The following is a 119,929-nucleotide window of genomic DNA, read 5'->3' on the forward strand; positions in this document are numbered from 1 at the left end:
TATAGGTCATGTCCCCAACCTCCACATACAGTCAGGTCAACCATACACACACTAGAACAATTAAACATTTACTTCCAACAACAAAAAGATCCATCTCATGAACGCTCTCAAATTTTCAGCTGCGATTTATGATTTGAACATGTCCTTTCTTATTGCGCGTGGGGGTGGGGGAACAAGATTTAATGCCAGATGAAAGGATTTAATTTTTGGCACCTTGAACCTTCCACTTTGCAAATATCTTTCCACTGAACCACTGAACTCTCTTATATTTTTCTTTATAAGACTATAGGAGTCTGCGTAAATCAGGAAAAATTATATGAAGTCTCTGGCCAACTTTAAAAAGAGCCCTTGAAAATAATTTTTAAAAATTCCAATTCATTATTCAATGATGCAGATTCAGGCAGGTTGTGAAAACAAGCCCCTAAATAAAAAAAAATCTTATTATTTCCAGAAGCTTCATTGTACTTGGTTTAAAATCATGAAAATGCAATGATGAAATTGTCCTTTACTAATATCATAGTGTCATGAGAAATCTTAAACAGGTTTCATGCTGGTGTCATTCCACACATGTTCCTCTCAAGTCAAAAACATCACATTAAAAACAATTATTTTTCTTTCATTCTTCAATATTACCCAAACAACAATCACAATGCATGAGGTATATAAATTAACAAACTAAATTTTGAAAGGTTATCCACACAGTTTTTCATCATGAAACTTTTTCAAATATTGATGGAAGTTAGATTCCAAGGCCTGACTTCTGAAAACAGGTTCGATTTAAACTGTGATGCAAGTTTGTGGTTTGACCATGGATCGCCAATTGTGACACAGATCTCAATGAGTACAAGTTCAATTTATCAGCTAATTTGGCACTCCATACATTCACAACCATGTGAGAAAAACAATAAAACAGTTTTCTATATCATTAAGATACAAATATTAGAAATGTGCAATATAAACAAACTCTTGACTTTATTGGCTTCTCATAATTTCAACACTGACTAGTTTAAGTTAAATCAGAGAGACCCTGATATAAAGGTTATATTTGATTCCATGTGAATGGGGAAAACTTGACATGCTGAAACAGGCTATGAAAGGATATATAGAGGATGGTAGGATGGAAAGGGGAGAAGTGAATGTACAGCTAAGTCAATTCAGCTGTCCCTAACACATCCAAGGATCAAACTAAGTCTTTGTGGATTACCGGATAGCAAAGAGGCAAATTAAACCACTTTCAAAGCAAGGTACATTCTCACTCATGAAATCTCACTAATCATGTTCAAACCAGTGGTATAGGTGTCAGGAGGGGCAAAATATTCCTGACAAGTATAACATAAAGGTCTTCATAATTCTGTGAGAGGGGGGGGGGGGACCCCCCTCCTCCACCCCCCATGCTAAAGGATCCTACAAACCTACACAAGTTTTATTAGGCCTACCTGCTATCCCGAATATATATCTCAGATTAGACAGAGCATAGAGAGCAGAAAAGAAGACGAATAGAAACTGGGCCACACCAAAATCTAGCTATTAAAAGATCACATTATTTCTTGACAAATTACATCTGTCAACGGATTCTTTTGACTGCAGCAAATTAATTTTTACTTTAAAACCCATTACCATTCATTAATTATTGCATGCTAAAGAAATAGTAGGTTTTTTTATAGATAATAATGCTAGAACTGTATAGGCTCTATCCCTGACTGAGAATCCTTGTAGGTCTGAACCCATCAACATTTAAAACAAACCCACGCACCTACAACCACACACATGGCGCACAGACGAAAGGTGTCTCAATGATGGACAGGGTGATTGATATTGCTATTAGCATCCCAATACATAACACAATTTGCTAGAGTACTGATATATTGAATTATTGACCCATTTAATCAGCCATTTGCCAAGTACAATTTTAATCAAATTAAGCATCATGTAAAATTGAGTGCCCATTTCAGTTCATTGGGTAACAATTGCTATAAAGGTGTCATCCACTTAATATCTGTAGTAGATTAGGCGCAGTATAGATCCTATTCACGGATCACTTCATGTTAATACAGGGCACACTATGTTTTTAATAGCTTCTTGCTTTCAAGCACATCTAAAGTTTTGATAATCGGCCAAACAAGTGAATCATCTAAAATTCCAATCATAAAAAGGTGATATGGCAGTTGAATTTTTTACATTCATTTTATTTTTTCATGAATTTGTTTTACTTTTTTTCAATATTCTATAGAAGATGATGGGATGCCAATGTATGGCGTAACAGAAAGAAAAAAACTCAGAAAGGGGGGCAAGAGAGAATTCACTTTTAGATAAGATATTACCAGAAATAAAGCAATCAGAGTAACTGAAGTAGAAATGCAAAAAATGGAAATTGAGGAAAATCCCCCAATTATTTCCAAATCGGTCAATGTCTATATTTAGGAAGGATTCCTTATCTGACTTTCATTGGTGAATTACACTCCAAAAATAGTTTGTTTGTTATTTTTCAGGCTGCAGTAATATAGAATAACAATCCCATGATTTTGTTTTCAGAATTAAGACTTGTAAAGTTGTGAATGATATTAAATTTCACTTGTTTATGACTATAGCAATAGCATAGTTAAAACAAAATGTGTGGTTGATTGTCAACCAAAGAGAGCAGTGAGTATTTAGTCTAATAGGACTACAGACTTTCACAACCTCGTCATTTAAATAAGATTAAGGTGAATCAAGCATTATCCTAATGAAACAAGACTTTATTATTCCTTGGTGATTTTTCTTTGATTGAGGTATTCAGGAGCAGATATGTTTTTTTTGACATGTGAATCTTCTCTCTTTGAAATTCAAGCACCATTCAGCGAATGAAATTTCTTTTTTACTTTCTTCATTTTTATTTTACTTGCTAATGTATAAATATGAGTTGCACCAAATGAAAGACAAGACACTAATAAAGCATTACTATGATAAGTCAATTGTTAAAATATATTATAAAAAAAATCATTATTATTATTATATATTTTTTTTTGGGGGGGGGGTGGGGCACATTGTATACATAAAAATGTTGGAATAGCATTGACAGATCTGCTTGAAGAAGGCATGAAGTATAATAAGTGAAATTTTAAGGGTCCAAGAAGATGAATATGAAAAATATGTAGGTACATGTCTGGATAAGTAAGTAGAGCAAGAGAGAGAGAGGGAGGGAGAGACAGAGAGACAGAAAAAGAGAGATAGATCTAGACAAAAGAAGAGGAATAGAGAGAGACAGACAGACCACTGACCTAATCCATGGACAACTGAGGAAAGGAGGAAGAGAGAGGAGAGATAGAGAGTATGAACCAAGACATAGATATAACAACTTTAAATCAGGTTAACATAGCCTGTTGGATGAGATTGGCTGATATTTGAAGAGGGTGTGATCTGGAGGCATCAGTGAATTACTATGATTGGGTGATACTGCACTCTTATTCTAACAAGATGTGTCCTGTGAAGAGAAGGAAATCAAACATAGTTTTTGTACTCAAGAGGCATGTGCAGAAGAAATGGGGAAAAACTACGTCCCCCCCCCTTATTTCATGTGCATAGCAAAAGTTAGATTTCTCAGTCTCTTCTTTGAAAACAAACTTGCAAATGATAAGTGGTTATGGTAGTGATTTTTACCTGACTGTGAATGCTTGTAAGCAAGCAACCAGAGGACCCACAGCTTTAGGTCCTCTCTCGGAGGGAACTTGTAATGAGGGTTTAACTGCTAAAGACCACTAGCGCACCAAGTGGGAATCAAACCCAGGTGACCACTGGAATAGGACACCCTCGCTCTACCGACTGAGTTATCGTGCCTCATCATCAAACATTAGTATCTTAAAATGGTAAAGTTAAGACATAAGGAATACTTATGAAACATATTACTTGAAAGTTATCCAAATGGAGATAAAATTATGTAAAATGATAGCATGATATTCACTCAAAAACCCTGTACCAACAAAACATTTGAAAGAAATGCATCAATTGGTATAAAGGACACATGTTGTAAATATTTTTCATTGTAAGATAAAATTCAACTAGGCAGCATGGAAGGATACTGATCATATTTTCAGCTTCTTAACCCTGGCTACCCTGGGTAAACACTAATAACAATAACAATAACAATGATTATAATAATAATATAAAAAATAATATAAACAATAATAATGATAATTATGATAATATTAATATCATCACTTCCTTTTAATTTAACAATAGATATATCCATTACAAAAAAAATAAGGTACAAACATTACTTAGAATAACAACTTTGGCATCACTCTCTGGAATTCCTAGCTACACGCCGATGGGGTGTGCCCTCCCACTTTCATCTCCGACAATTTAAAACATAAAATTTGAAAATACTTCCCATGGATATTGCAATATTTCTGAATAATTGATTGGTTCAATCAGGGAATTCCCTGGTTTAATGTCTGACTTTTTCATGCGAATACTTTTGGATAAACATGATTTCTACAATCACTTTGTACACAAGTACATTTATCAGATTTTAGGCCTTCAAACTTCATTTTTATTTTTTTTTTGGGGGGTAGAGTTTGACCTGAAAATATCTATTAGATATATTTTTTTCAGAAAGTATTTTTGGACCTAAAAATAGAAATATAATTCATTGCAAGTTTTTTGCAATGCCTAAGTTCATTCACATCCGACTCTTTGTGGAACCACATATCGGCGGCGAGAAGGAGAAGTGTCGGACCTAGAGGATAGCAATTAGAGATTGTAAGGTATACTCCGGAGATAAGAGAAAAAATAGACCTCTGTAAAGAGTTTGACACGGATTCATGACGAAAACACTGATAGAAGGGGAGAGATGAAATAGAAGAAGAGGAGGATAAGAGTATGACAGGAAATTAAAGCTAGGAATAGGACAAAAGCATCATGTATTTCTCTACAAATATCCACTAGTTTAGGGGGGAAAAGTAAGAAAATAGTTCAACGGAACAAATGAACAGAAAAAAAAGGGAGGAAGGTCAGTACAAAAAATGGGATAGAAGAGAGAACAGAAACATGATGAACGAACCCTGTGGTGTCTTCCTTCCATACCATACATTATCCAATATTTGTTATTAAAAGGTGTGCGGAATATGTGATGAGAATGGCTCTTGTTTTACGGAGCCACAAATTAAAAGTCTGTTCTTGTGTTACAATTACAGAGAAACCACCAAAACCATCTCATCATAGACATATGTACATGTACATCATTCAGTATGCATTCTGAGGTTTAATCTCCGTGATAACTGTCTGTCATCACAAAATAGATGCAGCAAAACTTACAGTATTCAATGATTGTAACATATTGTGGATCAGTCAATGTTCAATCATGAGGTGGTATTAACATGGCCTATTTTTTCTCTCATTGTAGTTTTTAGTACCATTCATTAAAATTCAGATATTTTTTAAAAGATTTGAGGATCATGATAGATAGTCAAATTGCAAAAAATGAACATTTAAAGACAGTGCATTTTAATTACTAATCAAGGCTACCACTCAGCAGCCGGATGGCTTAATATTTCCTATTTCTACATATATGTAAGAAACTTATCTCTTAACGCATTGAATTTATTTTGAGTGGATAATAATGACGATTGTTCTTTTCACATTTTTTTTTTCAAATTTGCTGTCCTTGTTGCGGTACTGAAAATGGTTACTTTTCTATTGATGTTAAAAGCACACTTGCTATTTATTAGTGTCTCCTGTAAAAAGGTGAAGGAGAAAAGTCATTATTACGATCGTTCAATTTAATTGTACGATTGTGCACAAGCAACACTCGCATATAAATGGTTAAACACTTGAGAGAACACTTAGTGCAAATTAAACAGAATCGGAGAGGTCGAGACAGACGACTTTATCATCTTCAAATCAAGGGATTATAAGGATTGATCTTAATAAATCGTGTACTTCTATTCTGTATAGATAGTGACACCAATAGAAGAAAAATTGTAAATATCCACCCTTTTTGCCCTCTACTTGCCCCCCCTCCTGGTGTTTTCCACTGTGTGTCTATTAAGTTTGCTCTAGTAGAGGTATTGTGGCTCAGTGGATAAGCACCCACACTTTGAACCACAAGGTCCACGGTTCAAATCCCATCGCAGCACTCGCATTCTTTGGCAAGGAGTTTATACATTTGCCACTCTCCAATAAGGTACCCGAGCAAATTCTGTGAATGCTCAAGTGCCCGATAAGAGTAGTTGTGCTTAAGCATGGCTGATACTATGCAGTGCTTACAAACATCGTATTTGAATAAGAGCTATATAAATGATGTGTATACAGTCTTATTACTATTATTATCATCATCATTATCATTATTAAATTATTATTAGAAGCAGTCGTAATAACTTAAAAAAAAACCACATTTGGGCATACTTGGAGCATTATTTGATGCTCTCATCAATGCTGATTACTTGATTAGTAGGTTTCAGAGCAGAAAAAAACACAACAATTTCAATTTCCATACAGTGCTAAAAGGAGGGTGAATCAGGTCACCGATTGTATCTCAAATGACTATTAAAAAAACAAAGCTATAAATGTCATTCTCCTTTGATCTATAATTGTACCAGTATGACGCTAGCTCGAAAAAAAAGACAAGAAATTGATTTTGACACATTATTACAGGAATATGGATTATAGTATTTTTAGATTTGTATCGAATGAAATGAATACCTGTAGTCTTCTGATATTGATACCATTTTAACCTAGTTTGTGAGTGCAGTTATTTATCATGTTCTATTTGCTTTCCCTATTTCACTCAGCCATCTGTTCTCATGATCTGTTTTATTATACACACAGCACTATCTCTATCTCTCTCTCCCTGTGTCTCTCTCTATTTCTCACATCCCAATTTTTTCAACTTTTCCCTTCTTATCTCCTTTTCTCTCTCTTTATTTCTCTCTCTGGCATCTTTTCTTTCTATGAACAGTACGTCCCACAAAAAACGAAAACCGATAATTATTGATGATTTAAGTCACAAAATAGACAAATGACCTATCATTGCAAGGCTAAGAGTCTCCTCTTTTATCTGGTATAACTAAAATGATTCCTTATTCATACATGAATAAAGTCATGAAAAGTGTACTGTGGATTATGGCTCGACTATTTTATCACATGATATTATAATAATATTAATATAATACATGTAATATAAATATAGCAAAGATATCAATAACTATAAAGGAAAGATCAATTTGTTCTACTTGCTCTTCTGGGATGCACTGTAATATCTCACACACACCCACACATACACTCTTCTGACCACTTCAATCAAGCTAACAACATGACAAATTTTGTCCTTTCTTGGGTTTGATAATCAAGGAGAAACATGAACTCTATGTGTACTGAATTTGTATTACTATTAGCCATTGTTTTGATAAAACTAGATAGGACTCTATAAACTTCATATAGAAAGTTATGAATATCTATCATTAGGAAAGATCAATTTGTTCTATTTGCTCTTCTTCTCTTTACTACCCCCCCTCCCTCAATTATATGACTGCCATTAAAATTAGGACTAGAGTTCCATTTGGAGATATAATGAGCATACTTGATGTATTTGTTGAAAAGTGTAAATGCACCTTTATTTAGTATAGATAAAATATCCGTTCAAATATACACATTTCTCGACATAATAAATACATATATAAACTTCATATACAGTGCCTCAGGTGTATTTCAATCCCAAACATCATGGCTATATTATATTTACCCATTTTTTTTTCTTCCAGCGTAGACTTGGTGTTAAAAAAAAAAAAATATGTGTGTGTGTTTTGGTTATGGATGTCAGCTGGCCCATGTTTAAGTATTTGTAGTCTCATTTCATTTTCCAATAAATATGATGCGACATGCAGTCAATCATCACCTTGCTATGGTATATGTATGCCATGGCCAATTTAAATCCATCGCCATGTGTGCAACAAGATGTTAAAGATCAAACTATCATCAAGTACACTCACATGTACGGTAGAAAATATCATGTCAGCATATCCATGCAATTTCCTTTCTCAAAATCCATGTATTATCTTACTTTTCAAAACCTTATAAAAAAGGAGGAGCCATTCAATCAAACGATTTCCAAATTCAAAGAGGTAATGCTTTCCACATGCATCCATGCATTACAATATGATGCATGGTAATATAACATCCCCTTAATGCATTATTGTATATTAAATGAATGTAAATTCAGTAAATTTCAGTGACTGTCATGAATGTATGATCTTTATTATTTCATATTCTGTATGTAGAAATCCTTCATTCCTTTTAGCCTTACCGGTAAAACAAAGTTAACTAGCGAGCAACTTTCACAATAGAAAAAACATTAAAAATTCAAGTGTAAGTAGTCAATGAAATTTGAATTTTAGAGCAGGTAGATATGTTAATATTCTGCTCATTTGAAGAATGTTTAATAGCAAACAGAATTTTAACTTGAAATCTAAAACAGGGATCTGCTTGCAAAGTTAAGTCATACATACGGTACAAGTAGTTTCCACATTATTGTGCAATTTATCATTTTCTACAATGTCAATGAATATTGTTTGCTTTGCTTTTTTTCAAACCAGAATTGAATGCTGTTGGGGATTGATTTCTTTTTTTTTACATTTAGTGACCAACCTAATGAATGCATGGGTAGATACCTATAACTTGCTAGCTAATTGAAGATATTTCAAAGAACCTTAAGAGGTTAAATCTATGATCAAGCCACATCATTATGATGTACATCAATATTAAATTCTTCACAGATTGAAAATCCATAACACTCAAATCCTTACATCTGAAATGTGTGAAATAGTTTTCCTCATCATTAAAAATGCTTCAACAGAAAGCCAATTGACGTCACATTTCCAAAAGACTTCTGTCGCCCAAATCAAATTTGGCTCCCAACAATAGTTGACTAGATTTTGAACTGGCAAGTTCATAGATTTGTAGTGTGCTTTTGATTCGTCACTGTATTTGGTATGTTTTGACCTAGTGGATAATTGTCCAGCCTTTCAAGCGCATGGTCCAAGGTTCAAATCCCACAGCGATACCTGCATCCTCAGGCAAGGCATTTACCTGCATTTGCCACTCTCCATCCACATACATGTACAGTAAATGAGTAATTAGGAAGATATTGTTTTAAATGCTTGAGTGCCCGATCATGGTATCTATGTTAAAGCTAGGGTAAAAGTATGCAGTGCTTAGAAACATTGTCCATGTATTTAAAACTTCATTTGATTAAAAAAAACGACTGAGCGATTTAAAATGATTTATTGGCCGGCGGCAAAATGCATGCCATAAAGTTGTGTCAGTTGTTTCTAATTTAGGTTGGCACATTTGAAGAGGCGATGCCTCGTTGTGAGCATGCCATGCACGCAATGTATATAATTTGCATTGGGAGCAAGGAATGCGCATGTTTTGGCACGCGCTTAGATGAAGGTGCAAAAAAAAAATAACTAGAATTTTAATTCGTCATGAGGACGAATTAGGTGATCTGTCTCTGATTTCATGATCAGGAATACAATCACCATGTCTATTGAGATCAATATGATCATCATGATGAAAACTGAACTTTTATTACGAAAAGAACATGTTGAATACTCTTGAAAAGAGGGAAATTGAGAAGTTATGTGAAATAGGTGTAGGCGATACACATGGTACATATTATACATGTATGCCTATTAAAAGGGATTTTAATATCTTTTATTGGACCATTTGTGAAATGTTGAAAAGGAAAAAAAAATAAAATAAATTCCATGTTCACCCTTAGGTTTGAACCGTGGACCCTTGAGACGCAAGTCTGATGCCTTACCAATTGAGCTACACTATTTCCCATAGATTTTACACATAAGCAAAATACAAGAATTTCAAATCCAATTTTGCAAGTGAAATACAGGCATGATTCCAGCATCTGATCGGAAAATGGAGGCCACACTTGCTATAGCTTAGAATCTCAGCTTCAACATACTCAAAGCTCAGAGAAAGCCACAAGAAATAATGGAGATATTGCTTGCGAAATAGAGGAATGTAGAATCCAGTTTTGAGAAAAAGTCATTTCCCACCATAGAGATTGCATGCAAAATGATCGACAATGACATGCCTCTATATATTGCCATTTTTCAAGATGATTTGTTCCTTTAAAGAATATCTCGCTAACACATCAGAAAGAGTATGTCCTCAGCTACAACATATAAAAAACTGAGTGAAAATCAACCAATATTTACGGAGTTAGAGTCAAATTTGCATAACTATGATGACGTCATAAGTAGCAAAATGGAAATTTTGAGTTCGGACGCCATTTTGATGACGTCATGATAAAATTTAGGGTCAAATATGACATGAAATCATATCTCCCATCCATACTCTATTCAAATATGAAAAAGAAATTGGGGGTCATCGGACTTCCTGAAGAGCTATAATGAATTTTGTATAGGTATGTTTTTCCACATATATTGTCTATGGTTAGCGCGCGTGCTGTAAACTATGATGGAGGCTAATTCTGTTATTACTTGTCGTAGGTTGAAGGTTGGTCAAGGTATCAAATTACTCAGAATTATGTTCTTGTTGCAATGATATGAAAAAAATGGCGATTCTACGCGCGAGAACCCACGCGTAACCGTGCGCGCGCAAATTTTTGAAATGCTTAAAATGACCTGATTCATACTCTACTTTGGTCAAAAAGTGATTTTGCACATTTAAAATTTTGACGCATGGGTACGCGCACGTCGTGACCTTTACATGACTTTTGATGACATGGACAGTTGACCCTTGACCTGAAGTTAATGTGATGTAAATATGGTTGATTTTTGATAATTGATAATGAAGATATGATTGATAATGTGATTTTACAAAACGGCGTCTAGATGACGTCATGATGACTTTTTGACCTTGAACTTGTTTCGTACACATGTCCCCATAAGTGATGATATTTTGAAGAAAATTGAAGATGTAGATTTTAGTGGAACAAGAAAAGGGTGGAAAAATAAAAATAAAGAAATAATAAATAAAAAAGAAAAATTGTACGAAATTAATAGTTGATCTGTCAATTGACAGATTTACTGGTATTCCTCTTCCTCCCCAACAACCACCCTTATGAAAACTTTATGTGCATGCTCTTTCAGGTTCCAATTCAAATCTGTTGAATGTACTCTTGATTTAACACAAATGTATTCGTGTCTCCTTCTCATTGTTTTTTATTTACTCTCCTACTCTTTCTTATCATATTGATATTTTTATGAGACTCTCACTGCATATTTATTGGAGCCTCCAATCAGCAAGCTTTGCTTTTATTTTTTGGCTCCCTCATATCTACATCTCTCTTTTTTTGTCATTATTTTTATAACCAACTACAAGAGCACTTTCTAGTATTTTTTTATTGTTATTTAATTATGTATACATTTCATATTTTACAAGGATATATATTCATGCTTATCTGAAAATCTGATCATCTATTATTGTTTGTATTGAGTTGTTGATATTTGAAAATGTGAAATGTTTATATGAATAAACCTTGATATATGTTGTTTAAACACACGCAAGGGAAAAGGTTGAGAATAAAGAGACTATATAAAGTTGGATTATGATTTATTGGAGTTCACAGCTCTTTCTGTAATGAAATTTAATTGCCAGATAATAATGTCTTAAAGTTGGGAATTATTTCCTGTTCATGAATTCAAAATGTTCTGTTGATTTACATAGCTATTGAAGCACAATTCAAATTCAGGTGCCGTTTGCCTGGTCGCACAAACATCCAAACAATATAACAATTGTCGTGCATTAGAAATGTGGGTCATAAAGGGAACTTTGTCCTCCTTACCCTATTGTGGTATGTGGTCAGGTGGGTTTTATTTTATTGTTTAGTTATTCAGAACTGAATTAGTTTATTTAAAAAAAAATGTAAAAAAAATAGTGATTTATTTATTGATTTATTTATTCATTCATTTCTTATTTTACATAATCGATGAGTTAAAAAAGCTGCTTTACAAAAATGTCATTTGACTTAAGAATTCAAATGATACTTGTATGAAATCACATTTTTTTAAACTTTAGGTCATTTCCCACTTTACTCAAGCTTAATGAAAAGTCTATATTGTAAATGGAGCTAGGGCAGTTGCCAACTGGCTCATGAGGAGGATTTGGAATTATGGACAGGTTTTGAAAGAAAATAAAGCGAATTCTGGTTCTAATAAAATCAACTATGTTTTGGATCCCCTATTTTCTAATTTAATCATTTTCTTGAGGGGAGGGGGTGGGGGTTGCTTTTGACAGACAGACTTCAAAGGGGGAATCACCCTGATGATAAATTGGTTTCAATAAGAGTAGAAATTAAAGAAGAAGGTTTGGAAAAGTTGGTTTCAAAGCTGTTCAATAATATCAATGTATACATAAAGATATCTGGAGGAGCTGCGAACATATGATGTTACAAAAAAAAACATAACTCTATTTAATATTCTTTGATATATTTTCATCAACCTTCACTAACATTTATCTCAAAATTTTCTGCTTTTATCAAAACTAACTTTTTTTTGGGGTGAACTTCCCTTTTAAAAAAGTTCAATCTAATCTAGAACTCTGAACCAATTCAAAATAGTATTTGTGGAGACTTAATTGAAAGTACATTCATTTGGTATTGTGTTAGACCACACACACACCCAAATACCTAGTTGTGACAGTTTGAGCACAATTAAATCTACAACCATCATGATATTCAATTATTCATATCTGGGATCTTAATTTTCCTAGTGTTGAAAGCTTGTGGTGTACAAGTATGAACTCCAAAAATCATTGAAAACTAGTTGTAAAACAATATTTAGTCTCTCTGTCTCTACTACTATACGTTCTCAGCTTCTCTCTTCTTGTCTCTTTCTCTCTCTGTCCCTCTCTCCCGTCTCCCCCTTTCTCAGTTTCTTTTTGTATCCTAACCATGAACTTGTCTGTCTGGATGTCACTTCATTCTTCATTTAATTGAAAGAAATGTGAAGTATTATTCATTATTCCTTAATTGATTGTGTAATAATTTTTTGCTTGTGTATGTTGTGAAATCATTTGACTCAATAAAAGGCATTTGGATGACTAAACAAGTAAAAAAAAAAGATCTTGTCTTTATTACATGAAAATGAGACTTGCTCAAATGAGGTAAAAATTAATCATTCAAAAACTTAAACTCAAGTTTATATATCTGTGTTCTATTAGCCTTGTTCACATTTTATGAAATAATAAATAACATCAAAATATTGTTGAAAAAATATAGACTCCCCATATCCTCATCTCCCAACCTCCCTCTCTCTCTCTTGATCTCTCTCAAATTTCTTCTTGTATCATATGAAACTGACTTTCATCTGTTTTTATTTTTGTCTCGTCTGCATAGCAGAGTAAGACTATAGGTGCCACTTTTCCAATGGCGGCAACAGCGACGGTGCATTGTCAACAATGAAATCTTAACCAGGTCACATGACCAAGGTCAAAGGTCATTTAAGGTCAATGAACTTAAACCATGTTGGGGGAATCAACATCAAAATCTTAACCTAAGGTTAAGTTTTTAAAATGTCATCATAGCTTAGAAAATATATGGACCTAGTTCATGTTATGTCTCCCTGAATGCTCTCTCTCCACCTGTCTCTCTCATTCCTCCACTCCCCCCGCCCCCCTTTGTCCGCTTCGACCCCTCTCTGTCTCTGTTTCTTAATCTTTCTCACTCTCCGTCTCTTTAGTTTCACAAGGTTTCCCTTAATAATAAATCCATACTTGAGCAACACCCAATGTCACAAACAATGCAATAATCAAATCCTCATATCAAGGATTACTCTCCAATGTGAAACACTTCATGAACCCTTACAGCCTTCTTCAAATGTCAATCTTGAATTCTCAATGCTATTTAAACACTGTTTTCCTTCAACTTTCAAGGTGCAATATCTAAAGCAGAATTCATAGAACAAGATTTATTTTTGAGGAAGTGCAACAATGCATGACTTGACACCAGTCAATTCTTTAAATATTTGCGAAAAGCCACTAGCAAATGAAAATCATTTAATAATGTAGAGCACTTGTCAGGTTCAATAATAAACAAATAAATGATTTAAACAAACAATTGTAAAATTCTGATTTGACAAGTCTTCTTTATCCATTTTTATCATTATTATTGCAATGGTTCTATTGGAAATAGGTTTATCACAAGACCTAAATCACGTTTTATCAAAAAAGCAGATTCAATCCTTTTTTTAAATATAAACATTTCCTAGCATTTATGTATGAAAAAAAAAAACATTAAAGTAATCTACTATATTATTCAAGTCTAGACCTGCCAACCTCTGCGAATTAAATATTCTGTAAACCAATGCGTGTAAAAAATGTGGAGAAGAATCATAGGGCAGTATAAATTTTTTTGAAAAACCATACTAAATACAGCAAAATCAGACTGATTGACAAAGACACATTTACAAAATCTATGTGCATTACAAGAAAAGAATATGTGTAACATTTATGAACATTTCAGGGAAAGTGCAAAAAAGAATTTGGCAGTCTTTCATACTTTTGGGGAAAAAAAGGAGAAATATGAAGACTGCTTGGCCACTCATTGCATCATCATGAATATTATACATTTAAATATTACTTTGGAATCCAGGAGTCAGAACACATTTTCTCTCTTAAGACAAAACTTACTCTTTAAAGAAGTTCTCTGGCCGCTGTGTGAATTCTCCAAACAGTGGGAACAGACCCCTTGTCATATCAAAATGAAGTTGGGTTGATCCACCTTCATTGAACTGGTTAGTAAAAATGACCTACGAATATAATGGGAACAGGCACTTTTTCAAATAAATATGAATCTGATCTGATCTTTCCTAATCGAGTTGGTTAGTCAAAATATAATGTGAAGAGACCACTAGTCAAATCAAACTGAATCTGAGTTGATCAATTTTTTATTGAACTGGTTAGTCAAGATGACCTAAAATATATATTGGGAACAAATCCCTTGTTGACTCTTTGAGTTGACCTAAGTTCATTGGGAACAGACAGCTAAATAAAAAACAAATTGAATCTGAATTCAACCAATTTCACAAATTCAACTTCAACATTGTTGTCATACTATACAGTGGATTAAGTAAAATTTGAAGGAAATAATGATTATGGTAGATGTGCATAGAAACTAGCTATATACATGTACATACAGTAGGTGTTTGTCCTCATTAAAAATAACTAAGAATATCTTATAGGAATTAAAATTAGAATCATTAAAGAAAAGCAAATATGATTATATGGAAATTAATCTCTAGATCTGAGAATATTTTGACTATATGCATTTAACATAGTCTGAATAAGAGAAAAAAAAAAACTCACCTCTTGAAATAAAAACTTGTTGAGCTTGCCTGAGATATCCTGCCATAGCCTATCGAAGAGAGTGGGTGAAAGCTGCTCTCTCAACAGATGCAGTCTTTCTTTCAGACTCTGCAGCATATCGCAAGCTGTCATAGACAGAGCTGGAACGATGAAATCCTTCGGTGAGGGCATAGAAAACCACCTATTAAAATATAAATAGATGTATGAATTATCCAAAAATGTTAATGTTAAGTATAATTTTACAAGAAAAAAACAAGCTATTTTAAGAACCTTTTTCTGCATGTCAGACTGATTTGAAAGGTTCGGTGCAAGGATTAATGAATGAATTTTTAAATCTTTTTATCCCAGCTAGGTATTCTTGAAATTTATGTGCAAAAAAACTTTACCTATTTTAGATCTTTTTTTGAATTCATACATGTATTTGCAATGATACATGGAAATGTTCATATAGGGCATTGTCTGCAAATAAGCTGAAAGAAAGTATGACTTTAAAAGTCAAGTCCACCCCAGAAAAATGTTGATTTGAATAATAAGAGGAAAATCAAACTAGCATAATGCTGAAAATTTCATCAAAATTGGATGTAAAATAAGAAAGTTAGGACATCTTAAAGTTTCGCTTATTTTTCACAAAAAATTGATATGCACAATTCAGGGACATGAAAATGAGAGTCGATGATGTCATTCACTCACTATTTCTTTTGTATTTTACTGTTTGAAATTATACAATATTTCATTTTTTTACAGATTTGACAAATAGGACCAACTTGACTGAACCATATGCTAATTCCACATGTTCAGGGACGAATTAATCGATGTTTCACTTGACAATGAGGAGAAAATTAGAATATTTCATGTAATAAAATACAAAAGAAATAGTGAGTGGATGAAGTCATCAGTCTCCTCATATACCGACCAGGATGTGCATATAACTGTTTTGAGAAATTAAGCAAAATTTAAAATGTCATAACTCTCTTGTTTTACATCCGATTTTGATGAAATTTTCAGTGTCATGCTTGTTAGATTTTCCCCTTTTTATTCAAATCAACTTTTTGTTGGGGTGGACTTGTCCTTTAAAAAGTACAAACCAATATCCTCTACTTCTCTTACTCTCTCTCTCTCTCTCTCTCTCTCTGAAGCTATAGACCTGCAAAAAATCTGATCTATGTAAATAGAAAGAGTTATTTCACGTCAACCGAGAGATTTCTCATTATCGCGGTGGGTATGCACTTGAAAGGGAATGAATATCATCACTCCCAAAGGAATAAGACACAAATAAACATGGTTCATCAACCCACAGGTGATACTTGAAATATGTCATTGATCACTGATTTACATGTACATTCTCGTGTCTCTTTCTCTTGACTACAAACAACATGATCTGGGGTACTGCTGCACAATGTCAATTATAAATCACAATCAACTTTATGAACACTGTGATGGGAAAGAAAATTATGGATTCTCAAAATAAAATATAAAAAAATCTAGAAATATAAGACCATACCCCACATGACTCCTTTAATCTTGATCCCCAACAATTAACCAACTCTCCCAGACCCCCCCAAAAAAAAATACAAAGAAAAAAAATCATCACAGTAATGGCAGTCACATTTCCCTTTTGGTGGCCATACGGCGGCGAGTCGAAAACAGCTGTTTTTTACCAGCTACATATACATGTAGGTGCTTTTAATAAAAATTAAAATTAAAATGGCTGTTTTTTACTGACAGTAGGGGAAATGTGACTGCAGCATATGCTGCACTTGACCCAAAAGAGGTATATTTACACAAAGCATAGAGGAAATTATGCCTTTAAGTCACCGCATTATAACAGCTGCACTGCTAAAGCTAGTCAGTTTGCAGAAATTACAGAGCATTATTGAAGAGCTCTTTGAGACTTCTGATAACATGAAGTGAAGCAAATAACACTGCAATTAAAAATACAATTATTTGATGAGCAATAAGTATCACTAAAACAGCATGTTTTCTGCTTGCAAGTATAAAAATTGATATTTTTCAGGATTGATTTTAAATTATTCATGGAGGGTGCTTTTGATAATTCCGATGGTAATATTCAAGAGTTGGGAGGCTACACGATATATAGTCCATTATCTAGCGTTATTTTGTTTTGAAAAATGGGATCTGGAGAACAAATTACGACTGTGTTTATTTGCTTCTCATTATTTCCAGAGCACTCAGCAAGAATCCAATTTTAGTTTCTTTAAAATATAAAATGGCAAACTCTAGGTAATTTGCAGTTTTCTGAGACCCCCCCCCCCCCCCACCATCAACATGAGCCTTCAAATTTATCATTAAAAGCAATAAGGATGGTTACTGGTATATGCCTCAAATGCAATAAAGATAATTACATGTATGTGCATCTATCACTTTATAAGTGAATTTTCTAGAACATGGACAAAAGCATACATTATAAGTTACTGTAACATGATTACAGTTTGAGGCATCCCTCAGGCATACATACATTGACCACTAATGCTTTCAAGGAAGTGGCCTTCATGAATTATTCTTTGCATGAAATGTGGGAGTACAAAAATATACAATTACCAGAATATGAATTGCTCTTTTCAAAAAGCTTTATGATCCATATTTTCAAAAACCTTTCAGTTCGAAATGGCTGAGACATTAAATTCTATATATACTCAATGAATTAAACAAGGTCACTATCAATAACATCATGTTACAGAACACTGCATACATTAAAGATAAATATCAGTTGTGGTAACGATCTCAAAATGAGGTCGAACAGAATCCAATAAAATGTCCACCCAAGTGTTTGTATGTATGAATAAAAAATATGTGCCAAATGAGTCCGGTAAAAACTGTGTAATTGCTGAGAAATGAACAAAATAAGCACAAAAATGTCAGGTATTTTACGAACAATATCCACTGTCCCACATATGCCTTTTTTGTATTAATTATCATCAAGAATTATCGGTTTTCAGCTAAGATTTCATAATATCACAAAGATAACTTTATTTCAAATGTACATGTACCAGATCTAGATCTATATTACAATATGGTGGCAATTAACCATGAGTTTCTCATGAAATGATTGTTGATTGTTCTCTTACCTTTAAACTTAAGTACCAGAAAGGTACAGGATAACAATTAAAATTAAAAAGCCCCCCCCCCCCAGCTAGATAGGTAGTGAATTTCCTATATCCCCTATCAAAATTTGAAAATAGTACACTTTGCATGCAGATACTTAATCAAACATAAATAATATTCACAGACCAGATTTTAACTTAAGCTGAAATGTGATTAAAACGTTTGTCAATCTGATTCTGTAACAAGAACATACAGTACATGGGCGTACAAGTTACAGAGGACCAGTTCATTCATAAAGCTTTTAAATGAACACCCATCAATGGCCTGTTGCATATAATAAATCTTGCCATTAAAAACTCTGGCAAAAAATTGTCAGAGTTTTTCTTTTGTTGCAAAAGGCCCAAAGCCTGTGACATGGCTATATTATTCCACTTTCAAATACAGAATAAAATTGAATTAACTTTAGTGTAGCTTAGAAAATTTACCTTTCATTGTAATAAATAGTCTTCACCAGCTTCTCTCTCTCTCTTTCTCTTTCGCTCTCTTTATATGAGGGGGGGTATTTTACTATTATGCTTTACTATATTATGATTGTATTGTTATTTTTCACGCTAATTCTACATTAATTTGATTTTTGTTGCGGGCTAATTTATACAAGCAATTATATAGTCTTTCTTTCACCCACCACGTGTAATTTTTTCTTGTCATTTGGTGGGTAGGATTAAGAAATGTGAAAGATTTTATGGCCTAAACTTGGACTTCATATCGTATATGTATTTTTTTTATTGTGGAAATAAAAATGAATTGAGTCGACTGTTAAAATGATGCTATGAGGTATGCATCATTAATGACAGACTCCACTTTCATAGCAGACACAGAAAAACATCATAGGTGTCGTAAGCAATGTACATGTAACCACAATATGGAATTTCCTTGGGCAATGGTATAATGTATCCCAAACAATAACAACCTGATGTTATACTATCCACATACTCCTGGAAGCAAGAAGAATATATTCAATATTGCATCAATGGATTACAATTTGTACTTGAGTTTTTGTGATTTGGTTGGCCACCATCGCAAGTTTTTTTTGGTTTTTTGTTTAAGCTTGAGGAATAATATTAAATCAATGTCAATTGACTAGTATTTCCATCCTGTTTCAAAAGCGTCCTGTGGCCAAATATTCAATTTGAGAAAGAAAAATTGAAAGGAGTGAACATAAGCTTCCGACTACACTACTTATTGGATACCAGTGCATTCTCATTGTGAATATAAAACTATTCCAGTTTTTTTATGAGTGTGCTTTATGTATGACTATAGAAGAAAAGAGGCATACATGTATATACTATTTTCTTACTACATGTATGCATTATAGATTAAAGGTAAATGCTAGTTTTGGTAACGATATCAAAATGAGTTCCTACAGAATCCAATGAAATGACCACCAAAGTGTCTGTTTGTATAAATAAAACGCATGTGCCAAAGGATTCTGGAAGAAATTGTGTAATTGCTGAGAAATCAGCAAATAAGCACAGGATTCCGGTAGAGCGTCGGGCCCGACGCTCAAAGCAATAATTATACACTGTCCCACGTATGCTTATCTGTGTTGGGGAAGTTCAGTCTGAACATTATTCAGCGTAGATTTCAAAATTTCACAAAGTTCAGTTTATGTAACTGTACCAGATCTAGATCCTTGATGATATACTGACAATTAAGCCTGGTTTTACAGACTTTCTCATGAAATCAGTGTTTACTGCAACTACTGGAATTTCTCTTTAAAGGAAACATTAGAGTGCCCAAGTTTTTACCAAGCACTAATTTGGTTTAACTTTCAAATATTATGGAGATTTTGCACCAGTACACAGGATGCTTTTAAGAACAGAGGAAATGTATTGTCAAATGCCCTTCAAGACAAAGAGCAACCAAGAAGTCTTTCTTGAAAATTGATGAATCAACACAGCCGTTTTGTCCTGGACCCTGCAAATTTTTTTTAAAGTTTTCGTCAGCTCCAAAACTTATGTTCCAGTTCACCAATTTCTGACTAAAACCTTCTAGCTGTTCACTGTCATTTGAAAGGGCATTTTCAAAGCATTTTCTAAACTTAAAGTGTTCTGCGTCCCAATGCAAAAACTCTCTAATATAACATGGAGTCCCTCGTTTTCTGTTTTGTAATTCTACATACTATGGTCTTCTAAACATCACATTCCATGTTTTTTCATGTAAAAAGCATAATTATGATAAAACAACTGAAAATGGTGATAATCTTTAAAGTTCAAGTTACCATGCACATAAAGCTTGGCAACTGGGGGGCGTTTCATGAAAGGACTTGTCGGACGTTTTATCCGACAAGTCCCATTTTATCCGACAGTTACCATAGTAACAGTACCTCTCAGCCAATCAACATCAGAGAAAGATGTCAGATCTGACAACTTGTCGGATGAAAATGTTGATGAAACACTCCCCAGATTTGATGGTAAGATTTTCCACTTTCTGCATGAACAATTTAAAAAGATTTTACTTTGATATCATGATTTCCATAGTATTTTTTGCAATTCAAATTTTTGGACCTGAAAAAAAGAATGACAAAGAGTTATATTTTATATACATGTACATGTAGGAATGAGTTCCTTTTTAAAGATTGCATCACACTCCCACTTACGGGGATGACATTCTTTATGACAAATATTAACAAAATCTACATGTACATCTATTACGTCAATACAAGCCATGAGAATGAGAAACCAAACCATTTGTATTGTGTGTAAATTGACACTAGAGAAAAAAAGGCTATCAAAAACAAAGATATTTTTCTGATCATTATTTCAAATCAATGACTAAAACATTGAAACCTTTTTCTCTGTTGCACTCTGTCGTGTCATTAATTTGAGGACGTATTCTTTGTGGTTAAAACAATGTCACGGCTGAATTACCACAGAAAGTGTACATGTATCTATTTTCACTACCGCTCTCAAGGCGGAGATATCTTGATGACCACATTTACATGTAACTAATGGACGATAACCCCTAGGGACATAATATACCCTATACTGCAAGCTAGCGGTGTTTCCACTTTGCCAAAGTTTGTTCAAGACTTGTTGCCCATTAATAGCCACCTTTGCCATTTATCTCTCATAATTCAGAAGTGTATTCACGTCATCAGCGGCATGGGGGCATCATGGTCTAGTGGTTACGACTACTCTCGTCTTTCAATCAAAAGGACGTGGGTTCTAATCCCAGCCATGGCATATTTTCCTGTAATTAGCAAGAAATTTACCCACATTGTGCTGTCCTTAACCCAGGTGAGGTGAATGCACTGAGTGCTGGAAGGCAGCTCAAGTTATTAAAAGCCGGGGTAATAATAATGATAACAATGCACCTCGGAATAGATATATACATGTAAATGTCTATTATCATCAGCAAAAATGGGAGGATTTTGGCTTGAGCACGACTTTACATGCATAATCTGGGTTCTGCATTGAGTGACATGCAATGGTTTGATATCATGGATGAATTATCCAACCCAAAATTGGGAGGGGGTGTGGTTGTGACGAAGCGTTACATGTAAATCTGGGAGGTGATTCATCAGCATGTCAAGATGTCAGATCTGACAACCTTCCTTGATTTTAATTGGCTAAAAAGCAATATTTCTATGGTAGAGTGTAACTACAGTATGGGATATAACAGGACTTGCCGGATAAAACATACGACCAGTCCTAATGAAATGCTCCTCTTAACAAAGAGTCATGCTTTAATGCGCACAAGAATTCAATGAGTGATTTCAAGTACGGTGTTGAAATCTGGTGTTGTGAGAACACCAACACCAGCCACAACACCGTACTTGAAATGAGGCTGGTGTTGGGATTGACCTCGGAAAATATGACATATTTCCGGCAGTTCTTGTTGAGCACCAGTGTTGAATGTCGTCTGCTGAACCGAGCATCACAGCTGGTGTTGACGATCTACATGTAATTTCCCCATTCGCCAACACCAACCCCCAGGGATTGGGAAAATTGTGATTTCGAGTTCGGTGTTGGTGTTGGGAGATTTGAACTTCACGAACAGGCGGCAAACGGGATGAAGCATCCCCCTAAAATAAGCTCTTACAGTTAAAATTAGTACAAATCATTAAAGCTTTATACATTTTAATGAAACAATAATATTTACTCTTTTGGATTCTTGAAGTAGTTTTAGCCTTTGCATTCTGTACGATGAGATTTCACTGCAATTTCTCACCGATTTTACTTTCATCTTCGAGACTTCTCGCATAAAATTGAGATGATCAGCAGCACAGCGCAGAGTGACGTCATGAGCTATTGATAATGTGATCGGAATAGTTTTGAACCCAGCTCAGTGTTGGAGCTCACTTCAGCAGCCTTTTAACGCTCTCAACACCAATACCAAACTTGATATCACCCATAGTGTACATGTACATGTAATCTCAATGATAAATATTAAAAGTTTATCCCATGTGCATGATCTCACAAATGCTGTTTTTGTACATATTGCACATACTTGTCACAGAGAGTTTTCTATTCACACTTGTATCTTTGTGAAACACCCCCGTCTTCATTTGTGAATGAGCTTGGTGATCATTCACCAGAATGATGCTAAAATATGAATTTTAGCCTTGCTAATTTCTTTACATACCTGGAGTTGGTTATGATGGGGATAATATGCCTGTTGGGTGTTTCATAAAGCTGTTTGTAAGTAAAGAGCGACTTTAAGAATATCATTTACCACAAGATCACCAGTCATTCTTAAAGTTGCTCTTAACTTTATACGAACAGCTTTATGAAACAGCCCCCTAATCAGAAAAAGCAGGATAATTTGAATTCTTAGGCTGATGGAGATGGCCCCACATGTAGAAGTACTTCCATATACATGTACAGTACATGTAGCAAATATTTGCTTAAGTTTAAGAGTTTAGCCTGATCATCCTTCCAGAAGGAAAAAAAAAATTGTTGAGTGTTGGGTGTCTTGATACGAGTATCGCTCTTGAGACAATGTATATCTTGACCCTTAGAACCAGGCCAGACTTTTGGGGTGTTAGTTGGCTGGGGAGGGGGGGGGGGGGGGAAGAAGGAAGGGGGAGGCTGAGTCCACCCCCTTTGAGATCTCAGTCGCCAATAGTGCCCCCAAAATTTAGCAAAATGGTAATGTGGGATGTAACCTACACAGCTATATAATTGATTTTTCTGAAATAATAAGATTTTTTATTTATTGTACATTATAATCATACCTTTTTCTCACTAGAACAAAGCTCCAAGAATGCTAATTTTTGGTGAACATATTTTTTGCAGCATTCCTAACAACTGCGTATGAAAAAGAACTTTGGTTTGGAAATCAATTCCCTATGTATTTAATGTTTCATGAAATTTCATAAAAATGTACATTTTTTTAACCGTTTATTTTTCTCTATTCTTCATCAAATTTAATATTGCAGATTTTTTAAAAGCATAATTATGCAAAAAATCAATTAATTTAAGATGATTTAAGTAAAATTAATCATATTTTTATGAGTATGATGAGAAAATTCCATTTGCATTCATTTGACTTTGTAAACAAATCCAGTTTTGAAGCAATTGTTGGTTTGACACGCACTTAGAATGAATAAAGTCACATAATTGGGGGGCCCGGTCATAAATTTGATTGAAAAGGATGCACAAGACTTGCAAGTAAGAAGTCAGTGTGCGACGTGGTAAACAAACTTTGTGTGTCAGAATGGTCACGGAAAATGTTGGGCAGGGTTTTTTTAAGGTGTATAATGACCTCTATGACCTTGAACCTTTGACTTCCGTACCCAGAGAACTTATAATAGCTTCAATGTCACTCCCATATGCATTCATGATTCAAACGTGAAGTCAATCCGTCACACGGTCCTATCATGAGAAAACAAAACCAAACAGGATGGACAGACGGATGACCCAGAATCATGATGCCTCCAGCATCACCTACAGTGGTCAGAGGCATAAAAAGGAGTAGAATGATAGAGGAAGTGATTTTCCTTTTATCCCAAGATTGTAATATCATAAACTTGGATAAATCACACACTAAAAATCTATTTTTTCTCCATCAGTCAGTAATCATGTGGGTTTTTTTCCTGCATTGATCAGAGATGGCTAGATTCCTCTCCCTCTCAATTGCCCTTAGCCCTTCCATACTATTTGCCTAAGTGGGTGCATTCTTCATCCTCAACCAAGTATTCCTCCCCCACTTACTTCTTCAATATCTTCTTTGGCCACTCATCTTTGAATCACCCACCTCAAAACTAAAAAAAATCCTTCTTCAGCTGCTCAGATGTCATGCCCATGCCAACATACCCCCATTTGCCTTTGCCAAATGATCCACAGCTAACAGCTTCTTCCAAGCTAAACATCTTCATACTCTTCCTATTTGGTGATACGACATATGCACCCACAACATATGCTCTTGTGACATTTGCTCCAGTCTCAATATCTCAGAGGGCATAGGGTTAGTGTTAGGATTGTAATGGAGTTTTTAGTTCAAAATAATATATAGACTAAGATAAGGGTTTATTTAGTTTTGGAGGTTAGGTTTTATGTTTGTTTTAAAGTGCAGATTTTCCTTCAGAGCAATTGTCGCTGGAGCAAATGTCATGGAACCGCCTATTCATCTATTTCACTCTCTCTATCCTCTCATTCCCATCTCATTTTCACTCAAACACCATGTCTTGTCTACATGTACATGCTATACACTAAAATTACTACGGGAGACAAGGTTGATATAAACAAGTAGTACAAAACTCAATATTCTCCATTCACAAGAAGTGGTGAGCTTTTCTAATAATTCAAACATTTGTGTTGCATTCCTAAAGGCCACCCCACACCTTACGACCCGACTGGTCTATGACTGGCTTGCGACTGAGTGAGAAGAGATGAATCACAAGGTACATGTAGTCATAAGAGTCGACATTGCACACCTTGCGATACCACTACCATGCTGTCTACGACTCACGCATGCGCTTTTTGCCATATCAACAGAGAAAATGGCGCTTACTACAGCGTATGCGCGTTGTATATCATATACACGTTGTGCAACTCTGCTGTCTGATTAGCTGGAAGTTGGATGGAGCTTGCGATTCAGTCATAAGGATTCGACATGTCAAATCCTTACGATTTTCCTTGCGACTTGTGTCTGAACAGTCTGCGACTCTCAAGCTGACAAGAGCTGTGACTTCACATCTCCCCTCACTCAGTCGCAAGCCAGTCGTAGACCAGTCGGGTCATAAGGTGTGCCGTGGCCTTTATTAGTATCCCTACCTATGCCAAATAAACTACAATTTAGATGAAGGATTCTTCTTTTCTTTCCTTTCATTCTATACCATTTTATTTTTAATTAGGGGGGGGTGCTCCTTTAACCCTAATTCTCCCGGGGGGGCCATTATGGCCCCCCCTCGACAATTTTCGCGATATATCTGCTGCGCAAAATTTTTTGACCTCGCCGCTCACTGACTCTTTACTTTCAAGTCTCGCACTAATTTTGAGACCAAATTTGTGACGCCCGGGTACGCGGTTACGACATTACGCAACATTATGTAAGTGCATGTCAGACCCAAAATTGCTCATAAACGTGATTTCATGTACAAATCCAATGCAAATTGTGTATTTGGCCTAAATTCATAAATGTACCATTATTTCTACTTTTAATGATTAAACTTAATTAATTTTGCCTTGTTTATGATCAGAATTAAGTCTGGAACGATTTCCATCGAAAAAACAATAAAAAACAAAAAGTAAAAAAACAAAGAAATACATAAAAAATTAAAAAAACAATAAAATACATAAGAAATCGGTCTTGGTACCAGAATTTTTTTCATTCACAATTGTTAGGAATGCTATAAGGAATATTTTCACCAAAAAATAGCATTCTAGGAGCTTTATTTAGTGAATCAGAGCAAAAAGTATGATTTCATGAATAAATTAGCATAATTAATTCATATAAAATAAAAATATATGAATTCAGTGAAATTTACCAATGCAACTGCGTAGATTAAGTCATTCTCTACCATCATGCAAATTTCATTGTGATCGCACAATCCACGGCTGAGATCTTAAGGGGGGGGCCATAATGCCCCCCCCCCCCCCCCCCCCCGGGAATGACAAGAATCAAAATACCCCGGGAGATTGAGGGTTAAAATAAAATGAAAACCTTCTATTTCCACACAGAAACAATAAACATTATTTTCTTACTTTTCTTTCTGATAAGCTCTGGCCTTGTCTTTGATTTCATTGACGACTCTCTTCTCTATTGTAGAGCACATATCTTGGCATAGAAGTTCAAATAAAGAGAGGATCTCATCAAAGACCGTTCCTGAGAGGGCTTCAGTTGGGCTGCCATCAAGTAACTGTATGGGTGACGAAGAAGAGTTATCAATAATAATGATGATGATGATGATAACAATAACAATAATAAAAATAATAATAATAATAATAATAATGAAAAAAAAAATAATAATAATTAATAATGATAATAATAACAAATATAATAATAACAATGATAATAAATTGGAATTTTACCATGCCAAACCTACTCTATACATTATTTAATTTTCATTGATCTGTTTTATACCCTAACATTGGAGATTTGTTTATATATTTTGTATTATGAATTGACTTTAATTAATACATCAATTAAAAAAAATTATTCAATTGTGAAATCAGGTGATAAAACATTACATCCAATAGTTTGTTTCTCTGGGCTCGCCAAACATTGTCGTGTTGTTGTCTACATTCAACAATGAGCATGAAGCAGTGCATTTTTTTTTGTGGGGTTCGCTAACTTTTGAGCACAACTGTATATGATTATTCATTAAATAAATGTTTTTGTTGTTGAAATTGTAATGGCATTTTGCCAGGTACAGGTATGATATATATGTAGGTGGCAACTAGGTGATGATAGGTACCTAGTATTACCTACATGTAGTTTTATATTAAAATGTATTTGTAACTACTACCAAAAGAGTGGTCATCTGAAAAGTACATATAATTGAATGCCAATACTTCTATGTTTACACTTCAATGAGAAGTTTAGGTAGACTTTTGTGAGAATATTTGAAGCCAAACAGCAAAAAAGAGAAGTGAGAACTACATGTATAGAACTTGTAAATAATACATGTAGTTCCCAAGGTATATTCAGAACTGATTACTTTTTAATCAGATCAATATAAAAAACATCAATATTATCTTGTATAATGAGGTAAAAATTGACAATAACAAGGTATTGAAAGCCATAGCGACTGAGCGCATGTTGAAAATAATCAGAGCAGGTACTAAAAACATGTCTCACATTACATGTACATTCCCTTAGAGGAAAGTCTCTGCTTAATTTGATTACCCTACATATGCCTACAGGTTCCTATGAAAGCAATAGCAGTACTAATGGAGCAACAGTTCAATCTCCTCCCCTATGTTAGAGTCAGTTTCAACTCTAAAAGGACACCAGTTACACAAAGATACATGTCGCGATTGATCATACTGTATTGTGCAATAGCAAAAACCTACATGTAACTTACAATCAAACACTAAGCTAAGTGTTAGAGTACAGTACCCAAGGGGAGAGTTTCATGAAACGAGGTAATGACTTTCACTGAAATCTACCCAAATCCTGGCCTCTGATTTGCTAGGAGCAAATTTGTTTGTAAAAGTAACCAACAAGAAACTTCATGAAATATTAACCAATAAAAGAAAGGATAAACTAAACCTAGCAGCTACAACTGTTTCTTTATAATTTTGTTGTTATATTTTCTTAATTTGTAAAATTGTTCTGAGCAAGTCGCCTGCCTGTACACTTTAAGGTCCAAAATCCATTTACCACACACATCATTTGTAATTCACATCATCCTAGATTTTACACAGTATAAATATTATTCCTACATACCTACTATTTGATGTCATAATCTACATGTAAATCTACTAATAATTGAAGAAGCAATCTAAAAGTACCAATTATATACCAAAGAGGTAAATAATATTATAAAATAAAAAGCACCTCATATAACATCTCATAATAAATCAGTACATGTATATCAACATGAGTCTTTTTCAAAGACCCTTGAATGATGATCAAATTTGGGACGTGTAACACAAGGATTAGCAATTAATCATAGGACTGATTTTTATGATTGAATGCATTGATAAATATGTCCTTTGAAGTGAAAAAAAATTGAATGTGTGAGCAGTCACTACGCTTTACGGGTCCCAGATGTGTCACTTACCGTCGGTAAGCTAGGTGACTTTCCTTCTGCTAACTGAGCATTAAGACTTTCCATACGAGATTGCTCCTTCCCAAAGTACTGTAGCTGAAGAAAGAACTGAAAAAAAAAGATAAAGAGGTGGTTTTAATGTTTGATTTCCTCATATCAAGACATAAATCAATGAAAAAAATTCAAGCATTTGTGTTTTTATCCGTGCCTTCTATGCAACAATCCTTTCAATGTTCTCTCAAACAATTCTTCATGTTGTTATCATCATTTTATTACTCTATATTTGATTTTGGGGGTTATTTTACTCAGTGTTCACTGCATGAATGGATATCATTACCTTGTATGAATTGTATTTTACATATTAACTTTAATTTCTATGGTTATTATGCTTCTCAAAGTATGAACATTAGAATTCATTATCTTATATTACTGTATGTACTATATATACATTCATATGTTTATCTTTCATTTATTGATACAATAATCTTGCATTGTATACAGTAGCCTACATGTATATTGATTTCAGTTGTTTACGTACTGTTCATGGTCTGTACAATGCATAAATTATCTCATATTATATTCCACATACTAAGAATCTTGTTATAGGATTGTTCAAAAGTCAGTCAGGAGACAGAGGGTAGTTTGACCATCCATCATCACTTGCGATGCACCTTAAATCACTCTACACAGTGGATTTGGCAATAATGAGTGAGTTTTATTTTTGTTGTAATTATTTAATCATAATCATTATTTGTATGATTGTATCCGTTACCTGTATCATGACATGAATTAACTGCTTTTGTGTTGAGTAGAAAATGGAATAATACAAAACTGAAAAAAAACCTACCACTTGCTCTGACCATTCTCCGAGCACCGTGATGATATAATGAACACCATTCAAAATGGAGGCGTAGTGATCTCCTAGCGGATTGGATGCTTCCTGGCGCATGACCTGCAATAACCTGACCCGGAAGTCATCCAAGAGGTCAATTTGAAGGTCAAGGAACCTTAGATGGTGGGATGGAGATGGTAGCACCTTGTACCGTTCTGAAAATGGAAAAAAAAAAAAAAAAATCTTTAAAATCTAAAAATAGTGAAAGAATCTGTGATGATTGATATGGTGGAATATGTGATCAGCTTCTCAGTTTCCCTGCAGAATATAGCCCAAGTCCTTTCAAAATCAGGATTATTAGATCTGAAGAACTGTAAACACTAAGTCTGATCAATTATTATCCCTTGCTTAATTAATGCATTTTGACATAATCATGATAATTTGAAAGCATTGTTGAGGTAGTATTGTGAGTTCAAATCCCTGCTGGACCATTGTCTCCTCTTTAATAAAGATAATGGCCAGAGAGTAATTCCTGCTATCTATATGGACAGCCACTATGACTCAACTAATTTAGACATAAAATGTCTCCTTACTGGTTAAACCAGCTTTGTGTTATGTAGCAGACGCTGCTGAATTCTTATGGGAAAACCCATATCAGAAAAAAAATACAACCTTTCAATTGAACTAGCAGTGCTCGAATTAACCCATGGGCATCCAAGGTCATGCCCTCAGAAATGGCCTTGATGCTCTTCCAAATATTTGTAGACTTAAGGCCAAAATAATATGCCCTTTTTGCCTCTGGCCTTGGTGCCCTGTAGTAATCCAGTGCATGTGTCCCATTCCTAAGGACATTTTGCTTAATCCATGAATATTATGATTCATCCAGTAAACTTTAATTTTCAATCAGTAGGCCTAATTATCTTTTACTGGAATAATAGAAAATGTTACATTTGACTATTGATGACCTTTTTAAATTGGCTTGGATGCCCCCCTATAGTGAGCTCCACCTTTCTTTCCTTAAAAGTGCCCTTTAAAAAAATCACCTTGACCCTTTGAATTCTTAATTCTAGCCCTGAACTAAAACAAAATTTCCGGCCAGTCCCACAAATAGTGGGTTAGACATAAATACTACATGGAATTGCCCCATAGGATTGTCAGGTGATGGTAAATAAAGGCCAGATAAAAAAAGGTTTGACTGTTCCACAGAGTTTGAATGATGATCCTCACCTGTTATCACAAGTAATAATGTCATGAATGATTCTACACACTCTGGAACCTTTGATTCATCTGCTTCCATCATATCCTTATACTGTGACTGCCATGCCGATGACGAAGAGAACAGAGTGTCAAGCTTCTGACCAGCAACTACAAGATCAAAATAAAGTATAAAGCCAGCTTATGTTGGTATTTGTGCATAATGTACATATACATTTTTTTAAGGTTATTTATCCCTGAATAATTACTTTATGAATTGATAAAAATAATGTTAATTTGCATTGCCTTGATTCTAATCAAGTAGGCGATCTACTGTACATCATACAAGCCTCAGTAGATCCCTCCATGTTGTCATCTTTATATTCATCGCTTTTGTATTATCTGTCTTGCAATGTTTGTATATACAGTAGTTGTAAATATTGATATTATGTCTTTTCAAATTTGGAATAGGAATAAAAGTTTATAACTATCAAAACAATAACATTTTTTATTCACTTTATAAGGATAAATTTTCAATTTTTTTTTTTTACAGATGAGTTTAACTATGATGCTATGTGTCTATTGTGATATAAATGTATATGCATGTATATTAGAGAAGATGCATTATTAATAGAAAGCTAAGACAGTTAGTTTTCTTAATGTTATTATGTGTTGGGACGTGAAAGGCATTCCTCAGGTATATCTGAAGAAAGAAGTGGATAAAATGTTAGATGATTGTATTTGACAACATTGGTTTTCATTACAGTTATTTTTTTTCTATCCGAACGCAACCTCCACAAGAACCATCTTTTCAACAGCTGATGCAACCTCCATCTGTCCAAACATACCCCATGGTGAAGGCATCAAAGCCTGTCAGGAAGTACTAAACTCTCGACAAACCAAAACCCACCTATCAACCAACTCATCAGACTGCTAGAACTAATCCTAAAACTCAACAACTTCCAATTCAATGACAAACATTACTTCCAGGTATAGAGGGATAGTCATGGGCACCCCTGCAGCCCCTTCATACGCCAACATATTGGATTATGTACATGTAGGTTGGCAAAGATATACGGGACTTTTCAACATCCAAGTCTCTTGCTTCCTTGCTACATGTCGCAACTGACTTTGCCATTAATTAATAAATCACTGTACCTACTTACTTCCATGCAATGTTTTAATGGCAAGCACTACGTATAAGAAAAATTTGTTCCAAACCAGTCTGAGAGGACTACTACATGGTCCAGTTAGAAAACACTTAGAAAACTGCAAATACAACCTGCAAATGGCAAACCAGTATTGACAAGGCCAGGGATAAACTCAAAGAACTACTCCTTATAAATCAGATCTATAAAGAACAAACCAACAAAGTCTACCTCCCTACAGAGGAGGAAGAAGACATGGTTGGATTTTCAGAGCAAATTAAATCACGTACAAAAGGAAGGAAACAAACGTTAAAAGTATGTACATAAAGAACATCTTCTAGGTTCATAATTTCTGCCAATAACTCTTGATCAGCAATGGAATCAGGGTATTTAAAGGCATCTTGGGCACTTTTAAGCTCTCTAGATGGGAGAATTGTGTGATTATATTGTATAGATCGTTCATAGTGTAAACACAGCATGAACAGATAATATAACATTGGTTACATCGCACATTCAGCGTAGTTATATTGCCCTAAAACATAACTCCAGCTTCCGACATCCTAATTTCCCAACCCCGATTATCGTAGTAAGAGTGTATCAAGAACATGTTGGTCATAAATACAACATTCTTACCGAGTACTAACTTCGTATTGTGTCCAGATCGGTTCATCACCCGATCCTTCCCGATCTGAGAAAATTGCCAAATCGTGGCGAGAGCGGCATAGTGGAAAGGGGGCTTAAATCCCAGAAATGCATCTTCCACAAATATTTCAGGAACACCATCAAATTAATGAGTTCCGTAACCAAATATAATCACTTGATAACTGACATCACATGCCATTTAACTGGATAATCAATCTCATCACATGTACCAAATTCAACAAGCGATATGATGGAAAAAATGCCCCTGAAACACCCTTTACACTCAGTTCATCAATAAAATATCTGAAATACGAACATCAATGTTTCATATTTAACAAAAGACATGCCTACACACCACCAACTCTGACCTTCCCTGCCACTCTCACTTACACTGTCTCTCTATAGCGATCCATTTATCAAAGCAGGCCTGCTCAGTGAGTATATGCAAGCATCCAGGTTGGCTGTGTGGATAGTGATAAGAGTTCCGTAGTTCTTTGTCAAATAGCAGTAATTCATCAATGGTGTGGCACAGTAACTGATCATCAAATAGAAGCTCTGGAATGTCATGTTTGAGTTTGGCAGCCACTATGTGAAGGAGACCTCGAGTAAACTCAGTCTGAAATAAAAATAAAAAGTTTGGACTATTTTACACTGAGCACACTAAAAATGTTAAAATGACATTACGGGGGGGGGGGGGGGGGGGGGGGGGGAGTTGTGGTCTAGCGGTTAAGACTCTCATCTTTCAATAGGAAGGACATGGATTTGATTCCAAGCCATGGCGTGTTTTCCTTCAGCAAGAAATTTACCCACATTGTGCTGTACTTAATCAAGGTGAGGTAAATGGGTACCTCAAAAAGCTGTGCGCACCAGAATTGGTAGACTAGCTTAGCCAGGGTAATATAGGAGCGCCTTGAGTACCTAGCAAAGGTGGATACGTGCGCTATACAAATCCTATATTATTTTTTTTTATTTCTCAGACCTATGTCTTATATGGGTAACAAAATATCATGTCTCACTTGTTTATACCCTGAGATTGAAAATAACTTACCCTTGCCTCTATGTTGAGTGTTAAGTCTTCATCTAATATCGGTTGAATATTATTCTGAAGAAACTCTGAGTGGTCTCTGATCCAATTCAATATCTGGGTGAAATACCACTCGGGCTGAAATCAATAGAAAAAGATAATATGTCAGGACTGATTCAGATCTATAATATAGCACTTCATGTGAATATCTAAAGGTCAAGTTCACCTCAATGAAAAGTGGATTTTAATACATAGAGACAAATCTTACAATCCAACACTAAAATATTCATCAAAATTGGACGCCAAATAAGAAAAGTTATGAATTTTTAAAGTTTCGCTTATTATTCACAAAACAATTATATGCACATCACAGTGATACGCAGATGAGAGAGTCGATGATGTCCTCACTCACTATTTCAGTTGTATTTTGTTTTTTGAATTATAGAATATTTCAATTTTTGCAGATTTAAAATAAAGTACTTCATTGAATCATAATAGGTTGCAACCATCTTGATCCCTTTTTATTCAAGGATAAATAAAACCTTATTTCACATAATCAAATACTAAAAGAAATAGTGATGGGTGATGTTATCAGTTCCTTCATGTGCATACAACATGTGCATAAAACTGTTTAATAAAATTAAGAAAAATTTTGAAATGTCATAACTTTCTCATTTTACATCCGATTTCAATGACATTGTTTATAGCGTTTTGTCTGAATTTTCTCTTTCCTTCAAACTCCACTTTTTTGTTGGGGTGTACTTGCCCTTTAAGAAGATTATTGCTCAGTATGTGTACTGGAGTGTCATATTAAATGGATCTTCATTGCACTTTAATCTAAATCTGTTAAAGTGTTCTCGACTGTCATGAGGAATGGAGGAAGCAGCTGGGGCTAAACAAAGGGAAATATATGTATTTAGTGCACCTCTTCAGTGCACTGAAGAAATGCTATACAGTTGTGCTCAAAAGTTAGTAGTGAGCCCCACCATAAAATGCACCCCTTCCTGAGTAGTGTTGAATGTACATGTAGACTGTTCTGGCATAATTTCGACCCTTTCAGCATAATTCATTATGCTGGCATAATTAATCTTTTTTAAGCTAAGAATCTGGCATAATAATAGCATATTTAGCATAGTTTTGATCAATTTTTTTTTTCCCCACATGTATTTCATTTTTCACATTTCTACTAACTAATGAACCGACAGAAGTGGGGGAAATCGTTCACTTGCATGCATCCACTCCTAAAATTTGCTTGTCAAAAAATTTTGGTTAGCCACTCCAAAAATTTAGGTTGATAACGTTTTTTTTTTTTTTGCTTGTTTTTACATTTTGGTTAGCCACTCCTAAAATTTATGTTGATAACCTTTTTTTTTTTTGCTTGTAAAAAAAAAGGGTTTGGCATAATTTTTCGCGAGTTATGGCATAATTTTTCGCGAGTTAGCATAATTTCACTAATCCTCTCGCATCATTGGATTTTTTTCGCTGGCCACGCTGCAACAACACTACAATGTTCGGCGAGCCAAGAGAAACGAACTTCATTGATTGTAACATTTTATCTTCTGACTTTGCAATTGTGGGGACGTTATGGTCTAATGTGACTCTTGTCTTTCAATCTGAGGGATGTGGGTTTGATTCCCAGCTACGACATATTTTCCTTCCGCAAAAAATTTACCCACATTGCTGCACTCAACCCAGGTGAGGTGAATTGGTACCTGCTTGAAAGAAATTCCTTGAATGCTTCAGCGCCTATAAAGCAGCACAGCTAAAGCCGGGGTTATAATACCAGCACTTTGTATCCTCAATCAAAAAGCACTTGATAAATCCAGCAACTAATATCTAAAACATGGCAGAACACTTTAGATATGTTCATTTTCTGGTTGGGTTCACTAACTTTTGAGTACCAATGTCCATCATAATTACCTTATCAATGCTGTTGGTGAGTTTCTTGCCGTAGAAATGATATTTGAATCGTTTCTTGAGTGGTTGTAGGAGTAACTGTAGAGGTAAGAGTAGAGGAGTCGATCCTGGAATGATGAGGTAATCTTGGGATGTCGTATCTTCAGCTGCCAAACCTTCTCTGGGGTCATTCAAGTCAAGGACACTATTGCTCCATCATTGATATGTGCTGGATTCAAAAGTTAGTAAATTGCCACTTGGTCTACACCCGCTTTGTCTACTTCCTATTTGGCCTAATCCACATTGATTTATTTCGGTTTATTCCAAACAAAATTCCTTGTTAAAACAGTCTGGAGACTGATACAAACAAAGGTTACAAAGTAATCATAAATTCATAGTGAGATAAGTGAATCTAACTAAATACATGGAGTGAAATAATGATAATATTTTGATATATGGGCATATTTCACTACAGAGTTAACATATATTCATAGGGAACACATTACAAAATAGATTATAACTAAGTTAATAGAAAAAAGTGTTCTATATGGTGATGATAAACATAATACAAGCATTAAAATTCAAAAAACAAATCTATACATTCTGGAGAAAGTTGAGACAAGGATAGAAAAGAAAAAAAATATCACAGAGAGGAAAGTTATATTGAGAAATAGAACAAGTGATCATGTAAGTCTTAAATAAGTATTCTGCAAAATAATAGTCAATTCAACTCAATTCAATTCAATTGTGTTTCTATAGTCCACAGTGCGGAAATTTGTTTGCTCACAATGTACAATAATTACTGTCCTAGTTTATTTTGGTCTAATTGCCATTTAGCCCATTTAACACTTTGTCTAATTTCCAGGGTTTTTTATGCTATACTCATTTCATCAAATATCCACTTGATTTGACACCACTTTAGTCTAGATACGATTAGATGATTTGTTTATGAGTCAAATTATCATTTGATGAAGTGAAAAACGCCATGAGTTAAGTTACGCATAATTTTACGAACGACTGGAATATATTCTTAGTTGCTATTAAAGATAAATACCAGTTGTGGTATAGATCTCAAAATGAGTTCGAACAGATTCCAATGAAATTACCACCAAAGAGTTTGTAAGTACATGTGCCAAATAGCTCTGGAAGAAAATACGTAATTGCTGAGAAATGAGCAAAATAAGCACAGAATTCTGTCAAATGTTGGGTATTTTTCGAAGCAATATTAATACACTGTCCCACATATGCTTTTCTGTGTTAGTGATCATCAGGATTCAGGATTATTGATTTTGAGCTACTGTAAGATTTCATGATTTTACAAAGATAAGCTTACATCAATGTACCAGTTCTAGATGTATGATAATATTTTGACAATTAACCTTGATTTAAAAGCCTTTCTCATGGAATAATTGTTTGCTGCAACTACTATCTTTTACCTTTAAAGGTCAAGTCCACCTTAGAAAAATGTTGATTTGAATTGATAGAGAAAAATCAGACAAGCATAATGTTGAAAATTTCATCAAAATCGGATGTAAAATAAGAAAGTTATGACATTTTAAAGTTTCGCTTATTTTTCACAAAATAGTTACATGCACACTTTAGTCACATGCAAATGAGAGAATCGATGATGTCACTCATTCACTATTTCTTTTGTTTTTTATTGTTTGAATGATACAATATTTCAATTTTTACAGATTTGACAATAAGGACCAACTTGACTGAACCATAAAATGTTAAACAATGGTAATTTCACATGTCCTGGGAGAAATAAAACTTTGTTCCACAGGACAATGCGGAGAAAATTAGAATATTTCATATTTCATATAATGAAATACAAAAGAAATAGTGAGTGAGTGATGTCATCAGTTCCCTCATTTGCATACCAACCGGTATGTGCATATAACTGTTTTGTGAAATTAAGCGAAACTTAAAAATATCACAACTTTCTTATTTTACATCCGATCTTGATGAAATTTTCAGCATTATGCTAGTTGGATTTTTCTCTTTTTAATCAAATCAACTCTTTGTTGGGGTGGACTTGTCCTTTAAAATCAGCTACATAGGGATATATCATGTACCAGAAGACCGGGTCACCAGTGGTGCATAAAATCATTCATGATTTATGAACAGCTTTATGAAACACCCACCTGTTGAGGTGCATTGTCTTCATTCATGTGAGGCTCTTTTGCAGTTCTTCTCTATCCTGAATACTAGCAATAGCACATTACATACTTGTATAATATTACATGTATTTAAAAAGAAACAAATATACTGAAAAAGTATACAATTTCCAGTGATGTATGTTGTGCCATGCCCTAATAATAGCTTTTCTGAAGGTAATCTTCACTTTCTAATTTTGCAATGCAATGCATACGTAATTATTGTTTAAAATTACTAATTCGCAATCTCACTATTATACTTGGTTCATGACACTTCCATATTTATTTTACATTTTTTTAAATATTTATTTATTACAACTAAAGTTGCCAATTTAAGTGGTTAAAGCAGATTAGTCTCGACTTTAGGTATATCCAAACAAAAGTGGCCATCTAAAAGTCCAAATAGGTTATTTCATACTATTTAGTTGAAGAAAATGCTGAATTATCAGTGAAAAATTTATTAAAAGCACACATTGTTCATGACTTCAAATTGTTATTGTTCAGTCAATTTTAAAAATAAAATGGCAATCAACTAATTTAAGCAGGATTCAGTAATTTTGATATCGAATATAAGCTCCAAATTCTCACAATTACCCCCATTTTGTATTCTCAAAAATAATATTTTAAAAACTAATAATGAAGAAGTTCACATACATGTATACTCTAGATACCAAATATAAACAAAAAGAAGAATACCGATAGTTATAAGATTTTGAAAATGGATACGGTAGTTGTAGCTTGATGAGTTGTGATAGCAATATCTTGAGTTTTGCACTGAGTTCAGACTGGTTAGCTGCTGGTACAGGAGCCGTAGATGTCACAAAGGGCCATCCAAGTAGCTTCAAGACCTCCTCAAACTCACTGTTTTTGAAAATAACAATTATAATCATTTTATTATGATAAATCAAAGGAGATTTACATGTAAGTCAGTTCTTATGTTCTTACGTAATGCAATCTGTACTATAAATATTTGTTTTAGGGCCATATCCAACAAGCACCTACATGTACCTTTTTTTTGGTCCTTTCCATATTTCATATTGATTTTATGATTATCTAATTATACTCAATTATATTGTATATGTTTTAGTCTGTACATTATGATTATGGCAAAATAAAATGAATCTTGAATCATGAATCTAGACAGACAGATTACTTGGAAGTTATGCTCTGTATACCCGTGTCAGAGCCGCATCTTTCAAGCAGTAACACTGAAAGGGTTACATTCTTGATAGAATGCAGAATGCAGGAAAGATGGTATGAAATGTGCTTTACCACTTTTATAGTGTCTCTGTCACAGCAGCATTCCTGCATTCCAAATTTTTGGTTTATGAAGAATGTTAGGATGCGTGATCAATTATTTGCATTTTTCCTGAATGAAAGATGCTAGCTTTTACTTCACAAAGGTGCCAAGCATGTGAAGTGGTAAAATCCATAATAACCTCATCCTGACAATTTTTTCTAAAACTGGCAAGCACTATTTGCAAGTGTGTACACAATAGGCCAAGTGAAAGTCAGTAAAAGGAATAGAGATCCTGTACACATATCTATCAAGTTTTAAAGAAATGCCTTTACATAAGATAACTCCCCTTCCCCATCCAAGAAAGATTTCATTCGCTACCATCTTCTTGATATTGCAAGTTTCATCAAACCTTTATCATAGGGTAGAATCAGACCCCCCCCCCCTCCCACCACCTCCTCCACAGAGCAGTGATTTGAAATAACATAAAAAAATTGTCTGACCTTGCTAGTTTTTCCTTTAAGATCTTGTACCAGAAGAGAACTGTCCTGTCGACAAAATCTACCAGATTATAACAGGCTGACCCTTGAAGAGCATGGCTGACCTTGGCTAGTTTAGCAAAGTGTTCTACCGCGCTGGGCATGGCATTGGCCGAAAGAGATTGCTGGACTGCAGAGCTGTGAAACAAGGCAAATGGGGCTGAGTTGACCAGGAGAGATCCTTGGATTTCAGTGCTGTTACACCACCATAGGATAGAGTGCATAGTGGATGATGGATGGAAGGAAGGATGAAGATGAGTGGAAGATACACAGGTGGATGGATGATGGATGGATGGATGAGTGAATGGATGGATGGTGCATGGTGTAGGATAGGAAAGAAAGAAGGGGTGATATGATTGACCATTTGATGAATGAATGAATGAATGAATGAATGAATGAATGAATGAATGAATGAATGAATGAATGAAGGAAGGAATGAATGAATGAATGAATGAATTAGAAGGGCGGTGAACAAAACACATGGAAGGATGAAGAAATTATATGACAGATCAAGTGAAGTATACATGTATAGTCGGTGTGCCATATATTCCATGCATAAAAAAGGATTTAAATTTGATTTCCAATGCATGCATATGAAATGATAATGGAGAGGAAAGAATGGAGTAAAAAATTACCTTTAGAGAGTGAAAAATTTGGAATGAAGGGATGAAGTTGGCAAGTATAGCAAAAGTTAAACATTAGTCAAATATGGCAGATTTAGAAGGGAATGATGAGAAAATTAAATGTAGAGAAAGTATCAAAACAACAACTAAAAATTAGTTTTTTAATACATTTGAATGCAAGAAAAATAATCAATTTCATTCTCCAAATAATTTTGGGTATCAAGCAGGATGAATTATCAAATGAAGGATATGAGTAAATCATATATTCAATGCCAATGACATTAATTATGAATTATAGGAATTGGTGTAGTGGCTTTAATGGAAGGAAAGCAGGCAGAAAAGATGGACAGGGAGAAAGAGAAAGAAAGAGAGAGAGAGAGAGAGGAAAGGGGTAGAGAAAGAAAAAGGGGAAGAGAAAGGGATAGAAAAAGAGAGAGAGTATGAAAATGAGCAAATGACAATACATTTTATGAAGAATATGAGTTAATTCATGGATTATGATCAAATTATGAAAAACATTTCAAATAAAGAATAAACAGCAAGATAATGTACATTATGATAAAAGCCCACTTCACAAAAAGAGAAAAAAAGCAATATCCGAATATCATGAACAGTGTACATGTAGGATAGGTTGCCAACATTGGCATGAACACACAAGAATATATGAATTAGTGTGAAAAATATTTCAAAATATTTTCATTCAAATCAAAACATTTGAAAACAGATAATTATGTTTGAGCAAACAGGAAGTGCAGATGTACATGTACTTTCAGATAGGTTCCAATTGATGAGAAAATGTTTGCAAAGATGTCATGAAAATGAGATTTTGCAAAAATAAGTAAGAACAGAAAGAAAAGGGAAAGAAAGATGAAATTCATTTAATAAGAGAGAAGTCTTTATCACAGAAGTCACAATTTAGGCAGCTTCACATGCGCAATGCACTTTCCATGATGACTAGTATGACTATTATCTTGTGTCATGCTTTATACAAACTCAATAGATTTTTGGAAGACACAATTTTCGATAGCAGCACCCTACTTTTCCTCGTCCACAAAACAGTACTTGCAAAATGTTTCCACAGAAGTTGTGTCATGGAAGTTGCATTGTAGATCTAAAGCTTTCCAATACAGACAAACTACTGACTCATGAAGATATTAATGCCTCAAAAATTAAGTGAACTGTAAGAAGTTTCACATTAATTATCTGGCTTGATTTCGATCTGATAACATTGGACTAGGAGGCGCGATAGCTCAGTCGGTAGAGCGGGGATTACGGATTCCGGTGAGCCGGGTTCGATTCCATGTGATGCACTAGTGCCCTTTGGTATTAAAGGCATTAATCCTCATTACCAGGTCCCTTGCAGAGGACCTTAAACTGCCAGTCCTCTGGTTGCTTGCTTACATGCATTCATCCTTTTTTAGTAATCAGATAAAAAAATCACAATTACCTAAACACTTAAGTCAGATGTTTGATTTGGACTTACATGTAAGTCAGATGTTTGAACTGCAATAAAAATAATGATAATTACTAATAAGAAAAATAAAAATAGTGGATCTGGTGCAATATTTACCACATATACTAGGTTGGCAGATAGAAGTACATACCGGTACTGTATTTCAGTTCTATTATAACGTGTCAAGTTTTGTGAAGTCCTTAAAAAAAGCTTATATGCACAAAGAATGCAAGCAACATCATTTGATGTTCTACATACGTAAATAATATGTATTTTGACAGTATACCAAACCCTAACAATATTTTCATCGTGGTGTCCAACGGTGTAAAAATATATCCCAGAAAAGACAATTCTACAATGTCACTCACTGTTTCCTAAGTAGTATATGCAGAATTGTCTTCAATCGTTATACATACATTACATGTAGATCTACACGTGAGCTGTCAATATGTCGCCTAAAATGAATTTTGATATTTTTATTGAAATTGAAAAGGCATAAAGCTTGAAATAGGTATAACTTGTAAAAATTGATCAATAATTCAACCCCAAACCTTGATTGAATGTACAAGATATAAGTGAGAGCTTCAAGGAATATTAACTCATGCATGAGATGTGCAAACTGGGGGAATCTCAGTGGAAATTCCGAGTACCGGTAGTCCAAAAAAAAATGGTTTCAGATGAAACTTTTGTATAGATCTTGTTTTTTTTACCTAACTTTAAAGCTTCAAATGTTGATGGTAGGAAGGTAAAGAATTACTCTTTCTTGTAAAGCTGATTTTCTACTTCTTGCTTTTTGAAGACCAAATAACTATTTTGGCTATTCACACAGAATCTTCCCTGGCAAATAATTGTTGGTTTGGGGGTGGCTGGTCGCATATCTTGCCCGCTCCTGTTGAACCTCAAAGCTCAAATTTCAAAACGGTAGCTCACCTTAACTCTTCCACCATAGCCATCCATTTCAAGTATTCCATGCACCTCTCCAACTCCTGTATTTGACTGGTCAGACCTACTAGGTGTGTCACCATTGGCTCAGCCTGGGTCACATGACTTGTTACCAGACGTCGAGTTTGTTTGTAATCTGCCGCAAGGTCATCCAAGCGTTCTGTAGCTGCAGTGGCCTCAATGAGGGCACTCTGTATTCTTGATGGGGCTTCGGTGCTAGCTGTGGACAACTGAGAAGTGTTGAAAAATAAGTAGAATAATAATAATAGCAATAATTATACTTGTTTTATATAGCGCTTAACATTTACTGTAATATCAAAAGTCTCTAACCGCTCTAAAGTAATGCAGAATAATTAGCAAAGTACATGTAGCTGTTACGCACACTGCGTTCCAAGGCATAAATTCCTGTCAGGTACCCATTTATCTCACCAGGGTTTAGTGCAGCACAATGTCTATCAATTACTTGCTGAAGGAAACTACACTGTGGCTGGGATCCAAACCCATGAAGAAAAAATTGTTAAAAAGGGTAAGGTAGCTTGCACAACCTATTTAGGTCTCGATCTAGAAAAGGCCGCCTAAGATAGAGCCATAATTCTGCAGCTCTCGCACGCTACGACTTCTGAATGTGCAATGCACAATATTGTAAGATCATCAAAGAGCACTAAATGGCGTTGTCGCGGATGTGCACAAATTTGTGTATGCATAGTGTTTATGACTATGGCAGGGCGGAAGAATTCTATATCCCCCCCGTGATTGTACCCCTGTGTAGTGAATATGGTGGCAATGATCCAGCTGGATTTCAGCTGGATTCAGACATCAGATTTAGCTCCAATATCCAACAAAACCTGCTGTCAATAATTTGAACATTTTGAAAGCTCATTTTCAAGTACCGGTAATAAGTTTCAACACATTCTCGGGTCATTTTAGAGATCTATTTTGCTCCTTTTCAGCAAGTAAGATCAATAACTTTAAAGCAATTTTCATTATGTTTCAGGTGCTGACGATTATTTTTGATGCATTATTTATGAAAAATTAAGAGCTTTCTAAATTATTGCTGTCCTACTTTACAAAGGGCAGAAGCTGTAGAATTGCAGCAGTAAAACATGGCCACACCTTTCAGGATTTTATGATATACAACTCATACAAAGATTCTTGTTTATTTGATTGGTTGAAAGTCATACAATACTTGATCCGTTTTATGCTGCATTTTCCAAATGTTGCAAGACAACCATGCATTTGTAGCGACAAGCAAATTTTGTGGTAATGTAAACTAGGCACCTTAACTATTTACACGCAAAGCATTACGCGAAGTCCGTGAAGTGTCCAATCTTTAAATCGTATAGACTTTGGTGACCGTATTATTGACAAACGAACAAAGCTTGTACTGCTGATTTCGTTCAAGGTACGCAGATTTTTTCTATTGTTAAATTAGTCGTTTTAAATTATTTACAAAAAAGTGTAATCATCGCAAATAATAATCTTATATTTTCTTGCTCTTGACGTTGCTGCCTTTCCCTTGTTGCGTCTTTGATATGAATATAAATCGGCACCCTCTTTAAGCCAAAAATTGATATTGTAGCCGTGGTACAGGCGACGTCAAGAGCAAGAAAATATGAGGAACAGGGTGCTAAAAAAGTCAAACTCAAAGGGACTTTTATCATTTGGTACTTGTAAGTGAAATGGAACAATTTGATTAGATTTAAGATTTTGTAATTAAGTGCAATCGCATGAAAGTGTTTTATCTGGACTCCAGGAATCTCCAAAGAAGTCGAAGGATCAGCTCATAGAGAGAGTTGCATGCGTCGTGCCTTGATTTTCCCGTGCACAGCGGCATGTAATAAACCCTGGCTTGATTGACTAACCCAGGGAGCTCCGGCCCGCGAAGATTAAGATTTTTTTGAGACCCCAATCTACCCCAGTCACGTGTCTCCCTCGTTTGCACGGTCGACTACTGGGCTCCGCAGGCCGTACCTCAAGTGATGTTCGTGCAGGCTCCACTCCACTTCACTACCACTAGACTACGCTCCACCTACCCGAACATCAAGGCAGTGAACTCGTTCGGATACTCCGAGTGGCAAAGGTGGGAAAAAATGCACATTTATTAATTATTGTAAAAAAATATATAAAAAAAGACATCAACATAAATAAAAGCTTAATTTCTTACTCTTCACCCTTATTTCACTCAGTGTCCATCCTCCTGTCATCCTCAAAATTTGTGATTTTTGGCCAGTATCTAATTCCTCACACGTATTATTCACGGCCAATTTAAAAACATCGCATGCGAGGGTCGCAGGTCAAACAGCATGAATATTTATATTATATTGGATGGCTCAGAATTAATGGAATACCAGAAATATTCAAAGAGTTTGGAAAAATATTCCACGATTTGACCCCGCGATTTACCATTGACCAGTCTTTCAAAACCACCCTTTTTCTTGAAAATCTGTGTTTTGATACCCTTAACGAGTCCACACGCGGACCGCATCCAAAACTGAAAAAAACATCCCTTTAAACACGTTTTTTTGGTCACATGTGTGTACAGCAATATATTTGACTGGCCCCCCCCCCCCCGGGTTTTATTTATTCATTGTTGATGTCTTTTTTTTCCTTCTTTTTGTTACAATAAATATTAAATGTGCATTTTTTCCCACCTTTGCCACTCGGAGTATCCGAACGAGTTCACTTAGGGACAGTGATTTTCCGCGATCGCGGAAAACGAACGGAATTCACGGAAAGGGCCATTTTGAAACGGAAAGTGGCATTTCAAACGGAAAATCACGGAAAACGTATTTTCCCTCAAAATACACAGAATAGCAACAGAAATTACTCCAAAATCACTATAAAATGAGAATATTAAATGGCCACAAAACCCCAGAAAACACGATCTCACTTCGCTACTATCATGACAATTCACACATCGTGACTGCACTCGACATCAGCACACTCGATTGTACCCCGTACCCTTACCCGGCCGGCCAGCTGGGTTGGGCTTCACATGCACACATATCGTTCAACTACACGGTCGTGTGTTGCTGCCCTCTACGTTTGAAGATGTAACAGTACGATATCGTGGTCTTTAAATCCAAGATGGCGGATTGGCAAAAGCCGTGGACTGATAATAACGATGTCCAAAAACCCCCAAAATTATCGATGAAATATCATTTCACCGTGAAATAAAAAATAATGTGAAAGGTGAGGATGTATGCATGCTGAATGGGTTTGTAAAAATATTTTATGTACCCGCATAGATCTGATTAGAACGGATTCCATTGTGTTGTTGGTACAGTAGCAGATACAAATTTTGACCAGTGCGAGTGTACATGTTGTGATTTTGCTGTTCAATGTGTAAACGGAATTGTCACTTTTCCGTGTGTACAAAGTCTATGGGGAAATGGAATTTCCGTTTTCTGACATGCTGAAACGGAATTTGAGATTTTCTGAAATGGAAAAGGCAATTTTTTTAAACGGAAAATCACTGTCCCTATTCACTGTCTTGATGTTCGGGTAAATGGAGCGTAGTGAAGTGGAGTAAAGCCTGCACGAACATCACTTGAGCCTTGAGGTACGCAGGCCGGAGCTCCCTAGCCTGGCCTAGCCAGGCGGCTTCTAGAGAGTAAAAATCATTTACTAACGTAAGGTTACTCTCATACGAAGCCAGGCATTCCTCCCCATTCATCTGCGTGTACTGCAAAAAACCCTGAAACTTTCGCCCCCGAGATTTCTACTTTCCTTCTAAAAGATCTAGCTCTAAATCATGTAAATGGGATAAAACTTCATTTCCGACATTTCTACGCTCTCGTTATTTTGAAAACAAGAATTCATTAAAAAAATGAAAAAATATTGTGAAAAGATGGAAGAGACTTGCCCGATGTTTACGCCGCCATCTTGTTTCTTATTGTACTTCCCCAACGTTACGCAACGCTCGCGTCCGTAACGTTGGGGGAAACAAGATGGCGGCGTAAACATCGGGCAAGTCTCTTCGTCTTCCGTCTTTCCATAATATTTTTGGCATAATTGTACTTGATGCCCCCAGGGGACATCAACTTTTTTACCTTGATTCGTGGATCCTCGACCCGACCCTGTTTATCATCGGCGAGTTGATATCCATCCGCGCGTGGTTCGGTTGATCGCGCAACAAATAAAGTAATTGGGGGCATCAAGTACAAGTAATATAAGAGAGACGAGCTTTAGCTCTCAAGGTTACATTAGCTATCAAGGTTAATTTGCCAACAAGGTTAATTTTGGCTACAAGGTTAATTTTGTTGAGATTTTTGGGGGCATCAAGTACAAGTAATATAAGAGAGACGAGCTTTAGCTCTCAAGGTTACATTAGCTATCAAGGTTAATTTTGCCAACAAGGTTAATTTTGGCTACAAGGTTAATTTTGTTGAAATTTTTGGGGGCATCAAGTGCAAGTAATATAAGAGAGACGAGCTATAGCTCTCAAGGTTACATTAGCTATCAAGGTTAATTTTGCCAACAAGGTTAATTTTGGCTACAAGGTTAATTTTGTTGAAATTTTTGGGGGCATCAAGTACAAGTAATATAAGAGAGACGAGCTTTAGCTCTCAAGGTTACATTAGCTATCAAGGTTAATTTTGCCAACAAGGTTAATTTTGGCTACAAGGTTAATTTTGTTGAAATTTTGGGGGCATCAAGTGCAAGTAATATAAGAGAGACGAGCTATAGCTCTCAAGGTTACATTAGCTCTCAAGGTTAATTTTGCCAACAAGGTTAATTTTGGCTACAAGGTTAATTTTGTTGAAATTTTTGGGGGCATCAAGTACAAGTAATAATAGAGAGATTATTCTCTAGCTATCAAGGTTAATTTAGCCAACAAGGTTAATTCGTTTCGACGATGTTATGAAGCCTTGCGCGGCTAGAAAATAGAAAAAGAGGGGAAATGGGGTTAGTGGAATGTAAACTTCTGAATAAACGTGCTGAATAACTGGAAAACTTGGGGGCATCAAGTACAAGTAATAATAGAGAGTTTATTCTCTAGCTATCAAGGTTAATTTTGTCAACACTTCTAGGATTACTCGCCGGATCACTGCTTTCATCAATTTTGGGGGCATCAAGTGCAAGTAATATAAGAGGATAGATGAGGAGGCAAGGATGCGCGCTCATCTAGATGCACCTGTTTGCGCATTTGTACTCGCATCTCATATGGGGTGCGCTAGCGCAAACCAGAACTACTTTCTATTTTTTTTTATAGTGAGAAAAGAAATGTTTACATTTTGGTAACGAAGAATCATCGGGAAATCAAGGAGTACCAAAAGGTAAAAACGTTCATGAGGAGGCAAGGATACTTGATGCCCCCAGGGGACATCAACTTTTTTACCTTGATTCGTGGATCCTCGACCCGACCCTGTTTATCATCGGCGAGTTGATATCCATCCGCGCGTGGTTCGGTTGATCGCGCAACAAATAAAGTAATTGGGGGCATCAAGTACAAGTAATATAAGAGAGACGAGCTTTAGCTCTCAAGGTTACATTAGCTATCAAGGTTAATTTTGCCAACAAGGTTAATTTTGGCTACAAGGTTAATTTTGTTGAGATTTTTGGGGGCATCAAGTACAAGTAATATAAGAGAGACGAGCTTTAGCTCTCAAGGTTACATTAGCTATCAAGGTTAATTTTGCCAACAAGGTTAATTTTGGCTACAAGGTTAATTTTGTTGAAATTTTTGGGGGCATCAAGTACAAGTAATATAAGAGAGACGAGCTATAGCTCTCAAGGTTACATTAGCTATCAAGGTTAATTTTGCCAACGAGGTTAATTTTGGCTACAAGGTTAATTTTGTTGAAATTTTTGGGGGCATCAAGTGCAAGTAATATAAGAGAGACGAGCTATAGCTCTCAAGGTTACATTAGCTATCAAGGTTAATTTTGCCAACAAGGTTAATTTTGGCTACAAGGTTAATTTTGTTGAAATTTTTGGGGGCATCAAGTACAAGTAATATAAGAGAGACGAGCTTTAGCTCTCAAGGTTACATTAGCTATCAAGGTTAATTTTGCCAACAAGGTTAATTTTGGCTACAAGGTTAATTTTGTTGAAATTTTGGGGGCATCAAGTGCAAGTAATATAAGAGAGACGAGCTATAGCTCTCAAGGTTACATTAGCTCTCAAGGTTAATTTTGCCAACAAGGTTAATTTTGGCTACAAGGTTAATTTTGTTGAAATTTTTGGGGGCATCAAGTACAAGTAATAATAGAGAGATTATTCTCTAGCTATCAAGGTTAATTTAGCCAACAAGGTTAATTCGTTTCGACGATGTTATGAAGGCTTGCGCGGCTAGAAAATAGAAAAAGAGGGGAAATGGGGTTAGTGGAATGTAAACTTCTGAATAAACGTGCTGAATAACTGGAAAACTTGGGGGCATCAAGTACAAGTAATAATAGAGAGTTTATTCTCTAGCTATCAAGGTTAATTTTGTCAACACTTCTAGGATTACTCGCCGGATCACTGCTTTCATCAATTTTGGGGGCATCAAGTGCAAGTAATATAAGAGGATAGATGAGGAGGCAAGGATGCGCGCTCATCTAGATGCACCTGTTTGCGCATTTGTACTCGCATCTCATATGGGGTGCGCTAGCGCAAACCAGAACTACTTTCTATTTTTTTTTATAGTGAGAAAAGAAATGTTTACATTTTTGTAACGAAGAATCATCGGGAAATCAAGGAGTACCAAAAGGTAAAAACGTTCATGAGGAGGCAAGGATACTTGATGCCCCCAGGGGACATCAACTTTTTTACCTTGATTCGTGGATCCTCGACCTGACCCTGTTTATCATCGGCGAGTTGATATCCATCCGCGCGTGGTTCGGTTGATCGCGCAACAAATAAAGTAATTGGGGGCATCAAGTACAAGTAATATAAGAGAGACGAGCTTTAGCTCTCAAGGTTACATTAGCTATCAAGGTTAATTTTGCCAACAAGGTTAATTTTGGCTACAAGGTTAATTTTGTTGAGATTTTTGGGGGCATCAAGTACAAGTAATATAAGAGAGACGAGCTTTAGCTCTCAAGGTTACATTAGCTATCAAGGTTAATTTTGCCAACAAGGTTAATTTTGGCTACAAGGTTAATTTTGTTGAAATTTTTGGGGGCATCAAGTACAAGTAATATAAGAGAGACGAGCTATAGCTCTCAAGGTTACATTAGCTATCAAGGTTAATTTTGCCAACGAGGTTAATTTTGGCTACAAGGTTAATTTTGTTGAAATTTTTGGGGGCATCAAGTGCAAGTAATATAAGAGAGACGAGCTATAGCTCTCAAGGTTACATTAGCTATCAAGGTTAATTTTGCCAACAAGGTTAATTTTGGCTACAAGGTTAATTTTGTTGAAATTTTTGGGGGCATCAAGTACAAGTAATATAAGAGAGACGAGCTTTAGCTCTCAAGGTTACATTAGCTATCAAGGTTAATTTTGCCAACAAGGTTAATTTTGGCTACAAGGTTAATTTTGTTGAAATTTTGGGGGCATCAAGTGCAAGTAATATAAGAGAGACAAGCTATAGCTCTCAAGGTTACATTAGCTCTCAAGGTTAATTTTGCCAACAAGGTTAATTTTGGCTACAAGGTTAATTTTGTTGAAATTTTTGGGGGCATCAAGTACAAGTAATAATAGAGAGATTATTCTCTAGCTATCAAGGTTAATTTAGCCAACAAGGTTAATTCGTTTCGACGATGTTATGAAGGCTTGCGCGGCTAGAAAATAGAAAAAGAGGGGAAATGGGGTTAGTGGAATGTAAACTTCTGAATAAACGTGCTGAATAACTGGAAAACTTGGGGGCATCAAGTACAAGTAATAATAGAGAGTTTATTCTCTAGCTATCAAGGTTAATTTTGTCAACACTTCTAGGATTACTCGCCGGATCACTGCTTTCATCAATTTTGGGGGCATCAAGTGCAAGTAATATAAGAGGATAGATGAGGAGGCAAGGATGCGCGCTCATCTAGATGCACCTGTTTGCGCATTTGTACTCGCATCTCATATGGGGTGCGCTAGCGCAAACCAGAACTACTTTCTATTTTTTTTTATAGTGAGAAAAGAAATGTTTACATTTTGGTAACGAAGAATCATCGGGAAATCAAGGAGTACCAAAAGGTAAAAACGTTGATGTCCCCTGGGGGCATCAAGTACAATTATGCCATATTTTTTCATTTTTTTGATGAATTCTTGTTTTCTAAATAACAACGAGAGCGTAGAAATGTCGGAAATGAAGTTTTATCCCATTTACATGATTTAGAGCTAGGCCCTAGATCTTTTAGAAGGAAAGTAGAAATCTTGGGGGCGAAAGTTTCAGGGTTTTTTGCAGTACACGCAGATGAATGGGGAGGAATGCCTGGCTTCGTATGAGAGTAACCTTACGTTAGTAAATGATTTTTACTCTCTAGAAGCCGCCTGGCTAGCCTGGCCATGCCCCTGGGTTAGATTGACTTGACGAGTGCTCCGGCTCCTGACTAGGCTATCCTACGTCAATGCGAGGGTGTGGGACTACAGTCTAAGGTATAAACAGATCTGAACAATTTACCTCTTGTTCTATCCTTGCCTTTTCCTCAAGTGCATCCTTAAGCATATCTTCGGTAACAGAGAGCTTTTTGATATCATTTCCTATCTGCATATCAATCATTCGACGTATTTCATCCGAATATCCAGGCAATGATGAGCCCGATTCTTGATGTGGTCCCTTCTCAGCCATCGTCGCAAAGTTTTTTCTTCATCCTTTTTTTTTTTTTTTTTTTTACGTGTACGTACGTACGTACGTACCGTACGCTGCCCAATTCTCGCTCACCCTCACAAGCGCGATGCGCACGCTGCTTATTATGATTATCATTTTAAATTCGTCCCAAATTCCTTATAGTTTAGTATACTCGCATAATTAAGCACCCAAGAGGAGACCATTACATGAAAAAACAAAGTGTGGAAAAATAAAATCAATCCCTTAATAAATCATCGTGAAATACTGCTTTAAATGTAAAGTAACCCGATAACTGTTTGAACTTCGATCAACTGTACCGCAACTGCACCAAATTACGTTTTTTTTCAATCACTTTAAAAACTCCTAAAAACAGTGAAAAATGTTATATTCTTATATGATGAATGAAAATGTGAGATTCGTAGGTGCGGGAGGTCCTGATATGTCGTCATGACAATTTTTTCTAGAATGAATATTTGTTGTGTGAATGAATTAGCGAGGGCATACCTTGAGATAGCAGCCTGCCCTAACTCCGCTCACCCTGATTGTGTATGATAATCATTGTAAGAGTATAGGGCCTAAACGGAATTGTCATAATTTTTCAAGTAGACTTTTCTTTAAAATCTGATTTTTTGTGTCATTTCCTCTATTTTGATGGTGCTGAACATGAATCCGCTTGTTGCCAGTTTCATAAATGCCTCCTTCCGCCGTTGCCATGGCAACTGATTAATATGTTTAAAAAAAAAGTTGATCCTATATATATGGCACATTACCCTGTCAATTTAAATGGTCCAATCTATCATTCTTAAGCCTTCCAAATTCAATTTCTAGATATAGGCCTATCAAGTCATCAAAGTATTTGCAAAAGATACATTGCCATGGTAACGGCTTATCTTTCCCGCAGAAAAATACAATTGTCTTGATTGCCTGCAGAGACATGCAGAGCGCCGCTTTTTCCGACGGCGCCGCGCGGGCGGCGTCGTAAACATTGAAATCTTAAAACAGGATAAGTTTGTGAAATGTAATCATAAGTTTGAAATAGGCCTACAGGTTTTTATAGCTATCATGAAACTTCGAAATAAGGGAGTCAGTGAAAATCCTATAGTGAGTTTCAGGTCATGCCACGGTCAAAGGTAATTTAAGGTCAATGACGGAACTTTGGCCAATGACGTTGGGGGCATTTATTGAATTGCCATCATAAATCAACATTATGGTGGGAAAAGATGAATGGTGGAAAATGACAATGAAAATGCCAAAATCTATGTAGGTTTGACTTAAATATCGAAAACAACAGAGTGTTCTGCATGGATATAAGTTCATTTGAATGCATGATAATGGTATGTTGCCATGGTAACGCCTGATTACTCTACTAATTCAACTCGTGAATTTAATATGAGATGAAAATTAAGTGTAAACAATGTAGGAATGTCTGAATTTATTTCAGGTCATAATTCATAATTTTTTGCTTGTCAAATTTTCCAGCCCCTTGCCCCCCCCCCCCCTACTTTTTGGGAGAGATTTCCGCCCCTGATTCAGAGAAAAAACCGAGACATTTTAAGCACTTTTGTAATGATGTTTTATGTTACAAACCGAGAATGACTTGAAAACAAGACATGAATAATGAAACAAACGGGCAATGCGGGTGCGAAGCGCAGGCTGAATAGTTATTTTGTTCTAAATGAAGGGGACAGGTATTTGTCGGTCCCCCAACTCTCATTTTCGTCTTGTCTTCTTCCTTTTATTTTCCTTCCTCTTAATCTTTTTTTTTTCATTTCATTATTTTCCTATTCCGGCCTTGATTGATACCTCTTCCGTTGTCTTTTTTGCGACGCGGCCATTTTTTCTTCTTTATACTCTTTTACATTTTCCTCTCTCACTTCTCCTATGATTTCTTCTCTATCTCCCCCTCTCTCTCCCTTTAGCTGAGGGTGACGGCAAATAAAAGCCCCTCGGTCGTCAACGATTTATCATGGAGCAGGCAGATAAGCTGACGTTTACAGAAATGTTGAAAGATGATCAAAAGAGTTTGTCACTGTTCACCAGAAATATTTCGAGATTTAATTGTAATCATTGTCCCGGCCCAAAGTGTTTGGGAAAAAGTTTTACAAAAATTATCTTGCTCTATAACGAATCGTAGGGTCATCAATGCTAAAAAATGAGACTTCGATGTTTATCACTAAATACCGACGTACAAACAACTTAGAGATATAGGGATAGTTTTTTTTTTTGTTCTGGGGTGAAGCCCCTCCCCCGGTTCCGCGGCCCCTGGCAGGCTGGCATGTCTTCTAGGCTATTATCGATCGTAATACTGTTTTTTTTATGTGGCGTATTCATATTTTGATGATTACCAATATTATTTACTCAGAGTATGACATTTAGGGATAATTTAATTGGAATGATGGAAATAGATGTGTAATTAGGCCTATATGTGATAACTTATGAGCCTAATGATACATATATTTTATGGTAGGCCCATATGCATTATCTGCATGCCTATCTGATTCATATCTATAAATCTAAATAAAATAAAGAATTTAAATGAATAAATAAGAAAAAATCTCCCACTAATGGGCCTATATATAGGCCTTTTGAACTCGGTCAGTAGTTTCCTGATTGATTTGAATAGATGAAACTTTGTCATGTTTCTGGAGATTTCCTTTTTTTAATTGTGTTTTGTTTGAAAACGGAACAGGATTTAAATTGACCAATTTATTTTGAACAAATATAATTTTTTTGAGTGCCTTTTTCCCTCTCCTATTATTGACGGAAGTTCGAATATGAACTTAAACCAGCGAGGTGATTAAATATTTATTGTTGTTTTTCAAGATGAGCTTTTTTTTAATGAAAGTCAATATAAGGGAATCCCCCCAAAAATATTATCGGAGTTCAGGGTTCAAGGTTTATGCACATCAACATTTCACATTTTCAAAAAATCAACAATTCAATACAAACAATAATATTATACAATAGGCCTACAAGTTTTCATAGATAAGCATAAATAAACATCGTAAAAATATGAAATGTGTACATAATATAACAATAGAAAAAAGTACTAGAATGTATTCTTGTAATTGGTTCTAAAATTATGACAAAGAAAGAAAATGAGAGATGTGGATATGAGGGAGCTAAAAGTAAAAGCAAAGCTTGTTGGTTGAAGGCTCCAAAGAATTATGCAGTGAGAGTCCCATAAAATATCAATACGACAAGAAAAAGTAAAGAGTAAACAAAAAAGTGGGATACACGAATACATATATACTTGATAAATAATGAGTCAAGATAGTGTAAAAGCAACAAATTTGATTTAGAACCTGAAGGAGGATGCAAATAATTATTTCAAAAAAAAAAAAATAATAATGGAAATCAATGGCCAATGGCATCTGGGGGCGATGAGCGGAAGGGACGACAAGGGGGGGGGGGGCACTCAAGTTGGATGAGTGGCGAAAATGATTACTTTGAATGGCGAATGTGCTAAAAGAGTTTTATAGCGTTTTATTTATAAGAATGTAAATTCATCAATATTCATATTTTAAGTTAATTAAGTTAACTTAACTATATCAAGCATGTTATTCTATTATATATATTGTTCTTTAAACATTTTTGTTCATGCTGACTCTTTTATCCGCTTCCGATTTTTTGTAAGCACCCTTATTATAGCACTGGTTAGGGTCATGGTCTTTATTGACAACAGTAATTTATTTGACCCAGTGGGTGCTCAATCTATATACTCTGTTAATGTTGTATTACATTAATTGTTCCAATTTCATATACTTTTCATTTCCGAAATGAATAAATAAATAATAATATACTCATAAAATTCACGAATGGATTAGAATCATATTCATATTATTAGACAATTGAAATCAGTTAAAAGTTTGTCGGGAAAGGTTTTTTGAAAATATGTATTTTATAAAAAATACGGAATAAAGTTTGGAGGATAAAAAAAACCGATATAAAGGCGTAGATCAGTAACAAAAAGTTACTTTGAGGCCCTAAAAATAATTGCACTTGGCGAAAGAAACATTTTATACAGTGTATAGTACTATAAAACTTGTATACAATACATTTAATCAGAACAAAATTACACACTTTCTCACTCAGAAGTGCAAGAGAAAAGGGTAGAAAAAAGAGTTAGACAGTATCAGGCCTTAACACCATGTATGAATGCGCGCGCTAAGCGAGCGGAGTTAGGGCAATGGTGAGCGGCGATTGGGCAGGCGCAAGGGGTGCCAAAAACGGCGAATTACGCAGCGGGGCTTCTAAGACATATAATTATTATCCTATGAAACGATTTTCCAGTATTTTCGCTTTCAGATGACATATGGAAGTAAGCATATCGTAGCTCATTGAATGAAACATAAAGGAAAATACGTAAACTGAGCGACGATTGGGCAGCGTACGGTACGTGTACCGGTATCTAGCGCATGCGCTCGAAGCTGATCAGATCCGCTACGCCCCTGATTACTTGTACCTGTAGATTAAAGTAAGGCTTTTTTTTGGGGGGGGGGGGGGGGGGCTTTACTCTAATAAAAAAGTCTAAAGAGTCAAGATAAATTTCTGATCGATCGATGTGCGATTTTCTGCTCACGCTTCATGCTCGCATTATTAATGGAGGAATTATGATTTACAAAACGTAGTGTCCTGTTTTTAGGTCTAAAATCTCAATTTTCTTCCACTCGCATTAATTGTTTAGTTATGCATGACCTATACCTTTCATGATTACAAAGTGCTTGGAATGGCCTTTTTTTAGGTTGGAATGGCCTTTTTTAGGTCGGAATGTTGAAATTTTCAACTCGCGCTGGCATTATTTTAATTGTTGAAAGAATTTCCGCTCGCGCTTTGGCGCTCGCACTTAAATCTATACGCATCTTGCCCAGGATCACAAACATTCAAGTTCCACAGAATGTTAAATTTTCAGGACAAAACTTGAGATTAAAAAAAAAATCTAATAGGGCTTATGAGATTATTTCATTTAAAAAAAATAAGAATAAAGCAAGAAGTGACTGATAAAAATATGCATGAAAACAAAACTGCCGCCCCCCCCCCTATCAGTGAGAGCTGGATCCGCCCCTGCCATGTCTATCCAGCGGAAAATTGACAAGTTGGGGGGCACATTCGTCTGAGTGGTACTCGCTCTGTCAGAACTGAATATTTTGCCAAGCTAAATTGGATGAAGTCTACCCCTTACCCCCACTTGTTGCCATTCTTATGCTGATATTTCCTCTTTTTATCACTTCTACTTAGGCCTATCTAAAAAAAAATGAATAAATCGCATGACATATACATGTACATGCAGGGCATTTTAACTTGAAATAAGATCTCATATGATGATCAAAAATTGTAATACGTACTTTCAAGCTAACAATTTGGATTGTGAGGTGATATTAATACTATAACACGCACATACATCTGCATTAAAAATTTGTTTTTCTCACGTAATTTCCGTTTACATTGTGAACAAGTTCAGTTTATCTATTGTGACTCATTCTTACTGGACTCCTCATAGTAGACGAGTTAGCAATTGGATGAATTGGCATTGGATCAAATGAAAATAAACCGAATCCTCAAACCGTCTTATTTACATATTCACTTTTTGATGACTTGAATTATCACGTTATGTAATAACTTCTGGAGATGAACATATGAATTTTGGTCACTAGTTTCAATCATTGTACCGCTTTCTGACTCGCATAACTCTATATTACAGCTGGTTAGTACAGAAAAGTCTAATTGCCGACTATAATGAATTTCAACGTACTATTTATGTCATCCTTCTTTCTTTCTTGTTCATTATTATCAGCAGCATCATCATCATCTTTATCTGCATCATCATCATCTTCTTAAGTTCTTCATCACTTTAATCACAATAATCTTATTCTTTCTATCGTCACCACCACCTTCATTTTCATCACCATCATCATAATCACCACCATCATCAACCTTCAACATCCTTTTCATCACCATCTCATCCGAACATCTCCCTCTATCTAGGCCGGGGTATTTTGGGAGTTCATATGGCCGGGGGGGGGGGGGGGGGGGGTTGAGATCTCTGCCGTCGACCGCGCCGAAAATTGGCACGCAGGTTGTCTGGGATATAATCTACAAAATTGTATAGTAATTTGTTTCATGCGAATTGTTATTAAGTAATTATGCTAATTTATGCATAATTAGGATGCAAAATCATATTTTTTCCTGTAACTCCATAAATAAAGCTCCAAATGTTCTAATTTTTGGCATAGAAACTCTTTGTGGTGTTCTTAGCAAGTTTAGAAGAAAAAAACTGTTATCAGATCAATTTCTATATTGTTTTTTGCAATTTCTTATGTATTTCTTTGTTTTTTGGACCCTTTGTTTTTCATTGTTTTTTCAATGAAATTTGTTGGGGACTCTTCTAAGATCATAAACAGCATAAAATACATACATTTAGACCAGCAAAACTAAAAATAATGATACATTTATGATTTCTGGTTGAAAACACAATGTACATTGACTTTGTACACAAAATCATGTTTTTGAGCAATTTTTGGTCTTACATGTACCGTACTTATATAACGTTGCGTAATTTCGGAAACGCGTACCCGGGTGACGCAAAATTGGTCTCAAAAGTTGCGCAAGACTTGAAAGTAAAAAGTAATTGAGCAGCGCAGTAAAAAAAATGTGCGCGGCGAAAATATTGCGCGACTCGTTGAGGGGGGCCTAGATAGGGTTAATATAACATCAACTAATCAATTCATTGACTCTCGTCACTTTGTTTGCTCATTCCTATCTTCACAATTATCAACATCACCCATGTACTGTATTCATCATAATCACCATGTGTATCTCTGGGTTCCATGACATTTGCTCTGGCGACAATTGCTTGGCTATAAATTCTACACACTAATCAAATGACTAACTTCAACCCTGGATGTAACACTATAACATAAAACCCTACTGCAAACCTAACCCTAAACCTATATCTTAAACATTATAAAGCCCAGAGCAGTTGTCGAAGGAGCAACTGTTGTGTCACCGAGTTGTCACCATCACCACCAGCAAGAAAATATTCAAAATTAGAAAAACAAAACAAAAAAAGATTGTGTTGAGAAGTACGACAAGATTTAATGTCAATTTAAGATTCCAAATATTCTGTAATTCAATGTAATCATGCCACAATTGAGCGGAACCCCATCCCTCTCCTCCATACCTGTTCTACACCCCCCCTCCCCCACATCCAAATCCAGTACATGCACATAAAAGAAAACTGAGGAAAAATGGAGAAAAAAAAACAAAAAAAAATCGGTCTTTCAGGCAGATACATAACGAGTGACCATTATAGACAGGTATCCCTACAGAGAGAGGTTGGGCTGGGCAGTAGAACAGAATGATCCAATGGTTATCTAAAAAATTGGAACCATCAACTACATCTTCTGCATTACTAAGTATATAATGCATAATAAATACATGTTCATCTCAAATTCAACATGATCAAATTGTATAATCATGGAACAATAGAAGATAATAATAACAAAAAGCCACCAGACACTGAAACCAGTTTTTAGCCATGAAAAGTGTCACAGCTGTCTTCTGTATGTATACTGAAAAATTTATATTCAATATCTTTAAGCATTGAAAGGAGGGGGGGGGGATTCAAGTTTATTGACAATACCATCATAAATGTGTACTTATTTTGGGTAATGGCTATGTAAGCTCAATATAGGTAACTATTTGACAATCAACATTCTATCCATATACATGAAATTAGTAGATTCCCCCCCCCCCAAAAAAAAAAGTAAATTATTTAATGATTGATTGCAACTAAATAAATAAAATCCCATAACAATTTGTATTGATTCAATCCTTGGCCACCTGGAGATTTCATCTTAAGATGAAATATATATATATATTATGCATACATCCTACGTAAGGGCGAAGTCTATGAATGGGTTTATTCCGTTATAATACACATTTAGATGTTAAGTCGAAGGTAGAGGGCGTTAAGGCGCATTGCGAACATTGAAAGAAGACAACAAAATTTGTCTTATCTGCAGATGTAGAAAGATATATATATATATATGACAATTTAGTAGCAATGGTCAAAATCAAATTACATACCATTGCAAAATATGAATTGGAATGATATTAAAAACGTATTTTGTGGATCAGGTCATTTGTAATATAATAATATAAATTTATATCATTGCAAGTATGTATACCATAATTGCAAGGCAAATGATCTTCAATACATTTTGAAAGGAGAATGAGGGTGAAGAGAGGGAGGGGGAAGGGGGGGTGTCCATTGAATAGGATGTGATAAAACCAATGACCATTTCCCATTTTATTTTGCTAATCTGTAGTTTAAATAGCATGAGTAAGTCTCAATGCAATAACTGCTACTACCTCAATCTCAGATAATAAATATTAATTCAGGTTTCATCTTATCTACTAATAGCTGATAGAAGTTGCACCAAAAATCAGAAAAAAATAGGGGTCATTCCAGATAGTAGACAGGTGATGATGTAAGATATTGATCTGTGGGACATCATCAATGGCTCTACTCATCATCTCCTTCATCTGTAGAGAGAAAACAAAACATATACAAGAGTTTGACATGGTGAGAAGGTATACTTTATCTCAACTCAGTATATAATCAATACTACCTACAATTATGTAAAGCCAAAAAGGATGTTAAAGCTAAATATCATACACTTCATATTTCTTATCCTTATTAGACTATTTGCCATGCTTTAAAAAAATGAAGAAAACTAAACAAGTTTGAATATGTTCTGTTCATTTGAATAGATTTGTGTTACAACAATTTGGCTATCCATAATCAATACACAGATATAACCACAGTTAAAAGGGAAGTTCACTCTGACAAAAATGTTTCTTGTTAAAATTAAAAATATTTGTGTAGGTTTGAGGAAAATCTACTAAAGATCAAAGTGATTGGTTAACATTGGTTTGACTTTTTAAAAATCTGAGCTAGAAGGTCACACTTGTCACCTGTGTCTGTGATATGTTACAAAAATGAAGCCCAGAAAAAATTGCGTTCGAAAATAATTATTTAGTGCTTCATGGTTGTTTTCAGGGTTTATTAGTTCTAATACATGCACTTGTACACATGTTTCATCTTGGTTTGAGAATTTTTAAATAGGCTGCTCACAAAGTTAAACAATACCTTTAAGAAAGTTATTAGAACTTTAAGTTTTTGATTTGTAGCATTATATACGAGTAGCTGCCCCATATGTTATATAATATAAAATGCATAAATTTCAATTTTTATTGGTTCGTGATGACTTAAATTTTTCTTCTTTCAGGATTGGGTGTGAAATAATATGTCTGTTAATATCATGAATGTACAATAAAAAACATTATCAATACATGGATCGCATATGACATCACAAATTAAAAACTTAAAATTCTATTATCTTTTTAAATCTTTGGTGGATTTTCCTCATGCCTTCACCCATATTTCTAAAAATAATTATTATGCTATTTTTACAGTAAACTTCTTGTCAGGGTAAACTTCCCCTTTAAATTGCAGTTGAATATAAAGGCTTGGGGTTGAGAATATACTAAACCACAAAAGAAAACATGGTGGCTGACTTGAATACATCTATAGTCAGTAGTCAACGATTCAATAGTTTACTTACCATCACCGTCGTCTTCGTCCTCCTCATCATCCTCTTCATCGTCGTCAGAGCTGAACGTGTTATCAGGGATGTCATAGATACGAATCACCGGCTGTAAGAATCAATCAAAATGAAAGAATAAAAAGAAGCTTTAACATGGTGAATCATATTCTATCAAATTCTGATATCTAAAGAAACTAAACTTTTGATTTATTTGACATCTAGTAAATTTAATGCCAAAATCAATTTTAGCATTAATAATACTCAAGATTTTAGTTTCCATGCAGAATTTGTTCACAATCTTTACTTATTATCAATATGGTTGTTTCTCTCCATGGATTTTTCTTTTCAAATCTAAATAAACCATGAATAACAATGATATCTAATAATATTTTGTATAAATGCTCCTTGTTGATTGAACAATATCATATTCAATATATCTCACAGTTCCAGGGCTGAGAGGAAGTTGCAAGATACATGCTCCTACTTGTACATCAACTTTAGGATTTTAAACATCAATCAAACCTTATAATCAATATAAAGTTTGTTATTTTTTGTCTGATTCCCGATACAGAAAATGTGAATTAATGTGCTATAGGGAAAATGGATCTCTAAAATTGCAAATCTACATTTGAAATCAAATAATAATTATACTTGCTTATACAGCGCTTAACACTTACATTATCAGAAGTCTCTTAAGCGCTCTATACTATAATTACCCTAGCTTAAGCAGAGCTACTGTTACGTGCAATGTATTTCAAAGAATAAATTCCTACTAGATACCCATTCACCTCACATGGGTTTGAGTGCAGCACAATGTTCGTAAATTTCTTGCTTCAGGAAAACAAAGTCGCATTTGTGACAAGCAACACCCCAAAGTCGTATCGATAAAACCAAATGAGGTAAAAATATTCCCATTTGCAATCTTTAATTTGGTACAAGCCTCATAACAAAACCTGTATAAAAAGGAATATCAAGTACCTCTATATTTGTGATATTAATACTGTGCTGTGGAAACTGCCTTACTTAAAGACATTTCCTCAAATTGTGTTACAGTCACTCAAGATATTTGGAAGATGAACTTGGAAATTTTACAGTTTACAAAATTCAGGAGTGAGGGGGGGGGAATGAATACCCATGCATTTGTGTTTGTTTTCACTACAGGATGGAGCTTGCTCTGTGTACTAATGACTGGATAGTAAAACTATATAGGATGCACAGTTAAAGGGATCATTTCACTTTGTGAGCAGCTTATTAAGAAAATTCTCAAACTTAGATGAAACATGTGTATGAGTGCCTGTATTCGTCCTCAAAGACCCTGAAACAGACCACAATGTAGGATAAGAATTCTTATTTAGACACAGGTAGTAACTTATTAGCCTGATTCTTAGAACCAGCTTATGCCCAGTTTTCCCCAAATTAGAAAAGTCTGTTAGCTGTGTTGACTCCCTTCTGCTGTGTTTATCTCTTATGCACTATTGTAAGCTGCACTGTGCATTTGGTGTACATGTACCTTGTACACACTGTATGGAGGTCATGCTGGTTTCATCTAGAGTTTGTGTGTTGTGGTGCACAGATTCGCAGTACATGTATACACATAGTCATTGAAACCAACCCCCAATTTAATTTACAACTTTGGAATTATTTTCAAACTTTGGTTTACATTTCAAAATTTTTAAAATAGTTTCTTCAGATATGATACATTGAAACTTTTGGGATTGTATTTTTACATTATAAGGAAGAATGGCAAATCGATGCAGGACTGAAAAATTAGGTGATAAAAGATGTATTGGGGTGGGATCAGAAGCAGTTTTCTTAGAAATTCTCTTAAACAAACATTCCTGAATACGCACATCACAGACATTGTGTCACAAATGTACATGTACATTATTCTGCCAATCTTACCTTGTTTGGATCCTTGAGAATAAGGTATTTTCCTTCTTTCAGCTGGAAGCACTTATCAACGATACATCTCAGAATACCCCATGCATTATCCATGTTAAGATTGATCTGTGCTGCTAACTCACTGGGCTTGAACTGCTGCGATCCTAAGATCACATGCTTGGCAGAATCACGAGGGTTGATACGAGACACGTACCTGAGTAAATACAGTCCAAACATTTCTCATGTCATTACTTTAGGTATCACAGTCGATTTCATCTCTAGATATGACATGCCACTGGATTGTGGAGTGCATTACATAAAGTATATATCGTGAAGTGATGTGAAGTAAATCAATAAGTGATGATCTGATTGATGTATACGGCTGTCAAGTAACAAAAGGAAGCAACTCTCACGTTTCCCAAATTTATTTTTTCTTTATTTTGATATTTTCTGTGTTCTAAATGATGCTAAAGAAATTGGAATTACATAGCCCCAAATTGCTGAAATAAACATTTCAAAAGCGAGTAACTCTATATATTTGAGCCTAGTTTACCCCCCCCCCTTTTACATTTGTCATGATTATCTGTAACATGGAAATCTCTTTGATTTTTTAAACACTTTGTTACTCATCAGCTTGATGAGAAGAAAGCTTGCTTGCATTGCCATAATGTCCCCTTTATTATAAAAAAATATGGTAACACAACATTTACTCCTGCAACAATTAATTGTTGTGTCATTGTTACATGTAATTGCTCCTGCAAAAATCTCTGTGAGCTTTACTTTGTCTAAATTGTCGGGTTAGGGTTGCAATAGGGATTCATGTTAGGTTAAAGGTTAGGTTTAGTGTAGGGTATATTTTTCAATCCGGGTTGAAGTTAGTAGTAGTATTAGTAGTAGTAGCAATAGTAGAAAATCCAAAGTTTTAAATCCTGTTTTGTTCCTGTGAACAAGGTTGGGCAGATTTACCTCACATTTGCAGCAATTGCCCTTATAACTGACCCTCCATCCATTCAGTGCATCCTCAACCCAATGTAATAGAATCCAAAAATAATATCTACAATTAATGTTAACATCAACTTGATGGGTACACTTACCCAAACTTGATGAAATTCGACCCTGCAAGGAGAGAACACACAGTCCACTTGGCAAGCTTGAAACTGTTATTCTTAAGCTCCGTAGCAAGGACTGCTCCTCGTTGTGAATCAAGCTTCTGACGCCATTCTTCTGCACTGCTTTGCTGTAAACATAAAGGGTTCAGTGAAACAGGTTAAGTTGTTTTCTGAATACAGTCTGATCTCGTTTATCCAGCTCTCAACAACCATAATAACCAGTGTTATATAACCTCTATACATGTATATTAAACAAGCTAGATATTTTACTATCCATTAAGTACGATACATATAAAACAAAAAAGTAATATATCCTGCAGACATGTTACGCAACATGAACAATATTGTAAATGAAGGTGAACAGACTTCAAAGCTGTACTTTCATTGTTCATGTTACATGTACATACTTTTACATATCATCTGCATGTATATATATTGTGACATTGTGAGCATGTATGAATAATACAATGTGTATGAATGAATGAATTAGTGATTGAGTGAGTAAACAAATTAAATAATAAATGAATGTATGAATGAACAAATGAATGAATAAATTAATGAATAAATAGAGTTCAAATCTACCTTGGTATCCCATTCATTGAGAGTCTTGATGTTGAGGAACTGTGTCTCTCCGCCCGAACCTGTCATTACACCATCATGTTCACATCGGACTATCACGTTCAAATCATCCCCAATGTTCCACTTACGATACCTGCAAAATGTGAACACAAACAATACAATTCAACCTTGTAAAAAATACAACATGTAATAGTAATAAGCGCAAAGCTGAGATAATAGCATTTACTCTTAGTTTTATTATCCCAGCCTTAGCTCGAGCTATCACTGTAACAGCTGTGCACAGTGTATTCAAGGAATTAATTCTACTAGGTACCCATTTACCTCACCAAGTGCAGCATAATGTGGATCAATTTCCTGGTGAAGGAAATGACGCCATGGCTGGGATTTAAATCCACGGCCCTGTTTCAAAGTCAGAAGACTAATCCAATAAAAATATTGTTATCTGGTTTCAAGTTCTAGTTTGAATATGCAGGGTGATCTCATTTATTGAGTGAAGGGGTTTTACCGATCATGCATAAAACAACAGTAAACTTATTAATAGCATTAAATTATGAAATGACCCTATGATCTAAGAATTCACGATTCTATCAAAATATAAAGAAAAGCGGTGACTAAAAAGGCTTTACATAAGAGTGACATCTTACCGGTATGCAACAGATGCAACTAATGATTCCTCCTCATCTTGGATGAAAGGATTCTCCACTTCAAACTTAAACTTCTCACCTCCCTGAAGAAAAAAAAATAGAATGCAAATACAAATGAAGTACCTATTAACCCCTTGTCTACTGGAACTGGGTGATTCCTGTACAATGTCTATTGGGAAATAAATAATTCAGAAGTCAACAGGTAATTTGACTCCAGCATATGCACAGTCAACTTTCCAATGTGCATTATAGAAAAAATTAATAGAAAATCACTATAACTTTGATAGAAATTAAATTGAATGTATATTAAGATCTACTATGCAATTCTTTTCAATCATAATAATTTATTTGATTATTACAGATATGTAAATTGATCAAGGTGCTTGAGGCATGCCAAGATATCTTGATTTTGCTGTGGACATTCAGGTTGTGTAACTGCAATGCTCACATCATTTAATCTTAATGTTCATATTGTGAGTCTTTTTGCTGATCTTTTGCAGAATAAATTGGTATTGGTGGTGATTAATTCAATTCAAAATTCAAAATTTATTTCAATCAATCAATCATAAAAATACAGGTATATACAAATCAGATAAAAACATTAGAATTGGGAGCCCCTGGAAGTTTTCATCTAAAAAACTTGTGGGTGGGGCACCACCACGATACAATTAAATACAAATAAATATAAGACATACATAAAGAGGGAACAACAAATATTTTAAATATATTAAATAGATTAAATATATTTAGATAGATGAATAAATAAATAAATATCTAACTAACTAAATAAATGAATAAAATAAATAAACAAATGAATAAAATAGATTAAATATTTAAATAAATAACTGATCAATTCAAGGATTTCTTTCTTGGTGGGAACTTTTATTTTGGAAAGTACCAGTAATAAACTATTTTGACTGTTTAATCAAGAATTAAACAATTAAGCAGAATAAAAGCAGAGTTTGCCTCAGGATAAGTGAATGCTATCCGCACATCAGGATTAGACCTGATTTCAGACAGGGATAACTATGCATCATAGGCAGAGTATTATAATTATTTATTGTTCACAAAATGTCTCAAAATGTAATATGTCTCAGTTTGCTTCAAGACAGAAAATTCTCCAAAGTTTCCAAAATTTTATCACTTTTTAATCAATTTGAAGTATGTATGTCAGAAAGTGACTTTCTTCGGGTTGTTTAGTCATGAAATTGAAAAACAAAAAATGTAAACAAAAGTGGAATGTTTGGATTTACACAAATGCCAAACTAGGAATCTAAGGGGGCTTTGTCTAAGTCTATGGGAAGTCCAATGGGTGTCTATGAATTTGAGCTTGATCTTGAAATATGAATCATCTAGGCTTGCAATTGGTTGCTTGTCAATAACAATTCCCCAATTTGATCATAAGTATTGTAATCAATTGTTATATTCCACCAAACTGCTTGTCTGCTCTGCCCAAAAAATGATTAGGTTCTTTTCATTTATTTAGAATTTAGAATCTATCCACTGCAAATCCGCAACTGATGGATTACATGTACAAATAAGCATTACAACACAGACAACAGGAACAAAATGTTGTCAAAAAGCATGTTTGGTGATAGCACTTACCATCTTGAGACATTGTTGAGAGAAGTTATGGTTGATAAATGTTGCTTCCAATCCTAGATTCCTTGGTGAATTCATGTGTGTTCCCTCATCTTGTGGCGGTTCTATAGCAGTCTCATTTACTGTCAGTAGATCTAAAGGGGTCAAAGGGGTTGTATCATAGAATTAGGCAATAATCATGTCTAAGAGTTAGGCAAAGTCAAACATCTAACAGACATTCTTGAGCCCTAAACCTACTAGGCTGGGGGGGGGGGGGGGGGCTTTCTTATACCCCCAAGCCCATATTATATATTTGATTGCTACGGTACTGTATATGTCACAGTGGGGAATTCTTTTATCAAGATTTTTTTCTAAATTCTTCCAGGTCTTTTTACTTCTTTGGACACCAATTAAATGAAAAACAACAAGGAGTTTTGGAGGTACATTTTGTAAATCATATGTCAGCTAAAAAAAAATAAAGTTTTCAGGATTGGTATACAAATGAAAGACAAATATTAATCAATTAATAAATTGCCTTAAAACACTGCAAATTTCACATCCAAAAGCATATGAATCACATATTTTCATATAACATTAATCAAAGTTAAATTCTGAAACCGTCTTTAAAACGACAATAAAATATGTAAAAGCAATTAAAATAAGTTAAGAAAATAATAAATGAATACAGAAGAGACACTTTTGTCATGAACTAAATAGTGTATAAAATGATTTCCACAAAATTTTTGCATAACTTTTGGCATAAAAAACATCTATTTTGATGGCAATAATAATGAAAATAAATATACATCTCATTTTGCATAATCAACAACTAAACTTTATCTTCTGCAAAAAAAAAAGGCATGGTAACACCTTTTACAAAAGCCTTAGTAAGTTTGTAGGAAATTTTGCGCTGACCTTAACTTTTGCGACAGAATCTGATAGAGTGGGGTCATGTTGACTTTTCCACCCTGGTAAAATTTGGTCTGAAACTGCCCAGTATGCACACACACTTCCAACAAATATAGTCAATCTTACTGTATCACCAGGAAAAAAAAAAAAATTTATATATTAACTTGTTGACTACTAAATTGTGATTCCCTTAGATTTTGTAAAGGGAACACAGGTTCCAGGAGACAAATGGTTAAGAAAACTGGAGACTGCATGTAAGCCAACTTTATGATCATATCAAAAGGTTTGAAGAAATAGAAATACTCACCAAATTCTGAATCATCTCGCTTGTCAAAGAACAGCTTCCCACCAACATGCTAAAAACAAAAAGAACAATAGGATTGATATGGCATGTGAAAATGTGGTAATAAATAAGCAGTAGAAAAATCCCAATCACCTCCACTTTTAGCTTATTTTCCTTAATACAAGATTGGAAATATGAAAATACAATCACATTATACCCTTGCATTATTTCAGTTGCTTCACTTCAATTTACAGCTGTTACTAAACCTTAATTGTTTACCTTGACAGCCAATCACAGCTTGTCCTTTAGCATCCGTTGTCTCTTTTGATTCTATTATATATTTTTGCGCTCTCGTGTCCTGGTCATTCATGCGATTTCACTGCGAAGAGTGCATGTCAAAAAGCTTCAGTATAACCGTTTTAAGGCAATTTTACGATAACAATCATATCTTTTGAGTCATTTTACATTCTTATCTACCAAGTGAAGAATTCGTTATTGGTGTTTCTACGAAGTAGCTCCTTCATACTAACGATTATTTATTTACTACGCATAAACCTGACGTAACATCTCTGATCACATGATACATATTTGCAAACTGTTCCTCCAATTTGACGAAAACCTATTGTGATTTCCAATTGCTCATGCCTCCCCGATTTTATTGAATCACCTTCAAATCTTCCGAGGAATCAAAGATACAGACAAAATCTGCTCTTAAAACTCATATGTACCTTAATTTAACAAAGTTTATATATATGTATCCCTACATTCTTTTAATTCATTTTTCAGTACAGCGTCATTTCTATTTCCAACACTACAATCATGATAGCCATGTAGGCTACATTGTACAAAGTATTTCACAGTGTCATAAAACATGAAAAAAAAATTGGTATACATCAGGTTCTAAAAATCAAAATTACTATCATCATTCGGTAGAATCAGTGCTTTCAGTTCAAATATTCATGATTTTCTACCTTACCTGTACAATGACATCCCAGGAGTAATTAGAGCGAGGGCAGCACATCAGTGTGGCCAAGATGATGTCCGTAGCAAACACGTTACCCTTAGAGGCAAGCTACACAAAAATATGATAAAAAGCAGTATTTAACAACAACCAAAAAAAAGTTGGCAGTTTGGCACTTTTATCTGTGTACCGTAAGTAACGGTGTATTAACCGCACCTTTTTCTCGGCGGGATATAAGCAAAAGTCGGGGGTGCGGTTTATCCACGGTGACGGGTCTGAGCCCGCGCCCGCGTAACCCCTCCCGAACATGTAAGAAGTCTGCCAGTTCACAACACATCGAGTGGCCGGGCGTAGCCGCCCAGGGCAATGTCGTTTAGAGAGGTATGAGCCGCGGGTAATGGGAAGCGATTATTACGATCTTAATCAAATAGTGTCCATAACAAATGCACCCACCTTCATGACACTAATTTCGACTTTATTCTCGATTCAAAGCAGCGAAGTTCCCTGGCTAAGTTCAAAGAGACGCCAAGCATTCTCGGTAATAATTTGTCACAGCTGAGCGAGAGCTAGAGCTAGCTTGCGTTGTATTGTGGTTTTAGTGCGACTTAAGCTGGCGCTATTCATTTTAACCCCTCAAAGTCCCGTTTCGCGCCAGCTTATTTTTTTCTTTCCTGTTTGCTTTTCATAAGATATCATGTACAACGTGCACCACGTATGAGAGAGACGGCACGAAGCCGTAAAACAAGTGGAAAAAATGCAAATTTCTTTGTTTCTTGAACCTTCCTGTAATCCCGTCAGCAGATTTCCACATACCGGTAATCTCTTTGAATACTTTGAAATCTTTAACTTAGTTTTTGTTTCTTCGTACCTCAAATATGCATGTAAATGTGAGAAGGATTTTTTTTTTTTTTTTTTTTTTTTTTAGTCCAAAGTTGGGGGTGCGGTTAATACACGGGTGCGGTTAATACACCGTTACTTACGGTATCCCTAGAATCTGATTTTTACAAAAAACAGTGTAGCAATAACTGTCTTGTTGTAATATTTGTTTGTCTTAATAAACATATTGGAAGAAAATATAGACTTAAAGGGATAAATCAACTTTGTTTCTAAAAAGGTATACCCATAGCCAATATCTTTATAGTGTATAATCAATTCATGAATAACTTTTTTGACAAACTGAAAACCAATATCCTACAAGGCAACAAATAATAATAATAATATGGACATCAATATTCATCCTCAGAGGATGCTCATGGTGCATTAAAAAAAAAAAAATAATAAATGGAAACTTTTTTAAGGGGGAGATCGAATTAAAAGCTTGCATGAATAACCAGGTTTTTAGTGAATTTTTGAAAGTGGTAGGACAAGAAATATAAGATGTCTTGTGGGAGTGTATTCCCTAGGACTGGCACAGCATATTGAAATGATTGATCCCCATATATGGAAGTAATGATTTAGTGGCCTAGCGGATAAAGATAAGCTAGTAGACCTTGGCTTACTAGAGGGATTGTATGGATCTATCAAGCTACATTTGTATTGAGGGGCAGTGGTTCCATGTAATGAAAGAAAAACAAGGGCAGGCAATCCGCCATACACAATGCCTGTGAGCACCCAGCTGGTAGGTTGCTTGGCTGACCCAGTACTGCAACATGCAAAACACACACACCATGTCTGCTGGAAGGATTTCTAATGGTCTAGTAGTACCTAAATCACACAATCATACATATTCTTATAACTTTTATTTCTTTTTGACGTAAATGATTGCAATTATGATAAAATTAGTAATGGATACTCATATTTTTAAAAATAATTCTGGACAGAGTTACTGAACTGCCTTCAACGTTCCAACCTACCTTTCTAATGATGGGGTCATCTGTGGTAGTGACCTTGTGGAACAACCTATTCACCCTTGCTAGTCTCTTTTCAGTCTTGGTAGTGATGCGATCAAACATTTTGTCATAGTATTCCAATTCTCCACACTTGACACTGAAGAGTAAAATTTAAGAAGGAAAGGCAATATAAAGATATTAGATACCATCGGAGAGTGACGGACATGATTGGAGAAGTCGATCATAATAGCTTGGTCAATTAATCCTTAATTGATCTGCAGTCTTTGTTTAATATGATACTAAGAATGAATGTCACACATATACCAATCATTGTCAAGAATCTGACTTAAACAAACATGTCCATGCTTACAACTGAAAGAAACTCAATCTGATGGCAATAAAAATTTAAGGGGGGGACGTAATAAAGCTGTTTGTAAGTGATACATAGCTTCATGCATACTTATTCTTGTGCAAAATGGGATTTTCTATTTTCCAGGTGGGTGTTTTTAAAGCTGTTTGTAAGTTATAAGCGACTTTACAAACGACTGTTGCCCATTCTTAGGAACTAAATCAATGCCAATGAAAGTCCAGAGTGTACCTTACAACAAGGATCACCAGTCGCCTGTTGAGTCACTAATAACATGCAATATTGTTTTTGTTGCATAAAGGCTACTATTATGGTCACTTTGCCATTCAATGGTAACTTCTGTACGATCATTGCTAAGCTTTGTGTTATGGGCATCTGGTTCCTGTTGTCAAAAGCTTCATAATGGCATCATTGCATTAACTTGAGAATGAGACTTACAGGTCTTCAGGATCTACAACAGTGGGCAGACGTAGCTTGTTGAGACGAGGAAAATCCAATTCTTCTATCACTCCCCATTCACCACGAACCTGAACGGATGCACTGCGAGACTTCATCTGGTTCTATATGATGAAATTAAAATTTAAAACAAATGATCACATCTCAGTAAAACAGGAAATACAAGTAATACACCCAGAGTAATGCATTCAACTAAATACATTGATATAATTCACGAATGAGATTAAAATGCAGCTATATGAAAAGCACATTAAAAGAGATCCATACACATGCTAATAACATGCATTCAAGTGAATAAAAAAGCAGTGGAAAATGACAAAATTTTGTGGAAAGACCCATGGGCATGGAAACTAAATCGAGGGTATTTGGAAATATTTTATGGCTCTATACTGAGTTTAATTAGTTACAACACATAATCATACTCTTTCTCTGAACTACAGCCTTGCATCTCATATTAGATAAATGCACAGGAGAATTACAACAAAAAAATATGACTGTAAATAGAAAATATTGAAAGAGATAGTTTTCTGTTTGACATGGTTTTATGGTTCCATTCTTGGAGAAATTAGGGCCGAGATTGACAGGATTATCCTCTATATTAGGAAATAGAAATATTGTATTTGTATTGCTCTAAACTTAATGGCAAAAAACTTTGAAATCCTCACTGCTAATTGTAATGATCAAGGTTATCACTGAGGCCATGTGCCATGAGGTTGCCCACCAAAAACGACAGTACTGTTAAATATTTGGCATATTCATGTAATCATCATTATTTTCAAAACCAAGAGAGATATTCCAACAAATTTGGTATCGTTTTAAAGCTGAATTCATTAGCTAATAATCATAGGGTGTGTATTTAGTGAAATTTAGACTTTTAACTTTAAAAGAGGCAATGCTAAAGTGAAAATCATGATGAAATGCAAAAGTAGGCAACCTCATGATGCATGACTATTTGCAATATGCCCGGTAAAACTCAGTTTTATGAGTCATGTCACATAATCATAGTCTTTCTCTGATTGCTTCTTGAAACAACAACCTGCTTTCTTGTATATTAGCTAAATGTATAGGAGAATGAAAAGAAAAATATAAGCCTGTAATTACAACGGATTAAAAAAGATAAAATTTTTGACGTTTTTTTCTTACAAAAAAATTCCCCCAAATCTGAGATACTGAAAGACAGAAAATGCTTGTTATTCATTTGTCTCCAAGTTTATAACACACCAATTTATGTATAATACATGGCTGCTGTGAAAAATTCATAGCCTACCAGGCCTGGGTCCTGTAACATAAAGTAGGGACAGTGATTTTCCGTTTAAAAAAATTGCCTTTTCCGTTTCAGAAAATCTCAAATTCCGTTTCAGCATGTCAGTAAACGGAAATTCCGTTTCCCCATAGACTTTGTACACACGGAAAAGTGACAATTCCGTGTACACATTTACATGCACACTCGCACTGGTCAAAATTTGTATCTGCTACTGTACCAACAACACAATAAAATCCGTTCTAATCGGATCTATGCGGGTGAATAAAATATTTTAACACACCCATTTTTGATGCATACATCCTCACCTTTCATATTATTAGCATTATTTCACGGTGAAATGATATTTCATCGATAATTTTGGGGGTTTTTGGACATCGTTATCATCAGTCATCGTCTTTTCCCAATCCGCCATCTTGGATTTTAAGACCACGATATCGTGCTGTTACATCTTCAAACGTAGAGGGCAGCAACACACAACTGTGTACATGTAGTTGAACGATACATGTGTGCATGTGAAGCCCAACCCGGCCGGCCGGGTACGGGTACGGTGCGGGGTACAATCGCAGAGATGCCAACTTTTGGAAATCAGAATTAGGGAGGATTTGCAACCGACACCAAATTATGTGCGCGTAGCGCACATCTCGAGCGCAGAGCGCTCGACCCTTGCGGCCGGGGTCGAGGGCCCTGAAGCTCTGGGTTTCTAGATGCTCTCTGGTGCAATCTGACCCTTATTTTGGAGCATTTCACATGTTTTTAAAAAAACATTGTTCCCACTTTTTTGACATAAAAATAAAAATATCAAATATGCATTTTTACATGTAAAAAAAATGAGGGGACAATAGAAGAAAAGTACCTGTTCAACTATAATAATGAGGAATTATCCTCTTTATTATTATTAAAGCGCGGGTAACGTCTTCCTCCTCGCTGGTCCCTTGCTTGGTGAAATAAGTCAACAGGGTACTAGTGGAGCTCGAAGATCTCGTCTTCGCAATGTCCGTATGCCGTTTGCTCCCTACGTGCTTCCGAATATCATCACGACCTCCGTGCTCAACTTTAATGTCCACGCTGCAAATTGTGCAAAATGCATGGTAGATTCCTCTTTCCGAATACACGGGTACTGGAGACTGTATTCAGTCTTATACTTCTGAGACCATTTCTTGGTCTTTTTTTGTTGATTTTCCGCCATTTCGTGTCAATATCAACCCATCAATACGCCAAAATCACACACCGATATTCCATCGCACGACTCAACAAATCCAGCGGCTGCGAGCGCGCACACGCCTCGCGAAGCTAGCCGGGCCTACCGGCCTGGTGCACGGTGCACAGTGGATTCCCATTGGGCATATCACATGCACCAGCTTTTCACTGCTCCTTATTTGTCTGCCTTTCACACAGAATTTAGTAGCAGCGAAACGTAATGGAGGAGTACGAGTTACTACATGCTAAAGTCAGCAGACGATACATGTACTTCCAATCCAATTTGATCAATGCAAAAAAAAATCGTAATTTCGGGAGGATAAGGATGGTAATCGTAAGGGCGGGAGTTGGGATGAATTTTCGGGAGCCTCCCGATGAAATCGGGAGGGTTGGCATCTCTGCAATCGAGTGTGCTGATGTCGAGTGCAGTCACGATGTGTGAATTGTCATGATAGTAGCGAAGTGAGATCGTATTTTCTGGTTTTTTTTGCCCATTTAATATTCTCATTTTGTTGTGATTTTGGAGTATTCTGTTGCTATTCTGAAAATACGTTTTCCGTGATTTTCCGTTTGAAATGCCATTTTCCGTTTCAAAAGGCCCTTTCCGTGAATTCCGTCCGTTTTCCGCGATCGCGGAAAATCTCTGTCCCTAATAAAGGTTAATCATATGCTTGATATTCATGATTGATTGTACATTGTAGTCAATGAAATCAATCATAGAAAAATGTTCTACAATCATTGCTAAGCTTTGTGTTACAGGCCCCAGGATGGATTCTGGTTAACATCATCTGGATTACAAGACCAGTGATTTAATACACCACCAGAGCTTTGGTGGATCCCATGAAATTAAAATAAGGAAAAATGCTTGTAAATAACTGGATTGCTTTCAGGACAGAAATGTGTGTTACTCTCATTCTAGAGATCTTTTTTGCCTCAGCTATGTAATGCTTGTTCAAGATACATCTCAACCTGTATAGTACTCACATGTTGATTCTTATCGGGCCACCTTCTTCCTCCATATTGTTTCTGTAACCTTCTGACCTGCCTCTGTCTCTCCTTCTGGGCTTTGGTCAGTGATTGCATCCCAGCGGTCGCACGCTGCTCACGACGTTCCCTTTCCCGACGTAAATTACGCTGAAAAATGAAAAAAAAACAAATATATAACAAATGCTAATCATTGTTGGCCTTTATTCTTATCTTAGGAAGAACTTAGAAGTTAAACCATGGATTTATTGAAACCATTGTCTAAAACTTTGCTTAATTATCGATAGCCGATTTTCAAGTTCTACAATGTAAAGGTTGATATTCCACTTTAAACATACTAGATACTAGTAGAATTGAAACATTTTCATCACTGAAGTTGAATATCAGGGAGGTACATGTACCTCTAGTCATTTACTACTGTCCCTAACCACTCTGAAGTCCTTACCAGTCTACATGTATCTCTTAAACACCAGAATGCCAAGTGGTAATTAATAGAATAATATCTTAAGGACACTACCTCTATGATGGGATCTGAACCCTGACTCTGGCAATCCAGAGTTCGAGGACTACCACTGATCAAAAACAATAATAAATAAATAATAATATGCAACCTTCATATAGCGCTTAATCCAATGTTTGTAAGTGCTGCATACTATTACCACGGCTTTAGTCTACCCTGATCAGATGTTTGAGAATTCAAGGAATTTCTTGCTACCAGGTACCCATTTACTGCACTGTCTGGGTAGAGAGTGGCAAATGTAGAAAAACATGTTGCCACAGGACATGAGTGCTGTGGAGGGATTTGAACACCGGACCTTGTAATTCAAAGTCCGGACACTTATCCACTGAGCCACACAACATCTCTACAACAACTGTACATGTATAATAATACCTGGTTGAATCGTATCCTGTTCCTCATATAGATTGGTTTCTGAACCTTAGAAGTATCAACCAGTTGGAAGGAGGACTCATCCTGCTCATGAACGTAGGTATACTGGTTACCAGATCCAAACTGCGAATTGTACTTCACTGAAAAAAAAAGAAATTTATATGCAAAAAAATAATAATACAAAAGAAACAGCATGCATGTTTTATCATTTTCATATCAGGTATTTTCCTTGCATTTCATCAATATTTGCAGGCATGTTAATTTCAAATGCCATGACTGATTTAGATGTTTTTGTCTTCATAATATGCTAGTTTGACTCCCCCCCTGTAATTATTTACTTCATGTTAGGGTCGACTGGACATATAAATCCACTATGAACATGCTGGAAAGGTATATCAAATCATTTCACAGAAGTGGGTCTCATGTTGCAACCAATGTGACAAAACTGCTTGTGGTGTATTAGCACTTAGCAGTTCCCGGTGCGGTGGTTTCAATACTTTACTTACCTACATAGCGTTTATCTTGGTATGTTGCTCCTGTCCAGTCTGACACCTGCACAAAAAAAACATAAAATATGAAGAAAATGAAAAACTATGAGACACCTCACTCATATATCATTTACACCCCTACTTTAAGAAAATTTATCATTCAAATAAAAGTTAATATAAATGTTGTGCTTTGGCCTTTAAAATACATGTAATACCTACATGTACATTGTAGCAGCTCATCAACTTTGTGACAGACCCACTAAAAATCATTATTTTACAAATAATACAATTTATAACGTGATTATAAATAATTAGTATAATTAATACTAATTATTTATAATCACGTAATATATTTTATTATTTGTGAAGTAATAATTTGTATCTATTAATTGTTCAAAGCGGCATCGCTAACCGGATATACGTCATACTTAAGCGGTTCAAGGGTCGACCCTATTGTACTTGCGTTGTGTACATTTGGATGGAGGGATCTACACGACATCGGTCTGGTAAGAAACCTTTATTTTTTAATATTTTATTTGACTGTTTTTTTAAACCTTCCTACGCATTAGGCGTGAAAAGGTGTAGAGATAATTAAAATCACGACCAATTACGTGATTTTTAATAAAAAAGATGGATTTCCAAAAAATGGATTTCCTAGGGAAATCCATTTTTGTTTTGGTCAGTCTCTTATCATTTTTATGCATATATGGACGGGGGTTCAAGACTCCAATGATGAAGAAGTATACAAGGCTCGACATTAGCGGTGGCCCGGGGCCACCAAAAATTCACCTCGGGCAACCATTATTGATAAAATTTTAAGTTTTGGTGGCCCGAATCGGGCAACCAATAATTTTCAAAGTAGCGCAATTTTTCTCCCAATTTTGCACGCATTTATCAACTTTCTACAGCTCAAATTGCAAGCCAGTTCGTCATGCGCCCTTTTTGTTGATCTACACACAAATACACACACACAAAGTTTGCATATTAGGCCTACAGCTATAGCATACAGTAGCTATTATCCAGCCAGACGCGCCGGCCGGCTGGCGTGAGCTTTGCATGAAGCCACTGCATACAGCTAGCTGTGCTCTAGATCTAGCTCAGCCTATTCAGACTTGGGGAGCTGCGATAAAAAAATGTTACTGCTGAGAAATCTTCCACAGAACTTTGAAAATCTCAGTCAAAGTCACATTTTACACCAATGAAATGCAATTCTACAGTCTACAGTGCGTCCCAAAAAAAACTATACACTTGTGAAATGGTTGCCAAATAAAAAATGTAGCACTTTGGGGGAAGAGACTTATAGATATGGAAAGCCAATAAAGTCAACTTTCAAATGACACCAAAAAGTTGGAAAACTATTCATGCTTGAGCGAGCACTGCCCACTGAAACAAAGGGTATGAAAATTAGGGTGGGCCGGAATTAGCCTTCCAATTTTTTCAGGTTTTTTTGTTTGGTACTTGCAAAGTTGAGGGTTATTTGGTGAATTAAAGATCAGATGTGATCAGTTTGTTGTTTGTGAAAATTTAATGCGTTATTAAATTGAAATTTAATGCATGAGTGATCATGAACTGCAATTTTTAGTGCAGCATTTTCTTTATCATGTGGATCTCAACAATGTGTTCATGACAGACAGGAGAAGAGGGGGGTAATATGACTAGGTAGGTGAAGTACGTTGATGGGATAAAGGTCAACAGAACATTTAGCAACCCCTCCCTCCATCTCTACCCCCTCCCCCCACTTCTCTCCTGAGAGACTAAGCTTGGCTAGGCTGGGCAGGAATTAGCCTTACAATTTTTTGAGAGGTTAGTCCTTTGGAACTTACAAAGCTAAGGGTTTTATGCTATTTATGAGTGAGATAAGTTATGGTTACTTAGGCTAATTTCATGAGTTTCTAAATTGAGATGTAATGCATGAGTGAACAGGAATTGTAATTTTAGTGTAGCATATTCATCTTGTGGACCTCAGAAGTGTGTTCGTGAGAGTCAGAGTAATGTGATGGTATACCTGTTACAAGCAAGATGGCGAGATATGCTAAGACTTGGTTAAAAGGGCATTCCTCTTCTTTCTGTCCTTTTACAAATTAAAAAGTCATATGTCCCCTCCCCAGCCAGCCCCCCCCCCCCTCTCTCTCTCTCTCTCTCTGTCTAACTTCCTGGATTGTAGCCTATTCAAAACTTAACTGCCAAGTGACCGGTGGCTAATGATCAGTTTTTTTATTGAATGATTACCAAGAAATTTAAAGATTATGATGATTAATGAAGTAATTTACTGAATAAAAATGAATGTTTGATTGATCACATTGCACATTGAATGAGTTGATTTACTGATAAATTGTTGATTAAATGATTGATAGGAAAAAGTTGATGCCCCAATTCAGAATTAATCATTAAATCAACATTCTGCTATGGACTTCACGTGTACATGACAATAGCCATTAGTCTCTCAACGGGAGGGTAGGGCGGGAAAGAGGGAGGGGGCGGAAGCTGAATGTTCTGTTGACCCTTATTCCATCAACCTACTTCTCCCACTTAAGTCCTATCTCACCCTTTACTCTCCCGACTCCCATGAACACATTGCTGAGATCCAAATGATAAAGTTGAAATGCTGCCAAAAAAGTGTAATTTGTGTTCACTCATGCATTAAAGTTCAATTCAATAATTTAAAACATTTGCTTAAGCAACCAAGACTGGTCACGGCTGATCATTAATTTATCACAACGCCCTTAACTTTGCAAGTTCGAAAGGATTTGCCTCTCAAAAACTGACATAAATTGGAAGGCTAATTCCAGCCCACCCTAATTTTCATACCCTTTGTTTCAGTGGGCAGTGCTCGCTCAAGCATGAATAGTTTTCCAACTTTTTGGTGTCATTTGAAAGTTGACTTTATTGGCTTTCCACATATGTAAGTCTTTTTCCCCAAAGTGCTACATTTTTTATTTGGCAGCCATTTCAAAAGTGTATAGTTTTTTTTGGGACGCACTGTATATTACGAAAATCTGATGTACCCTGATTATTTGCAAGTATTAAGAAGAGGAATTATGACCTCTCTTTTGACTCAAAAAGACCGATTTCCACATGAATTAATACACATAAAAACACATAGGCAAGTACATCACAGTCCCACGTGTGCATTTGTATGTATGTTGATACTTGGTTTTTTTTTAAGCTGTGTATTTTCTAGCCAAAAACAAACAAGACAGTTTCTTTCTTTCTTGTTTATAAATGACTTCTTAAACCACTCTTGAGAGAGTAAATACTTTGGGAAGGCAAGGCAATTCATTGATATGAAATGTGATTTTTTTTCCCAACATTTTGGCAAATATAGGGAAGGACTTTTCTCACACTTTTTTTCCAGATATAAATTTTGCCGTTTTCTTTTTTTTTTCCTTTCATTTTTTTTTGACAGTGGTTAAACCATTTATACCCCTTCCCATTGAATATGCCTGATTAAAAAATATGTTTCTACTGAAAATAAAATAATACAAACTAAAGGATATAAAAATGAAAATGTGCCATTCCCAAAAAGTAAGTGAAAATTATTTGCTTGGCTTTTAATTATATTCCAGTCAGAATAGACTGTTGCCACAGCTGTTAAAAAATATATGTAATGGCTTCTTAATTTTCCACTTTTCCCCATTTTTTTATTAACTGTTTTATTAATTTTTCTTTCATTTTCTTTCCTTTTTTCTCTCTAATTTTTTTCTTTTCTTTTTTCCCCTTCATTTTCTTTCTTTTGTTTTATTTCACTAATTTCTTTTATTATTTTTGTTTTCTTTTTGTAATATACTTTTTGAAAATTATTTTCGTTTGTTTCTCCCTTTTATGCATTGTTCTAAATTTGCAGCATATTTTTCTGTGATTTTCTCCTTCTATAATATGCTGCAAAAGAGAAAACAGAAATAAACTGGATTTGGGGCATGCATAATCTAGGTTTTAGGATTCAAAGAGGAAGGAAGGAAAAACCATTGATTTGTACATCTAACTGAATTTGCTATGCACTATTTATTTACTTTACCATTAGCTCTATACAGAGATTTAAAAAAAAAGTCCACACAACCTGCGAACAATACAATTCATTTATTCTCTTTCAATCATTTCATTTATACAACGATAGAAACATTTATAAATTAGCAAAGTAAAATAACAGCAAACAAGGTTTACATACAAGATGTATAAAGTAAAAGTAACATATAGTGGTAGTGGCTGCAGAATTAATATTTCAGAAGTTTGTTTTATTCATTTTTAATGTTTTTCTTTATATTTTTCGGGCCACCAAACTTTAATATCGGGCCACCAAAAAAAATTATTTGATGGTTTTGGTGGCCCGAACGGGCCACCACCAAAAAAAGTTAATGTGGAGCCTTGAAGTATATGTCAAATTTTTTTAAAAAGACATCATCATGGGGCCTGTTGCATGAAAGGGTCTTTCGTAGAACCATTCTACGTAAGAACGAGATATCGCTCAACTGTTTCACAAAGCCGATTTGGGCGATACGAAGAATGGTCCTTGGAAAGACACCTCCAGACATGTCCTACGTAGGCATGATCTTCTTTGGACACCACCCACCTATTGTTCTTCCCCAACGTTACCCGACGCATGCGTCTGTAACGTTGGCGAAGAACAATAGGAAACAAGATGGCGGCGAAAACATCGGGCAAGTCTCTTCCGTCTTTACACAACATTTCTCTCATTTTTTTGATGAATTCTTGTTCAAAAATAACAACGAGAGCGTAGAAATGTCGGAAATGAAGTTTTATCCCATGTACATGATTTAGGGCTAGATCTTTTAGAAAGAAAGTAGAAATTTCGGGGGCGAAAGTTTCAGGTTTTTTGGTGGTACACGCAAAAGTATATGACGGAAGCCCTGGCTTCGTACTATGAGAGTGACCTTACGTTAGTAAATGATTTTTACTCTCTAGAAGCCGCCTGGCTACCTAGGACTCCTAGGAGTAGGAGTAGTAGTACTAGTAGGACGTTCCTACGTATCGCTCATCTCGTCGTCATGGTCGTGCAACAGGCCAATGGAGTCCTCGACTTCTCAAGACTACTCATAGTCATAGTCATACACGCATCATCGACGACGTACATTCGGTAGTCGGCCCCTACCGTACCGTACCATACCGTACACATTCTACACAACATATGGGAAACTGGTAGTGGTACGCCTATGCAATAATGCATGAATGAATAGAGAGGCATTCCACTGGCACTACTATCATGTACTAGTAATTACCTTTCCGAGGCGATCTCCCTTTGAAAATGGTTGGTATGGAATATCTTTGAATTGCTTTGGAATCGTACAAGGACCCCATCCTGTTGGATTATCCTGTATCTCTGGAGGAATGAATCGGGCGCTCATTTTTATGATATTTCGGTGAGAGTCCTTCTTTTTTCCCGGTCGCCGCACACATGCACATGCAGCCAAATATCACACTAAAGTGACCCGATCATGAGATGGCGCTATTAAACCCCAGTGCCACAGAGATACGATCTTACGTATACGTAAGCTCCCGTAAGCTCCTGTACACAGCCAACATGGCTGCCGGTGGACAATTTGAAGGTTGATTTTGGAGGGTCAATGTTTTATTCATGAGAATGACGTCAAAATACGCATAATGCACTTGTATGATTGGATTAAACGCTAATGTTTTATTCATGTACTCATGCATTAAACATTTTTTTCCGTCCCACAATTCCCTACGATATCTGTGCGAAGTGTCGTTCTTTTGGACTCTGCGAATTTGAAGTTTCTGAAACGAAATAGCTAGACTAATTATCTGTTTATAGAATTGATGTTCGAAATCATGGTTTCTGAGTGAACTTCATTGGAGCGGAAAATCTTGGAGGGAACATCAATACTATTCTAATGACATTCCATAGGAATAAAAGTAAGTTACGCTCATTTTCATGTTTTGATCTCACTTGCAAATTGTAATGTGTTTGCCGGGGTTCGGGGCTCATCCTGTATTACGCACTATGTAAACCTCAATTTCAATATTTCTTTTGCCTGACTTCCAAATAAGTGTGATCATTGAGTTTCTCAAAAATACTATATCTAGGGAGTAGGGGTCTATAGTTTGTCGTAGATCTAGACATTCATCGGAATGCTTCATGTAGGTCCAAAGTAAACCTTTATTTCAGTTTTATTGTGATTAGACAATTATCAGGGGTAGATGTAACCCAGAGAGCTCCCGCCCGCGCAGCGGGCGGGAGCCCAGAAGCTTACCGTGTATTTTACCATTGTCACCGGACTAGGGTGATTTATGGTCTAAATATTTCTCCAAATGAATTGTGAAAACAGAAAGTATACAATTACCACGATTATATGGATGAAGGTCTAACGAGTGGCAGATTCCTGACATCTGGGCACAGTCTGGAACCTCAAAAAAACGAAAAGTTCTCTCCTTCTACCCCGTCTCGATCGGCCATTTTTGTTAAAAATCACTAACAAAATGGCCGATCGAGACTGGGTAGAAGGAGAAAACTTTTCGTTTTTTTGAGGTTCCAGACTGTGCCCAGATGTCAGGAATCTGCCACTCGTTAGACCTTCATCCATATAATCGTGGTAATTGTATACTTTCCGTTTTCACAATTCATTTGGAGAAATATTTAGACCATAAATCACCCTAGTCCGGTGACAATGGTAAAATACACGGTAAGCTTCTGGGCTCCCGCCCGCTGCGCGGGCGGGAGCTCTCTGGGTTAGGGTAGATGTGGACTTGTTTCCGACCTCCTGTTTTTTAGTAACGACAAAGGTCGACAAACTGTCGATTTTAGGCCTATTCAAATTTAGGTCAATGATATGTAGGGATATGGTCAGAGCGGGATCCGGCCTTTGATATCGCCGGTGCTAGCCGAGCGAGATTGTCGATGTAGTCATGGGGTATGAAAATAGCGGGGACGTATGGTGGCCCTGAAGGGACATCGCATATAGACCAAATCGCGAATATTCACGACGAAATTGGCGACGAAATTCACGACGTCGCCAATTTCGTCGTGAATTTCGTCGTCAATTTGAATATTCACGACGAAATTGGCGACGAAATTCACGACATCGTGAATTTCGTCGCCAATTTCGTCGCGAATTATTCACGACGAAATTCACGACGTCGCCAATTTCGTCGCCAATTTAAATATTGACGACGAAATTCACGACGAAATTCGCGACATCGTAAATTTCGTCGCGAATTATTCACGACGAAATTCACGACGTCGTGAATTTCGTCGCCAATTTCGTCGTGAATTTGTTTTGTTTGCCTGGGCGGTATGCGGGTTGAAACCAATTCGTCTGCTGCTAATTCCTCCACTGCAGGGTCGACCTACATTCATTTACTCTAATGCAATTCTGGCCATTAACTTTTCGCCTAACAACCATATGGTCCAATAACCATTTGGTCCAGTCATCACTTCGTCTATAATCACCAGTTCGTCTATGACCATTTCGTCTCACAACTAGTTGGTCTAATATCAATTTTATTTTCCTTAATTTCGCCCAATTAACACTTAGTTCAATTAGACAAAATGGCATATGGAATAAATGGCAATTGGACCAACTTGGTTATTAGACAAACTTGGCAGTTAGACCATGTGGATAGTGGACGAACTGATGGTAGACCAAATGAAAGCTGACGAGTTGGCATTAGACCAATTGAATAAAAAAACATTGAAACGACAGAACGATGTCCACTGCTATCCATATGCATAGGCGGATCCAGGGGGAGGGGGCCGAGGGGCCCGTCCCGTCCCCCCCCCCTATTGGCGGAGCAAAGAAAGGAAATAAGGAAAGAAAGCAAAAAAGGAGGGAAAAGAGAGTAGAAAAAAGAAGAGGAGGAGACGAGTGAATAAAGTAAGATGAGGGGAAGACATGGAAATAAAAAGAATATTTCATGTCACTTCATAAAAATTTCGCTCGTGCTTCGCGCTCACATTGCCTGTTAGGTGATTTTCATAATCTTGTTCAATATGGAGTTTAGATATCAAGTTTGGAAGTCAATATACAAAACATATTTCATCTCGAAAATCAAACTTTTATTATTTTGCGTGATTTACAAATTGATTTTTAAAAAGTGCTCTGTAAATATGACAGTTTTATGGTCTGAATATTAACATTTCCCGCTCGCGCTGCGCGCCCGCAAATTTCGATTTATCAGGTACCTATTATTTTCGTGTATTCCATAAAGTTTTCAAAATATCCCTTTTCAGGTCTGATTGTCAAAACGTATCAGCCAGCGCTACACGCCCGCATTTTGATCGTATGTCTCAATATTGATTATACAATCCCCTTTTCTTGACAATGCACAGATTTAGGCTCGCAATTTGCGCTCGCATTAATTGTTAAAATATATTAACTGATGCATCCTATTTATAATTACAAATGCATGAAATGTCCAGTTTTCAGGCCATCGACTTCACGCCCTCATTAAGCATTAATGAATAAGATATTAATTTAATAATTGAATTGTCCCTTTTGTTTCATCTTGCGCTTAGCAAGAGGAATAGGAAGACATTCATCATTTTTATATGATGAGATGTCCTATATGTCCTAAGGATGTACCGGTCCTATGTCAAAACTCAAAGAATTATAATGAAAAAAATCAGCTCTGTGTGATCCATATCCACTTTACAATTTTCTTACAAAGTGCTTGAAATATAGAATATCAAATAGTTTAAGCTCGCGCTTCGTGCTCGCTTTGATTTTCATGATAAAAGATGTATTTAGAATGCCTAGATTCTAGGTCTAAATATGAAACACGCGCGCGCATGTTTATTCAGATATTCAACTTGTTCTCTATTTAAATCATTATCCAGTTTCAGATCACAATATAAACAATTTTCTGCTCGCACTTTGTGCTTGCATCATTAATGTAGGAATTACTCATTCTTTTCCAAATTTACAAAACATGAATAGAGTGTCCCGTGTTAAGGTCTAATCTCGATTTTTTTCCACTCGCGCTTCGCACTCGCATCAATTGTTTAGTTATATAGCTATCCTGTTCACGATTACAAAAATTGATTAAAATGTTCCATTCTTTATGTAGAAATGTCAAAATTTTTCAGCTCGCGTTTCGCGCTCGCATCAATTGTTTATTATATACCTATTCTGTTTAAGTTACAAAAAGTCCTTAGAATTTCCATTTTTAAGTAAAAATTTCAAAAAATTCAGCTCGTGCATCGCGCTCGCATTATTTGATTTTTAAAATATATAACGTCTTCATGACTAACTGCATGCTGTCTTTAACAGGTACCTATTCCACCAGTTCATTTCTGCTCGCGCTTCGCGTTTGTAGTAATTATTTATTTGCATACACATCTTTTTTAGGAAAACAAACATTGCCCAGAATGTTCAAATTATAGGAAAAAATACATAAGATTTCCAAAAAAAAATTAGCTCGCGCTTCGCGCTCACATTATATAAATAAGGATTATGATATTATATATTTATATTGATTTATAAGAATAAAGCTAAGAAGACCACCCCTTCACAGAAACCAAAAATCATCTTCGAGCGGCCGATCGGGGAAAATATGGCTGAAAAATAATTCCGCCCCCCCCCCCCTATTGGCGAAGGCTGGATCCGCCCCTGGAACACCTAACAGGCAATGCGAAGTGATGACTGGATCAAATGGTTATTGGACCATATGGTTGTTAGGCGAAAGGTTAATGGACAGAATTGCATTATACTAAATGAATGTAGATCGACCCTGCAGTGCAGGAATTAGCAGCAGACGAATTGGTTTCTCAAACCGCATACCGCCCAGGCAAGCAAAACAAATTCACGACGAAATTGGCGACGAAATTCACGACGTCGTGAATTTCGTCGTGAATAATTCGCGACGAAATTTACGATGTCGCGAATTTCGTCGTGAATTTCGTCGTCAATATTTAAATTGGCGACGAAATAGGCGACGTCGTGAATTTCGTCGTGAATAATTCGCGACGAAATTGGCGACGAAATTCACGATGTCGTGAATTTCGTCGCCAATTTCGTCGTGAATATTCAAATTGACGACGAAATTCACGACGAAATTGGCGACGTCGTGAATTTCGTCGCCAATTTCGTCGTGAATATTCGCGATTTGGTCGATATGCGATGTCCCTTCAGGGCCACCATAGGGACGGACTAGGCCCAAACTTCAAGCTTGAAAGTTGAAGTTTAGGCCTAGTCCGTCCCCTCTATTTCATCTTCATATGAATAAGTATAATTCTCAGCAGTTTCTTTTATTCAGGAACGCTTTACTTCAGAATAATCAGTGTTGAAATACGATTGACTTAGCATTAATGTCTGTTATGTTAAGTGTTACTTACTCTTAGTCTTAGATTTGAATGAAATGGCGTAGCCTACCCTAGACCTAAATCAAGTCTATTTGAACAGGATACCCTGGGTCCGGCCTGGGGTGGTAATTTGAAAACGTTCTTAGTGTTTACTTCATTCAAATGTGATGTGATTCTTAAGTTATACAGGCCCAGCATAGACCAGATTCAGCTATATACAGCTGTAGAAATATGTGGTTGGAATCATTTTACTTTTATAAACAGAGTGAGGTAGGCCTATGCCTCTATGTGATAGAGAATGAAGTTTCGGGTCCAGATAACTTTTTTGTTCTAGTTTGGAATATTCATTCATAGACCTGGGATATGGGCAGCTGGAAATTTCAAAAATATTGTTTAAGAAGAGTAATTTTATTATCTCTAAAACTCTCAAATTTAAATTGTCAATTGCAGATCCAGTGGGACCAAGTTCTTAGCAGTTCACACCTAGTCAGAAGTACAAAATTGAGAACCATGCCGATCAGCAAGTGTTAGTTACAATCTAATGAGGAACAGGATATCTGAATGGAAAAATTGCAAGGTATGCTTACTGTTTTGATAATATACAGGCTGTATCTAAGCTCATCACCCCCCCCCCCAAAAAAAAAAAAACAACAACAAATAAATGAATATTTCCCCTTTTTTGGGAGGGGGTGGGCTATGGCCAATTGTGCTGAAACATGATGCGATATCATGTAATGTTAAAGTTCCATTGTGAGTTAATATTTGTTTGAATTCAGATTCACCAGTATTTCCATTTCTAACACTGCATACTAATTATCCATATCTCCTGTCTATACATGCATTTGCATAAAAAACCCAAGATATTAACAGTTATCACAAAATTCTGATAAATATTTGAATTAATTTTCACTCTTTATTTTCAAAACATACTGTAGATAGTTATATTGATATATGAATTTATCTGGATGTGGGACGAAAGTGACTGCATGTGCTAAACTTGTTTTATCACTGAAGATATAAAATAGAGTTTACATCTTTTTTTTACTAAACTGGACTAGATGAGTAAAAATAATTTACAGCTTATTATGTTCTTTTCTCTTTTTTACCATGCAGGTTTCCCACTTCCTAAGCTGTTTAAGTACTGGTATCACAACATAAGTGCCAAGAAGAGATATGAAATGGTCTCAAAATTTTTGCTGGTGCCCCCCCCCCCGATGCCGTGACCCACGGTACGCCACTGCAAGTCTTCATAAATTATGTAGGGTTATTAAGTTGCATTTATTGTTATCTTCATTTTAAAAAAATGTGAAATGGGCTACCACTGCAATAATATATAAATAGACTATATTTCAAAAATAGATTGAATTCTAAGCACAGTGACAGTAGACAAATCAAATTTTGTTAATGATTCGCTAATGTATTGATTGGGGAAGGCACTCTTTAGGATTCTGGCATTGTGTCCCACCCCCCCCCCCCCCCTTATGAGGAGTGCTCTCACATCAGAAGACTATTTCTTGTCAGCAAATTTGAAAGGAATTTACCAATTTTTTTGAGTGATAAACTTTTGTGGAAGAAAATAAACGAATATCAAAGGTTTTTATGCTCTTTTATGGAATATTAACTATAGGCTCATCGAGATCCTTTGAATGAAATTTTAACAAACATTGTACAATGTAGAAAAATGTACTTAATCCTATTTTTGTACATTTATATACCCACCCCATACTACCCTTACCCAGTAACAGCCCTTTTTAGCTATGCATTGCCTTCATTTTTAAAAATACAATTTAATGCTTGGTAGATGCTAATTATTATTTTTATGTTAATGTCAATGTTTTAGAAAATGGATTCCTTAATAAACATGTTAATTTTGAATTGAATTTTTTGATCTTGGTAATTTTCATTTATCAATTAATTGTGATGATGTATTGCTTCTGAGCTGTTATGCACAAATGGCACAAGATGTTGCACTGTACTGAAATGTGATGATACCACTGTTACATGAGATCAAACAGCAGTCAATTAAAATATTATTCAAGAAAAATAAGGATAAGAGTGGGAAAGAAAGTAAAATGACAGGAGATTATTTGCTTGTATGCATATAGTTATGTCAGTTTCTGAGAGAGAGACAGACAGAAAGAGAGAGAGATGGGGGGGGGGTGAAAGTTCAGTTTGTTTTGAAAGAAGCAATTATAAGACCTTACTGTTCATGATGGGGGGGGGGGCAAATTATTTCTCCAAATTTTTGAAACCTGCATATAAAATGTATTTTTTCTTTCCAAATGAAAATTACACCAGATTAATTTTCAGTTGAAAATAAAAAAGAAATAGCCTACGATCGGTTTGCTCTCTTGCCTATTTAATTTTGAGAACCCCCTCCCCCCTAAAATATGGTATATACCTAGGTCATGATTATTGATGTTTGACATAGAAGTCGCCATTTAAAATTAAGTGCTCCGAGGACTGCTATTCATAATAGGACTTATATTGGAGACTACAATTATGGAAAAGAATTTGATTTGTTATTATCTTTGTTTATATTATGAAAAGAGGTTCATTTCGTTTTCTGCAATAAAAAGAAAAAAGGGCTCCAGAAACTTAAAGAGATGTCATCGTATATGGCAACATTTTCTTTGGGAACCTCCTCTGTAATATTTTTTAGCAAAGATCCTGGCCATTTGCAGCTAAAACAAAGCAAAGATGCAGTAATAATCGTAACAAGCAATAACAAATAGATCATTAAAATAGATGAATAATAAAACTCTGAGGAGGAAAAAAACGAATGATCTGACATGATGTAATCACTGACAGACACCATAAACGATTATTAATCAGGTCGCGCATTATGCTAATTAGTGACAAAATACTAATTTACATATTTTTACGCTATGCGCGAAGGACGTTCCGTGACCACGCCTTCATTTCGCTGGTGTACCAAAACAGTGGCGGTGTCCATAGGCTTGTATACGAAAAATGGGAGCAGTGTGCACTTTTGACCCTCCAAAATTTTCTTCAATTCTGACCGGATGCAGAAGCGGAGTTTCACCCCCCTGCCCAGTGCTGGTATTATTTTCAAGGTTTCAATACTCATGATCAGGGGAGTGTTTCATCAACATTTTCATCCGACAAGTTGTCAGATCTGACATCTTTCTCTGATGTTGATTGGCTGAGAGGTACTGTTACTATGGTAACTGTCGGATAAAATGGGACTTGTCGGATAAAACGTCCGACAAGTCCTTTCATGAAACGCCCCCCAGTTCGGGATACTTGTAAATCAAACAGAATGAGGAACATTTAACTTTTAAAAAGGCCACCATTTGCCTTTAAGTGAAAGAGGTAGTGGGGCTGGGGCAAGAGAGATTCTCAATCCCGTTAGGCATAAAATGTTCCATGGAGATAATTCACACAATTTTATATTTTTTCTGTATTGTATTTATAAAAAAGAAAGGAATCTGAAACACATCAGAAATAGAATTGAAGCAACTGCAGGGATTGAAATGCCCAGAATTGAAAAAAAATGTCACTTCATTATTAAAGGGCACGTACATTTCATTGTGAAAAATAAAAGATTTTTCCTATGGAAATATTTTCGGGTACAAGTGCCCCTGCCGTGCACTTCCTCCACCCTGTTCGCACTCAAGAACCATTTTGGACCTAAACTTGCCTTTCTTGAATCCCCTCAACAAAAGAAAATTAATGGAAAAAAAATAAGACAAAATTCTTTGTGCTTTATTTTTAAGAAAACTTTCCCCTAAAAGAAAATCCGAACTCCAGATAGGAATATGCGCATGATATAAATAGTGTTACTCAAAAAAGGGCATTTCACTTTATAAAAAACGAGCACATCAATTTCTATTGGTAAAAAAGGACACGCGTGTCATTTTTTTTTAAACATTCTGATGAAAAATTCGTTTTGAGGGCGACCCCCCCCCCTGTCCCCGTTTCCTTTTATTGCATCTATCATGCTTATAATTCGTACTCTACGTATATTTTACTGTTTTTTTTTATAATGCCCAGAGTTATATATTAAAACGATTATTATGAATATTACGGGATGATCAAAATTGCGAGTGGATACCATGCGCGACCAAAAAAAAACACGTAAAAAGCATGTTTTTTTTTTCAAGATAGGGCACGTTACGTACGTAACGTGATAAGGGTGTCAAAAACACTAAAATAATGAAAAAAGGGTATCTATTCGCTAGGAAAGCTACGTGTTTAGGGTCAAATTTGCTGGGATGATAAAACAAAATTAAAATATACGTGTTTAGAGTCCGATTTGCGCGATCGAGGTGTGAAAGGTGGGGCCGTACTAACCCAAATGGTGTGTAAAGGTAAAACCGACGACAGACGGACCCGTACGTGACAACAATAAAATATCGCTGTACTTGTTTAGGGGTTCATTTCAGGGAATTCTTGCCAAGAGTATCGTTTTGTTTCCAATACTTGTTAAGGGTAGGGTTTCACACGCCAATACTTGTTAAGGGGTGCATTTTTAGAATATGTAAAATACGTGTTTAGGGTGCTTTTCGAGACCCCATGGTCGCGCATGGTATCCACTTGTCAATGGAAGTGCCCCCCCCCCCCCGGATGAAAAAAACAAGAGAAAATTAATGAAAAAAATTCTTTGTGCTCCATTTTCAAGAAAATTTTCCCCTAAGAGAGAATCCGAACTACAGATAAGAATATGCGCATATTATAAAAAATGTTACTCCTAAAGGGCATTTCACTTTATTAAAAAAACGAGCACATTTCTAATTGTAAAAAGGACACGTGTCATTTTTTAAAAACATTCTGATGAGAAATTAGTTTTGAGGGCGACCCCCCCCCCTGTCCCCGTTTCCTTTTATTGTATCTATCATGCTTATAATTCGTACTCTACGTATATTTGACTGTTTTTTATGTAATGCCCAGAGTTATATTAAAACGATTATTATGAATATTACGGGATGATCAAAATTGCAAAATAAAAAAAATATTCCATACAAACAGGTAGAGACCATATCACTGATTCTATTAACTGTATCGTACAAAATTACATAGACTGAGCAGCCTCAGTTTTGATCTGTCTTTTTTAAGAATTCCATAAATCATTAATTATTATTAAAAAATAATAATTTGCTCACTGGTTAAAAGTGAGATGAGAATGAAAAAAAAATAGGATCATGATTATCGGGATTGAGGATGCTTTATGAAATAATTATAAAGGTCATCACATTCCATTACAGCCTTCCAAAAACGTGGAAATAGCACAATGATGCAAATTATAAAGGAAAGATTTTGAATAATATTTAAGATTATATTGGGATCGAGATGAGGCAACTTTCAAAATCTTGAGCAAAATTCATATTCGAAATATTCATTAGATTTTATGTATCCATGTGATTTTAAGTCTCCTTTAAATCGATAAAAATGCAAAGTGTTTGGGATATATTGCTGTCCTAACTTGCTTCTGTCTTTTGCAAACGACTTTCATATTGTCAATTAATGTCATCAGTAACTCATTATAACTTGAAGTATAGGGTATTCATATATGTTTGGTACAAATCATCCCCCACTTCCACATATTGTAGATGCTGGGATATGATCCCCCCGTTTAGGCCAATGTATTTAAATGATGTTTTGATTGGTTTATGATTAAAGTTATAACCTCATTTAAAGTCATCGGTGTCATAAAATGAAAGTATTAAAACCATACTCTTAGCAATCACCCTAGAATCTTGGTTCTCCATGATATATTTCTTTTTGTGAGCCAAATATCAATTTGAATTGAGTATAATTTGTTCTTGCTTGTGTAATGATATTAGCAGTGAAATCCTGAATCACCCTAGAATCTCGGTTCTCCATGATATATTTCTTTTTGTGAGCCAAATATCAATTTGCATTGAGTATAATTTGTTCTTGCTTGTGTAGTGATAACGCAGTGAAATCCTGAATCACCCTAGAATCTCGGTTCTCCATGATATATTTCTTTTTGTGAACCAAATATCAATTTGAATTGAGTATAATTTGATCTTGCTTGTGTAGTGATAACGCAGTGAAATCCTGAATCACCCTAGAATCTCGGTTCTCCATGATATATTTCTTTTTGTGAGCCAAATATCAATTTGCATTGAGTATAATTTGTTCTTGCTTGTGTAGTGATAACGCAGTGAAATCCTGAATCACCCTAGAATCTCGGTTCTCCATGATATATTTCTTTTTGTGAGCCAAATATCAATTTGCATTGAGTATAATTTGTTCTTGCTTGTGTAGTGATAACGCAGTGAAATCCTGAATCACCCTAGAATCTCGGTTCTCCATGATATATTTCTTTTTGTGAACCAAATATCAATTTGAATTGAGTATAATTTGTTCTTGCTTGTGTAGTGATAACGCAGTGAAATCCTGAATCACCCTAGAATCTCGGTTCTCCATGATATATTTCTTTTTGTGAACCAAATATCAATTTGAATTGAGTATAATTTGATCTTGCTTGTGTAGTGATAATGCAGTGAAATCCCGAATCACCCTAGAATCTCGGTTCTCCATGATATATTTCTTTTTGTGAACCAAATATCAATTTGCATTGAGTATAATTTGTTCTTGCTTGTGTAGTGATAACGCAGTGAAATCCTGAATCACCCTAGAATCTCGGTTCTCCATGATATATTTCTTTTTGTGAACCAAATATCAATTTGAATTGAGTATAATTTGATCTTGCTTGTGTAGTGATAACGCAGTGAAATCCTGAATCACCCTAGAATCTCGGTTCTCCATGATATATTTCTTTTTGTGAACCAAATATCAATTTGAATTGAATATAATTTGTTCTTGCTTGTGTAGTGATAACGCAGTGAAATCCTGAATCACCCTAGAATCTCGGTTCTCCATGATATATTTCTTTTTGTGAACCAAATATCAATTTGAATTGAGTATAATTTGTTCTTGCTTGTGTAGTGATAATGCAGTGAAATCCTGAATAATAAACTTGAATTGCGTCGAATAAACAATAACAAAATTGCACAATAAGGTCATATTTTGGAGGGGCTGTTATTTTTATCGTTACTTTGGATAATGTTGCACCAATTTTCTTTTTTCAAAGTTCAATTGAACAATTGAAGTGATCGAGCCAAAAAAGGGATATGATTTCAATTCAATTTAATTCACTTTTTATTTTGCAAATAAGATAAGAAGAAACATCGAATGTGAGTCGATACAAAATCAATTGCGTGGCTTTCCACGAAGATTATAAAAAAAAAACTTAAAGGCTTTATTGCCAAACAATAAGACATCAATAATACGCAAAATCTCTTATCAGTTTTCAACGGAGGTTATGGTAAGAATGATTAATAAAAACATTAATAAAGTGCATATTTTTATTAGAATCTAACTTTGAGATTGATTTTGACATGGTATTCAGAAAATAACATATCTTACATACTCCTTTTCTTTCATCTTTTATTTTTGTTCTCGGTTGTAGAACTTTTTGGGGGGCAGTGCCAGGCGAATCGGGTCAAGGGCAATGGCGGCACCAGGATTTTTAACTTCGGGGGAGGCAAAAGAACATTGGGGAGCAACACAAAAATATTTTTCCTTTTTCTCAATATCGAACAAGAAGCGCGAGCTAATCTGTTCAATGTAGACTTGAAAGGGACCTGTTTGCATCGGGTCATGAAGATGATATCCCACCAAATAAATAATGCGAGCGCGAAGCGCGAGCTTAAAATTTGTATATCCTGAGATGATAACCGGACGTTCCGAGCACTTTTTGTAATCATGAACTGGAAGCGCGTGCTGAAAATTTTTAATTTATGAAAATCATGAACGCGCAGGATGTGTATCTCGCTAAAATGAATGAAAACTCTAATCGCGAGAAGCAAATTGAATTAACATTTGGATTTTTAAGCCCCATGTGAACAGATAATTTACTTATTTCAGTCAACAGTTACTGCGAACGCGTAGCGCGAGCGACATTTTGAATATGACCTGAAAGATTTATGTTGGTGAAAAAAAAATTGGGAGCTAACAGTGAATGGATGAGAAAATTTTCAAATTTTGAAGAACCAAAAAGCTGTTTTGGAGCAATTTGCAGCTGTATAAGATGCTAATGACAACATTTACTATTTACATTTTTCCCCAAAAAATTTCGGGGGGGGGGGTGGGGCCAACTCACTGGGGGTAAATGCCTCTGTGCCTCCCTCCTTGGTGCCGCCACTGGTCTGGGGCGGAGCCCGCGGAACCTCGTGATATTTTTTAACATTGCAGATGGCCACTGTTTTATCTAATCGCGGGTACATACACACATACACAAAACATATTAACTTCAACGCAGTTGCGGATTATAAACCAAATATTTTCTGGCAACACAACATAGCAAATGTGGAAAACAAATTGTAAAAGTCGTCAGCGAGCGAAGCGAGCCAGAAAAAATTGCCTTTTAAAATGATTTTTATATTAGATTATATTTATATGATAGTAGCTTTGGAAATTTTGCCGAAGTAAACATTAAGAGGCTTTTTATGGTAAATCTAGCCAACCTAAAGCCTTACTTAGGTTAGGATATAATAGTCATTGGCTAACCCTTGACTAAGGATTTTTTGTCTTGATTGCGACCATTGTTGCATAAAATTTAGCAAGCTTATAATAGATACCATCGACCTTTCTTCCCGTTCTTTGTATATTTTTTTCAATCCTCGGCAGCCCGGTCGAATTATTAAGTACTTCTCTTTTTGTTGTCCCTTTTTCTTCTATTCTGATGTTCCAATTTAGCTTTTGGCTATACCTTCATTTCCCGTTTCTTTTTGCCTCTTTCTCACATTTTTCAGCCATTCTTTCTTTTTATACGAAAAACATCAGTTCGTAATGAAGTTCTATTCTGATGTTCCAATTTAGCTTTTGGCTATACCTTCATTTCCTGTTTCTTTTTGCCTCTTTCTCACATTTTTCAGCCATTCTTTCCCGTCTCATTGAGTCATATATTTTGATTTTATATCCCTCTCTTGCTAATCATGCTAATGAAGGCCTGTTAGTATTCCATTTTCCCTATTTATGTCCTTTTTTATTTCCCTTTCCTCTTTTTCTTTCTTTCTTTCCCTTTCTCCCTTTTCTCCTTTTCCCGTTTTTTATTTTCCCGGTGAAATCCGCCAGGGGGGGGGGGCGGCTAATTGTCCCCTGCCCCCTATATTACGCCACTGATTCTACAGGAGGGGGAGCACCACCTCCAAAATAATACCCGAACCAGTGGGAGTGAAATGTAATCAGCTACCCTCAACCCACTGCAGTGTCGCCAGAGAAACTTCTGCATTCAATCAAGTACCTGCAGTGAGGATTATTTTTGATCGTTTTTGGCAAGTTGTCATTTTTAAGCTTATGATGTATTTTTTCAAGCTCAATGAAAATTCATTTTGGGAGAATTAGTATCGTTGGTTTTTAGGCGGCTGGTCACATTTTGATCATTCCTTGAAAACTTTATGAGATGATCTTTGTTTCATAGTATTGCATACAGAATGAATAAAGTAACATTATGATACAAGTCGAATTCGTTTTGATTTAATTCTCTTCTGCGTACATTCATATAATTCGTTAATAAACATTTTTCATATCATAACAAACAAAATTGTTTACTGCTCCTGGCATGAATCATAGATAAAGTATACTAAATTATCACTCAACACACACACACCCTCCCTCACACACATACCCACACAGCCTCATACACCCTCACACACACAATTCGACACAAATGATCCACTACCAATTACAACATTTACAATTAGCAAAATAGGATTGTCATCAAGGAGATTGCTTGAAAAAATGACAACAACAGATTCAAACTTATTAAAATGATTTGATACATTGATACAGCAGAATGGGTATATTTTCATATACGAAAACATCAGTTCATAATGAAGATGAAGATGGATGAGGTTGAATGTGACAATGGTGAAGATGAAAGCTATGGAAATGATGATGGTCATGATGGAGATAATGGTGATGGTTAAATCAAAGGAAGAGTGTGATTTCATGATAAAATGAAACATTGATACAGAAAATATTGCTTCAAATATTCTCATACTAACATGGATTTGACCATCTTGTCGAGAGGCTTTATCTTGAGGATAGAGTCAAGGGGAAAAAAGAGTGTGCGTGTGTATCATGCATCGATCGAGCATATGGAGCTTCCACCACTACATAGCTCTGCATCAGGAACTGTTTACTTTCCTGAGGTGAACAGATAATTTTACCTACATTCCTACTGCCATGCCGTCTCCTCTCGGGTCAGACCCCGCCCACAAAACCTGTGATCTTTCACCTTCCCCACAATGCGTCTCGGCACTCCACCAATCTCCCTTTGTTATGACTTGACCACGCCCAAACATCTCCCTCTCGAATCCCGACATAGATTTGACCTTATGACCTTTTGACCATAAAGCATCAAAGGTCGAGGATGGGAACGATTCTTCCAGATGAACAAGATCTTGACCCATCTTGGCTTGCTGATCGATTCTGAGGCAAAGACGAGGGCTGTCTAACGCCAACTGAGGGTTCATGCCGAATTCTACCATGTTCAGAAGTACCTGCCAGTCAAACAATTCATAACCAAAGAAAAAAATTATCCTCAAATTTACAGTTTCATCATCAATATTATGCACTATTGTTCCAAATATTCTTTTCATGATATCATAATCATTAGTCCCGATCACAAGTGGGATCCTATATATTCGGATTAAAGTTCTATTATGAATGGATTAAAATTCCGGAGATATTAGTATCTTATCACGACCCATACGTAGGATGTTTTGGTCGGGAGAGCCCAGTCGGAGGAAAGGTCGGAGTAGTGCCCATTTGGACAGAGTTACTCCGACCTTCCTCCGACCAAGATACTCCCTGGAAACAAGGAGGAAGGTCGGTGTAACTCTCTCCAGATGGGCACTACTCCGACCTTTCCTCCGACTGTCCCCTGGAGCGAATATACCCCTATCCTCACCTGTACTTGACCCTGTGGTTGCATGAATCCTCCCATGACACCAAAAGTTGCTAAAAGTTGATTATTATCCTCTGCACTGGTAATCATAGAAGGAATGGTTGTATGATAGGGGCGTTTACCTCCTGCTATACAGTTCAAATGTCCCTCGAGTAAGCGGAAATTCATCCCTCGACACTGCACAGTAAAAAAAATTATACAACGCTGTTTACCATATGAACCTTACAGTAATTGTTTAAACAGTTTAAACAACTGTTTAAATCTTAAGCAACAAAGTTTAATTTTCAATATCTAATTGTCAATAAATTAAACATGATTGTTTAAACGGTTAAACAAATACTGTAAGGTTCATATAGTAAACAGCGTTGTATAAAATCTTAAACAGCGTTTTTACTGTGTGCATGCATGGCGCATATATAAAGGGAAACAATGACAGGAGTATATTAATACACCTTCTAGGATTTTGATGGACATTTTGGTAAACATAATTGTGTGACAATATTATTAGCTTAAATTAGCTGGCTAAAGTTTGTTTGGGATAATTTTGAGTACAATCATAAATGTTTTTCAATTGATGCATTATTTAATTATGGTCTATGATCGTAGGAAGGATAAAGACCATCGGATACGTCGTGCCAGTGATAAATTAACGTCGTATGCATATCGTAGAATGGAATAGACCATAAATAGCATACTTTGTACCTGTAGATAAATAAATAATTTACACACATCGTTGGATGGAAAAGTACCATCAGAAAGAAGTCATACCTTTCGGTCAAAATACATACGCACATCGTACAATGAGTCAATGCCATTAGATACATCGTACCAGATAAATAAGGGTCTTACACATAATCATCGTAGGATGGATAAAGGACCATCGTACACATGATATATCGTAGAATAGATACAGATGGGGATCCCATCATAAAATACTTCGTACCTTTGTAAATTTGAATGTCGTATGCATATCGTAGGAAAGAGAAGTAATGCACTCTCACCTGAAGTGCAAAGCCACAATCTTTGGGAATGAGGCCTGTTCCGAAGCGTAAGAAATTACTATTGATGAACGAGCAAGCATTGCCGCCATTGTCTACCACAGACAAGTAAACTGTATCCCCACTAAAAGGATAAGGATTTCCTTGAGTTACCAGACTACTGGCCCTGTATAAGGCACAGTACAAAATGAGCAAACATTCATATCATCCAAATAATTTAGTTATTTCAAGCATAGATTCTACGTCTGTCTAATTTCATTAAAAAACCTTGTAATTGCCCAAATTAGAAGAATTTATTGTATCATTTCCTCTCGATCAATTATCATTAACATATAATAATATTCATTATTATTATCGCTGATGTGGTTTACGGTACACCATGTGGAGTGTTATAGAAACAGTGGATAGAAGAAGAGAATAAATGGATAGGCGAGAAAGTGGAGATTTGAGAGTAGAGTATTCTTTCTTGAAAGTAGTCCTGAAAATTATTATTAGTTATAATGAAACCGACTTTATATCTCTCTTTTTAAAACATAGTTGAATGGTTAAGAGAAGTTTGCCATGATGTATATGGTTATAAATAAAAAGGTAGAAAATGAAAGAAATATATTGTTTAAGGTTCGGTGAAAATCTATCAACGAACAGCAAAGATAAGTTTTACTGTTTTTAGTTATATTTCGTTTAACGACACATGCGAGCAGAACGTCCGTTATGCCATAATGTACCTACCAACCCCTAACCAATAATAAGTCGCCAAAATGATTTTTGATAATTTCAGTGATCTTGAAATAGCACATCCAAAGATTTCAAGTGAAAGGTGTTTTTCTTTAAGTAAAATCTGCCAAAATCTTAATATTCTTTATTTCATACAATGAAGTACAATAACTGTGAAGGATCCCCATCATCGTCTCTCTCGTTTGCATTTGTTTTCTCTATCGCTCAAAACCAACTTTGTTAGGTTGACCTGCCCTTTAACTACTATATTAATTGTAATGAATTTATCATTCTACATCCTATTTTGATGAAAAATGCTTGTTTTATTTTTCTCTATTGATCAAAATAAACTCTTATGTATTGTTGGACACGCCCTTTAATAATATAAGAAACTGTAGCGGCCTACATATGCCCATTAATGTATACCTCTTTGGGTCCAGGAGATTTCGCCGACTGGAAGCATATGTCTTTGAGAGTAACTCTTCGGTTGGCACTCTCTCCTTATTAGGATCTGCACAAAACTCTAAGCTGTCAGCAAAACTAAGTTTTAATGCTTCGATTATGTGATGAAGGTACTCTGGACTGCCGTGCCCCATTTCTGGAATAAACGTCACAAGGAAGCGAAAATTTATATTCAAGAAAAAAATATTAAAAACTAAATCAAACAATTTGATTATTATTATCCGTCTTAAAAATGGCCTGTATAAAAAACATTGACTATTTTAAAGTCAAATGAATGTAAAAGGGTACAGCAAAATATAAGTAAAATAAAGCGAAATGAAAAACAACGAAAAAATGTAAATGTAAATACAAAAATAGAAATAAAAGTAAATTTAAGCGCAAAGGAAAGTGAATGGAATGCAGAATAAAAAGATATAGATATGTTAAATCCAATACAGTTAAGGGAGTAAGTAATCAAAAGAGAGAATGTTGGTAACTTTATTGTCTAAATGAAGAATAAATATGGCAATAAATGTTGCAAAGTAAAGGTAATTGCAAAGAAAAAGCAAAATATGTAATGTCAAAGTAAATGCAAATGTAAAAGTGAATATAAAGTTAAAACTTTCTATTTATATACTGCATGAAATCCGGACATTAAATGAAACGTTAATTATCGCTCGAAAAAAAAAATCAATATTTTTCTTCTCAACTAACATCCTTTTTTTGCTATTATAATGTAAATAGAGTACCGAAGTGTGACGTCTCTGTCATGACAACAAACCGGCTGGTTCTAAACAGAGTCGCAGTTGACGATCGTCTATACATATTTGTATTGGCAAAAATTACCATCATTCTGAGGCTGCAAGCGATGAAATTCTGTTAGCAGCCATTTTCTCATATGAGAAACACGCTCCGGGTTCGTTTGTTTAGAACCAGACCGCCATGACACCACGGCAACTGACGTCATCACTTCAGTACTCTATTGGTTTTGATATGACGCTTGCAAATAAATATAAAATGAGGTTAAATACAACTTTTGCGAATTTCTAATGACATATCGGTATGTACCTTTCAGATCAAAATCCTCAAGGATATTGAGAGCCATAAGGGTGGTTATTCCCTGGCCGTTCGGTGGAAGCTCCCAAACACGTACTCCGTGATAACTCGTATTGATTGGATCTTCAAAGGTTGACCTGTGACCTTTGAGGTCGGCCAATGAGAGTCTGCCGCCATTAGACTGGATGATATCAACTATGGCCTCTGCAACATGACCTTCGTAGAAACCTCTCTTACCACAGGCCGCAAGGGTCTGAATGAAGAATGTTTGAATAGTAGTTTCTAAAGGATATTGTATGGCTATAGTTTGAAACCATTTCAAAGAGCAAATGCATCCAAATCGAAAAATGTTTACAGTTTGAAATAGTATTTGCTCCCCAGGACCAAAATCCAATTGAAACCAGTTGGATTTCCAACTGGTTTCAATTGGTTTCAATTGGTTTTAACAATTTCCAGTTGAAACCAATTGAAACCAGTTAGGCAACTGGAAATCCTAACTGGAACCAGTTGGGTAACTGGAAATGACTTCCAATTGGAAATGATTTCTAACTGGAACCAGTTGAGTAACTGGAAATCCCAACTGGAACCAGTTGGGCAACTGGAAATCCCAACTGGAACCAGTTGGGCAACTGGATATCCTAACTGGAACCAGTTGGGTAACTGGAAATGACTTCCAACTGGAAATGATTTCTAACTGGAACCTGTTGGGTAACTGGAAATCCTAACTTGAACCATGCAGTTGTGTAACTGGAAATCCTAACTGGTACCAATTGGTTGAATTGGGTAACTGGAGATGACTTCTAACTGGAAAGATGGGTAACTGGAAATGAATTCTAATTGGAACCAGTTGGGTAACTGGAAATAAAACTGGAACCAGTTGGGTAACTGGAAATGATTTCCAATTGGTTTCCAATTGGAAATTTTCCAGTTACCCAACTGGATCCAATTGAAACCAGTTAATTTGCATATTATCTGCCAGTGTGCACAGATTAATGTTTTATGAGATTTGTCATCATTAACAATGTATCTATTTAATTCTTTTCAATTTCAAGTACCACACTTTTTAAAGATAAGTATTTAGAATATACATCTTTTTCAGGATAACAAACATTGCCCAAAATGTTCAAATTTTAGGAAAAAAATACATAAATTTTCCAAAAAAATTTTGCTCGCGCTTTGCGCTCGCATTATATAAATAAGGACAATGATATCATATATTTATGTTGATTTATAAGAATAAAGCTAAAAAGTGACCATGAGGACTACTCCTTCAATGAAACAGACAAAAATTACCTTCGAGCAGCCGATCGGGGATTAACATATGGCTGAAAATGTTTTTGCCCCCCCAATTGGAAATTTTCCAGTTACCCAACTGGATCCAATTGAAACCAGTTAATTTGCATATTATCTGCCAGTGTGCACAGATTAATGTTTTATGAGATTTGTCATCATTAACAATGTATCTATTTAATTCTTTTCAATTTCAAGTACCACACTTTTTAAAGATAAGTATTTAGAATACTTAGCAGTGAAAACCATGTTCATAAATGTTATAGATTATAATTAAAACAGATTAAAGGATAATTAGTACACCACTAACTGTTACCAAATTACATCAAATAAAAATACATATATTTGAAGATCTTCCATATAAATATATTCATATGAAAGTCTGTATTTTATCAATGCCCTTTACATTGGTATTAATAGACATATAACACTGCTTCTATGTTGGCATGAGCAATAGTTAGTGCCAATGCTAATTAATTTGTAACTACTCATCCTTTTCATGATTTACAAAACATGAATAGAGTGTCTCGTTCTTAGGTCTAAATCTCAAAACTTTCCGCTCGCGCTTCGCGTTCGCATCAATTGCTTAGTTATATACCTATTATATGTTTAAGTTACAAAAAGTGCTTAGAATTTCCAGTCTTTAGGTAAAAATTTCAAAAAATTTCAGCTCGCGCTTTGCGCTCGCATTATTTGATTGTTGGAATATGTAACGTCCTCATGGCTAATTGCAAGCAGTCTTTAACAGGTACCTTTTCCATCAGTTAAGCTCTGCTCGCACTTCGCGGTCGTGGTAAATATTTAGTTGTATATACATCTTTTTCAGGATAACAAACATTGCCCAAAATGTTCAAATTTTAGGAAAAAAATACATAAATTTTCCAAAAAAATTTTGCTCGCGCTTCGCGCTCGCATTATATAAATAAGGACAATGATATCATATATTTATGTTGATTTATAAGAATAAAGCTAAAAAGTGACCATGAGGACTACTCCTTCAATGAAACAGACAAAAATTACCTTCGAGCAGCCGATCGGGGATTAACATATGGCTGAAAATGTTTTTGCCCCCCCAATTGGAAATTTTCCAGTTACCCAACTGGATCCAATTGAAACCAGTTAATTTGCATATTATCTGCCAGTGTGCACAGATTAATGTTTTATGAGATTTGTCATCATTAACAATGTATCTATTTAATTCTTTTCAATTTCAAGTACCACACTTTTTAAAGATAAGTATTTAGAATACTTAGCAGTGAAAACCATGTTCATAAATGTTATAGATTATAATTAAAACAGATTAAAGGATAATTAGTACACCACTAACTGTTACCAAATTACATCAAATAAAAATACATATATTTGAAGATCTTCCATATAAATATATTCATATGAAAGTCTGTATTTTATCAATGCCCTTTACATTGGTATTAATAGACATATAACACTGCTTCTATGTTGGCATGAGCAATAGTTAGTGCCAATGCTAATTAATTTGTAACTAATTAAGTTAATTCCAACTGGAAGTTCCAATTGGATCCAGTTGGAAATCAATTGGTTTCAACTGGTTCCAGTTGAAACCAGTTGCCTCCAATTGGTTTCAACCATGGGCGGAAATCCCAGGGGGGACAGGGGGGACGTGTCCCCCCTACCAAAAATAGTAGGGGGGACACAATATCAAATGTCCCCCCTACTATTTTTGGTCTTTTATGATGGAGAAAAATGCATCATTCACATTCGAAATAATACATGTATTTTGGACTAAATGACCTTACATTTTGGGTGAAAACCTTTGTTTATTTTGCTTGTCAAATTTTCAAGAATGAATAAAATAAGATGAGGGAAAACTTGGAAAGAATCTTTCATGTCACTATATAAAATTTTCGCTCGCGCTTCGCGCTCGCATTGCCTGTTAGGTGATTTTTCAATATGGAGCTTAAATATCATGTTTGGAAGTCAATATGTATTATACATTTCACCTCGGAAATCGAACTTTCATTATTTTGTGTGATTTACAAACGGATTTAAAAAAAAAGTGATCTATAAAAGTTACAGCTTTATAGTCTGAATATTGGCATTTTCTACTCGCACTGAGCGCTCGCAAATTCGATTTATTCAGTACCTATTATTTTTGTGTATTCCATTTAGATTGAAAATATCCCTTTTCAAGTCTGATTGTCAAAACGTAGCAGATAGTGCTACTTGTATTTTGATTGGCGATTTATGTCTCAATATTGATTTTCATGACAGTTTATCAAAGATTTTGGCTCGCGATTTGCGCTAGCATTGATGGTTAAAAATATTTTAACTCATGCATTCTATTCCTAATTACAAAAGTGCTTGAAATGTCCAGTTTTCAGGCCATAATATCATCAGATTTCTCGCCCGCAAAATGCGTTAATAAATAAGATATAAATTTAATGATTAAATTGTCCCTTTTGTTTCATCTCGCGCTTAGTAAGAGGAATAGGAAGATAGTCATCATTTTCATATGACTTGTCCTATAAGGATGTCCCGGTCCTATGTCAAAACTCAAATAATAATGAAATATTAAGTGTGATCCATATCCACCTCACAATTTTCCTACGAAGTGCATGAAATATATAGCTGAAATTGACTCAGAATCAGATCAGAATATCAAAAAGTTTAAGCTCGCGCTTCGCGCTCGCTGATAGATGTGTAAAATGCCGAGATTCTAGGTCTAAATCTGAAAAACGCTTATGTTTATTCAGATATTCAATTTGTTCTCTATTTATATCATTATCCAGTTTCAGATTACAATATCAAAAATTTTGTGCTCGCATTATTAATGTAGAAAGATTCCCTATTACTCATCCTTTTCATGATTTACAAAACATGAGTGTCCCGTTTTGTTAGGTCTAAATCTCGAATTTTTCTGCTCACGCTTCGCTTACATCAATTGTTATATAGCTAACCTGTTCACGATTACAAAAATTTATCAAAATTTTCGATTCTTTTTGAAAAAATGTTAAAAATTTTCAGCTCGCGATTCGCGCTGGCATTGATTGTTGAAATATGTAACGTCTTCATGGCCAAGTGCAAGCAGTCCTTAACAAGTACCTTTTCGATCAATTCAAATTAAACGTATATGAACATTTTCTGGCTGCATTTTGCACTCGCTTTATTTATGTAAGGACCGGGTGTAAGAAAGACCCCCAATTACTCATCCTTTTCATGATTTACAAAACATGAATAGAGTGTCTCGTTCTTAGGTCTAAATCTCAAAACTTTCCGCTCGCGCTTCGCGTTCGCATCAATTGCTTAGTTATATACCTATTATATGTTTAAGTTACAAAAAGTGCTTAGAATTTCCAGTCTTTAGGTAAAAATTTCAAAAAATTTCAGCTCGCGCTTTGCGCTCGCATTATTTGATTGTTGGAATATGTAACGTCCTCATGGCTAATTGCAAGCAGTCTTTAACAGGTACCTTTTCCATCAGTTAAGCTCTGCTCGCACTTCGCGGTCGTGGTAAATATTTAGTTGTATATACATCTTTTTCAGGATAACAAACATTGCCCAAAATGTTCAAATTTTAGGAAAAAAATACATAAATTTTCCAAAAAAATTTTGCTCGCGCTTCGCGCTCGCATTATATAAATAAGGACAATGATATCATATATTTATGTTGATTTATAAGAATAAAGCTAAAAAGTGACCATGAGGACTACTCCTTCAATGAAACAGACAAAAATTACCTTCGAGCAGCCGATCGGGGATTAACATATGGCTGAAAATGTTTTTGCCCCCCCCCCCCCCAAGGCTGGATCAGCCCGTTGTCCCCCCTACCTTTCGGGACAGATTTCCGTCCATGGTTTCAACTGGAACCAATTGAAACCAGTTGCCTCCAATTGGATTCAATTGGTTTTAATAGGGAAATTGGAACAACTGGAACCAATTGACACCAATTGCCAACTGGTTCCAGTTGCCCAATTGGTTTTAACTGGAACCAATTGGCAACTGGTTTTCAATTGGAACCAATTGGCAACTGGTTTTCAATTGGAACCAGTTGTTCCAATTTCCCTATTGAAACCAGTTGGCCAACTGGTTTCAATTGGTTTTGCCCTAATTGGTTTTTAACTGGATTTTAGTCCTGGGTCAATTTTTTCATGAATTAACATGTCACTTTATGGAAGGAACCAGAGTATTTTGAAGGTGTACGACTTCACAAAATGATATCACTTTTTCACAAATTTAGTTTTATGGCCAATTACTTTCTTTCGATACTTAAAAAAACATTTTTCATCATCTTTATGTCTAAGTTTCTTTTATTTGCAAATGACATGCTTTACATTAGCTTCCAAATAACGGCTCTTCTAGAAAGCTGCGACAAGTACAAAGTAAGATCGTAACATAGAGATATACATCTCTATGGATCGTAATCACTTGAAATGACACAGCCCCCCCCCCCCCCCTCTACTCTTATATCACCGCCCTTAATGCTAAATGAACGTAGTTACAGTAAAACACTGATTTCGTGAGAAAGTCTGTAAAACCAAGGTAAAGTATTGATATAACATCGTGGATCTAGATCTGGTACAGTTACATAAACTGAACTTTGTGAAATCATAATATCTAGCTAAAAAACGATCACACTGAAGATCGCCAACACAGATAGGCACACGTGGGACAGTGTATTATTATAGCTGGAATAAAGGCCCGACGGAATATTAAGTGACCGAATCCGCGCTTATTTTGCCTATTTCTCAGCAATTGCACAATTTCTTCCAGAGTCCTTTAGCACATATTTTTTATTCATACAAACAGACACTTTGGTGATCATAATATTAAATTCTGTAAAAAGTAATTTTGAGATCGTTCCCACAACTGGAATTTATCTCATAATGGTTAGTCGCGTGCATTTGAGTGTCCGAAAGTCCACACACACAGCTTCAACACAGGGAACAGTGGTTTTCATGGACGTGATATTGCAGAAATTCGGGTATATCTTTATAATTATTAATAATCTCACACCAGATTGATAATAGTGTGAAAAGTTTATTCAATTCTATTAATTTGATGTAAATATAATTACATTTAATTCACCAATAACGTCTCACTGTTCATTTGAAAGTGTCCATGTTCACAACTCTTGCTATGGCAAACGGTCTAAAATCACCCATATTTTCGAGACCCTGGCACCTTTGTTTTCCCGATGGAATATCCCTAAGGGTCAATAAGGGCCAAATTGATTGTCATCTCATGCTAAATAGATTACCTACAGTTTGATGTATAATACTTTATGACTGGTATAATGGTTACATCTTATTTTTCCCCCAAACTTTGAGATCGAGCAGGCAGAACATGGCATATTGCTGTGTACAACGTCACGTGATTAACATATGATAGTTTTTGTTCCTAGACCCTTTTCATTTGAAACAATTAATACAGTCCAAATAAACTTAATTAAAGCATTTAATGTTGAAAGTAAAAATATTCTTCTACTAAAACTTGCCTACAGATATTTATAACATAGCTACAGTTTGATGAAGCAAATATCGAGTCCGGAATAGATTTTGATTTGCAATAGGGTCTGCGTAGGTATACTATATACTAGCAGGATAGCATCGTCTGCTACGTAAACCAAATGAGCGATAATGACCGAAACTAACCATTATGTTAATACAATTAGTTATTAATAATGAGGTACGTAAAGTCGACTTTTCACAACAAAAATGGATTTAATTTAACACCTTTTATGAGGGGGGGAGGTCATTTTATGGCAGAGAATGGTATTTGAAACTACTTTGTTATGCTGCTGCAGCAATGTTATCAATCATTCAGTGTGAATCATCGAGAGATCTAAAGTAGATGTGAGTGTACTCTCCAGGTGCGGCGGAATCGGCTGGCAGCACCCCTCACTTTTTTTTCAAAAACCGTGTACAAAAACGTAAAAATTACTATATTATTATGATTTTTTTTTGCATGGTCAGCCCCCCACCCACTTTGAAAACCGTTCCGCTGCCCTTGCTCTCTGCATGCAAAGAATCACATGCCCATCAGGCTGAACCATTGCATTTGGATTGAATATCTCTTTCGGGGGTGAACTTATTTTAATTCCATAAAGAGGTAAAATCCACTCTCTAAAAGAGATCGTCTCACTCCTAGAGAAGTTTGATTAGGGACCGGATTGGTTCTTTGTACTTAGGGAGAAGGATCTATTATTATTATTATGAGGATGACGGTGGTGGTAATTTAAATCATTTGCAGTTCACCATCATGATATCAAACGAAGAAAAAGAAAATTCGTAGAGGCATTGTTCTCATATATCTCTGTCTAAAATATGTCTCCAGAAAGTTAGGCCACAATGGCTGGGACCTTCTGCCTTCTTGTTAGACGTTCGACGTATGAGAATGAGGTATTATCCTGCTATGTGATCCAGCGCTAACTGAAAAAACAGCTTACAGCTTAAGTGATTATTATTATTATTATTATCATTATTATTATTATCATTATTATTATTATTATTATTATCATTATTATTATCATTTCTATTTTTATTATCATTATCATTATCATCATTATCATTATTATCATTATTATTATTATTATGTGTATTATTACCATTATAATTATCATCATTATTAATTATTACTATTAATTATTATTACCTTGAATGTTTTAGCCAAGAGTGGCATTCGCATGATATCTCCTGTCCTTGGAGGTCGTTTCCCCAGGAGCATAGTGTGGCCATGGGGGTTGCTCTCTCTCTTCAATGAATCGACTCCCTCTTTCCAATGATTGGCAGATATAGGATGCACTGCAAACCCTCCTTCGGCAAGTGCAATGGCAGGTTGCAGTATTTGTTGTAAAGTGAGCTGTAGAGGGGGCAATATGGTTGATATTTATCACTATTTCGATTCTCCACTGGAGATTGACTCCATGCAGTGACCCCCAAAGAGGTTGTACTTAAACTTGAAAGGCAGGTGGAGCTCATGGCCCTGGTTAGCGGGAGCGCTGGGGTGGGAGGGAGAAGGGAGAATGGTCACCAGCAAACTGAGGAAGTTGAGAGACAATACAAAAACAATACGACATGTACATAATGAATTCAGCGTACGTGCTGAAAAAAAGAAGAAAATAACCGAAACAAGAAATAGTGTTCAAAATTAAATCGCCTAAAAATGATGATGATGGAGATAATTACAATAATAATGATGATAATGATAACAATGATAATAACAACAACATCAACAACAACATCAACAACGACATTAATAATAATCACAATAATAATGATAATAATAATAAATATTCTATATTTAGGACTTAATGTAGAGTATACAGTTAAATCCCTACCTTCTTTGAGCCAAATGTCTCGATAGTATCTACCCATCCAGCCGCTGCCCCCGGAACAGTGACATGAAGACCATGGTGTCGAGGAGGACGGTTATTATCACTGAAACCAAGATGGGTGTAGGTCTCAAGAGATACATCTATCGCACTTCTCCCACTGTAACAGGTGAGGATATAATGAGAACAGTGCACGAATATTAAGATTATCAATTGAAAGTTAGATTTTATTCAATTTCATAATGTATAGTGACATATATATTATACGGGAGGAACTTGTGGAAGTGCTTATGATGTAAAATTTATCGTATCAGCCATTCATTGCCTTCGGTAGCATTATTCAAATCTTTATCATTATTATTATTATTATTATTATTATTATTATTATTATTATTATTTCCATTGTCCACAACTTGATGTTATGTTGGTATATTAAACAGCAACCGGACTTCTTCCAGAAATCTAGGGTTATTGTTCTATATTCTATCAAATGGATCCTCTTCTCATTGTTCACTTCTCTTTCTAATTCAAGACCTTCCGTAAGATATGAGCTGTTCCAAGCAAGCTTGCCTTCTGTATCGTTTCAAAGGACACCTCGACCCCTAGAACAGCCAGAAAGCTTCTGTGTCTTGTTGTCACTGTTCCTAAGGCTCCGATGACTATTGGTACCACCTTCGTCTTCACCTTCCATATCCTTCTCAGCTCCCATGCCAGATCGTTATACTTCTGTATCTTTTCCTCCTCTTTACGCCAAGCTCTGCAGTCTCCCGGAATCGCAATATCTATGATGAGACATTCCTTTTCCTTCTTCTTTAAGAGAACGATGTCTGGTCGTCTAGCTTCAATGACCTTGTCTGTCTGGATATTAAAATCCCATAAAAGTTTTACATCGTCGTTCTCTACTACAGGCTCTGCCCGATGTTCGTACCATTTTTCCGCATGGGGTAAATGGTACTTCTTGGCTAGACCCCAATGAACTGCAGCTGCTACTCTGTCGTGCCTTCCTTTGTACTCTGTCTGTGCCATTTTGCTGCCGTTTCACTCACCAGATGAGACACCGTTTCGTCTTTGTCATGACACATTCTACATGAGGGAGATGTATGCTCCTTTTCAACTTTGGCTCTTCGGTAATTTGTTCTAATTGCTTGGTCCTGAGCAGCAACTAGCATACTTTCCGTCTCCTTCTTTAAACTTCCTCGTTTCAGCCACTGCCAACTCTCTGGGCCAGCAAACTCCTCTGTCTGTCTTAAATGCTGCCCGTGCATCACCTTCTCTTTCCATCCTTCCAGTCTCATTTTCCTTTGATCAGCCTTCAGCTGTTTCGCTGTCACATCCTTTCCTTTCCTCATCGACTCTTTGACTGCCGTCATGATGGTATCAATCTGGCCTTCAATATAGCAGTATAGGCTTTGTTCCTCATATCTTACAGTCTCCTCTATTCCAGCCAGACCACGTCCTCCCTTCTCTCTTGACACATAAAGTCTATCTACATCAGACTTTGGGTGAAACATCCCATGCATAGTTAGCAACTTCCTTGTCTTCCTGTCCAGGGTTTCGAGTTCAAGCTTGTTCCATTCAACTATGCCAGCAGCATATCTCACTAGGGCTACTGCCCAAGTGTTAACAGCCTTCACCATGTTTCCAGCATTTAGTTTGGATTTGAGCACCTTCCGAATTCTCCTGATATACTCTGCCTCAATCTTCTTCTTCATTTCTTGATGTTTCAACTGATCTGCCTCTAATATTCCGAGATATTTATAGCTACCACCGTCTTCGATTGATCTGATCTCTTCTCCGTTCGGCATCTGGAAGTTGTTGTCATTGGCTGGCTTACCTCTCATGAGAGTAATCATTGCACATTTATCCAACCCAAACTGCATACCGATGTCTTCGCTGAAGATCCGCACAGTGTTGATGAGAGACTCCAAGTCACTTCGTGTCTTACCAAACAGCTTCAAATCGTCCATGTATAATACATGGTTGATTTTTGCCTTGCTCTTGAACTCATATCCTAGCCTGGATCTTCTGAGTACCTTAGTTAATGGTGTCATTGCCATCACAAACAGCAATGGAGATAGACTATCTCCCTGAAAGATTCCTCTCTTGATACCAACCTCTCCAAGCACTCCACCATTACTTTCCAACTTAGTTCTCCATCTCGTCATACTTGTAATGAGGAACCTTCTGATATTGTCTGCTACCCCTAACATTTCCATAGACTCGATGATCCAAGAGTGCGGAACCATGTCATATGCTTTCTTGTAGTCAATCCATGCCATTGCGAGGTTCGTTTTTCTTTTCTTGCTGTCTTTCATAATTCCTTTGTCGATGCATAGTTGTTCTTTTGTTCCTCTACTTCCTTTTCTACATCCCTTCTGTTCCCATGGTAGTATGTCTTGATCGTCCAGGTGTTGATATATTTCTTCTGATATTATGCCAGTCAGTAACTTCCAGAGAATCGACAAGCAGGTAATTGGACGGTAGTTTGACGGAATGTTGCCTTTTGTAGGATCCTTTGGGATGAGAACCGTTCTTCCTTTTGTCATCCAATCAGGGGGGTTACCATTCACGACAATCTCGTTCATTTGCATGCTCAGCCTTTCATGAAAATTTGTGAACCTTTTAACCCAGAAAGCTTGCACACCGTCTGGACCGGCAGCTTTCCATGGCGCCATTTTCCGAATGATCTTTTCTAGCTTGCTTTTGTTGATCGTCAGATCATCCTGTGCAACTATAGTTGCACATTCCTCTTTCGTTGTTTTCAACCACATAGCTTCTTGGTTGTGATTGTGTGGTTGGCTCCAAATGTTGTTCCAGAAGGCAATTGCTGCAGCTGGATCTGGTGGTGGAACTTCGTCTTTCATCTTTCCATTTATTTCTTGGTAGAACCTCTTCTGGTTGTTCTCAAACAAGGAATTCTGTCTATACTGTGACACTCGATCGGTGTACCTCTTTACTTTTGCTGTAGTGCTTGTTATTCTTTGTTTTAGTTCCTCCACGACGATCTTCCTTCCTTTCCTTCTAATACTGTACTTCTCCTCAAGGTACTTAAAATCATTGATATCTGCTTTGCCAAGGTTTATCTCTGTCAGTCTTATTATTATTATTATTATTATTATTATCATCATCATCATTACTATCATTATTTACCACTAGTATTGTTATTTTTATCATTATTATTATTATTATTATTATTATTATCATCATCATCAAATATTATTATTATTGTTATTGTCATTATTATTGTTGTTATTACTATTCCTACTACTACTACTACTACTACTACTACTACTACTACTACTACTACTACTACTACTACTACTACTACTATACTGTCATCATCATCATCATCATCATTATGCTTAATAGCTGCATTTAGCGCTTCATACTTTATGTATCTAAGCTTTTTACATGTAATTATTATAATTACTCCGGTCATTTGATCCATTACTGTTCCACACATAGAGCGCACCATCTCCACTCCCTGGGGAACATCTTGACCAAGCAAGGCATACGTTTTTACAGATGCACACATGCTAATGTAATCACATTGACGTTCACATCTTACTGGCTACTCGTTTAACACCTGGGTGGAGAGTGACAAACGTCGATAAATGCATCGCCAAAGGACATTAGCCCCGTGTGGGATTCGAATCCTCGATCCTTAAGAGTCATGTGACGTAACCAATACTCCACGACGCCTCCATTATCATTATCACCACCACCATCATCATCATCATCATCACCATCTTCATCATCATCATCATCACCATCATCATCATCGTCATGATCATCGTCATCAATTATCATCATCATCATCATCATCATCATCCTCATCGTCGTCATCATCATCGTCATCAATTATCATCATCATCGTCATCATCAATTATCATCATCATCATCATCATAATCATCATCATCATCGTCATTATCATCAACGTCATCAATTATCATCATCACCATCGTCATCAATTATCATCATCATCATCATCATCATCATCATCATCATCCTTATCAATTATCATCATCATCGTCATCATCATCGTCATCAATTATCATCATCATCATCGTCATCAATTATCATCATCATCGTCATCATCATTGTCATCAATTATCATCATCATCATCATCATCATCATCATCGTCATCATCATCGTCATCAATTGTTATCATCATCATCGTCATCAATTATCATCATCATCATCGTCATCATCATTGTCATCAAGTATTATCATCGTCATCAATTATCATCATCATCATCATCATCATTATCGTCATTAACATTATGGTTATCAGCATCACTCACATCATGTTACTGATCGCCTGCAAGGGCAGATCTGGCTTCTTTCCAAGGGGCGGGGTGGGTTGGCCTGAAGGACCGTCACCCGCGAGGCACGAAGCGGCGAGCCGATTTTTTTTATATTTTCAGGGGCGGATCCAGCTTTCGCCAATAGGGGGGACGAAAATATTTGTACATACAATTTTTCCCGGTCAGCATCTCAAAGCTGAAGATATGTCATCAAACAGGCTACACAAGCGCGAAGCGCGAGCAAACGAGGGAAAAAATTGTATAGTGACATGAAAGCTTTTTATTTTCCAAGTCTTCCCCTCACCCTTTTCTATTCACTCCATTTCCCCCTTTTCTTTATTCCTCTTATCTTTTCTCCTCTCCTTTCTCTTCTTTTCCTTTTATTCTTTGTTCCCCTTTTTGTCGTTTTTTTCACTTGGCAGCCCAAGGGGGGGGGGGAGGGGATTAAACCTTTTACCCCCCCCCCGTAGATCTGCTATTGGTCTGTTGCAACTACAACTGAGTGATAACAAGAAAAAAATCACAAAGACTTTCCATGTTTATTCTGATATTTGTTAATCTTTTGCATAGTGAAAATCGTATATGTCACTGTAAGCGCAGTACGCCTATAGTTTTTATCTTTAAATTAATTCAGATTTCCAAAAAGGAAATTTGAGGAGTTTAGATATATCAAAGACCGATTTCTCTCATTCTCCGTCTGTATTTTGACCTTAGTCCTATTTTTTGCGGCTACTTATGTTTCATGATAAAAAGAAATGAAGATGTATAATTCCAAAGATCAAGGTCCATAAAATAGCTATTTAAAAAAAATAATAATAAATGTTCACAGAGAAGAAAGTAAATATTGACTAAATGTCAAGATAATAATGGTCATGATCTTGCGTATTGCGAAAGGTCATAATGTGTAATCACATACACGATATATTGATACACACTATGTCTACAAGGCAAAATGTATATGTCCTATATCTGGGATTAAAACCCCAGATTAAAATCCCAGGTCAAAATCTGGGGTTACCATGGACCTACTATAGGTCCATGGTTTTAGAGCCATATACTTGAGCCCGGGGGCCACTTGCATTGACGAGTGGATATGCCATGCGTGTCAAGAAACACGTAAAAGGATCTCTATTTTTCAACCAAGAGTGGGCAAGTTACGTACGTAACGTACTAATAAGGGTGTCAAAAATACTATAAAATGTTTTATGAAGGAATGTACGTTTGCCCCAACACCACGTCCGTGACATAACAATTGAAACATCGCTTTACTGGTTTATGGGTGAATTTGGGAATACTTGTCAAGGGTACAGTTTCGAAAGAAAGATGTATAAAGAAAATTCTGGCAACCCAAATCAACCAAATTAATAAGAATGATAAAATTGTCAACACAAATTATGTCAACGAATACTGTGTTTAACATACATCAAAATCGTATACATTTTTTGTTTTGTTTTAAAACAAGTGCACACCTAATGATGCGTATAAAGCATTTCTAATGTATTTGAATGCAGGATAAAAGAGCATTGTCGATTTAATGCCTTGCTCACGGGCAAAGGTGTCAAATGTATTGCTGTACATACGCGTGGGCAAATTATTTCACCTGAATGAGGTTTTTTAGTGACTTAGTGGGCTCAAATATTAATTTGAAAACGGGATATTTTAGTACAACAGGATTGTATATCTTATTAAACAGACAATACGAGCACCAGGAATGGCGAACACATAAAGGCACTAAGCAAATAACGTTTCTTAAAGTTATGAAAAAATTCTTATGTAACATAATATAAATAATATAAAATAATGCAATATAATTATATAATAATCCCCCCCCCCCCCCCCGTCATTATGTTTCTCTTTCTTTCTCCCTCTTTTCTCCTTTTATTTGCCAGCCGTAGTTACGCCACTGTCTGTACATAATATAAGGACAAAGGTAAATGCAGATGAAATATTTTACCAGATGACATGGGTTCCGTCGCGGGTTTCGGAAACATAAAATATATTCTCACCCGCAGGAACACACTCCCACACACACACAAACTAGGACACATGAATTAAGCACTATATACCTGCCATTAATTCCTTTGACAGTGTTTGAGCTAGCATCATAGAAGAGGGCAAAGCAGTCCCCTCCAATTCCCGTGGACGCTGGGTCGGTAACGTTGAGGACCGCTGCCATGGCAACGGCAGCATCCGCGGCGTTCCCCCCAGCTTCCAAAATGTCTGAAGAACATGACGAAGAAGAGAAGTGATGGAGGAACTTCAAATATATTTCTCAAAGAGAGATAAAACAGATTGGGATCGACAAGATTTGCCGGCACATTATTGTATCATAAATATGCAGATCATAATTTATATCTATACGGTATTTCCCATCCGAACCAAAATATAAAGAAACGTTCAGGAAAAGAAAATGTCTAAACCGAACAATGTTAATTTGATAAAATCATGTATAATGGAATTGGTAAGGATAAACCTTGCAGCTGTTTCCGCAGCTACCATTTGTATCAGAGCCTTCAATTTCAATGTGAACATTCATTAAAAAAATGTTCTCGCAACCAGCTCGGTCCCGGCTCGGTCGCTTTGTCCACTCGTTTATGGACTCCAACTTCTGTATACCCCCGGCCTTCCTTGGGGGAAAATAAAGCATGGTCTGAGGGTGCCCTATAGAGACACCCCCCCCCCTCAAAAAAATAAATAAAGAGTTAAATAAACACAAGAAGTAAAACGATGTGTATTTGCATGATGGTGGGCTGACATAGTACATTGGCATACAAAGCCATGCATGAACTTGAAGTGAACTTACCAACTCCTGATTTGGAAGCCATTGGTTGACTAGACGCAACGCATCCTCGGGTCGCGAGAACGGGCGACCGTCTTGAATTAAACTTCATGTATTGCTCTGCTTCCATTTCTACGTCTATAGCTAACCCTCTCAGTATAGAGAAAATATCTAGCCTTATATTAGATTAGCAGTATACAGACCAATTCACAGTGCATGACTATAATGGTACAATTCGGAACATCACAGGACGGAAAGGATAACGGTAAAGCACAGCTTAGGCCCCTTAACCATGTTAACACAGCAGTATCAAAGAGCAATATACTGCACAACGAGTATGAATTATCATGTAACTATTATGCCCCCCCCCCCCCCCCATTTAGCTGCACGCGTACCACGGACCAACGGCACACTCACACTCCACCTACAATAATGTAAATATTCAAATTATTGTTCTTTTTCTCATGCATTTCGGATGAACTGAGGAAATAAAAAATCACTGAATCACAATGCCAATCACAATCACATTGTCATCACACACATGCACACATAGACTCACGGGAATCCCCTTTTGGTTTATACGCGTTCTAATACTAGTACGAATATACACAGATGGAAGAAGAAGTACGTGACTGCAATCTGTCGACAGCTAGGGTGGTTGTTTTATTTATTTATTTATTTTATTTATTTTTCATTTTTTTAAACAATATTGAGACCGAAAGAGTGTCAACCTAGTTATTGCGTCATGGATTAAACTTGTCCATTCTCCAACACATCATGCATATATCAAGGCAGGTAGTGGCGTAACTACGGGGGGCATGGGGGCACGTGCCCACCCCCCCCCCAATCGGCTGACAAAAAAAAAAAAACGGGGTAAAGGAGAAAAAGAGGGAGAAAGGAAGGGAACGTAGTGGGAAAGAAGAAATTATTATTCATTATAATGGTATATTATATTATAATCATGTTATGTTATATTACATAGGAAACATTTTTATCATAACTTTATGAAACATAATTTGCTCAGGGCCTATGTTGTCATTGTTCCTGGTGCTCGCATTGTCTGTTTAAAGAGATATATAAACCTGTTGTACGAAAAACTCTCGTTTCAAGTCAATATACACCAAATATATTATTGTTTTATGTAGTGACATGTGCTTCTTTTTCATGACTACATAAAGTGATTGCCCCCATTTTAAGGTATTAATATGAAACATTTCCCGTCCGTGATTACGTTCGCATCAGTGGATTGGTGAGATTATGTCTGCTCTCCGTGAATTCCTAAAATATCCCTTTTTCTGATCTGAATATCAAAAATTTTCAGCTCGCGCTTCGCGCTCGCATCATTTGGTTAGTGAAATACGTATGGTTTCGTGAATTCCTACAAACAAGCTTTAAAATGCCCCTCTTCAGGTCTGAATTTCCTAAATTTTCAGCTCGCGCTTCGCGCTCGCAATATTTGATTAGTGAGATGCGTATGTTATTCATGATTACAATGACTACAAATGCTTCATAAGTGTTTAAATGTAATTCTAACAAAATCAGCAAGCGCTTGGCACTCGCATTAGATGACTATGGTGAGATATGTATTATTAAGGGATTCCTAAAATATAGTCCTTAAGATCTCCCTGTTTGGGGTCATGATATACAAAAATTTTGGCTCGCGCTTCGCGCTCGCATTGTTTAGCGAGACAGGTATGTACATAATTACAAACTCTATTATAATGTCCCTTTTTAGGTCTGAATATAAAAAAAATTTAGCTCGCGCTTCGCGCTCGCATTATTTGATTGCTGAGATGCGTATTTTTGTTCATGATTACAATGACTACAAGTGCTTCCTTAAAATGTCTCTATATTAGGTCAGTATACCTGACAACTGAGCGCGCTTCGCGCTCACTAAGTGACTCAAATTTTTTCTGGTGCCCCCCCCCCAATGCCGTGACCCACGGTACGCCACTGAAGGCAGGTTTGGGTTATATTGCTCTTTGAAGAGTATGCACAGTACAGTAAAAAGAACGTTGCTTAAAATTTGACACAGCGCTGTTTACTATACAGTAGTTGCTAAACAGCTTAAACAACCAATTGATTGGGAATTAGATATCAAAAATATAAACTTTGTTGTTTAAGACTTTAAAACTATTGTAAGGCTTATGTAGTAAACATCATGTTGTAACTTGTATATATATATATATCAAACAAAATAATGTAACAGCGTTTTTACTGTGTGATAATGATCGATGGAAGAATTTCCAAAAACACATCAGTAAAAATCAAAATGCATATAGGCCCTTACTGGTGTGGAAGATAAAAAATTGCATTTGTAAAAGCAAAGAAATATGTGATGCTTTTTTATACGGTGCGATGCCTTGCTGCGCAGTTTTGTTTTGTTTGATTATTTGGATATTTGTTTATATATTCATTTGTTTATTCATTCATTTATTTATTTATATATTTATCTATTTATTTATTTATTTATTTATCTATTTATTTATTTATTTATTTATTTAATTATTTATTTATTTATTTATTTATTTATTTATTTATTTATTTATTCATTCATTCATTCATTCATTCATTCATTCATTCATTCTTTACTTTATTCATTTATTCATATTTTATTATTTTTTAATTTTTTTTATTTTTATTTATTTTTAAAAATTTATTATTATTATTTTTATTATTATTATTATTATTATTTTTTTTTTTTTTTTGGGGGGGCAACACCTACTCAAAACAACTTTTCTAGAACCCCCCCCCCCGCCCGGTTAGAGTGGCGCATAAAAACGAACACCTTTGTGACAATTAAGGATGGGGTGGGGGTGGAGAGGCGTTGGAGGGGGCTTTGTCGAAAGGGTGCGTTTCACTATTATACATTTAGTTTTGTATATAATAGTATACAGGGGCAGTTCCAGGATTTTCCAGGGGGGGGGGGACTTTTCGGAAGATATTTCGTCCCCGAAAAAATTGAAAAGCAAAAAAAATATATATATATTTTGAATGATTTTGAACTTATTACTATTATACCAATATTACATTCAATTTATACATAATAAGCTTTGTAGTATAGGAAGATAATTGTATATTGATATTTTTTTTAATTTAAATTGATTGGTAAGGATCAGTGGGAGAATGGGTTTGAAGAAATAAATAAATAAACACTTGAGTGTAATTGAATCAAACCGACAATTAGGAGAAATTTTCCTTCTTTGTATGGTGTAGAGTCAATCCTTTCTTAAGGACGTTCCACAGTTAAAGTGAAATCCATGTCATTTTCACTAAACTTTGCACATAGATACTTTAGAACCTTAGTATTCGAAATATGTAAAAATTAACATAGGTCCATGTGCTTGATTTTTTGCTATAGAGCTTCAAAGTTCACCCAAATTGATGTTCTTAAGAATTGCGCATTCAAAAGAATTTAGCATTTTTAGACCGCCCAATATTACTACAATGAGTTTAAACCTCTATTACTCAGTCAAAATAAATGAAAAAGTCATCAAATTTCGCAAGAGATTTATTAATTGTATCGTTAGAATGGAGAATCTATTTATAGTGCTATTTGTTTACAATTTTAAGTTTAACAGCACTGTCAGTTCTTAAAAATGGCGTAAAAGATAACAAAATCCCAATCCAAAAAAAATGTAAAATTTCAGTAACAAACTACAAACGTACAATAAATGCTGCACTTTATTAAAAATCCATGTCATTTTCACCAAAATTTGCAGAGTTGTAGAGGAAGGTATACCTAAGAGGTACAGACATTAAAAAA

General features: G+C 35.7%; 3 protein-coding genes and 2 long non-coding RNA genes across 6 annotated transcripts; 1 reads left to right on the forward strand and 4 right to left on the reverse strand.

The window, feature by feature from the left end:
- Window positions 1-12,214: 12,214 nt before the first annotated feature.
- LOC129270616 (uncharacterized) lies at window positions 12,215-15,499 on the reverse strand. Its single transcript, XR_010294708.1, has 2 exons — window positions 15,319-15,499; window positions 12,215-14,762 (listed from the first exon to the last, which is right to left on the reverse strand). It is a non-coding gene; the product is annotated as an uncharacterized LOC129270616 (long non-coding RNA).
- Window positions 15,500-26,587: 11,088 nt separating this feature from the next.
- On the reverse strand, window positions 26,588-51,046 carry LOC129269570 (RAD50-interacting protein 1-like). 2 transcript variants are annotated; one of them, XM_064105083.1, is made up of 11 exons: window positions 50,829-51,046; window positions 42,281-42,522; window positions 39,239-39,412; window positions 38,225-38,359; window positions 35,364-35,520; window positions 33,468-33,581; window positions 32,810-33,035; window positions 30,663-30,800; window positions 29,451-29,650; window positions 28,616-28,711; window positions 26,588-26,746 (listed from the first exon to the last, which is right to left on the reverse strand). In XM_064105083.1, the coding sequence occupies exons 1-11, from the start codon at window positions 50,994-50,996 to the stop codon at window positions 26,588-26,590; spliced, it is 1,809 nt and encodes a 602-aa protein (XP_063961153.1). In that variant the 5' UTR covers window positions 50,997-51,046. The 2 variants fall into 2 exon arrangements, with proteins under 2 accessions (XP_063961153.1, XP_063961152.1); XM_064105082.1 differs by having other exon boundaries at window positions 39,239-39,469; window positions 50,829-51,027.
- A 7,020-nt stretch (window positions 51,047-58,066) lies between these two features.
- On the reverse strand, window positions 58,067-81,591 carry LOC129269574 (eukaryotic translation initiation factor 3 subunit D-like). Its single transcript, XM_064105985.1, has 15 exons — window positions 81,263-81,591; window positions 76,047-76,092; window positions 75,544-75,680; window positions 74,652-74,801; window positions 71,189-71,310; window positions 70,408-70,540; window positions 68,570-68,665; window positions 67,618-67,666; window positions 66,426-66,556; window positions 64,821-64,903; window positions 64,180-64,309; window positions 63,583-63,725; window positions 62,510-62,702; window positions 60,626-60,716; window positions 58,067-59,543 (listed from the first exon to the last, which is right to left on the reverse strand). The coding sequence occupies exons 1-15, from the start codon at window positions 81,386-81,388 to the stop codon at window positions 59,524-59,526; spliced, it is 1,650 nt and encodes a 549-aa protein (XP_063962055.1). The 5' UTR covers window positions 81,389-81,591; the 3' UTR covers window positions 58,067-59,523.
- On the forward strand, window positions 81,510-88,181 carry LOC135155765 (uncharacterized). The gene is made up of 3 exons (XR_010294952.1): window positions 81,510-81,917; window positions 86,752-86,878; window positions 87,415-88,181. It is a non-coding gene; the product is annotated as an uncharacterized LOC135155765 (long non-coding RNA).
- A 7,630-nt stretch (window positions 88,182-95,811) lies between these two features.
- LOC129270577 (glutathione hydrolase-like YwrD proenzyme) lies at window positions 95,812-116,500 on the reverse strand. The gene is made up of 9 exons (XM_064105986.1): window positions 116,188-116,500; window positions 115,451-115,604; window positions 109,082-109,235; window positions 108,397-108,603; window positions 100,489-100,729; window positions 99,406-99,577; window positions 98,269-98,431; window positions 97,271-97,444; window positions 95,812-96,860 (listed from the first exon to the last, which is right to left on the reverse strand). The coding sequence occupies exons 1-9, from the start codon at window positions 116,291-116,293 to the stop codon at window positions 96,528-96,530; spliced, it is 1,704 nt and encodes a 567-aa protein (XP_063962056.1). The 5' UTR covers window positions 116,294-116,500; the 3' UTR covers window positions 95,812-96,527.
- Window positions 116,501-119,929: the final 3,429 nt, after the last annotated feature.

Source organism: Lytechinus pictus, chromosome 10 (assembly GCF_037042905.1).
Source record: "Lytechinus pictus isolate F3 Inbred chromosome 10, Lp3.0, whole genome shotgun sequence".
Lineage (NCBI taxonomy): Eukaryota > Metazoa > Echinodermata > Echinoidea > Temnopleuroida > Toxopneustidae > Lytechinus > Lytechinus pictus.

Coding starts and splice junctions, on each gene's coding strand:
- LOC129269570 (XM_064105082.1), bottom strand. CDS start 50,996: ATGGCTGAGAAGGGACCACATCAAGAATCGGGCTCATCATTGCCTGGA. Junction 33,036..33,467: donor CACTCAACATAGAGGCAAGG/GTAAGTTATTTT, acceptor TTTTTATTTCAG/ACTGAGTTTACTCGAGGTCT. Junction 26,747..28,615: donor AGTCACCTAGCTTACCGACG/GTAAGTGACACA, acceptor TCACCCATACAG/TTACTTGATGGCAGCCCAAC.
- LOC129269574 (XM_064105985.1), bottom strand. CDS start 81,388: ATGAGCGCCCGATTCATTCCTCCAGAGATACAGGATAATCCAACAGGA. Junction 67,667..68,569: donor CCTGGGATGTCATTGTACAG/GTAAGGTAGAAA, acceptor TTTTGTTTTTAG/CATGTTGGTGGGAAGCTGTT. Junction 64,904..66,425: donor CTCAACAATGTCTCAAGATG/GTAAGTGCTATC, acceptor TTTTTTCTTCAG/GGAGGTGAGAAGTTTAAGTT.
- LOC129270577 (XM_064105986.1), bottom strand. CDS start 116,293: ATGGAAGCAGAGCAATACATGAAGTTTAATTCAAGACGGTCGCCCGTT. Junction 115,605..116,187: donor GGCTTCCAAATCAGGAGTTG/GTAAGTTCACTT, acceptor CATGTTCTTCAG/ACATTTTGGAAGCTGGGGGG. Junction 100,730..108,396: donor TCTTGGCTAAAACATTCAAG/GTAATAATAATT, acceptor TTCTTCATTCAG/ACCCTTGCGGCCTGTGGTAA.